Genomic DNA, 114,437 nt, shown 5'->3' on the forward strand with positions numbered 1-114,437 from the left:
GGAATTCCCAGTAAGAACCCATTCGCCCCATGGCTGCTGCCTGCAGCTGTGCCGTGCCTGTGGTCTACAGAGCCTGAGGCTGAGAGGAAGGTGCCTGCATATGGGTTTTGGGGAACTGCCTGTCTGCGGCTTTGCCTTGCTTCTTCCCCTACCGTGCTCAGCTTTCTGCATGGAAACCAGCCCATGTGGCAGTGCCCACTGCCCCCATAGCACCCCGCTGCTGGGACCACAGTGCTGTGTTGTGGTGGGGAGGGGGGAAGGGAGAGCACCCCACTGCTCCCCCTTCCCTCCTCCTCCTCCTCCTCCTCCTCCAGCCCTCAATATCCAACACCCCCAATGCCGTATTGCGGGGCTGGGGGCTGTGTGCTGCTGTGTGATCAAAGAGGGGCTCAGATAGTAGGATGCCCCCAATTCACCCAACAAAAGGGGCGGTGTGCTGAGGGTGGTGGTGCTGTCAGAGCCCTCCCTGCTGCCCCGGACATTGGCACAGAGGTTCTTGCACCATCCTCATTCCTTCCTCATCCCCTTGCAGAGCGCTGGGCTCCATGGGGGCCGCTTGCCAGCTCTTCCCAGGTAGGAGAGGCCCCATACGCTGGGCCCCGTGCCCAAATTCCCAACCTGTCCCAACCTGTTACGGGGTCAAGGGAGTGAGCAGGTGAGGGGTCTTGCTGCCTTCCTCGCCTCCCGCCCTCCTCTTCCTTCCCGGCGTCGTGGCCTCATCCGGAAGCGGGCGGTGGGGAGGAGTGGTTTCAACATCGATTCCAGCACGGGACACGCTGCCCCAGGGCCAGTGGGGGCGAAGGCAGCGCCAAGGTGAGCAGCTCTGCTCACTTTGGGGAGCGCGGTGCAAAAAAAGAAGGGGGAAACGCAGAGCCGAGGGCAGGAAGTGGGAGTGGGACGTTGCGTCTCCGTGCTCGGGGCGAGCTGGGCCGCAGCGGGGCGGGAGGTGCTGTGATGTTTGCCTAAGCGTTGGGTGGTGTGTGCCAGCATCGTCGTCACGGGGAGAACGCTGGGGATGGGAGGGCTGGGAGGGCGAGAGGGGCTGATGCGACACTGGGTGCCTGTGGGCTGCTCTGGGTGCTGCTCGGTGGAGTTTCATCGCCGTTGGCTTTGGGATATGTCATCCAAGCAGGATGTGTTGCTCCTCCAAACCTGGCCCTGTGCAAGCGGTGCTGCAGGGAACTGCCTGCATCTCCTGGTGGGGAGGGTCCTGTTGATGGGTCCCCCAAGAGCGAGAGTGTCTGAGAGCTGGGCCAGAGCAGGGAGTGGGATGGAGAACCAGGCATGGGGCTCTGGTGTTATGTGAGAGGTGGGGAGAGCTCAGCCAGGCTGGGCCAGGGGGCATCCTAGGGCTTCCTGAGCAGGAGTGCTGTGAGAGCCTTCCTGAGTGGGACAGGGCCTTGGTGAGGAACAGGGACACACCAGAAATGGTCCCATTTCCACCTATTGTACCTACAGCAGATGTACATGGCATATCAGCGTGGTTCAGGGGACAGCATCCAGCCTGGGTGAGTGGGGATGGATGCATGGGGGCAGCAGTGCTCATGCAGGAGCACACCGTATGGGATGCACAGCGCAAAGGTGTCCACACAGGAGCACCCAAGTGGGATAAGGGGCTGCAGGCCTCCTGGTCTGCAAAGGACAGGGAGGGATGCATAAGCCCATGGTGTTGTTGGTGCGTGCATGGAGCGCAGTGCTGCTGTCCCCAGGCTCCACATCTCCATGCCTTAGTGCTCAGCCATTTTTCAGTGCTCTGTGCTCAGGCTCGTGCAGTTGATGGGGGCTGGGGAAACGCCATCTGAATCATGTTGCTTTTTCCCTGGCACACTTATTACTCATGAGGAATAGACGTGAACCTTCCGTGGGAAGTGTTGCTACGTTCCATCCTGCAGCAGCATGCCGTGCTCAGGCCCCTTTCTCTGAGGAGCAGCAGAAGGGGGCTCAGCCCAAAACCCACAGGGATGTGTTTCCCTATGGAACTGTGAGGGGCAAAACTTGGGGTCTGTGTTCATATAGGGGCAGCACACTGCTGGAGGGAAGGGCCACAGTGCTCTGTTTGGGGAAGAGGCTGCAAAGAGGGAAGAGGAACACTTGGTGATGCGCACAGCTCCCGTGAGCCACTGGGAAACCTCCCAGTCCCCACTGAAGCTTCAGTCAGCGGCCACAGCTGGGAGCTGCACCACTTCCTGAGCCCTGTGCATCTACACAGTGCTGTGCACCTGCACTGCCACAGTGTGCAAGCACCACAGTGCAGATCTGACGCAGTGCACATCGAATACAATGCACAAATAATGCAATGCATGTCTAATGAACACAGTGCACATCTAACAAGCACAGTGCACGATCACCACCGTGCACAACCACCATGCAGACGGAGACATGTTGCATCCAGCCCAGACAACGTGAGAGGCACTGTGATCCTGCAAGTGTTGCACAAACATTTTGTAGTGAGTTATGGCCATTGGGAAGGAGAAATTGCTTGGGGAAGGGGCTCAGGGGTGACTCCTGAGCGTGGGGTGACTGATGATTTTTCCAGGGATTGGGGCTGTGGTTTGGGCTTGAGATGTAACTCTGGAAATGGGGGTATATCTCCTAAAATGGGAGATGTCTGTCTCTGAAAATGGGGACTATATCTAAAAGTAGGGATGTGTCTCTGGAAATGCATCGGATCTCTGAAAATGGGGATGAATCTCTGAAAATAGGGGTGCATCTCTGCAAACGGAGTGCGTGCCTGGAAACAGAGGTGCGTCTCTGAAAATGGGGAGGTACGTCTCTGGAAATGGGGGTGCATGTCTGGAAATAGAGATGCGTTCCTGAAAATAGGAATGCATTTCTGAAAAGAGGAGTGGATCACCAAAAATGGGAGCACATCTCTGAACATACGAGTACGTCTCTGAAAATGGGGATGCATCTCTGACAATTCCTGGTGCTGGAGGGGAAGGGCTGTGCTGCAGAACCTGCGGCTTTGCATTCTTTTGTGTGATTTCTGCCCAAAATGCCATGACCTGCCTGGGAATTTTAAAGTTTTGGAGGAGATGAGTTTCCCTAATGAAGCTAGCGTGAATATCAGGAGTGTAATTAGCTCTAGCATCCATCAGCCTGGCAGAAACAGGTACTGGGGGCCATATGGTTTTGTAGCAGCGCCTTGCAGTGCGGGTGGGGCACAGGCCTGCCCCATGCCCCCATTCCCTGCCCACCCCAAGGATGCAGGAGCAGCATCGCGTTCCTGCAGGTTGCCTGGTGACAGTGATGCCTAGCGACCGGTACCAGCTGTGCCAACCAATGATGCTGCAAAGCCCTCCGCTTCCTTCTGGCGCTGAAAGGTTACCGGGAAATACGCCCACCCTGTTCCTGGGAAGCTGCTCCCCTCCCCAAGCTTTCGGTGCTGCTCGGGATTATTTTTAGGCTGGCGGAGCTGCGGGAGCAGTGCTGGATGGGGAAGGCTGCGGCTGAACCCCGCTGCTGCCCTGGCGCTGTTCTCAGCCCCTTCCACCCCCATCCCCCATGGATGCCTTCACCCACCCCCCGCCCAGCCTGATTTTGGGAGCTGCTGGTGTGCTCAACCCTTGTGTTCTGTGCTGCCGTGCCTTGGTTTGCTTGGGGAAATCCAAGAAATAACCAAGTGGTAGTTGCATTATCACTTGGCCAAGTAGTAATAGTGTTAATTGTGAGGATGAGTGAGAGCACTGAGATTCAGTGCAAGGTTAGGGCACAACCTACGGGGCCCTGGGAACGTGGTCCTGCAGGTCCCATACACTGAAAACATTCAGCAGGGAAAGCGATTGATTTTATCCCATTTCACTCAAGGTTGTGATGGAAAACTGCAGGTTCCACGTGGTTGCTGCTGATGTTGGAGGTTTTTAGGGAGGACTCTTCATGGGCACTGCAGTGGGTTCAGGTTTGAGATCCCCTCAAGGGGAGAGCTGACAGCAGCTCATTGGGGACGTTTTGCCTCCAAAGCCATGTCCTTGCTTTCCCCTCCCCATCGCCTTGCACTGGGAGGGGGTGATGTACTGGTAAGGGAGCCTCGCAGGGAGCCCAGATGGCCCTGCCTTGTCCCCTTGCTGGGACAGAAACACAACGCAGACAGAACACGCAGATCTTTCCCCCGTGCCTGAGTCACCTCTTCAGCGAGCTCCGGCTGTGGGCGTGATGGCAGCACAGCGTCTCGATTCTGATTCCTCAGCAGTGCTGCACGTATCGCCGTACCCAGCTGCTTGGTGCAGAGCTGGGGCTGGGGGGAGGGGGCTTCCTGAGCTGTTCCTGCACACAGAAACACCCGTAGCAGTGTTTTCCCACTTGGAAAATGGGATTGCATCTGTGAAAATGGGGGCATGCCTCTGAAAATGGGGTGCATCTCTGGAAATAGGGGCGCCTCTCTGGAAATAAGAGCTCCTCTCTTGAAATAGGGGTGGTTCTCCGAAAATGAGAGTGCATCCCTGAAAATGGGAGTGCGTCTCTGAAAACAGGAGCGCATCTCTGAAAATGGGGACGGATCTCTGAAAATGGGAATGCCTCCCTGAACAATGGGATGCATCTCTGAAAATGGGGGCGTGTCTCTGAAAATGGAGGTGCATTTCTGAAATTGGGGTACGTGTCTGGAAATGGGAGTGATTTTCTGAAAGTGGGAGCACACCTCTGAAAACAGAGGTTCATCTCTGAAAGTGGGGTACACGTCTGAAAATGATTTTCATCTCTGACAATATGAGTGCGTCTCTGAAAATAAGGGTGCATCTCTGAAAATGGGGGTTCATTTCTGAAAATGAAGCACACGTCTGAAAATGGAGGTGCATCTCTGAAAGTGGGGGTGATTCTCTGAAAATGAAGGTGCACCTCTGAAAACAGGAGTGCATCCTGGTGGAATGCTTAAACCCTCCATAGGAGGCACAACGAAGGGAGTTGTAGTTGCACTAAGCAAAGCATCAAATGGGTGGAAATGTATTAGGAGCTAGCCTTGATGGTGAGGATGTCCAGTGGATGCTTATTGAGGCTAGCGTTTTGGGCTGTTGAGTTTTTGGTGTTTTGGGCTGTCTGCCAGCACTTTGGGGATCTACAAGTGGTTTTGGGATCTGCAAATGATTTTGGGGTCTGCAAGCAGAGAGGGCAGCCCTCCAACCCCCCTGGGGCAACCTGTCCCACCGTTGCAGTGTGTGTCACTTCCTTTGCTTTGCGAAACACGTCCTTCCTCTGATGGGGCTGTCACATGTGGCCCAAACCCAGCACTCCAAACCCATCCAGCCAGCATCCAGAACCAACACTGCCTGTTAAAGTTGCTGCCAGGGTTTTCCTTCTCCCCAGTGCCCCACTACAGGGCTGGAATGAATGCAGACCCCTGGATTTGGGGGTTGGATGCATGAGGAGGGGGGTTGGGTGGTGACATCCTGCTCCCCGCTGGGGACAGGGCTGAAGTGATGGATGGGAGCTGGGCAGATTGGGGCAGATATGGGGAGCAGGCGTTTGAGATAAGGCAGGTGTGCCCCAGAGCGTTCCTTGGTGTCCAGATTCCTCCGCCCCGGGGCTGACAGAAGGAAAGAGAAACTGAGGCACGCAGCCTGCGCTGTGGGTCTGTGTGAGGTGGTGCAGCCCCGGTTATAGGACACAGCCTCCAGGTGTGGGTGCTGCGGTGCAATGCTATAGGTGCCACTGCCTCAACCCCTGCAGGAGCCTCTCTGCTCCCCCGGAACCATAACAATCCACCGTGAGTCACTGAAATACCTGCACCAATGGGGCAGGGCAGGGCCGGGGCGAGGCGTGCGGCTGTAGGGTCCCCCTATCTGTCCCACACCGTGGCATGGAAACGGGACCCTGCTGAAGGGACGAGGTAAATGGTGGGTGGGTCCTAGTTGTCCCTGCGCTTGGGAAGGAGGGGGGCTTGCAGCCCCAAAGCTGGCACTTAGGGGGTGGAAATGCAACGGGTTGGGGGCAACGCAGTAGTTTTGGGGCAATGGGGGGGAGAGCAGGGGGGTTTGGGTGAACCGTGCCTCAGTTTCCCCACCTACGCACATGTGGGCACATGCGTGAGCCGCCTGTCGGGTGCTATGCAAATGCCTCCGCACACAGCAGGAAGCAGCAGCAGCTCCGTCAGCTCAGGGTGGGGACAAGGAACGGCCACCTCACCGTAAGTGCCGCTCACCCCCTCTTACCCTTGCCCTCGGTGCCCCATAGGGAGCAGTGGGGCACAGAACCTTCGCCCTTTGCGCTGGTGTTGGGGTGGGAGGCGAGCTGAGAAAGGGCAAACTCGTCACTCCGAGCTGAAGTCCAGGGGGGTCCAACCATCCCCTGGTGTGTGAGGATGGGTCACTCCATGGTGCGGCTGAGATTTGAGGTAGGGTTGGAGGGAACAGCGCCGAGTCTGACACTTTTCCACATCTCAGGAGTGCGTGGGAGCACCCAGAGGGACTTCCTGGTATGGGGCAGAGCGTGACGGGGATGTCGGGGGTGTCCCAGCCTGAGGGGTTGGGAAGGAGCTGTGGGGGAACAGGGCTTGGTGGTGGAAGCGTTGCATGGTCATCTCTGTCCCCTTACGGCAGGTTGTCCCCAAATGCTACTGCTGCACTGGGGACAGAGCCGTGCTGCTGTGGGCTGTGTCACTGTGCTGATGTGAGGTGGGGGCAGGGGATGGGGTTGGGGTTGGGGCCCCTTCTCCACCCAAAGGGCTGCAAGTGGTCAGGTCCTCGTGGGGGTATCCAGGGGAAGGGGACATCAGCTCAGCCCCACACAAAGGGATGCGTTGGGATGGTGATGCTGTGTGAACAAATTTGGCGAGGCGAGAAACCAAGGCTGGGAGAAGAGGCGACACTTTTGTGCACTGAGCTTTTGTGGCAAACCCGAAAAGGAAAGCTGAGGGCTGGGCCAGGGGTTGCTAATTCTGCTCAATCCTATGGCTGTTTTCAGCACAGCGAGCAGGAAGCCGCCAGCAAGCACCACAAGACCCCCCTCACACAATGAGAAATAACCTGGTGTGAAAGCGTGTGTGAGAGCACGTGCAAGTGCTGGTGGCCCCCCAGGGTGTGGTTGCACTGTAGCACCACCAGAGCAAAGCCAGACCCTGGGAAATGCTGCCTGTCCCCTGCTGGCGTCCATTGGGGCACCATGGGATGGCTGTCACACTGTCCCCAGCTGCACCAGAGGGTGTCACAACCTCACAGTGCCATGGCGAGAGCACAGACCCTGCTGGTGCCACCACGCTGTGCCCTGTCTGCAGCACCATGCAGGTCCCCATGTCACCCATCTGCCTCCAGGTCCTCATGTCATCCACCTGCCCCCATATCCCCATAGAACCTGCTGCAGGGCAGACCCCCAGCATAGTCCCCGTCCTCTCTGTGCTTTCCCGGTCCCTCTCAGCTCCTCCCCATGCCCAGGACTCCCTCCTTGGGGCCATTCCCTGCAGCAAACCTGGGGGTAACCCATGGGCCACCTGTGCTCCTGTTTGCAAACAGCTCTGGACCTGTTTAATGAGTAACTGGAGGGCTGAACTCAAGGAGGGAGAGGCCCCTGGATTGAACTTCCATGTTGGCTGTTTCATAGCTGAGAAGTGCCTCTTGACTGCTGGTGATATGTGTGCACTGAGTGTGCCGGCCTCAGCCCGGCTGCATGCAAAGGGATGGGGCAAGCAGTGCCTTTGCCATCCCTTGTGTCCTGCTCACAGCCCAGAAATCCCCACAAAATAAAGGAGGACAACCGAGACTTGCTTGGGATCTGTTAAATCAACGCAGGCTAGATGTGGTTTCCAGTAGTTCTCAGCAAAATGAAAAGCCAAACCACTTCAGTTCCGGCCCAAGGGACATTTCTGAGCGAGCTTCTAGATTCTTTGCCCTCTAAAAATAAAAGAGCTGATCAATATAAATAACTATCGCCCTTGCGGGTGCGGATGAGTCCGAGCTGCTTGCCCTGTTTTGCTCTGCAAAAAGCTCTCTGCTAAATGCAGCTCTGCCAGGGGGGTCACACTGCACTGTCCCACGCTGCAGAGCACAAACAGGCTTGCCTTGGATTTTGGGGGTGAGTGAGGGGCTGGGGTGAGGGATGCTGGAGCAGGAGGGGTTAATTATTCCAGCTAATGGAGATGGAGAAACATGGGCGTGCTGCTCTGGAGGTGGTGGGGTGAAAAGATGCTGTTTGTGAGGGGATGGGGTCACAGAGATGTTGCTCTGGAGGTGATGGGGACATTTGGGTGTTACTCTGGAGGTGATAGAGATGTAGAGGTGCTGCCCCAGAGGTGCTGGGTACATGTGGGCATGTTGTTCTGGAGGTTCTGGGGACATAGGGACATTGCTCCAGATGTGATGGGGACAAAGAGCTGTTGCTCCAGAGGTAACAGAGACACAGCAGTGTTGCTCTGGAGGTGGTAGGGACACAAGAGTGTTGCTCTGAAGGTGATGGGAACACAAATGCATTGCTCCAGAAATGCAAAAACATGCTGGGGGCACGAAGATGTTGCTCCAGAGGTGCTGGGGACGTAGGGACATTGTTCTGGTGGTGCTGGGGATGTAAAGATTTTGCACTGGTGGTGCTGGGACCAAATGGGCACATTGCCATGGAGGTGCTGGACAAGTGGAGGTGTTGGTTCTGGAGGTGCTGGAAACATAGGAGCATTGCTCTGGGGGTAACAGATACAGAGATGTGACTCTGGAAGTGACATGGATGCAGAGGTGATTCTCCAGAGGTCCCTTTTGTCGCACTCTTTTGTCTCCATCTTCTCCTTCCTATCCCTCCTTCCTCTCCCCCTCTCCCCACCTGCCCCAGGTGTCCCCATGTGGTGACGCATGTTGTCTCCCCGCAGGGAAGGGATGCTCAGCCCCTAGCACCCCCCCGGCCATGAGCATGTCAGCCCTTCCTGAGCCCCTGGGCCGCCCACGGAGCAGCTCCTTCCGCAGCCTGGCTGGGACTCTGGAGGCCAACCTGGGCATGGGGACTCTGGAGGAGGACAGGGAGGAGATGCGCATCCTCAAGGTGTGCTTCTACAGCAACAGCTTCAACATGGGCAAGAATTTCAAGCTGATCAAGTGCCCCGTGACGACAGAGATCCGGGTATGTAGGCGTGGGTCTCATGGGGATGGGGAAGGTGGAAGGGACTTTTTTGCCCTTTTGACCTTTTTGGTGTCAGAGGGAGCACCCATGGTCCCATGGCTCCAAAACCTGGAGAGCAAAGAGATGATCTAGACACGACCAGCAGCCCAGTAGGCCACTTTCTGGCCAGCAAAGAGCAGTTCCCATGCCGTGGAGTAGACGCAGAATCAATGAAGTTGGAAGACCTTTAGGATCAAGTCCAACAGTCAACCCATCACCACCATGCCGATTCATATAGAATCATAGAATCAGTGGGGTTGGAAAAGACTTTCAAGACCACCAAGTCCAACTGTTGGTCCACCCCCATCATGCCCACACCACATCTCTAAACAGAATCATAGAATGACTAAGGCTGGAAAAGACCTCTAAGATCATCGAGTCCAACTGTTGAGCTATCCCCACCATACCCTCTAAACCACGTCCCTAAATAGAATCACAGAATCATTAAGGTTGGAAAAGACCTCCAGGATCATCAAGTCCAACTGTAGCCCCGTCACCACCATACCCACTAAACCGCGTCCTGGGATGCTTGGAGGGGTGGAATGGTATCATAGCTCTGTGGGAGGCTTGGGTCTGCAGCAGCCCCTGTGTTCCCTCCACCCCAAAGACCTGGTGGAGAAGGGGTTGGAGATATCTCAGCATCTCCCTGCATGCGTGGTGTGATGTTTCCATGTCAAGGGCCACATCCATGGGGAGATGCTGAGACCTCCCCTGCCCTTCTCCAGGGATGGACTCTACCACCTCCCTAGGCAGCCTCTCCCAGTGCATCACCACTCTTTTGGAGAAGAATTTTTTCCTAATGTCACACCTGAACCTCCCTCGGTGCAAGCTGAGGCCATCACCTCTGTCCTAAAGTGTCCCTGCTGTCCTCAGGCACTACTGCAGACACCCAATGCTCTGCATGCTGCAGCTGATGCTATGCATCAGGGGTAGCTCTGCTGAGGTACAAGGGGGGAAATGACCTGATCAGGCTTTTACTCCTCATTACAACACACCAGAGAGCTCGGGTGAGACATGCAGGCTGTGGGTTGGTGTAGTATGGGCTGAAGGCATCTCCGGAACATCAGGTGGAGACCACAGAGGCTGTGGTCTTGCAAAGGGACTGTGGGTTTGTAACATTTCCTCCTCATTTCTAAGATCTGTTGACTCATGCAGAACGTGAAGGCTTGGGATCGAGTCCCTTTCACAGGGGCAGTTTGTATTTGAGAGGCATGGGAGGACACGGTACTTTGTAAAGGCGAAACCACAGCAACCGTGGGGTCAGCCCTTGGAGCTGCAGGGCTCTGAGCCCCGCTTGCTGCATCCCTGCCCCCAGGAGGTGATCAGATCCATCCTAGTGAGCGGCCGCATCGGGCCCAACATCCAGCTGTCCGAGTGCTACGGGCTGCGCCTGAAGCACGTCAAGTCAGACGAGATCCACTGGCTGCACCCCGAGCTGACGGTGGGCGAGGTGCAGGAGAAGTACGAGTGCCTGCACCTGGAGGCCGAGTGGAGGTAGGGGATGGGGACCTGGGCACGGGGTGGGGGTCCCTCTGTGTGCCCCCCCTACAGCTCAGTGGGACTGTGCTGTGCCCCCAGGTACGACCTGCAGATCCGCTATCTGCCTGAGGACTATATGGAGCGTTTCTTAGAGGACAGGACCACGCTTCTCTACTTCTACCAGCAGGTTCACCAGAGCCCCCTACCCACCCCTGGCATCGCTGGGTTTCACCTCTCCCCCAGCCCAGCGCACCCCAAGGAGGGATCCCAAAGCGCATGCACCCCTGTGAGCATTCCCAACCCCTTCCCCCACCCCCTGAGCTCTGTTTCTTCCCATTAGCTCCGCAGCGAGTACATGCAGAACTACGCCAGCAAGGTGAGCGAGGGCATGGCCCTGCAGCTGGGCTGCCTCGAGCTCAGGTACGTGCTGCTGGGTGCTTGGGGAGTGGGAGCAGGAGGGGGGCTTGCAGCACCCAGCTCGGGGGGCAGAGTCCTGGGGGGAAGCAGGAGAAGGGGTGCACGAGGATGCACAAACAACTGTCCCTTCCTGCAGGAGGTTTTACAAGGACATGCCCCAGAATGCGCTGGATAAGAAGTCCAACTTCGAGTTCCTGGAGTGAGTAGGCACAGCTCATCCTGCAGCCCTGTGCTGGGAGCAGGACCGTGCTGCACCGTGCATCCCCTGCTTTGTTGCTGCAGCCCCCAACGTGTTTTCAGTCTGCACGTGGCCTTTGACATGTGCATGGTTTCTGCTCTGCAGGAAGGAGGTGGGCTTGGACCTGTTCTTCCCCAGCCAGATGCAGGAGAACCTGAAGGTGAGGGACGTGCACATGGGGACGGCTGATTGTCTGCGACGGGCAGCTCTGGGTGCAGGCTGGGTGTGCATGCACGTGTCAGTGCCCGGGGGTGGTCATGTGTGTGTGCACACATGGTTGTGCATGCAGATGCATGTGCATGTCTGCAGCTGAATGCATGCACGTCTGTGTGCACCCCATGGCACACACCACGTCCCTGCTCTGCCCGCAGCCCAAGCAGTTCCGCAAGATGATCCAGCAGACGTTCCAGCAGTACGCGCTGCTGCGGGAGGAGGAGTGCATCCTCAAGTTCCTGCATACACTCTCCACCTTTGCCAACATTGACCAGGAGAGCTATCGCTGTGAGCTCATTGTGAGTGCACGGTGAAGGGTGCACTGGGGTCTTTTTGGGGCTGGGGGCACTGCGGGGGGCTGCTGCAGCACCCAGACAATCAAGGTGGGTGTGCGCTGCCTCTCCCGGGCATCACAGTGGGGAGGGGAGAGATGGATTTGGGGAAAATCCCCCTAAAATGTGCATCTTCCCTCTGTCCCATGCACAGCAAGGGTGGAACATCACAGTGGACCTTGTCATTGGGCCGAAGGGCATCCGGCAGATGACAAGCAAGGAAGCCAAGGTAGGGGGGTCCAGAGGGGTGAGGACACCCCCAGCGCAAATGCTGGGGTCTGACAGCACTTTTGTCTGCAGCCCACTTGCCTGGCCGAGTTCAAACACATCAAATCCATCAAGTGCTCCAGCGTGGAGGACGGCCAGGCTGTGCTGCAGCTGGGGCTCAGCGGCACCCCCCAGGTGAGCACTGGGGGTGGACATTTGCAGGATTTTGTAGGTGGGGTGGGAATGGCCATGGGTTGGTGTCTTGTCCCTGCAACGGACAGCCCCATTCCCACTGGGGGCTAGGTTAGGGTTAGTTAGGGTTAGGGTTAAGGTTAGGGTTAGGGCTCCTTCCTAGAGCCATGGCCATGATGGTGCTCTGGCCCCCACCAAAATGCCTGGAGTGGCCCTACCAAGGGATGGGGTTGAGGATGGGGTGCCAGGTGAGATGGTGCTGTATGATATGGGGAGGTGGTACCCAAATCATCCCAAGGTGCAGAAGAGGGGACATCCCCTGAGCTCCAGGTTTTGGAGGCAATAAACAGCCTCTGTTTATTGTCCCTATCACTTGCCCTAGTCCCTGGCCATCAAAACATCATCTCTGGCTGAGGCAGAGAACATGGCTGACCTCATTGATGGCTACTGCCGGCTGCAAGGGGGCCTGGACACATCCCTCATCGTGTTCCCCAGGAGAGGTGAGTCGCCTATGGGTACCTATAGGTGCAGGCACCTTCCTGCTTTGGATGTCCCCACCAAGCCCCATTGGCAGCCCATCCATGCCCCATTCCATGCCTTCTTCCCCTGCTCTGAGGGCTTTCTCTGGAGCTACAACATCATCCTCAATTTCCCAGCCATTAGCCCAACCTGAGACCCTGCACACGCTCTGCATGCTTGCTTGCACCCAGTTCACCTCTAGTGAAGGGGTGGTGGCGGTTCCATAGCAAGAGTTGGCCTAATGCCTTCCCTGACAACATGGGGAGCTGCTGGGGAGCAGGGGGGTGGCTGCCCCTTGTCTGCATTGGAAGGAGGGACACAGGATGCACAATTGCACCCCCTGGGGTGCATAGTCCAGCTGGGAGGTGACTGCCTGTTGTCCTCCCACAGAGAGGGAGAAGAGGAGCAGCCTTCCACGGATTCCCATCCCGTGAGTATTGCAGGGGGTGCTGGGACCCCTGCCCTGCCCCACTGTGCCCTGCTCGCTGACCCCAACCTCCTCCGGCCTGCAGGCACCTGGAGGAGCGACACTCTGCTGTGTCTGACAGCCTCAGCGTTGGTGAGTTGGGGATCCCCTCCATCGACTGTGGGTAGGGAGCTCTGGGATGGGCACTTTGGCTTTCCCTGGTTGCATCTCTGCCTGCTGCCTTCTTCTTGCCCCAGACTCTGAGATTTATGCTGAAATCCCTGACGAGACCTCACGCCCGAGATCTGGAGGTAGGTGTCACCCCTTGGGTGCCCTCCTGCCCATCTCCCTCCAGCTACCATCTCCCTATTCTCCCCTTCCTCCTGCTTGTCCCAATTTCCCACCCCATCTTCAACAGTGCCAAAATGTGTTTTGCCCATTCTGCCCACCCTACCCATGATCTCCAATCCCTATGTCCATCATCTCCCTGTGCCATACATCTCCTCTCCCTGTGTCCATCATCTCATCTCCCTATGCCCACCATCTTCCCATGCCCACCATCTTCATATTTTCTCCTTCCCCTTCTCCACTCCCCACCCCAACCCCACCAGATCTGGGGTCTAAGTTTTGCCCACTCTGCCCACCTTACCTCCTGGGGGTGCACACTATGGAGCAGGACCCATGGGTCTCTGTCTTGGCCAAGGGGATGATGGACCAGATGTGCACTCAAAAACCTCCCTCTTAGCACAGGGATGGGTGCAAGCAGCTCCCCATGCCCCAATGCCCACCAGTGCAACCCTTTCCTCTCAGCCCAGCACTATGGGATCTGCAGGGAGGACATCACACTGGGAAGGATCCTGGGCGAAGGCTTCTTCGGCGAGGTGTACGAGGGCACCTACACCAACCCGGTGGGTGTGCAGTGCTGCCTCCATCCCACCCACCTCCTTTTTTCCCCGGGGGGAGTGAGACTGATCTGCCCCCATCTCTGCTTGCAGAAAGGGGAGAGGGTGAACGTGGCTGTGAAGACGTGCAAGAAGGACTGCAGCCCCGAGAACAAGGACAAGTTCCTGAGCGAGGCAGGTATGTCATTGCAATGCAGAGCAGGATGAAGAACGGGTCCCATACCCTCCGTGCTGTGACAGGGTTTCCCCAGATCTTTTGGGGGAAGAAATCTGCTGGAATCTTGTGTGAGGGGAGGTGGGCACCGTCTGTGCGTAAACCCATCGGAACCCTATTGTGGACAGCAGGAGCTCCCTGGCTGTTCCTGCTGCTCTCGCTCTGTCTGCATGTCACAGAACTTCCCCTGCACCCCTGGTGGGGTTGGGGCTGCTGGAGGTTCCCCTGTGGTAGGGAACCTGTGACAGGGTCTCCCCACAGTGCTGATGAAGAAGTTGGACCACCCCCACATTGTGAAGCTCATTGGCATTGCAGAGGAAGAACCCACCTGGATCATCATGGAGCTGTACCCCTATGGGGAGGTGCGGTGGCTGATGCTGCTGGGGGCTGTTCCCCCACCTTGGTGCTACTTTTCAGCCCCTGAGCCCCCCACCTGTCCTCTTGCAGCTGGGTCAATACCTGGAGCAGAACAAGCACTGCCTCGCTGTGCCCACGCTCGTCCTGTATGCACTGCAGATCAGCAAAGCCTTGGCGTACCTGGAGGCCATCAACTGTGTGCACAGGTGAGGTGGGAGCAGCAGGGCAGCAGCAGGAGCTGGTAGCACCCCTTGCAGGATCATTTTTCAGCCAGAGGAGCTGGTTTCTCTGGATGTGATGGTCCAGCCCTCATTCCCAGTCAAAGTACTGTCCTTGCAGGGACATTGCAGTGAGGAATATCCTGGTGGCATCCCCAGAGTGTGTGAAGCTGGGTGACTTTGGGCTCTCCAGGTACATCGAAGATGAGGAGTACTATAAAGGTAAAGCAGTGTAGGATGTGGGCTTGTGTCAGCCCATCTGCAGCCGTGAGCATGGCTGCCATCTATCTGTCCCTCCAGCATCTGTCACCCGTCTCCCCATCAAGTGGATGTCCCCTGAGTCCATCAACTTCCGACGCTTCACAACAGCCAGTGATGTCTGGATGTTTGGTAGGCAGTGGGATGGAGGTGGGACGGATCCTGGGTACATCTGGGGGCAGCATCATGATGCGCAGGGACATATCCTGCTCTGGTGTGGCAGTGGTAGCTCAGCCTTGGGGAAAGGCTCCTGGAGCAGAACCTTTGCAGTTCCAACTCCTCAATTTGGGATGCTCTACCATCATTGGAAGCATCCTGCATTCAAGATGTCAACCCGTTACCCTGGAGGTTTTCAAGGAACATTTAGGCTTTGTGTTGAGGGCTAGTGAGAGCTATTGGTGATCAGTATATGGTTGGACTGGGTGATCCTGTGGGTCTTTTCCAACCTTGGTTATACTATGGTTCTATGATTCTAGCTGCCAGTGGGGACATTCCACATCCAAGGTGCTTAACCATCACTGGGGGCATCCCAAACTTGAGGTGCTCAACCATCATTGGGAGCAACCCACATTTAAGGTGCTCAGCCATTAATGGGGGCATCCCATATTCAAGATGTCAACTGCCATTGGGGGCATCCCTCATTCGAAATGCTTAACCATCACTGGAGGCATCCTGCATTCAAGATGCTCAACCATCATTGAGGGCATACTGAATTTGAGATGCTCAAGGATCTGGATTAAACATTACTCCCTGAAAACATCCAGAGCCTAGCTCTGTCACCAGGTCCCCAAAAGCTTGGGCAAGGGGATGGTCCCTAGATTGGTAACTGGCACCATCTATGATTTCTCCCCTGTGCCTTGCAGCCGTGTGCATGTGGGAGATCCTGAGCTATGGCCGGCAGCCCTTCTTCTGGCTGGAGAACAAGGATGTGATCGGGGTGTTGGAGAGGGGCGACCGCCTGCCCAAGCCCGACCTCTGCCCACCCATCCTCTACACCCTGATGACGCGCTGCTGGGACTACGACCCCAGCGAGAGGCCCAAGTTCAAGGACCTGGTTTGCAGCTTGAGGTAATGGGAGAGATTTTGGGGCACCTTCCTCCTCCACCCACCCATCCCATTCATCTCCCTGCATCAGGGCATGGCACTGAGGTCCCCTCTCTGTCCCCCTGCAGTGACATTTACCTGATGGAGAAGGAGCTGGCCAAGGAGCAGGAGCGGAACAACCGCCACCGGCCTCCCAAAATCATGGAGCCACCAACTTCCCAGGAGCCGCCCCCCAAGGTGGGGACATGGGCAGAATGCTGCAGGGCAAAATGTCTCCTTGCTTGCACCCCCCTCACCTTTCTCCCTCCACTCCCACAGCCCAGCAGACCCAGGTACAAACCTCCACCCCAGAGCAACCTCCTGGCACCCAAGCTGCAGTTCCAGGTAAGGCTGTATGCCCCAAGCGATCCACGGGGAACACAAGGGCTTTTTCCCAGGAAGCTGTGCCCAGAGCTTCAGTCCTCAGAGCTGGTGGCTTTTGGGTCTCAGAGCCACCAAGTGCCAGCAGGACAGCGTGCTGCTTTGGGCCTTGTCTCTGCCTCAGAGCTCCAAGAGTGGCTTTTGTCCCAGGGCAGGGCAGTTTGCAAAGCTCCCCTCCTCCCCTTGGCAATGCTCCCCCCATCCTGTTTGCAATGCTCTTCCCATTCTGTTATCAGTGCTCCCCCGTCCTTTTGGCAACGCTCTTGCAGTCCCATGTGTATGCACAGCCGCAAGGAAAGGAGGTTTGCTGCACTCTAGTGCTGCCTGCAGCTGAGTTTGCACCGTTCCTTGGAGCATCCCTACACTCTTGGATGATTTTTGGAGCCAGGCAGGGGTTTGGGCAGGAGCATAGGTTTGGGAGCAAGCGTTGTGGTAAAGACAATCCTATGCTGCTCCTCTGTGATGTTCTGCTGTGAAAGCCCCTGTCTCACACTCTTTGCTCTGTCCATGTGTCCGTCTGTCTGCCTGCTCCCATGGCTTTGTCCCGTGCCCGCCTTGCCACAGGTGCCTGAGGGTCTGTGTGCGAGCTCACCCACCCTCACCAGCCCCGCCGAGTACCAGTCTCCAGCCAGCTCCCTGCACACCCCTCCGCTCCACCGCCACCACGTCTTCAAGCGCCACAGCATGCGGGTAAGAGAAGGAGCCGAGGGCATCATGAGGACCGCGCCGAGGAAGGGGCTCAGCGGGGGAACGCTCTGTGCTTGGTGCTGCTGCTGCTTCCAGCTGTGTACCCGATCCTGCGCTGCACTGCTTGAGGCTGGAAGGGCTGCCATGATGTTTGCATGCATGCACACCAAAGTGGAGGTGTGGTGGTGGAGGAGATGATGGCATGGAGTACCCAAAATCCAGCTGGGGTGCTCTGGGGATGGGTGGCTGCAGCGTTGTCTTCTGGCGTTTAGCTCTTCAGCACCACTGCATGGCCCCAGAATCAGGGGCAGGGTGTTGCCCTGCATCTGGTGATGATCTGCTGGATGGTTTGACACAATCCCAGCACTGTGATCATCTGCACCGCGGGCAGAATGCACTGCTCTGGTGCTGAGTTGCATGCCCAGGAGTCCAGAGCATGGCTTTGCATGTGCAGAGCTGTGCCGACACCGCATGGGGAGGCTCCTGGTGCTGAGCTCCCCCCATCTCTGCCTGCTCCATGCGCCAGGAGGAAGACTTCCTGCGTCCCAGCAGCAGGGAAGAGGCACAGAAGCTGTGGGAGATGGAGAGGCTGAAGATGCGACAGGTGCTGGACAAGCAGCAAAAGCAGATGGTGGAGGACTACCAATGGCTGAGGCAGGAGGAGAAATCCCTGGTGGGTAACATTGGGTTGGGGACAGACTTTGGGCTGGGTGCTCCCAGCTCTCGCATTGCCACCATGCACCAAGCTGCAGCTCGCTTCATGCAATATAACCACAACTGCAGCACGCTGCGGGTCTCACAGCAGGTGTGCAGCTCCAGCGGTTTGTGCACAGCCGGAGGTGTCAGGGCAGCCCCCATCACCAACCCACTCACACCTCTCTGTGTTCTGCACCTCGCCGAGCTGCGATGGGAAGCAAACACTTCAACACCTGCGCAATTTTTTAAACGCCATTGCGTCTTCACGAGCTTTTATAATGCTTTTTAAAGCCAGCATCAAGGTAGCTAATGTGTGACTAATGCACCAGTGGCAGCGAGATGGAAAATCTTTTATTAGCACGACTGACGCAGCCGTGGAGCAATGCCCAGCTCTGGTGCTGCAGCAGCATTTTGGGGAGCAGCAGCTCGGGATCCTGGTGCAACATGGAAGGGATGAAGACAGGGACAGGGCCATGGGGGGGCTGTGGGGCTGCAGAGATGGGCCATGCTCCTGGGGTGTGCATTTGGGGACTTCTGGAGGCAGGAAAACCATAAAGGTCTCCAAAGATCAGAGATGGATTTTCCTGGACGATGTTGGGCAAAATGAAGGGGGGAATACTTCTTCTTCTGTTGGGAATTGGGATGAAAGAATCAGAATTTGGGAAAGTTTTGCCATGAAGGGTGTAGAGGGAAGGGAACAGTTCTCCGGAGGTCCCCATTTTTCCTTTTCCTTCCCTTTTCCCTTATCTTTCCCTTTTCCCATCACCTCTCACAAACCTTCTCCCCTTTTTCAGGACCCGACAGTGTTCATGAACAACAACACTGCTCTGGTGAGTGCTGCCAGCCCCAGAGAACCCTGTTGACTGCATTCATCTGCAGAGGGGCCCTTCTCCTGGGGGTGGGCAGAAGATACGTACAGCTTGCAATGGTCCCTGCTGCCCTTTTCCAGCCCTGCTCTTGGAAGCATTTAGGGATTGCTGGGATCAAATTGCTTTCTGTTGTCATGCTGGGGAATCCCTGTCCCCCAGTTGCAGAAAACTTGTCCAAAACTCTTAATGGGGTACAATGCTTGCAGTCCACACCTGCCCCCTGAAGCCCTCTGGAATGAGGATGCCTCCACCCTGAGGCAATGCCTCCTTGGCTCTTGCTCCTCTGAACAGGACTTCCCACCTCTCATTTGCTGCTGTTTCTTCCCCTGCAGCTGCTCCCGGAGAAGGAGATGGATTACAGTGAGTGTCCCCGCTGCCTTTTGCACAAGCCCTGTTCCAGCAATCCCAGATCATCACCACGAGTGGCTGCCTGCCCCAAAGGCTCTGCCTGTTCCACAAATGGGGGGGCTGAGCTGCAGGCATCCCCTTTTCCTTGCCCTGCTGGTGGATGGGAGGTGGCATACAGCTGCATCAAATTGGGGTGTCCTGAGTGGTATGGGGCATGAGGAACATGCACACACGTCCAGGGAGCATCCAGAGTAACTCTCCTTCCTTTCCCTTACTGATGGTGTAGCGGAGTTCACGGCCCCCCCCCAGAAGCCTCCAAGACTTGGGGCACAGGTAAGACTTCCTCAGACAGCCACTGTGGTCCAAGTCTTCCTCCACAACCATTTACTTCTGTTCATCTACAAGATAGGACTTCTTGGACCAACTAAGCATTGTCCAAGTTGCGGGTGGGAGGTGGATGGGTCTGGGGTGCAGAGACTGGCCAGGGCTCTCCACCGATGTTGGTCTATTCCTTCCCTGCTCCCTTGCTGTCCTGAGCCCACCACGGCCCTGTTCTCTGCCAGTCCATCCAGCCAGCTCCCACTGCCAATCTGGACCGCACGGATGACACGGTGTACAGCAACGTCATGGACCTGGTGAGAGCTGTCCTGCAGCTGAAGAATGAGATCAGCCTCCTGCCCCCAGAGGGATACATCCTCGTGGTGAAGGTAGGGGAAACAAAGGGAAAGCAGGCCTCCTGCAGGGATCATGAAGGGAGCTGGGAATCAGTCTGCTGAGCAGCTCCCACCGAGAATCCTTTTTGGAAAGACTTATGTGTATAGGAGGGAGCATTAGCAACACACCTTGGGTCCTTGGGTCAATGGTGGGAGCAATTCTAGGATGTCTTGTTCCTTCAGTGGCTCCTGGGGTCAATGACAGGAGAAATTCCAACGTGCCCTGCTCCTTCCCTGTGACCTTGTGTCAGTAGAGGAGCATTTCCAACATGTCTTGCTCCTCCAGTGTGTCCTTGCGCCAATAGCAGGAGGAATTCCAATGAGCCCTGCTCCTCCACTGAGTCTTTGGGTCAGTGGTAGGAGCAATTCCAGCATGCTGTGCTCCTCCCTTGGGTTCTTGGGTCAAGAGTGGGAGTGTTTCCAACATGTCTGGCTCCTCCATTGGGTCCTTGGGTCAATGCAGAGTATTTCCAATATATCCTGATCCTGTTGCATCCTTGGGTCAGCAATGGGGGCACCTCCAATATATCCTGCTCCTTCTTTTGGTCAATGGGAGAGCATTTCCAATATACCCCACGCTTTTCTTCTGTTGAGTCCTTGGACCAATGGTGAGAGCATTTCCAACACATCTTTGTGTCCAGGTATCAATTCCAGTATGCCCTGTTCCTCCATTGGGTTCTTGAGTCCAAGGGGAGCATTTCCTCCCATTCTTCTCTCCCCACTGGCATCCTTAAATCAGCATCGGGGACTGTGCACCACTGTCTGGTGCCTGGATCCATTCTAACCCTACCACTCACCCCACAGAACGTGGGCCTGTCCCTCCGCAAGCTGATTGGCAGCGTGGATGAGATCCTGCCCATCCTGCCCGCCACTTCCCGCACCGAGGTAGGGCTGCAGCACGCCCCGTGGGGATGGGGATGGGGGAGGGGGCTTGGGGACACCCCCAGCTATAACCTCTGCTCGTCATGGCCAGATTGAAGGGACCCAGAAGTTGCTCAACAAGGACTTGGCTGAGCTCATAAACAAGATGCGCCTGGCACAGCAGAACGCCGTCACCTCGCTGAGCGAGGAGTGCAAGAAGCAGATGCTGACGGCCTCCCATACCTTGGCTGTGGACGCCAAGAACCTGCTGGACGCTGTGGACCAAGCCAAGGTCCAGGCCAACCTGGTGAAGCTGTGCGTGGAGTGAGGGAATATGAAGGGGTGGGGAAGGAGAAGAGGAGGAGAGGCAGCGCTGCATTGGTCGGTAGCGATGGGAGGAGAGCGGTGCGGACGAGCTGGCTTCTGTGTGTCTCCCGTGGCCTCGCCGCCCTGTCCTCCATGTCCCCCTCCTCCTGCAGCTGCTTGTGTCTTTAGCATCATCTCATCAGTCTTCTGAAGAAAGGAGGTGCCTGGTGACGCATCCCTCCAAAGGACTGGGGGTGGCCTGGCTGTCCCCAAGGGTGGATGAAGGTCCCTTTGGGTTTGGTGGCACCAACAGGGCTGTGTGTCCATTCAGTGTGCCCAGTGGGCCTGTCCAGTGGGTCCATGTGTCTATCCAATGGGTCCCCATGTCAGTCCCATGGCCCTTCCCAGGGACAGCACATCCAACTGGGGACCTGCGCCCTGCTGCTCAGTGCTGGGAGCTGGGGACACAGTGACCAGGGGAGCTGGCTTCCCGGGAGGGGCTCGCTGGAGGGACTGTTTGCATTTCCTTGTACATTATATAGAAGAGTTTATTTAATGATGGGCGTACGTCGGGTCGGTTCTCGCGTCCAGCCCCAGCCAGGGGAGTGTGGGAGGGATGGGTCTCTGTGCCCGCAGCCGTCAGTGCCATAAATCAGTCGGGAGGATGGGGCCTCTTCCAGCTGAATTTGCTCCAAGCTACTCCATGTAAACGACAACAGCAACAAATTCTCTGTTTGGTTTGTGCTTGAATTGGAATTCGTACGGTTTGGGCTTTTCCCCAGCATCTTCCCACAACGCTGCTTGCACTGGCTGAGATAAACCATGCACCAAGTCCTGCTGTGCCTTTGCTTGCTGACATCCCCCTCTCCTGGAAAAGAATGCAGGCTGGACTCCAGAACCCTGCAGCAAGGGTGTCTCTTATTCACCTCTGGTCATAAAACCATTGAATCATTCAGGTTGGAGAAGACCTCCAAGATCCACGAGTCCAACCCCAACCCACCCCCCCATGCCCGTCCCTCAGTGCCACATCCCCACAGTTCTGGAACATCTCCAGGTTTGGTGACCCCACCACCTCCCTGGGCAGCTGTGCCACTGCAGCACTGCTCTCTTTTGGAGAAGAAATGTTTCCTAATATCCAACCTGGATCTGCCAGCTCTGGAGCCCCACCAACTCCCAAATCCATGCAAGGTGCCACTCTCCCTGTTCCCATCCCAGGTCTTGCTAAGCGGAACTATTTTTGGATATTTGTGCTTTGCCTTTCAAAGAGCATCAGGAAATCATGGCAAGTTCAGGGTGGAGGCAGCTGGGAGACATTCTGGGGAACAGTACAGTCAAGAGGATGCGTGCCCCATAGGGAAGGGTGTTTGGGGTGCTTGCTATGTCACACTGGCGTTCACTCCAGAGCTTCTGCTCCATCCCCAGCCAGGCAGAGCTTTGCTGAAAGAGGGATTTTGGTTCTGGAGGCAACCAGCAAGGATTTTAGAAGGGCTGATGTGGAGAGGAGATGAGCATACCGGGCTCTGCAGAGCCACAAAACTGAGATGTGTTGGGTCAGATGCACACAGACCCATGCATACATACAGCTTGCTGCCTTGCACATCCCACATCCTTTATCTCAGCCCTGTGTGCACACAGCAGAGAATGCATGAGCAGCTGCAACACCCTTGGGATGTGCATTTTTCTCAGTGGCATCATTTATTCCAGCCCATTTCACTCCTGATAGCACAAAGTGTTTTCTGAAACCCGTCAGGTCACATCCAGCTCCTGGGTTGGTCTCCTGGAGGAAAAACCCCGCAGGGAAAGCCTGGCTTTGGGGCACAGATAAGAGTAGATCTTTGCAAGCACGAGTCCTTGAGGATGCATGGAAGATAGAAATTAAAGCTGGGTTGCAGCAGTCATCAGAGCGAGGGGGTTGGGGATCTGCTTGTTATCGCAGGTATAGGATAGAGAGGACAATTTGCCCAGGATCCCTGTGCTGACGAACCCACCAGCACACACGTGGATTGCTTGTGCTGATGGGCTTTGCAGAGCAGAGAAGAGCAGAGCCCCTGAGCTGCGTAGTGTGAGCAGGAACTTCTGCCCCTTCCTGCTGTCACACCCCAAAGCACTGTGTCCTGCCCCACGTTGTGTTGGCTGTGGTCCTGAGGCAGGGTGCATCCAGAAGCAGCTGTGATATCCTCTCTTGGAGTCACAACCAGATGTGTCCCTTGGGTTCCAGATGGAACCTGCAGCAGCTGAAGGAAGTGGATGCCTCTTCTAGATCCCTCCATCCCACGTTTTGTTGGTGGAGAGGCTGTGCTGAGCTTTCCTTGAGGCCAGGATGGCCACCACCGTGAGCAGGACAGCAGGAAGCAGGGCACTCCCAGCACACCTTTTGCTTCCCCCCACAGTGCTGCACGTCCCACCCAAGTGACCTCCATGGTCATGATGCTGTGAGAGGTACCCACATTGCCCCCTGATCCCTAAATCATCCCTGCCAGGTAGGGTGGGAGGAAGAGCCCCACGGTTCCCAGCAAGCAGACGATGATGAACATCCAGAGGAAGATGCGGTCTATCACCATGGCCACGTACTTCCAGTCCTCCTTCACCTGCCAGGAGGAGAGGGGCTGTGAGCTGTGGGTAGAGGGTGAAGCCTCCAAAGGTTAGGAGATGTCTCAAGCATAAGGTGTGGGTATGGATCTCTACAGGGCTTCTGGGGGCACAGCAAACCCCACCCAGGTGTTCCCAAATTGTGGGTTGGGGTGCAGGCTCTGAGCTGGGTGACAGATACTGACATTATGTAGAGCAGTGTGGCTGGGAGAGGGGCATCCTGCACCCTGCAGCCTGAGGAACATTGAGCTGACCTGGCAGAACCCGTATTTCATAGAATCATAGAATCATTAAGGTTGGAAAGAGCACTAAGACCATCAAGCCTGACCACGCCTGTAATTGCTGTGACTGCTCTAGGCCATGTTGCTCAGTGCAGCCCTTATTTCCCAGGGGGTGATCATAGATCTCCTGAACTAAGGCCCTCAGCATGCATGGATACAACCAGATATCCCCATCACTGACCCCCATGGAGGGAGCACTGGGTTGGGGAGTCTCCTTTGCCCCCAGCCCTCAGTTGCCCCCCACTCACCGAGAAGTCAGCATCCTCTGCTCGCAGGTGGTCCGCAATGTACTGCACACCCTCCAGGGCCCTCAGGATGCTGGGTGACAGTGTCAGCCCTTGATCAGAGCCCACCTCCTCCCCCTTGAGGGGCACCTGTGGGGCTGGGCCCCCTGATGCTTTGCCCGCTTGGCGTCCACAGCTGTAGCGGCACTGGGTGCCCTGGGATCCCCCTGAGGGCACACGGCTGGAATACGTCTTCTCCTCCTCTTCCTCTTCCTCCTCTTCTTCTTCTTCCTCCTCCTCCTCCTCCCACTTGTCATCCACATCGGTCTCCAGCCAGCAGCGGGAGGTGCTGAGCCTGGTCCCCGGAGGGTCATATTGACCCGTTGTCCCCTCAGCAGGGAGCAGCACAGGGGGTCGCTTCATGAAGAGCCAACGGGGGATGAAGCCCAGGAAGAAGCTACGCACCCAGTGGGGCATGGTGTGGGTGCTGGGGGAGCGGTGGTGCACATTGAGGACAAAAACAGTGATGATGATGGAGAGCGTGACGAAGATCATGGTGAAGAGGAGATACTCGCCAATGAGCGGGATGACCAGAGAGGTGGAGGGGATGATTTCGGTGATGAGCAGCAGGAAGACGGTGAGGGACAGAAGGACGGAGATGCAGAGTGTGATCTTCTCACCGCAGTCGGAGGGCAGGTAGAAGACCAGCACGGTGAGGCAGGAGATGAGCAGGCAGGGGATGATGAGGTTGATGGTGTAGAAGAGCGGGAGGCGGCGGATGACGAAGTAGAAGGTGATGTCTGGGTAGATCTCAGTGCAGCAGTCGTACTTCTTGGAGTTGTACCTGCCAATGGCATTTATGATGGCCCACTCGCCACTCTCCCAGTAGTCCTTGAGGTCCACGTGGTGTTCCATGTTCTCCAGGTCGATCTTGGCCTTGTCATATGTCCAGGAGCCAAACTTCATCTTGCAGTTCTGCTGGTCGAAGGGGAAGTAGGTGACATCAATGCTGCACGAGCTCTTGTAGATGGCGGGTGGCACCCACTTCACTTTCCCATTGGAGAAGAGGTGGGCCTTCGTCATGTGAGTCACAGCAAACTCCCCGTCGGCACTGTGGGGACAGAGAGGGTGAAGGGTTCCCTTCAGGAAACACGGGCAGGAGCTCCATCCATTTGGAATACGATGGGTTGTGTTGGGATGGGCTGGGGTGGGGTGGGATGGGATAGAATGGGATCCAATGGGATGGGATCCTATGGAATGGGATGGGATAGGATGAGCTGGGATGGAATGTCGTGCGATGGGATGTGATATTATGGAATGGGATGGGATGGGATGGGATGCCATGGGATGAATGTGATGGAGATGAGGTAGAATGAGAGGACTGGTCCTAGGGATGCATCATCTCACTTGTTGTAGAGCACGATGTCGGGGATCCAGATCATCTCAGAGGGCACCCTGATGGAGGTGACATTGTCAAAGTCCTCCGGGTTCCAGCGCAGCTTGTAGTCGCTCCACTCCTGGAAGGAGGCAAGGAGGGCACCAGGTGACCCTGGGTATGGTGGGACTGAGCTGCCCAATACCATCCCCCTCCTTTTTACTCTCTCCAGCCTGCGCCCCATGGATGGCACAGACTCCTACCTGCTTCAGCCAAACGTTTGTGGTCATCATTTGGTTCTTCTCATCCTGCAGTGGGAAATGGAGAGATGAGAGCAGAAGGACAGAGAAGGTTCATCCCAACACTGCATCAATCCCAATATCACCCTTCTGCTTATCCTGCTCATGCTGCCGAGCTCCCGTTCAGCCTCTGAGGTTCAGTTCCTTAAAGCAACCGACACCAGCGCAAGGTGCAGGAGAAATTGGATATTTGCTCACTAGATGGCAGCAAACAATAGCATATTGTGGCAGCAAGCTCGGAGAAGTTCTGGCGGGTAGACAAGTGCATGTCAGGGATAAACGGGCAGATGGATGGATAGATGAATATATGGATAGGTGAATGGGTAGATAGATGATGGATTTATCTAGGCTCTGTGTAGCAGATAGTAGATAGGCTATAGATAGTAGGGAGTGTCTGGGTACCCTGCTCTGGGTGACCCCTCTGGGGCAGGGAGGGCAGGGGGGAAGACCAGAGGGACCTGGGGGTACCTTCAGTGCCAAGCACCCTGGGGGTCTGGGGGTTTTGTGATGGTAGGTGGGTGGGTGGATGGATGGATGGGTGGATGGATGGATGGATGGATGGATGGATGGATGGACGGACAGATGGGTGTGCGTGACAGTAACAAGCAAGGCATGGATGGAAAAACAAGCAAAACAAGCCCAGGGATAGCCTTATAGATATAGATGGCGGGAAGATAAGAGTAGGGATAGAGAGTTGTGCAGTTTTCCTTGGTGCTCTCTTGCTTTCAGGGAAAGGGAAAGCTTGGGATGGAGCAATGATGAGCAATGTCCCCTGCTTGTTGGAGGTTTTGTGGAGGCAGGTGGATGGCTTGTCCCCTACTGGGGACAGACAGACAGCAGCGTGGAGGGCAGAAGAAATGGCTCAGAGGTTCTAGGATGAAATCCCTGTGTGGACACCTTACCACATCGATCAGCTGTGCTATTGACAGCCCGAACTTCACTATGACCACATCAGAGGTGTTGGGCACTGGCCGTGACCAGCGGTTGTAGCCTGTGAAGAGATGCTTGAAGAGACGGTCCTCAGCAAAGCCGTGGGGCTGCTTCTGCTCCCTGGCGGCTGTGGAGACATGCAGCAGCTCTTGCACTACCCTAAAAGGGACTGTGCACATCACAGGACACCCCAAAATAAAAGCGATTATAAATGTCACTCTCTCCCATTCCCTGCAGTGGAGGCTTTCCACTCTGCTTCTTTACTTCTCCATCTCAGTACTGCTTGAGGCCGAGGGCAGGAGCTGCCCCTACAAATCTCTGGGTGAGGATTTGGGGTTCTCTAAACCACTTGGGGAAGGGACATTTCTGGGCATGGAGGTGGGAAGAGGGGAATTGGCCTCTGCAACTGTGCCCTATGCTTGCTGGGCTGTGCAAGCTCAACTCAGCAATGTTAGCTTAGAAGTTGGTGAGAAAATCCTGTTTCTGAATGGCCAAGGGTCACCTCACAGCCCCCTCTATCAGCTCTTACTGGTGTAAACTGGTTGGGCTTTGCAAGCTGGAGGCTGCAGCCGGTGCAGAGCTTGGGGCTAGTGCAGACTTCTCAGAGAGCAGCCATTGGGCTCAACTGGAGGATGGAGGAGAGAGATTGAAGGGTGAAGAATGGAGGTTGGAGGATGGAGAATGGGGACTGGAGGAAGGATGGAGGATGGAGAGTGGAGGATGGAGGATGGAGGATAGAGAGTGGAGGGTAGAGGGTGGAGAATGGAGGATGGAGGATAGAGAGTGGAGGGTAGAGGGTGGAGAATGGAGGATGGAGGATGAAGAATGGAGAATGGAGGATGGAGGATGGAAGATGGAAGATGGAGGAGGAAAGTGGAGGGTAGAGGGTGGAGAGTGGAGGGTGGAGGGTGGAGGTTGGTGGAAGGATGGAGGATAGAGGATGGAGGATGGAGGATGGAGGGTGAAGAATAGAGGGTGGAGGATGGGAGACAGAGGATGGAAACTCCTTGCTATGTGGAGCAATCACTGGCATTGCTCTCTGGTGCCACCAGCCAGCCCACGTGCTTGTGCTGCATCGCACAGCATCGCTCGCATCTGTCCTTGCTTGCTGCGGAGCCCCATAAATTTCTTCAGTGGAACACTTTACATAGCAAAGCACAGCCAAAAAGGCATTGTATACGGGTGGCTGTGCCCAGCAGCAGGATGGATGTACAGCTCCACAGCTGGCTGGCGCATCCCTGTGCCCTGTGCAAGCTCTCCCCACTGCTCAGCTTGGGGCAGGCAAACCCAGCGAGGGACCCTGGTTTTCTCTTGCACACTGCTGGGGGTTGAACACTGAGCAGAAGTGGTGTAAGGGAAGGAATGCTGCTGGATGAGGGAAGAAGCAAGATGCCCAGCTCTAGGGAGCTCTTACACTGATGGGTGATCGGGACTCAGGGGAAGGCTGGGCCCAAGGGAAGGGCATTCAGATACCCCAGAGAAAGAAAGGAGAGCCCTTACCTGCCTGGAAGATGGCAAAACACCACACGAGGAGGGGTGTGATGCTGCGGCACGGCCACCCCATGCTCCCTGCAGTGTGAGCCCAGACGTGGGCACAGTGACTCAGTAGGAAAAGCCATCATAGGGCAGCTCCAGCAAGGTGTCCTGTGTGTCCCCACCACCAGCAAGCTCCAGAGGAGCCATGGACAGAACTGGATAGTGTGGTCAAGCCTCTTGACCAAAATTTCCTGGAAAAACAGCAGAGAGTGGCACTGTCACTGTGATGGCACCCCAGTGCAGTTCTAGGAGGTGGAGTGGTCCCACTCTTCTTACAGCCAACAGAGAAATCAGTTTCTGACTTGTACTGGGGCCAGAGAAAAACGTCTCCAGAACATCCTCTCCTTATTCAGTGGGTGCAGTGTGGGTTGTGGGACTCTTCTGGGGAGCTCCATCTCTTTGCAGCAGCTGGACCCTATGATTTAAAGTCGTGGGAATGGGGCAAAGCCAAAGCAGAATTAAAAAGAGATCCCTTGCAGGGGCAATGAGGGTGTGGATGGGCTGACTGTATGCCTTGCTGCAAAACTTCAGAGCACCCAGGAGGAAACATTCCCAAGCCCCCTGCCCATGGGACAGCATGGCAGAGTAGCACAGCACCATCCCTGGAGGGTGCTTTGTTCTAGCTGCTTTTGGGATGCAGCACTGGCAGTGTGGTGATGTGCTGGCAGCATGCCCTGTGCCTCAGGGATGGCCTCAGTGATCCTGTCGGGACCCCTGGGAAAGGCTCTGGGTGCTCTGGGGACATCTGGGGATTGTCTTGAGGCTTGATATCCACTCATCCATCATCCATCCATCCATCCATCCATCCATCCATCCATCCATCCATCCATCCATCCATCCATCCATCCACCCACCCATCCATCCACCCACCCATCCATCCATCCATCCATCCATCCATCCACCCACCCATCCATCCATCCATCCATCCATCCATCCATCCATCCATCCATCCATCCATCCATCCATCCATCCATCCATCCCTCTGTCCATCCGTCCAATCAACCATCCATGTGTGTGCTCAGATTCCCTCTACTCTGTACATCAAATCTCTGCAATGGGAAATTCTCTTGCTCTGCAGCAGTCCCAGACCTCCAGCTCAGGACCCCTCCATGTCCAGCTTGTGCCCTAGCAGCAGCTTCTGCACCCTGGACAGGCAATTGCCTTATCCCCAAAGCAATGGATCAGTGGATCTTCCCAGCCCAATGCTGACTTTGGTGAGCGAGCACATCCTTTGAATTCCCACCCAGTCAAACCAAGGAGCCTTCATTAACTTGTCATTGCTGGGTTTTTTTGCGCAGTTTTCAACTTGTGGCCATGCTGACTAATACAAGGATGGTGGAGGGAGTGGAAAACGGGAGGAGGAACAACGGCCGCTGCGCTGAGATAAAAATTACAGATGTGGCTGAGATATCTAAAAACATGGGACAGAACCAGGCTGCTGGGGAGCTGCTCCTTGGGCTTGATTGCAGAGTGTGACATAAGAGACAGTTGAGGATTTTTAGGGGTTCTCCCAAGGATAAACGTTGGAGAAGGGAAAAAGGTGCCCAGGCTGATGGGCAGCATTGCAGGGAACAGCTGATGCCTGTCAGGGATGGGGAGTTCTGCAGGGAGCACGAAGCTGAGGATGTGCACGCATGTCTTGAGGTTTAGTTGGGGACAGGGAAGGTGATAAGGAGACTGCCTGGGGGGCTGCACCCCTAAAAGCACACTGTGTGATACCTGCATCCCCACAGCAGCCCTATCTCCATTGCTGCCACTCCTGCATTCCCATCACTGCCCTTAATGCATCCCCATCCCATCACTGCCCCTCCTGCATCCCCATCGCTACCCTTAATGCATTCCTGTCCTATTGCTGCCCCTTCTGCATCCCCATCACTGCCCTTAATGCATCCCCATCCCATCGCTGCCTCTCCTGCATTCCCATCACTGCCACTCCTGCATCCCCATCGCTACCCTTAATGCATCCCTGTCCTATTGCTGCCCCTCCTGCATCCCCATCACTGCCCCTCCTGCATCCCCATCACCACCCTTAATGCATCCCTATCCCATTGCTGCCCCTCTTGAATCTCCATCACTACCTTTAATGCAATCCCATCACATTGCTGCCCCTCCTGCATCCCCATCACTGCCCTTAATGCACCCCCATCACTGTCCTTAGTGCATCCCCATCCCTCATCACCCCATGTCCAAACAATTTCCCCGATGGATTTCCCATCTCTTCGTGACACCAAGTGCACTGACCCCTCTGCAGCACTGCCCCGGGGGACATGAAATGCTCACTCGGGCTGTGCCAGGCGCATTTCCCCAGGGCTCCAGCAGCCGCTCAAGGCTGAACCTTGGGATGCCTGCAGGCGATCCCAGCTGAGCCCTCAGCAACCAACGTGCAGTCAGGGCAGCAGCAGGAATAAATAACTTCCAGAGAGCTCATTGCCTTTTGTGCTCTTCTGCTTTGTTTTAAAGGGAGAGCGAGGGGGATTTTCAGATGGGAACTTCACGCGCAGATGGGAAACTTTCCCCGCTGCTCCGAGCATTGAGGCAGTGCTCTGCATTTAAAGAGGAGGATTTCCCAGGGAAGAACCGCGTCTCTCCTCCCCACCCAGCCCTGCCCCTTACCTGGAGAGAGGTCTTGTGCTCCGTTCCCTTCGCTGAGCCCACGCACGGGGTGGGGATGCTGTGCCGCGGAAGCTCCGGCGTGCAATGGGCTCCAGTGGAAGATGTTCTGCTGTCCTCAGAGCGGTGACGAAAGGGGAGGAGGGAGGAGGGTGAGCCCAGAGCGCTGCGAGGAGGAGGAGGAAAGGGGAGGAAGGTTCTCTGTGGCCCCCTACCCCCCTTCTTGTCCTCCTGTGTCTGGGTGGGATGTAGGGATGTGCAGCAGGGCAGTGGGGCTGCAGCACGGCGTGGGGCGCTGCACTGGGCACTGTGTGGGATCCTGCAATGGGCATTGCATGGGGTATTGCAAGGGACATTGCAAGGGGCATCGTGTGGGGGCACTGCATGGGGCTTTGCAAAGGGCATATTGCATGGGGCATTGCATGGGGTGTTGCAGGGAGACATTGCATGGGGGTATTGAATAGGATATTGCACGGGGTGCTCCCTGGCGTACCGTGAGGGGCATCGCATGGAGTATTGCATGGGGTGTTATAGGGGAGATTGCATGAAGTTTTCCATAGGCAGTCCAAAGGGCACTGCATGGGGTGTTCCATGCTGTACTGCAGGGGGGTGGAGGCAGCTGCCCCCCACCAGCCCACTCACCCACCTGCCCTGAGCTGGTTTTGAGGCCAAGCTGCTCATGGGCAGCTCCCACAAAATGCTGCCAAGGAGAATGTCACAAAATTGGGAAAGCATCCTGCATCTCCCCCACCCTGCAGGACTAATTTCCCTTCCACCTACAGCCAGACTGAGATGCCCATTGGGTGCAAACAGAGGGATGGGGACAGAGCTTTGACAGGGGGTCTCTCTCCATCTGCAGGGGATGGGAAACCCTGAGCTCACCCTTCTCACCACCTTCCTGGGCAAAGGCACAGCCCTGACCCAGACCACTCTCCCTCCTTCCTTCCTGCTAGGAAATGTACTGCACAACCTTCCTGCTACTGATGCCCAGCACTGCAATTTCCAGCCCTGGGGGACCTGGAGAACAGTTTGCATCCTTTCCCCTGGGAGGTGAACAAGGAGGCAGAACCAGGCTTGGGGGGCACCAGAATGTGCTTCTCTCCCCATTCTGCAGCCCAATGTTGGACCCCAGCCCACCTGCACGGACTGAAATCGGGGCAGTGGGTGCCACCTCGGGGTGCTGAGCACCCAGAATACCTGAGGAGAGGAGCACTGAAGTGGTGGCACCACTGCTCTGGGTGCTGTCCTTCATTGAGGAAGGAGACAAAGCAGATGTGGCAATAATGCTGACGCCTGGCAGAGCGCAATGCATCTTTATTGTGCTGCCTGCAGCTCCTGGAGATGTGTCACTGCTGCTGCCTGAGGTGTTCCTGTTGCCCAGCCCCAGGGTTGTGCAGTGCACACCTATGGTGTCCCCAGGCTCTGTGATGGTGTGGCCAAGACATGTCCTCCTTGTATTTGAACAGATCAGAGTTTTCTGCCTCCAGCTATTTTCCTAATGCCCAACCCTCTGTAGGTTCAGTGCACTCCGGTTGCCAGCTTCAATTTACTGCTGGGCTGCTTGTATTCATCTCCCATAGCTCCAATCCAGCACTTCTCTGCCTGTGTGTGTGCAGCCACTCCATCCCCATCCCCATCCCCATCCCCATCCCCATCCCCATCCCCATCCCCATCCCCATCCCCATCCCCATCCCCATCCCCATCCCCATCCCCATCCCCATCCCCATCCCCATCCCCATCCATCTCCATCTCCATCCCCATCCCCATCCCCATCCCCATCCCCATCCCCATCCATCTCCATGCCCACCCCCCCAAACTCCATCCCCATCCATCTCCATCTCCATGCTCACCCCCCCAAACCCTATCCCCATCCATTCCCATTCCCACCCCATCCTATCCCCATCCCCATCTCCATCCCCATCCCCACCCCATCCTATCCCCATCCCATCCCATCCTATCCCACCCCATCCCAATCCCATCCCATCCCAATCCCATCCCATCCCATCCCCATCTCCATGCCCATCCCATCCCCATGCTCATCCCCATCCAATCCCCATCCCCAACCCCATCACCATCCATGCCCCAGAGAAGACGGCGATCATTTGTAGAAAGGAACAGCATGGATGAAGACAGACAGGCATCGCGTTTGGATTTTTGGAGTTGCACACAGTAATCCTCGGGGCTTCCTTCCAGCTTGAGATATTCCATGTTTCTCAGATTTTGGCTGATTTTGGCTGGCTGCAAATGGTTGCATGGGCATAGCATGTTCAGGGAGAAGCAAAGGGACTCAGAGTTCTGCTGGAGAAGGAAGGAGCCTGCAGCAGGGAGTGCACGCAGTGCCATGGGGCTCTGCAAGATAAATGTATTAAATACTTGGCGTGATGGGCATCATGTGGATGAGGACTTGCACAGCAGGCTGCAGCCCTCAACCCCGCCCAGCACCCAGCTTGCTCTGCAAATGCCCTCTGCAAAAGGACTCCTTGAAAGCAATACAGCATGAGTGCAAAGCAGCATCCTACCAGCAAGCGAGGCTGTACGGAGGGCAAAGGCAGAGCTCCGCCCGTATCCTATGGCTGGGCAGTAGCAGCACGGGTGGCCGAGCGCTGCAGGCGGAGGCTCAGCTCATCCTGGAGGCGCTGGGAGGAGGCGTCGAGGTCGTGGGCAAGGTGGGAGGTGAGATTCAGCACGTGGGCCACCAGGCGGATGTCCTTGCGCAGCCTGTGGGTTCAGGGCAGGGACATGGGTGGGTATCAGGAGATGGCTGAGCCTCCAAATCCTATGGGTTTGGGCAAGGGATACGTGTCTGGATGTTAATGACATGGAGCGTGGTTTAGGGGCACGGTGGTGATGGGTTGGGCTTGATCTTGGAGGTCTTTTCCAATCTTGATGATTTTCCAACCTCCATGATTCTCTCATTCTGTTTGGAAAGGATATGGTGGCGGAGCCTCCAGACCCAACGTGTGGATATCAGTGGCATGGTACATGGTCAGTGGGCACGGTGGGAATGGGTTGGGTTGGACTTGGTGATTTTAGAGATCTTTCCCAACCTTAGTGATTCTATGATTCTATGTGAGTGACAGGGGATGGGGGAGCTACAAATGCTATGGGTTGGAGGCAGGGACACATGCATGGCATGAGATGATTGAGCCAACAAAACCTGAGGGTTCAGGCAAGGGATAAATATCTGGATATCAGTGGCATGAGACGTGGTGGGGATGGATCAACGGCTGGACTTGATGACCTTGGAGGTCTGTTGAACACCCAGTGATTCTACAATTCTGTATCAGTGGTGTGGGGTGGTGGGGCCTCCATACCCCACCTGAGACCCACCAACCAACCACATGTGCTCACTGACAGCACTGAGCATCCTTAGGGCCACGCAGAGCAGCACTCTGGCTTGGTTGCCCATAACGCCCACCTGTGGAATTTGGGGTGATGCTTCCTCTTACCCCCATCACCTGCAGGGAGCATCTCCCCTGCCTCTCCCCTATCAGAGACCTCCAGATTTCAGAACTCCCCAAGAACCATTCCTGTCTCCACGCTCATAAGGACAGATGGCTGTTGGGATTTGGGGTGCTGCTCACTTACTTCTCCCTCTTCTCCACCACCTGCGGGTGATCGCTCTGAGCCATGTGAGCCTCCAGCTCCCTGCGCACGTTGTCCAGGCTCTCCCCAAATTCCTGGTTGGCCCCACGGATTGCAGGCAGTGCCTCATTGATCACATCCTGGTACCGGGGTTGAGGTTCCTCCAGCACCGCCGCCGCCTCCACATCCTGCAGCGTGGCCCTGTTCTGCTGCAGAAGGCTCTGCAGGTGCTCCAGCTCCTCACGGGATGCAAGATGGGATGGCACACGGGGTGGACCGCAAGGGTTTGGGGCATGGAAAGTGATGCCACAGCGCTCAGGGTCCCCAGGAGGGTCCTGCTGGGGGGTGGCACGAGGGAGCAGGGCGCACAGCCCCACCAGCAGGCAGCAGGCCCACGGGACCATGGTGTCCTATGGGGAGAGGTGGGCGTCAGCACCCCGCAGTGGGGCTGGTTTGCTCTTGGGGTCCCTTCTGCATCCCACCAGGGACCCTCAGATTTCAGTTTGCAACAGCAGAATCCCTCAGGGACACTTCTTTCCCTATAAGGGATGGCAAACTTTTTGGCTGCTGGGATTTAGGATCTGGGGGATCCTATGTGCCAAAATGCAAAGGGGGGGAAACTGAGGCACAAGGGGGCTGGAGCTGATCCTGCCCCTTCAACTCCCCTCCATGGAGGAGAGAGGGGCCGCGGTGGGGAGCAGCAGACAGCTCGGCTCTTCCAAAACCAACGCTGGAAACCAGTGGAAACCGCTGGCAGCGGGGCTGGAGGGGCGGAGACCAAAGCAAAGCGCCCTGAAGCGTTGGGGAAGGACCGGAGATGCCATTCAGAGACCGCAGCGCCATGGCACCCGGCCCTGCCATGAACTGGCTGGGTCTCAGCACAGCGTCTGCTGGCACAAAGAGCCGGGCTCCATCCTGGCCAAAGCCAGCAAAACTCTTCTTTTCCTCTCCTTCCTCCCCAAAATGCTTTCGGATTTTTGCTTTGGGGAATTCACTGCCTGTCAGGGGTCCAGGCTTTGCCAGGAGCTGGGTAAGGAGCTTTAATCCGGGTGGGGCATGGGTGGGTGGGGGGCACTGAGCAAAGCAACTGGATGCCCATAGCTGGGAAAAGCACAGCTCACGGGGGCTCAGATCCCACCCAGAACAATTCTTCCCCCCAACCCAAAGAAATTCCCACCCTCCCCAGCCCCCAAGCAGGGAATGGCCCCTGGCCCCCATACACTTTGTTTGCAACTCTGCAATAACCCCCCTTCCCCAGCATACACTCTACAACCCCCCCTTTGTTCCAGCATTTCAACCCCACTGTTCATTTTGCAGTTGGGGAAATTGAGGCACCAGGGGTGGCACTGCTCCCCTCCCGCCCCCCATAGCCCCCATCCCACTCACTGCAAGGCGAGGCGATGGTCCTGCAGTGGGATCTGTGCTCTGGAGGCTGGGCCAGCCCACGCACATGTGCACACGCATGTGCACACACACACTGTGCTCAGCACTGAGCAGGCCAAGCTTTGAGGTCTGGGGTGGGATGTATGGGGTCGTGCAGCCCCCCAGAGGGGGATCCGTGTGTATTACAAAGCTGGGAGGGGTACAGCTGTGAGCAACATGGCCAGACAGTGTGCACACGTGTGCACGCATGTGCTAAGCGTGTGGATGTGCTCAGTGTGCACACGTGTGACTGATGGGGCATACGGTGCTTTCTGAGCGTGCTTGTGTGAATGTGTCTGCAAGCATGTGCATGCAGACCTGCATTTCTGTGTGTGTTTGTATACATGTGCATGCAGATATGCATGTTTGTGTGCGTGTGCACATGCATGCAGGTGTGCAGGTGTGTATGCGTGTATGTGCAGGTGTGTATGCACATATGTATGGATGCATACGTGTGTAAACCCGAGGGATGCAGCAGGAGCCGAAATGGCTGCAGGACCTCCTTGTTAATGCCCCCCAAAATGTAACGTAGGGCAGAAGCCAACAGATTTGGGCACTCGTGAGGACCTGGCAGACCGCTACCCCAAAACCATGGGGTATGAGGGGTCCCACAGCCCCGAGAGGGCGGTGGTGGGGCCGAGGAGCGTTCTCATGTCGGGATATCCCCCGGAAGGATACACCTATGGGTGAGCGCCCCTGTGCTGAGTGCCGGAGGGAGCGGGCCGGCGGCGCTAGGACCTGCGCGGCGCTGCCGGGAGGGGGCGTGGTCACAGGGCAGGGGGCGCGGCCTAAGCATCGAGGGGCGTGGTTATGGCGCGGCCTTCAGGCGGCTGAGTGGAGGTCAGGGGTTCGAGACCGGGCGCTGGCGGCAGTCATGGCGCGGCGGTTTGCGTTGTTCGATTTAGGCGGAGTGCTCTTCGAGCCCGGCCTGCAGCACTTTCTGGGCTCCTGCGAGCGGAGCTACGCCTTGCCCAGGTACGGCTCGGCATCGCTCTGTGGGTTTCGGCTCGGAGTCCTAAGAGTCGCCCGCCCGCTTGACAGCGGAGCGCCTCTCAGCCAGAGACACGTGGAGACGAAGCGGCGATGTTGTGTGTGCGGTCGCCGCCCGCGCGGAGTGTGCGGGGTCTCAGCGATAAATCCGACGGGACGGGCGGGGGAGGGGGTGGAGTGCAGGATGGGGGTTAACCCCCCCTAAAATTGGAGATTTCTATAGAGGATGTTGACGTAGAGGTGGAGAAGAGCGCCTGATGGGTGTGGGAGGGGAAATAAATATGTTTTTGTTCATGAAGAGCCCCAAACACCCCAACTTGGAAGGGGGAAGCCATCAGCCCCTCCCTTATGCCTTCAGTGGGGCTGCGCTGCCTGAGCACCCCCTGAAGTGCTCCGTGCCAGCCTTCACACTGCCCGAATTGGGGTGTTTCACCCCATTCTGATCCCAGAGACCTTTGGGAACCCTTTGCCCTATTTGACTTTGGTAACTTTACAACGCCATCAGCTCCTGAGGGTGAGCAGAACAGGTCGGGGCTGTTTGCACCACCTGAAGTGTGCGGGGCGGGGGGAGGGCAGTGGGATTTCAGCACAGCGATGCATTTCGATGCGATTTGCAGAGCTGAAGCAACGAGTTAAGCAATACAAATGCAGCGGAGCAGATGGAGCAATAAATTCCTTCATTATCAGCCGATGAAACATTTCATCCTTCACCTCATTACGAAAAAAAATCGGCGACACCGATCTCGCTGGCACGGGGAAATCGACCCGAAGGAGTTCTGTCCCGGAGCCAGCACTGTGATTTTATTTTATTGCTGCCTCAGAAGGCCCTTCGTGAGCTCCTGATAGGGACAATTATTTTCCCTGAGCTGCAGCTTTGCACAATTCCTCGCTCTCGGCTGTTTTCTCTTCTCCTTGGCCAATCGGCCCTGCATTGTACTGAGATGCGAAGTAATTGAGCTGCCAGCTGGAATGGATGGGCGGCCTCCCTGCGCCCCTATGATGGGGATGGAGGGGGTTGGTGCTCAGAGCCACCTCCGTCTGATGCACCTCTCGCACCCCCCCCCAGTCTTGGGGTGCCCAATGTTCAGTCCTGGGGTGCCCCCTTCCAGGTTTTGGGGTGCTTTCCCCTTGGTTTTGTGATACTCCCCTTGGTAGTGAGGTGCCCCCCAGGCTTTGGGATGCCCCTTCGTGACTTTGGGATACCCCTTCTTGACTTTGGGATGCCCCTTCTTGGTTTCAGGATGCCCTCTTTTGGTTCAGGGGGTCACCTCTTTGGAGGCTTGGGGTACTCTCCCCAGTCTTTGAGGTTCCTCCTTTGGTTTTGGGTTGCCCTCATGGTATTGAGGTACCTAACCTTTGGTTTTGGGGAGCACCCCCAGGCTTTGGGATGCCCCCCCCCTTGGTATTGGAGTACTGACCCCTTGGTTTTGGGGGACCCCCTTTGCTTTTGAGGTGGCCCTTCAAGATTTGGGATTCCCCCTTCTAGGCTTTGTGGTATCCCCCTCCATTTGATTGTGGGGTATCCCACCATCTGGTTTTGCCGTGCCTACCCCTTGGTTTTGGGGTACCCTCCAGACATAGGGATACCACCCCCAAGCTTTGGGGTTTTGGTTTTCACCCCCAGGTCCTGGAGTGTCCCCTGACTGCAGCACCCCCCTCTCTTCCTTTTGTAGGAATTTCTTGCGGGACGTCCTGTTTGCAGGTGGTTCTGACAGCCCCCACAACAAGGTGATGCGGGGGCAGATCACCCTGTCCCAGGTGAGTGGTTGAGCACAGAGTGGGGGGTCCATCAGCTGCCCCTATATGGAATGGAAGGGTCAAGGGTCTGGAGTTGAACCCTTTGGTTTTGTGGGATGCAGCTGGTGAAAGTGAGGTGCGAGGCTGCGGGTGCTGCCTCGCCACAGGACTGTCTCTGATGGGATGTGGGGGTGTTTTCCAGCTCTTCTCGGAGGTGGACGAGGGTTGCAGGCAGCAGGCCTCCACTGCAGGCATCACGTTACCAACCAGCTTTTCCATCGCCCGTGTGTTTGAGGAGATAGCAGCCAAGGGCACCCTCAATGCCCCTCTGCTGCGGGCTGCCAGCATGCTCCGGAGGAATGGTGGGTGCTGGGGAGCTGTGGGGTATCCCTGCTCATTCAGGATGGAAAAGACCTCTCAGATCCCCAAGTCCAACCCTAACCCAACCCACCGTGCCCGCTGCTCACGTCCCTCAGTGCCACATCCCCACGGTTCTGGAAACACCTCCAGGTTTGGTGACCCCACCACCTCCCTGAGCAGCTGTGCCACTGCAGCACTGCTCTTTATGAGAAGAAATGTTTCCTAATATCCAACCTGAACCTCCCCTGGTGCAAATTTGAGGCCATCATCTTTCAGTCCTTGGGGACAGGAAAGGCTGCACCTTTAAGTGGTTTTGGTGCTCCTAGGTAGTGTTGGGGTGTGCTTGGTTTGTTACCAAGCAGAGCCTTGATGATCTTGGAGGTCTTCTTTAACCTCAGTGAATCTATGATTTTATTTAGGGATATGGCTTAGTGGGCATGGTGGGAATGAATCCATGATTGGACTTGATGTTCTTAGGGCTCTTCTCCAAGCTTGATGATTCTATGATTCTAGAAGTAGGCATGGTGGTAGTGGATTGCCAGACAGACTTGATGATCTTGATGGCCTTTTTCAACCTTAACAATTCTATGATTCTATTTAGGGACACAGTTTAGTAGGTGTGTTGGGGATGGGTTGATGGTTGCACTTGATGACCATACAGCTCTTTTTTTAACCTTTGTGAGTCTATGATTCTGAGTGGGCATGGTGGTGATGTGTTGATGGTTGGACTTGATGATCTTGGAGATCTTTTCCGACCTTAGTGACTTTACAATACAGTACCCATGATTGCATCCAAACGGCTTTAAAATGACTCTCTGGGCAGCCTGTGTCGCAGTCACGAAGCTTTCCCTCATCTCTGCCTTTCCCCAGGGTTTAAGACCTGTGTCTTCACCAACAACTGGGTGGATGACAGTGCGGGGCGGCTCTTCACCTCCTCTCTGCTGACCGTGCTGCAGCGGCACTTCGACCTGGTCATTGAATCATGCCGTGTGGGGCTGCACAAGCCAGATCCCCGCATCTACACCTACACCCTGGAGCTGCTGCAGGCACAGCCACGGGAGGTACGGGGTCACCATTGTCCCCTACAGCTTCCAAGATGCTGGTGGTGATGGTGCCCTGAGAGGCTGTAGGCTCTCCTCCTTGGGGAGCTCCAAAGCCCATGCCTATGGTGCTAGGCACCCTACTATGGATGGGGAAGATGGGGACCCAGGGGTGCCTGTAGGCCCAAGCACCCTTGGGATCTCTGAATCCATTTGTCTGGGATCTGCTCCAGGTGATCTTTCTGGATGACATTGGGGAGAACTTGAAGCCAGCCCGAGAGATGGGAATGGCCACCATACTCGTCAGGGACACCGACACCGTCCTGAAGGAGCTGCAGGAGCTGTCAGGCGTGCAGGTATGTAGTGGTTCCTTGGGGACACCTTGACCCCCACTGGTTCATCAGAGCCTATTGGGTTCTGCTGTATGGGATCTGGGAAGAGGTTGGATCGCTATTCTCTGACGTAGGATCAGCAGTATTAGGGTGGGGGCACAGCTTTGGATGTCCAGTGCTGATGGGAAGAGGAAGCAGGCACAGTTTCTCCATCCATGAGCAACTCGTGGAGCATCATGCTGTGACCTTGCATCCAGTGCTACAGTGCCTGCATGGCAGTGCTGGGTGACACTGGAAGCTCAGCACTAGCAGATGCAGTACTTCAGCTTGGGAGCTCTCCTTGCCCCGTAGCTTCTCCAGCAAGAAGAACCATTGCCGACTGCCTGTGATCCAGCCACCATGAGCCATGGATATGTGTCCATCCGGGTAAGAGGGACAGCAGATTGTGGTGGGGACAAATGTGCTACTGAGGGCACTGGGACATAGGCGAGCGCTGTGCTGGAGGGGCTGTGCTGCATGGTGTTCCCCATCCACCCTATGGCCTACTGCCATGCATGTGGCTCAGAAGCACCCAGGGGGCTCTGAGGGTGCTGGGTGCTGAGGGTTCTGTCCCCACAGCCCGGTGTACAGCTGCACTTCGTGGAGATGGGGCATGGCCCTACTATCTGCCTGTGCCACGGCTTCCCCGAGTCCTGGCTCTCCTGGCGCTACCAGGTAAGGGGATGGGGAAATGGGATGACCACATTGGCGTGGTGACACACCAGGCATTGCCATGTGCCTTTTTTTGGAGGTTTCTGTGGTTTTCTGCTTTCCTTTTGGAGGTTTCCATGTTTTTTCCTGCTTGCTTTGTCAGATTCCTGCCCTGGCTGATGCTGGCTTCCGTGTCATTGCTTTGGAGATGAAGGGCTACGGCGAGTCCACAGCACCGCCAGGTGAGCAGTACCCATCCTTCCCCATAGGACCAGAATGTACCATGAGCATCCCAGTGTTTTTCCCATCCCTTTGCACCGGATGAGGGGCTCAGGGCATAGTGTCTGCTGTTGTACCCAGCTGGGTGGTGTTGGGCACAGGGCTCTTTCACCCTGGGGAGGCAGAGGGGCTGTTGTGATCCCTTTAGATAAAAGGGAGTGCTGCAATGATGGGAATTCTGTCTTTTGTGCAGAGATAGAAGAGTATTCCCAGGAGCAGATCTGTAAGGTAAGGAGCTGTGGTGCCAAATGGAGACGGGAGGGCTGGAGCTGGAGCCTTGGGTTTTGCTACTGCTTATGGGTGAGACCCATGGGGAGGACCTCAGCCTCTGCTTAACACGGATGTGGAACCCTCTGACCCCAATCTTCTCCATCCTCCAGGACCTTACCGTTTTCCTGGACAAACTGGTAAGAGCCCCCCACCACCTGCCTCCATATCTCTTCAGCTTGTGCTCTCCCTGTATGCTGTAGTTGTGAACTTCAGGACAGGGATGCTCGTGTCTCCCAAGGTCTATAGGGATATCCCTATAGGGTCTGTCAGCTCCTGTTCTGTGTTGCCTCCTCCAGTCTTTAGCTGATTATAGGGATATGGTACCCACCTCCACGGGAGCATCATCCCATGGCAAACCCTTTGGAATCGCAGCAGATCTGCTGTAGGGATCACAGCAGGACCTGACAGACCCATCCCCTTTTTATAGGGTTTCAGCTCCCATCCCCCTTTTGGGAGAGGGTTAAACCACAGCACAGAGCCTTGCCAGCCTCAGCTTCCCCACTTGCCATCCTCAGGGAGCTCTTGCTGCTGGAAGGGAGTTTTAATTATATTTCTAAACATCAGCTAATTACAAAGCGTCTGCTTCGTTGTTGTGAGCTGGTGTTTTTAATTGGATTTGTTTGTAGGAGCCCGCGGGGGTCAGTGAGGAGAAAGGAAATGTGGGGAGCAGAGCAGTGGGTGTAGGATCTGGCTGCCCTGCAGGGTGCTGCCAGCTCCTCCCAACCCTACATCCCACTGTCACCTGGGGGCTGGTCCCCATAAGTCCCCCTGCAGAACCCCACGCTCTACCCTCTCCTCCATCCTCATCCCTCTGGTAGCGAAAAGCCCCCCAAAAGAAAGAGAAAACTGCTGTTCTCTGATCTTTTTTTAATGCTTTTTGGGGAAGGCAAAGCTCTCCATGCTCAGTGCTTAGGGTGCCAGTCTCTGCTTTGAGTGGGGAGGGGGGTCATTGGGCTCAATGGGATGCTTACCTTGTGGTTGCACTCACTAGAGTGCTCTCATTAGGGATATACTCAGTGGGATGCTCACCTTGGGTTTGTGTTCATCGGAATGCTCTCCTTTGGGATGTAGTCACTGGGATGCTGGCCATGGGGATGAGCTCAATGGGATGCTGTCCTTGGGGACACGCTCACTGGGATGCTCGCCATGAGGATGAGCTCAATGGAATGTTCTCTTGGGAATGCACTCAATGGGATGCCCTCCTTGGGGATATGCTCAGCAGGATGATCTTTTTGGTGTTGAACGCAGTGGAATGCTCTCCATGGGGACGCATGCACTCATGGTCCCCCTTCTTGTCCCTGTCCTGCAGGGCATCCCACAAGCCGTGTTCATCGGTCACGACTGGGGTGGTGTAGTGGTCTGGAACATGGCCCTCTTCTACCCCGAGAGAGTGAGGTGGGTTCATACCTCACTGCCCTTTTGGGGTCAGCAACCATCTCTGCAGGGAGTGCCCCATTGCCTTTCATCCTGCAGGGGGTGCCTGGCTTTGCTCCCTATGGTGACTATGCTCCCCGCATTGTCCTAGGGCCGTGGCCTCACTGAACACCCCATACCGACCAGCAGACCCCACAGAGGACATCGTGGAGAAGATGAAAAGCTTCCCTATGTTTGATTACCAGTTCTACTTCCAGGAGCCGGTGAGTCAGAAATGAGGGACCTGCCCATGTTGGGGTCCCTAATGTGCACAGTCTTTGCCTACCCCATGGCTGGACTCCCAGTGCCATCCCAGTGCCATGGGGCACCCAATATCACCCCACTGCCCCATCTTACACTGCAGGGTGTCGCAGAGGCTGAGCTGGAGAAAGACATCGGCCGTACCCTGAAAGCCCTTATCCGTTCCATCCGCCCAGAGGTAGGAGAGGAGCTGGGAGGGAAAAGGATAAACCTGGGGGGAGGTGAGCAGAAGAATTTGGGGATGGCTTGATACTGCCTACGGTGCTCTTCAGGCATGCTCCACCTGCGTCTGCTGCCCTTTCTGCCTGCAGCACAGCCTGCATTGAGCTGCCATCGCTAGGGACCAGAGTGAACGCATCTCTGTGAGCAGTGTGGGGCTCACAGCCCTGTAGAGTGATGAGACACTGCAAAGCTGTGCTTTGAGGAAGGGGGTGCTTTGAGGAAGGGGGTGCTTTGAGGAAGGGGGTGCTTTGAGGAAGCGAATGCACTGAGGGAAGGGGAACATTGAGGGAAGGGTATGGTTTCTGCATCCTTTGGGGTGCAGCAATGCTTGGTGCTGACTCATGGCAAGGAGGGGCTCAGAGCCCCACGTTGGCCATGGATGACCCCCCCTAGCATTGTGCCATCTTTTCAGGACCGCCTGCACTCAGTACCTGGCATGCGTGGTGTCCAGGAGCGAGGTATGGGGCTTCTTGGGGGCACAGCTCTGCAGTGGGACTGAGCTGGGGGTTGGCCATGCTCCCATTGCCTTGCTTTGTGCTGTAGGGGGGCTGCTGGTCGGCTTCCCAGAGGACATTCCTGAGAGCCTCATCCTGCATGGTGCTGTGCTGCAGTACTACATCGAGCGCTTCCAGAGGTCTGGCTTCAGGTAGGAGCAGTGCTGTGCCTCTGTAGGGCCGTGTCATAGGCTGGACGATGGAATTGGTGGAGCTGTGCTCCAATTCCCCATTCCCTTGCCTCAGGGGTCCACTGAATTGGTACCGGAACATGAGACCCAACTGGCACTGGGCACTCTCAGCCAAGGACAGGAAGGTGGGCATGGGGATCTCCCTCATAGAAGCAGTGTGTGGGGCCACCACAACTCAGATAAGTGTCACCCTATGTGTCCTCTGCAGATCCTCATGCCAGCACTGATGGTGACAGCGGGGAAGGATGTGGTGTTGTTCCCCAGCATGAGCAAGGGCATGGAGGAGTGGGTACGTGTGGCCTCATCCCAAAGCCATTGGGGTGGAGATGCTTCCCTGGGAGCTCCAATGGGAATGGAGCTCTGGGGGTGGGAATTATGCTGGGATATGGGCTGGGGTGTGGGATGTGGGGAGTTAAGGAGGGTTGCAGGGGGTTGCGGAGGGGGTAAGAGGAAGAATAAAGGGTGGGTAAAGAAGGGGAGGAATAATTGGGGAATAAGGAAGGAATAAGAAGGGGGTAATGAGGAACCGAGGGGAATAAGGGAAAAATAAATAAGGAATAGGGGGAGGATAAGGGAGGAATAAGGAAGGAATAAGGAAGGGATAAGGGAGGAATAAGGGAAGAGTAAAGGGGGAATAAGGGAAGAATAAAGGGAGAGTAATAAGGGGGGAATGGGGAGGACTAAAACAGGAATAAGGAAGGGATAAGAGGGAAATTAGAATGTGAATCAGGAGGGAATAAGGGGGAAGGATAAGGAGGGGAATAAGGGAGGATGAGGGGAATATGGAAAGAACAAAGGGGGATGACGAGAAGACAGGGATATAAAGGGAGAAATAAGAAACAGGTTAGGGAAGGAAAAGGGGGAAATAAGGAGGGGATAAGGGAATGTGGGAAGAATAAGGGGGATAAGAGGGGATGGGGGGATAAGGGTGGGATAAGGAGGGCATCAGCTGGGGCCTAGAGGGGAAGGGGTGGTATTTCCTTCCTCAGCAGAGGCAGGAGGGGGTCTGCTCCTGGCCCAGCCCCCTCCTGCTTCCCCCCCAAAGATCCCACAGCTGCGCCGGGGGCACCTGGAGGCGTGTGGCCATTGGACACAGATGGAGAGGTGAGGGCTGGAAAGGGGGACCCAGGGCTGGATCCCCACTCTATGCCAACTTCAACCCTACTCTCTGCATCCCCCACAGGCCTGCGGCCCTGAACAAAATCCTGGTGGAGTGGTTGGAGGGCCTCCCTCCGGATGGGGCCATGCTGAGGGTATCTCGGCTGTGAGCATCCCTGCAGCTCCATCCCAGGGCTCCCCTTGCCCTGGGGTGATGCTGGAAGGGAGGATTTGGTAAGGAGGTCTGGATGCACTGACGCTGCTGCTGCTTCAGGAATTGCCTTCTGCCTTTGTAACACAGAGAAATAAAGCACCCATGGGGTTCAGCCCCCCACTGCTTCTCCCATGGGGTCTTCAGGACGTGGGTTGGTGCTGCATCCCTGCAGTGCCAGAGCTCATCCCATTCCTGTTTGCTGAGCTCCAGGCCCTTGCTGCGGCCTCACAAAGCTTGGAGCAGACAGCCAGGATGGTGGAAGGGCTGGGCAAACATGCCTGGTATTTCCCTTCCTTTCCTCCACACCCCCCCTCCCCCCCCCCCCCACAACTCTTCCCCAGCCCTCAGTTATTTTCAGTCTGGGATTTGTGGTTTGTCTGGCTGCAGGAAGGGTTGCAACACTGTCTGCTTTTGTCATTTGTTTTTGTTGGAGGTGGGCAGGAGTAGGAGGACCCCATTGCACCCCCAGCACCTCGCAGAGCCCCATCCTGTTGTATGCAGGGCTGCAAAGCACGGTATCCCCAGTCCCTGCAGCACCCAGGGATGGCTTTCACAGGGAGATCCCAAACCCCTTTCCCTCGCTGCATGCCCTATAAACCATCTACAATGCCACAGCAGGGTGGTGCTCCAGCAGGACATTGCTCCAGCAGCCCCTGGCCTTAATCCCCACCTCAGGGCCCCTCTCCTGCAGCCCCAGTTGGCTTCTTCAGCCCCACAGGTGCAAGTGTACCCTGTGCACGTGCATCCTCAGTTCCTTGGCTACACACACACATAACCCCAAGGGTGCATGCATCCTTGTTCACCTGGGTGCACACATCCTTAGCCCCTTGGGTGCATGCATCCTGGTTCCTTTGAGTGCATGCATCCTTGTTCCCGTGGGTGCATGAATCTCAGGATTATTATCAAGAAGAAAAATCGTTACCTGGCCCTAAAGTGAATGGGGAGTCAGCAGTTTGGCTTTGGCAAAGCATAAATCAGTGTTGATGTATTTCTGGGCTGTTGGCAGTGTTTAGGTGCTGGCTGGCACACACAACAGCAGCACTGGGTTAATGAGTGTTTGCTGCAAAGTGCAAAGGTCTCTCTGGGCCCTACACGTTTTGCTCAGCTCACATCTCAGCACCAACGAGCTGCTTTGCACACCGGATCGTGGGGTGGCTCCCTCTGCTTTTAATGGGGTCTGTCCCCAACCCTTCAAGGCTGCAGGGCCGTACAGTGAGGATGTGGTGGGCACCCCCCATCCCCCCCGCAGGCCCTATTGGCTATGGGAATGGAAGCAATTAACAGAGCAAAGGGAAAAAAGCCCTTGGAGACTGAGAAGCAAAAGTAAAGGATAAAAGCTGCCCGTAATTAAATTCTGTCTTTTATTTTTTAATGGAGAAGAAAGGAAAGGAACCGGTTTCTGGCTGGAAGGAGCAGTGCTCAGATCATTCTTGACTCTCGGATACTCAGAGAGCTGCAGCAAAGCACTGCTGCCCCATATGTCCCCATTTGTTATAGGGGCATTGGTGGCTCTCCTGGTCCCCTCACCTTTACCCAGCCCTGGGGAGGCAGCAATATGGGCAGACTCTGCAGGCACGGGGCAGAGCCTGGGCTGGGATCCCTGCAGTTTGGAAGGGTATTGCAACTGGGGAATGCATTGCAATTGAGGAATGCGTTGCAATGGAGAACACATTGCAGTTGGGGAATGCGTTGCGACGTGACAGCGAGGAGAATGGCTGCAAAGGTGTGATATTCCTACAGGTTTCACAAACATAATGTTTTTGGAGGGAGGCCCAGAGCAGGACCCTGGTTCTGTCACAACCAGAGGACTGCAGCAACCTCAGCTCAGCCCTGCCTGGCACCGAATAACTGTGCTCAAGCAATGGTGTTCTCCCCTGGGTGCAGCCAAGAGCCTGCAGGTACCCAGCTGGCGAGTGGAGATGGAGGAGGGGGGAGGCTGCTGCACCTCTGCTGTTAATTAGTAATTTCTGGGCTATGTTTGGAGCTCTGCTGACCTTTGAGCACCCGCAGCTGTGAGCAGGGCGGGCGAGGAGGTGGTTGACCCCAATCAGCCCCATAGCTGGCTAATTACTCATTAATTCGCTGTGGTGCAGTTAGGGAAACCTCAGCAGGGGTTCGAGGTGGCCAGTGGGCCAAGGAAATTTGGAGGTGGATGGGAGGAGATGTGGAGAGCTCTGAGGGAGGTGCTGGAGAGAGAAAGGTTCTCCAGGCTCATGCTCTGCAATTAAAAGCAATTAGTGGTTGCACAGTTGCACTGTGTCCTGCTCCCAGTGGGACTGCAGAGTGCATTGCGGGCGCCAGGCGAGTGTGCAAAAGTGTGAAGCATCCCAATGCCTGTGTGCACACCCAACCTGAACCCCTTTGTATGCATATAACCTACAAGCTGGCAGGGCTGTTCCCTTCAGTCCCATGGGATGTCCCCTTCGACAGGAGGATCTCCTCCCCACAGCCCCAGCGTTTGCAGCATCCCCCCCTAGCCTGGGGCAAAGGGCACAGCCCCTCTGCTCCTCCTGCAGAGGGCTGTTACTCATTATCCCCCCTGGGCCTGGGGAGGGGCTGCTTGCTGAGCCAGGCAGCAGCAACCCCGCATCACTCCACAACATCCCCCCACATCACCCTGCATCGATCTGCCTTGTCCTGCATCAAACCCCACAGCACCCCACGTTTTCCATCCAGCAGCATGGTAAGGAGGGGAGGGGGGCACCCCACTGTGGGGTAGCATTTGGGGTGGAGAGGGGCTATTATTTACTTTGACTTTTGATAAGGATCAGATAACAAATTAAATGATGTGGTGAGAAGCCAGAAAGGTTTATTGTAAGAAAGGGGGGAGGGAGGGAGCAGATTCCCTTTACGAGATAGGATCGGGCTGTGGCTGCTGAACAGGATTTTCTGACCCACCAAACATCTCCTTTCCTCAATTTTGTTCTTTTTTTCCCCCATGTATTTCATAAAGTCTCCCTGTTACCCTGGCTCTGCATCTGTAACTCATCCCACCTCCCCCTCACCCCCAGGGCTTTGAGCTGTGGGATCAGCATTGCTCTTGATGGCCCTGTCCCCAGGCAGTGTCACCTCCCTGGGCAGGGTGATGGGCCATCAGGCAGTGTCCCTGCCCTGCCCGGGAGGAGCTGGGATGGGAGCACTGAGGTGATGGGGATAGAGGAGCTGGGGTACCTCTGCTGCTCCCTGGAGAGGTCTGGTTAGATTTGGGGTGTCCTCCTATGGGGTCTGCTTTTTGCATGCCCATGCAAAGTGAGTTGGGAGCTGAGCCCAGGTCTATCAAACTGGTGCAGAAAAGGCTGTGCAAAATGTGGGAGAATGGGGTGGGTTGTGCTCATGCGAGATGCCTACGGCAATCCTCCCGCATCTCCCCATTGACTATGGGGACATCTCCAGCAGGGTGTTGGGCTGAGATGGGCTTCTGTGCCCTCAGTAACCAACTCCTGTGGAAACCCAGCCCTGGTATGGGGGCTTTGACTGACAAAGGATGAACAGCAGGGGAGGCATTTCACACAATTGCAGACACATTCCAGTTGGAGAAGATCAGCAAGCCCAGCCCACCGTGCCCACTGCCCACGGTCACCCAGTGCCACATCCTCAGGGTTCTGGAACACCTCTAGGGATGGTGACCCCACCACCTCCCAACCATTTCAGAGGAGAAATGTTTCCTGATAGCCCACCTGAGCCTCCCCTGGCACAACTTGAGGCCATCGCTTCTTGTAGTATCTGTTCTGCTCTGCTTCACATCTTGGTTTTGACCCAGGTTCACGGCCAAGGAGGAGTCAAGTTCCAGAATTGGGCCAAGACTTACGGCTCTTCCCCAGAGCTGTACTTCCAGCCCACCTCAGTGGAGGAGATCCGGGAGGTAAGGAGGAGCTCCCAGATCTGTTAGGAACTAGGGGAGGAATGGCCAGTGAAGGCAGTGCCACTTCATTGTGCTCAGATGGCTCCCAGCCATGACAGCATGGATCCTTCCCTCAGCCCCAGGTTGTGGCCCAACCTTCTGAGCCACAGATATGGGCATCACCTCTTTCGGGGTGATCCCAAGGGCGGCTGTGCTGGGAGTGTTCCAGGGGTGGCTTTGGGCCTGAATGGTGAATTCTCTGTGTAAAGATGGGTGAGGCTTGAGGTTGTACTGTGCCTCCGTCACCATCCATGGGGTGTTGGGTGCTCAGGGGCCGTGTGTTGCCCCAACAGATCCTGGATATGGCCCGGCAGAGGAACAAGAGGGTGAAGGTGGTGGGGGGTGGCCACTCGCCCTCTGACATCGCCTGCACTGATGACTTCATGATCCAGATGGGGAGGATGAACAAGGTCCTCAAGGTGAGGCGTTGGTGGCCCTGGGATATGGTGGCACTTGCCTTGGCATGGGGATGGGTGGTATGGCACCAGCTTACCTGGGATGGAGGATGAGGGGGTCTTTTTCTCACAGGATGGAGTTCTCCCAAATCAGACCCTGAAATGTTGGTGCCAGAACAGGGAGTGGGAGTTTTCCCATTGTGTAGAAGCCTTGTAGCATTGTGTAGAAGCTTTCCCCTTGTGTAGAAGCTTTAGAGCATGTGGAGCTGCCATAAAAATGCAAGGGAATGGAATGTCTTCCCAAATTGTGTTTGAGGAGGGCTCAATATCTACACATTGTCCTCTCCGTGGCATGCTCGTAAATCATTTGGGTTGAAAAAGACTTCTGAGATCCCCTAGTCCAACCCCAACCCACCCCACCATGCCCACTGCCCACGTCCCTCAGTGCCACATCCCTATGGTTCTGGAACACCTCCAGGGACAGTGACTCCACCACATCCCTGGGCAGCTGTGCCACTGCATCACTGCTCTTTTGGAAAAGAAATTTTCCCTAGTATCCAATGTGAGCTGTTGTGTTTCTCCTGCTTTGCATCCAGACCTGAGGGTGCAGGGAGACACTGCGCTTTTACTGGGGCTGAATGGCCTGTGTGAATGCATATACATGTGTATCTGCATATCTGTGTGTGTATGTGCAATAGAGGGTGAAGAAATCTTGACTGTAGCAGAAAATTCTGAGAGTTGTATCACTGCTGGTAATTAGGGAGCAACTCTGGCCCTGCCTGCCAGAAGCAGGATGCACAGCTCCAGCAGTGCAAGCTGTCCCATCCTTTGCAGGTGGACAAGGAGAAGCAGCAGGTGACGGTGGAAGGTGGGATCTTCCTCTCAGATCTGAACGTGGAGCTGAACAAGCACGGGCTGGCGCTGGCCAAGTGAGTGGGATACTTGTGCTGGACCATCCCTAGGTGTCTGCTTGGTGTCCAGCCTTGCCCCAAATTGGGTGTTGGGATGTAGCAAGTTTGGGGAGCTTATGCTGCAGTGCATGGGTGTTTGCTTTGGGATCTGATGGGGCACTGAGGCTCTGCAGAGTGATCCCATCTGGTCCAACCACCTCCTACCTGCAGTGGTGTTCAGGAAGGGGCTTGCAAAGGGAAACACTCATGGAAAGCTGACCTCTGCTGACCCCAGGGAAGAAGTTGCTCGTTTATTCCAGGCTGGCTCAGTATACAATCATAGAATGGCATGGGTTGGAAGGGACCCCAAAGATCATCAAGTTCCAACCCCCCTGCCACAGGCAGGGTCACCAACCTCCAGATCTGCTACTAGACCAGGTTGTCCAAGGCTCTGTGCAACCTGGTCTTGAACAGCTCCAGTATCCTGCGTCCCTCAGTTGATATGAGTGATGGGTTTTTCAGAAGCCCTCCGGGGTCAAATGACCACTGGTTTGGGTGGGGACAGCAGGACGTTCATGGAGGATAAATCTATCAAGGGCTTTGCAGCATCCATAGAGAATGGGCCTGGTTTAGGCAGTCCCTGTATCCCAGCTGTTGGAAGCTGGAGGGGGATTTGGGAGAAATGGCAGGAACAGCACATCGTTAAGAGGTGACTTTAGCCTTCTGCCATCCCCATGTGTCTGCTTTTGCTGTGGCTGGGGAGACAGAATGTGGGAGATTTCTCCATGCCAGTGAGTCACTGTAGGCTGATGGGGAGAGATGGGGACTTGTCAGCTGGGACAAGCTGGGCTGGCAGAGGTGACCACCTCTCTTTTCCTCTCTGTGAACTAAAGCAGGATCCTGATAGATCTGACCCAAGGAGAAGTTCACATATAGTCAAGAAAAACATTCATGGCTGCAAAGTGCCCTGAAGAGCAGAAAACCCTGCTCAGAGGGGCTGGGGACATGTTCTGGGGGATTCTGTGCCAACACACAGGGTCAACATCCAGCTCAGTAGACTGTACCCCATGCCATGTCCCACATACTCAGGTCCTCACCCAACTTCATCTGCCAACAGCTTAGGAGCCGTTTCTGAGGTGGCAGCAGCTGGTGTGATTGGGACAGGGACGCACAACACTGGGATCAAACATGGCATCCTCCCCACCCAGGTGAGTCACAGTGTCAGTGTGTGGATGTTGGGTTCTGAGGGCTACAGGGGATCCATCCCATTGTCCCCTCGCCTGGTCTGGGGCTAGCATGTCCCATGAAGGACCCTGAGCCCAAATCCTCAATGGGTCAGCCCAACTCGTCCCCTGGACGCACTGAGACCTCTTCTGCCACCTAGAACATGATCCAGCCCCAGACTCCTCTGTCCCTGTGCTTTATTGTCTTGTAATCTGTTGAAAGTGGTAGAGATGTGTTGATGGTTGGACTTGGCCATCTCAGTGCTCTCTTCCAATCTGTGATTCTATGAAATAGGAGAAAGCACGTAGTTCTTCTCTTATTGAAGCCCCCCCCACGCTGAACCTTTGCAGGGTCCGGGTCTGTTGTTAACTGGACAGTTATGAAAATGCTCCTCTCCTATCTCAGATCCTACGTGGTGATCCCACCAATGCTTGTGGAGATGTGAAATCATTTGGGGGAGGTTTACTTCTTTAAGTTGGCTTTTAAGATGGCTTTTCCCAGTGCCCTTGAGGTACAGAAGGATCCTTTTATCAGCACGCCAATGGTGACAGAAGGAGATGTGGAGTCTGGGACACAAGGTTGGGTGCTCACTGATGCCTGACTTTGCTCCTGGCAGGTTGTGGGGCTCTCACTGCTGACAGCTTCAGGGGACATCCTGGAGTGCTCTGAGTCCATCAATGCAGACATCTTCCAGGCTGCCCGCCTGCACCTTGGCTGCCTGGGTGTTGTGCTCACCGTTACCTTCCAGTGCGTGCCCCAGTTCCACCTGCATGAGGTGACCTTTCCATCCACCCTCACTGAGGTAAGGTGTTGACTGTGCTCCCGAAGCCTCCTTGGGAATAAGCAGAGTTCCAGGCAGAAATAGTTGGAGGGAGATTGGGAAGTAGTAGGAAATAGCGTGAGTGTGCTTAGGTGGTAACTGTTGCATAGGTTGTACCTATTGTGTGTCTTCATGTTGTGCTTTGTGGTGTCTTTTAAGCTGGGAATTGATCTGCATGACCAAGGAGAGGTTGGCCAGGGAGAGAAATGCCATTTTAACTTCCCATGAGTGGGAATAGTATCTTCTGGGCCTGGGACCAGAGTGGTGTGGGGTCTCTTTCTTGGAGATCTCCCCAAGTCCCTTGGCTGTGGTGCTGGGCACCCTGCTCTGGGTGGCCCTGCTGGGACAGGGGGTGACCAGAGATGGTTACCTCAAATCCCAAGCATCCTCAGCTCTGCTTTCAGCCTTGAATCTGTCCCAGAGCAGTTCAGTGGTATAAAGGAAGCCTCACCTTCCTCACTGCTATAACATTTCACCTTTCAGCCATTTCCAGGCTCCTCTTTTGAAACTGGTTTGGACTATTGAGGATATTTTAATTTTTTTTTTTGCCTTTATCCAGTCTGAGATCCAAGTATCTGGTTTTTACTATCCTGGACCAGCATCTGTGCAGCCCCATGGCTGTGTCCCAGCCTCTCAGCATTACTCTGACTCAGCACGGAGGTGGCAGAGGTGGGACCCGGGTTTCCTGGCTCAAAGCCCCCATTCCTTGTGCATCACCCTGCTTGATTTTAAGTCATTCCCACACCTGGTGGGTTTAAATCACTCCCACATCTTGTGGATTTCAGTCACTCCCGTATCTCATAGGCAATGCCTGATGCAGATTTAATGTTCCAGCTGGAGAAAATTGTCCTGGCTGGAAATCCCAGGCTGCCAAGCCAGTATGCTGGCCAGTCTAAGCAAGAAGAAGGGGAGGAGCTTGTGCCTGCACTGCCCTGCATCCCTGACAGCCAGCAATGACTGCAGGTACCATGAACCTGGTGCTTCAGGGATGGGCTGCCTCCACTGTGCTGCCTCTTGAGAACCAGAGCTTTGCTTTTCCCAGTGACAGATGGGCCACCTAAAATAGTCTGGGAGCAGCTTGGTCCTAACTTTGTCCGTTCTTGTTTGTAAGTTCTGGGGATTTTCAAGATGGGGATCCCATCTTCCAGCACAAAGGTTGGGTTTAACCATTATTTTTTGAGAGGAACCACGCTTCCTTCCAGGGAAATATGAAAGGGCACAATGGGTGGCACACTTCCAGGCCACGCTAACAAATTCCTTCTCAGCACTCAACCACGGAGCTGCACGGAGCTGTGAAAAACTCCTTTTAAGCCATTTGTCACGTTGCTACTGCCTACTTCATCTCCATCTTACCAAGGGCTCCAACCTCCACAACGAAGGTGTATGGCACCAGTGGCCCATCTGAAGTATCCTGTGGACTCTTGACCCCATCTTGCACAGTTCTGAAGACTTCACACAGTGTCACTTCTTGGCAACTTCTGCTGCCTGTCCTCTCCTTGATGTCCCATCCCCATGGCACACGGCACATGAAAGGGCAGTGAGGAAAGCAGAAGCTTGGGTTCCTGCTGGCTCTGGGGCTGAGCCACAGGACTCTGCACAGAGCTCAGCAATTTGAACAGTTGGACTTGATCATCTTACTGGTCTTTTCCAGCCTTTATGACTCTATGACTTCCTTGGAGACCTCCCACCCTCATATTGCCACAGTGTTGGATGGGGTGGCCCCTCCAGGGCTGAGACATGACCTGTCCCATGTCACCAACAGAAGGTCATCACTGGAGGCCAAAGCCAACAACACTGTACCACCTGTGGGCAGACTGTTATGAGATCTGATGGCCTTTCATCAGGACAGACTGCATTCACTGAAAGAGTTACCTTTCTGGATGGGGAAACTGAGGCACAGAGTCCAACAGATGGAAGAAATCAGTGATAGTGGAGAGCTTTGAGAGCTTGGATCTGCTCCAATCACTGATTATCTGTGTCCTCCTAAGAGGTCTGACATCCCTGCTGCTGTACAAACCTCAGCAGCATCTTCATCCGTCATCCCATCTGAGTCTCACAGGTCCAGTTCCAGCTTTGGCTAACACCAGCGCAGAGCTTCGTTAAGCTGAGCTCATGAAAAATGAAAACTTCTTGGACACAACAGTGGAATTTGTTGCAGGATTGATCAGAGCCGCAGTGATGGTAAAGCTCTGAGAAATGCTGTCCTTAATTTTTTAAGGACTGAATTATTCAGTGCCCCATTGGGGTGGCTTGAGCACCGCCAGCAATGTGAACTGAAGCGGGATCATCTTTGCAAGTCCTGATCCATAGCAGCCTGGTGGCCTTCGAGTTGTGCTGTGGGTGGTTGGGCTGAGCTGGAAGGAAGGCAGGAAGGTCCATGCACACCACCCCAGCACCTGTGGCATCTCCATCGATCACCCAGGAGAGCAGCCAGAGCTGTAGCACTATGGGCATCCCTGGAGATGTTTCCCCATGGCACCCTCTTGGCCAGCACTGAGTTCCTTGCAGGTGTTTCCAGTTGCAGAGGGGATGAGGTTTGCATTGAATAATTCAACCTGCAGCTTCCCTGGTGTCCTGTGGCAGAGTTTGCCTGCTTAAATGCATTGAAGTGTGGTAGGATCTGCTGGCTCCTTATAGCTTGATCCTCATCTGTCCTACAGCACTGCTCAGACCTTCACCTGAACTGGCATCACCTTTGGCCAAGTAATCTCTAAGTGTCTGGGGTTGGAAGGGACCTTTGGAGGTCATCTGTCCACCCCCTGTTCATGAGGTGCCTTTCCAGTGCCCTCTGCCAGGTTTCTGTTCCTGCTGCTGAGCATCCCCATCACCTCCTGTGTGATGGGGTCTCATCCTCAGGGATCTCCCAGAGCTGTAGTGCTGGGTATGACATGGGCAGAGCAACGGTGCTCAGGCTTAGCAGTGCACTGGACTTTCCTTTAACAGCAGATCTGCCCTTGAAGGTGCCAGTCGTTTTACACCTCCTAATCTGCCTTTTAGCAAGAAGAGCAGTTGTGTTTGGGACATGCCCACAGCCCTGTAGGGCTGGAGTGTCTTTCCCTGTCCCTCAGGGCTAGCAGGGCAAAGCAGGGATGCACCCTATAAATATTAATGCCATTATCAATCCTCTGTTGTCGCTGCTCCTCGCCTGCTTCCACATCTCCAGCTTTCATGTTGAGTGGCCCAGCGAGGCGGAAGAGAATAATGGCAAGGGAGCAGGCTGCTTGAAATATTTAAGCCTGAGTTATCTAAGACGTTGCAAATAATATATGTGTCAAAGGAGCCAGGCTTGGATTTGCGGTTATGTAAGATCTGCTTGCCTTCTTTTCTGGCCTCGTGATTGTCTTTATCATTGGAATATGCTCAGCTGCCCTGGCTGCTGATGGTGACTGGGAACAAAGCACAGATAGAGAGGATTGGTGGCACAGCTGAGGTCACCTGAGCCCCATAGCATGTGCTGGGGTGGTGATGGGGCTGAGTTCAGCCTCTACTCAACCCAACCCGATGGGAAGCTAAAGAGGGTGAGGATGGGCCAGAATAAGATGCTTGTTCCACTGATGAGTTTCCCAAAAACTCCAGCACTGGAGGACTGAAGAAGTTAGGCTCTGAGCCCTCCACTGCTGAACCCAAACCCAAAACCCTTGTGAGGTAGGAAGATAGTGATGGGACAAGGAAGGGCTGTTTTAAACTAAAAGGGGGAGGTTTAGGTTAGATGTTATGGGGAAATTTTGTCCTCAGAGGGCAATGAGAGCCTGACACTGCTGCCCGGAAAGCTGTCCCATGCCTGGAGGTGCCCAAGGCCATGGATGGACCCTGGGCAGCCTAAGCTGGCTGATAGGGCCCACAGCCCAGCAGAGATTGGGGGTGTTGTAAGGACTCTTCCAACTGAGGTTCTATGATCTTTAAGGTTCCTTCCAGCCCAACCCATTCTGTGTCTCTGTGATCATTAACTACTCTTCCAATCCAACTGTTCTATGATTCTACAATCTGTGAGATCTCTTCCAACCCAACTCATTCTGTGTGTCCCAGGCCTCTAGGACATGTCCCTTGAGTGCAGGTACCCAAACCTCGTTGTGCACCTCATCCTGATGCTGTACCTAACCTGATCCCCCCTGCCCAGCAATGCTGACATTGCCTTTAGTGTGCAGATGCAGATCTTCCCTTTGGAAGCGTGGGTGCAGGGTGACATTTAGCACCAGCATTCTCTCCCAAAACACAAGCTCCCCACGCTCCCTGGCTCTGATGGACCTGGAGGACATGTGCCAGTGGCTTCACACTCCTTATCCCCCAAGGCCTGTTTCAACCCAGCCTTTATGCAGCGAAGGGATTTGTTCTAGGAAAGCAAAATGAAGCTGAGCCAAACTCCCCCAGGGCTCAGTGTGCTCCTGGGCCATCTTCGTGGCATGAGAGAAGATTTCCGCTGTGCGTCCTCTGCCTCCGACCCAGGCGATGTCCCCAAGGACTCCCACTGCTCCCGCCTGCTTTGCAATTATCCTACAAAGCCTCCAGCTGATTTCCTCCGGGCTGATCTGGCTCTATCAGAGGGATCAAAGGCACACATTGAAGAGGTCGCCCCGCTAACAATTTGCTTGCGCTCTCAGGAGGAGGAGCAAGAGCTGCAGGATCACCTTGAAAGCTGCTGCCTCTGCACGCTTCTCCCCCCTAACTTGTTTTAGCTCCTCGGTGCACTTGTTCCTAATACAAACCAGAGAATGTATGGGGTCGTGGCTTTTGCCCTGTTCCTGCTTGCACAATCATTGACTGCTTCCTTGGAGAGTCATGGAGTTGCAAACAAGAGCTTCTCCAGCCAGAAAATGGGAATTTCTCTATGAGGTTTCACGGCTCAGTGCGCCCTGTGAATGCGTAGTTAATGACAGCAGCGTGAGGTCATTAATTCCCACTAATTGCAAGAATGGCTGTTCACTGTCCACCACTGAGGTTGCCGTACCACGTGACCATGCAGTGGCCTTAACCTCACGGTGAGGTCACAGCAAAATGCTCAGTGCTGAAGCAGCCCAGCCTGGTGATTAATAGCTCATTAGTACAAATAACCCAAATGGCCCATCTGGAAGTGAGCATCCGTGACCTCCCTGGGGTTATGACCATGGGTCACCACAGCCTGCATGCTTCCCTTGTGTCAAGCAAACCCACTGGGTTTTCTTTAAGCTTTCCTGCAAAGCTATGAGGGATCTCTGCCAGGAGGAGCTGGGGGTGCTCTTTGCAAGAGTGGTAGCGCACTGTGCTCAGGGTGAGCACAAGTTTTTGTACATGCAAGCATGGAGCAGGAACAAAGACTGATATATCTTCTAATTTCTGCAGTGGGATTTCCTTGAAGGAGCACTAGGATGAGACCCTGTGTCCTTAGGAACAGGCTGTCCTGGGTCTGCAGCAACCCCCATCCCCACCTGCATTGTCCCTGCTGTCCCCGTTCCTGGCTGTCTTCAGCTGCTGGCAGGCAGCTCATCCTCTTTAAAGAGCTGCCTTTCCTAAAGCTCTTTTTTGTGTCTTGATGAATAATTTGTCAATTCTGCATTTGGAGCAGGGTGCATCTCTGGGATGGGACTGTGTTGTGCATCCTGGTTCCATGCTGCACATCCTGGCTGCATCCAGCATTGTGCCAAGCTGCAGAGAGCTGGGAGGTGAAGGGGAAGATGGATGTGCTGTGCTACCCTGGTGGGGTCCAGTCAGCCCCATAGGCTCTGCCCTGCAACCTTGGACCTTGGCACGGTGTGGGGTCCCTTCTTCTCGGGGTTATAATCTCCTACTAGCCCTGTTTCCTCTGGTTCTTGCAGGTCCTCAAACACCTTGATGACCACCTGAAGAGATCCCAATACTTTCGGTTCCTGTGGTTCCCACACAGTGAGAATGTCACCGTCATCTACCAGGACCCCACCAACAAGGCAGGTACCACTAGGCCCCAAGAGGAAGGGAGAAGGGCCATCACCAAAGTTGCATCCCAAAGCCTGGTCTCCTCCCAGGTCTGGATGTGACCCTACTTCATCATGGGAGAGAGATGTGGGGGTCCTGGGGTGCCCTTCTCCAGACCCCCACTCCAAAGTGGGATGGAGAAAGCTGCAATCCCTGCCAGTCCCTAATGACCATCATCTTCTTCTGCTTGGCTTTGCAGCCCCCCTCTTCCTCTGCTAACTGGTTTTGGGATTATGCTGTTGGGTACTACTTGCTGGAGTTTCTCCTCTGGATCAGGTAGGAGCATGGGGAGGGTTTGGGCAGCCTCATCTCTCTGTTTTCTGCATCTCTGCACTCGGGGATGTGGTGGCAGGGGGGAGGATGCGACCCAGAACCCCCCATCCCTGGGAAGAGGAGGCTGCCCACTGCCTTCTGTGCAGGAGCACGTTGGGGCTGGGGCTGATAGCTGGGGCTGCACTGCCCTCGTGTGCACAGAGCTGGAGCAGCCTGCGCATTTGCAAGGGAAAAAAAATAGTAAATAAATAAATAGGAACTTTTTGAGGATGTGATACCCGGGGTGAATAGAGGGGATGCAGCCCCTTCAGAGGGCATCCCTGGGTTGGGGCTTGGGCTCCATAAGCCCTGAGCACTGCCCCGTTGGATTCTCACCTCCTGCTCTCCCCCCGCAGCACCTTTGTGCCCAGCTTGGTGCGTTGGATCAACCGCTTCTTCTTCTGGCTCCTCTTCAGCTCCCGTGTGGAGAACATCAACGTCAGCTACAAGATCTTCAACTACGAGTGCCGCTTCAAGCAGCATGTGCAAGACTGGGCCATCCCCATGTAAATGGCCGTGCAGAACCCTGACCCATCCCAAAATACATGCTGTCCCCTGTGCTCTGCCCAGCCTAGCTTGCCTGGAGCAGGAGCAAAGCCACAGGGAAAGGGACCAGGCTAGCAGGCACTACTGCCATCTGCAAGCATAGTGTGGGGACCCTTCTGCATCCATATCTTGGAGTACTGATATCATGTCACAATACAATCTTTGGTTGTCTGGAGGAGTTTTGGGTGCCCCACCTCTGGAGGTGCTTAAGGTCAGGTTGGACGGGGCCCTGGCAGGCTGATGTAGTAGGGGGCACCCAGCACACGGCAGGGGTTGGAGCTCAGTGATCCTTAAGTCCCCTCCAACATAAGCCATTTTATCATTCTGTGATCTTGGAGCTTGGTGATCCCAAAGTGATAGGATGGATATGCCGGGATATGTCACAGGGACATGGTGAATTAGCATAGGAATGGAGCTATGGGGCATTTAAACCCAAAGACTGCTGGGTGGGACCATGCTGACATTAACTGAGCTGCTCTTGGGCAGTGAGAAGACAAAGGAAGCACTGCTGGAGCTGAAGGCTGCCCTGGAGAACAACCCCAAGATGGTGGCCCACTACCCTGTGGAGGTGCGCTTTGCTCGAGCGGATGAGATCTGGCTGAGCCCCTGCTTCCAGCGGGACAGCTGCTACATGAACATCATCATGTACAGGTGAGCAGCCCTCTCCTCTCTGTTTAGGATATGTACTCAGAGAAACACACACATCTCAACCACCTCTGACTCTCAGCTGCCCCTGCAGAGCTTGTGCACTTTTTGCTTGCTCACCCCACTTGGTGCTAGGCAAGTGTTAGTGGCATAGAAACATAAAACCATAGAATGCTTTGTGTTGGAAGGGACTTTAAAACCCATTCATTCCCAGCCCCTTCCTTAGGAACAACCCCCACCAGCCCAGGCTGCCCAAAACCCCATCTGGCCTGGCTTTGGCCATTGCCATGATGTTCCTAGAGGGTTTCCACCACCTGGTTCTTGTCAAAGAGTCCGTGATGGTCCCCTGGGCTTGCCCTGCTCCCCCTGGTGCGGGTTTCTCAGGGAGGGTGTACAAATTCCCCTATCAATGCCCCCTTGCTTGGCTCCCCCAGGCCCTATGGGAAGAATGTGCCCCGGCTCAATTACTGGCTGACCTATGAGGGCATCATGAAGAAGTATGGTGGGAGACCACACTGGGCGAAGGTATGTGTGGCTACATTCTTCCTGGGGTCCTTTCCCTTTCTCCATCACGGCTCTTCTTGGTGGGGGCTTTTTGGGTGGGAGAGGGCCAGAGAAGGGCACCCACATCAGATTTCTCCCTTGGGGAGGGCTGAGCATGGGCTTCACAGCAGTGTGCTCCTTAGCCACAGGCAGCCCCCCACCATTTCCTCTCCTGTAGGCCCACAGCTGTACCCGCAAAGATTTTGAGAAGATGTATCCGGCCTTCCCCAAATTCTGCTCCATCCGGGATAAGCTGGACCCTACAGGGATGTTCTTGAACACCTACCTGGAAAAGGTGTTTTACTGACAGCACAGGAATGGAACAATGCAGGAGATGGAAGAGAAATCAGCTGTCATCCCTGGTTCTCAGGGCACCCCAAAGCTCATAGTCCTTGGTGACCCCAAAATGCTGTATTCCCAGCTCTGTTCCCAGCTGTTGCAATGGCAGGCAGCATGGGCTGGCCCTGGGAATGGGGCTGTGTGTTGGCATCGCTCCTAATGGGTCCCTGAGATGTGCACAGTTCCAAGTGTCTCCTGTCCAAGCCAACATCTGAATAAAGAGCTTTCTAGCAGAGCCAGCCTCAGTGTGTACTTTCAGGTGGCTATGGTGTGTCCAGCTCTGGGGACCAGAGAACGGGCTTGGTGTCCCTGAGTCAGAGCTGGACACAGGGACCAGAGCCCATTGCACAGCTCAGGCTGGTGCCATCCAGGTCTTTGGGCTCAAGCCATTGCCCCTTGTTGAGGAACACAGGCAGATATTGGAAGAGGTTGCGTCTGTGTTGGTGTAAGAGAAGCCATGCTTGGACAGATGGACTTCGTCCTTTCCCAAAAGCCATGGGAGATGTTCCTCAGGATCCAGCAGGGCAATTCCCACGCTGCAGTCTCTGCTAGAAATTGTCCCCACTGGAGCAATCCAAATTGCACTGGCCTGGGCCTCACTTCCATTACCGTAAGATGGGAAAGCGGACATGATCGTGTAAAAAGAAGCTGGAGGATTCCCCTCTAAGATCAGGATAGATGGGCAGATGATCAAAAATGCATTTAGTGCCCTGTGGAGTCAAGTAGAAAATGTTTGCAAGGTTTGAAATTGGGCTCAGTGATCCTTACAGGTCCCTTCCAACTCAGGATATTCTGTGGTTTGAAGGTCAGTTGAACTTTGGCTTTTGGAGCCATCAGCTGGCACAGGGTGGACCTTGTCCTCTGCATCTTGCTTGCTTCAGCTTCCCTCGACCTCAGGTGGTTAAAAATTTGGCTAAACTGAAACACATGCAGTTTGTGTCCAACTTCTCAGCTTGTTCCCAGCCCAACGTGCAGTGGCCAGGACCCCAGTGGAAAAGATTAAGGCAGGGTGAAAGTGCTCTGGGGTGCCCAATGGGTTGAGTCAGGGAAGAGGGAGAGGCTGGAAGCAGCGCGGCATCTTGGGCAAAAAAACAAAGGCCAGGTGGTTCCTGCACGTGATGTTTCTGAGTTTCCCCAAGTTCCTGCCTGCTGGAGCCTCATCTGAGGTGCAGCCCTTGGAGCCCCATGCCTTGAGCTGCTCTCAATGTACAGGTCTGCTGGAAACTCAACCTGAAGATAGCTGTGTTGTAGTTTAGAGGACTGATGATGAATGCAAGCAGGAAACAGGTGGGGGTTGGCCTCCTTCCAGGGGGAGGAGTTTTACCAGGTTTCATTTCTGCTGCAAAAGAGGAATACCCGGAAAGCCTTCGAATCCGAAGATAAAAGGTTGTATGTCCTTGCATGTGTTTAAACTGCTTTTGTAACAGATTTCTTTTGCTGCCTGAATAATGTGCTCTCAGCTTTTAACCTGTTTAATTTCTTCTATATCTATTTATTGCAATGCTGGGGAAGGTTTCTTCCCAAGGAGATCTCAAATCCTTCCGTGCCTCGGTTTGTTGGGCTTGGTTTCCCGGTAGAAGCTTCAGTCTGACTCAGCTCAAAAAACCTCTCTGAATTCTTGAAAAAGCAAATTAACATAATTATCAGCTCAACCTTTACACTTTGTGTGCCACAACAGGCGTCTCTGGTTTGGTGGCACAAGAGGCAGATACTACTTTGTGTTTTCTCTGCAAATTCTTCCACCTTCAACACCTTCTCCTAAGGCTGTCTGTTGTCACCCATGATGTTGCTGGCAGGTCTCTGTCCTCTGCCACCCTCACGTTCACCGCATCTCCCCGTTCCTAAGGACACCTTAAGGTTAAGCCATGGTGTGCTGTGAAGAAGCCAGAATGTGTGAATCCTTGTGGAAGTCCTGCTGTGACCCCCAAGGAGGCAGTGGTGGCATCCTCAAATCATGGCTCTGGAGGAAGTGATTGTGTTCTTCTCTCCCACAGGAGGCTCTTGCAGTGCTTCCATCTCTGTCCTGGGGCCACCACCTTCTGAGCTGCTGAGACCTGGTTCCACTAAGGGACAGCACCCTGCTACTCAGCCAAGGTCACCCCTGGTTTGGCATTACTCTGTTACAATGGCAGAAGGATGTTCCAGACCATCTGGTGAGTTTAAGGGGGTCCTGCATTGTGTCTTCCTTCACCGTGTATGTCATTGAATCTGTAATTATAGAAATATTATGGTTGGAAAGTCTAACCTCAACCAAGTCTAACCTCAACCCATCCCCACCGTGCCCACTGACCATGCCCCTAAATGCTTCTCCATTGGAGAAGAGGCTCAGATCCACTCTCAACAACTCCTCTGACCACCCTGAGGTGGAACTTCCCAAAGTGGACTATAGGGAGGGGCTCTTTGTCAGGGAGTGTGGTGATAGAACAAATGGCAATGGCTTTAAATTTAGGGAAGGTGTAGGTTAGACATTAGGAGGAAATTCTTCACAATGAGGTGAGACCCTGGCACTGCTGCTTAGAGGGCTGTATGTGCCCCATCCCTGGAGGTGCCCAAGGTCATGCGTGGGGCTTTGGTCCCTGGGAGGCGTCCTTATGGCAGGGTTGGTGCTGGGTGGGCTTTAAGAGCCCTTCCAACACAAACCAGTCTGGGATTCTGTAGTTCAGCATCATGAGCTTTAAAGAGATGCTCCCCCAGAGCTGCCAAGAATGATCTTCAGTTCAGAAACCCTCTAGTGAGATTTGGAGATCGGAAGCACTAACCAGAAATCCCCTTTCCTCTGACAAGGTGGCAATGATGATTCACTGGAAGAGACTCCCAAGAAAAAGAGCAGGAGAGATCTAATTCTTGAGGATGGGGAGCGAGAGACTCTTAAGAACTGTAAGTAGGGAAAAGGCACAGTGCCTACTGACCCTGGGCTTGGAACATGCATCTCTGCAGCCCTGACCTCAGTGTCCTTCCTGCAGGTAAAAGGATGCAAAGTGAACTAAAGACCATCCTGGAGAAGTCCTCCCAGAAGCTGTCACAATTCCTCCCTATATTCAGCCAGCCTGGGGCAAGAGAGGGGATCCTATATCTCAGGTGAGTTGATGGGTATTTTTTGCCTTAAAGGGCATCTTTTGATTCTTGTCTGAAAAGGGCTGCCCAGAGCTTTTGCCTAATAGAATCATTCAGATTGGAAAAGACCTCCAAGATCCCCAAGTCGAATCCCAACCCATTGATGTCCAATCTGCCATCCTTTGAAAGCCTCAAGCCTATTGAACTTACTTAAATTTTAATTATGGTGGGGAGGCTCTGGCACTGCTGTCCAGAGAACTGTGGGTGCCCCATCCCTGGAAGTGCCCAAGGGCAGCCTGTGCTGGTGAGGGGAACACAGCCCATGGCATGGAGTTGGACTGAGGGGCTTTGAGGTCCTTTCCAACCCAATCACAGAATGGCCCGGGTTGGAAGGGACCTCAAGGATCACGAATCTCCAACCCTCCTGCCACATGCAGGGCCACCAACCTCCACATCTAATACCAGACCAGGCTGCCCAGGGCCCCATTCCATCCAGCCTTGAACACCTCCAGGGATGGACGAGGCATCCACAGCCTCTCTGGGGCAGCCACAACCCTGATGTGTTTCCATGATCCTATGAAATGTTCCTTTTTTTTCTATCTTTGTGCTCAGGAACCGCCTCACAAGCTTGAAGCCCGACATTCTGATGGACCCCATTCACATTGGTCTCTTTGGCAGCACCGGGGCAGGGAAAAGCACATTGCTGAATGCCATCATAGACAAAAACTTCTTCTTGCCGGTGTCGGGGAGCAGTGCCTGCACATCCTGTGTGGTGCAGATCAACACAAGCCGCAGTAAACAGCACGAGGCCAAAATTCACCTGCTCGCAGATGAGGCATGGATTATAGCTCTATGTTTCTTGAATGTCTCCCTAGAGACACTCAGGGTTGGGTTGGATGGAGCTTTTAGCACCTGATGGAGCTGTGTGTGTCCCTGTTCATTGTGGGAAGTTGGACCTGATGGCCTTTCAAGGTCCCTTCCAACTCAGATGATTCTGTGATTCAATGTTTGCCTTTAGAGGAGAGAGGAAAGAGGCTTAGCTGGCTTCTCCAGAGGGAAGCACAACCTGATGGAAGAATGTGGGAGGGGAGGATGTGACCCAAAGGCCAATGTGTCCCCAAAGAAGTGATGGGCACTGGCGCTGGTTCCTGCTGGTTTAGGTGTGCCAGGAGGGAGGAAGTGATGGGATTTCTTGCAGGCATCCAAGCCATAATTTGTGCACATCTAATGTGTCCTGCCAGGAGTGGAAGGATGAGCTGAAGGGTCTGGTGGCACTTGTGGACCCCAGTGAAGACAGTGAGGACAACAGTGAAAGAAGTGAGGCTGCTTTGAAGATCTCTGCTATCTATGGGAAAGGAGCTGAAACTAAGAGTTACGAAGAGTTGTGCAGGATGAAACCCATCGTTTCCATTCCCCCTTCAAGATGTATCATCTTCAGGGAAACAACAGTGAGTAGCCCCTGTATGTCATGGAATCCCACAGTTGCACAATGATTTGGGTTGGAAGGGAACTTAAAGCCCATCCAGTTCCAACCCGTGGGCACGGTCACCTCTCATAGACCAGGATACTCAAACCTCATCCAACCCTGGTGGGGTTCTGGTGTCTCTGAGGTTCTTTGCTAAGGGGGTCACTACTTTATTCACTTGTTATGGCCCAGGCAGAAGAACTTTCGGACAAAATGTGCCCGTATATCCGGAGTCCAACCAGTGCAGTAGGAGAAATGAAGGAAGAAGACACAAAAATGCAGATCTGGCCCCTGATCAAAAATGTGGAAGTGACTCTCCCGTATTCACAAGTGATTCCGGAAGGTGTTGTCTTTGTGGATATTCCAGGGACAGGTGATTTCAACAGCAAAAGGGATGAGATGTGGAAAGAGGTGAGTGTGAGCTGCCCCACTAGGAGGGCAGGAATATTTGCTTCTCTGCACGTGGCATACTTCTGTTCTCTAAGGATCAGTGATGGAGAGGCCTGGGAGCCTCCATGAGGCTGTGGGGAACAGGGATACCTTTAACAGAAGGTGCACACCATTCTGGTGTGGCATGTGTGAGTTAATGGGAATAAAAAATGCTCAGCATCTCCCGTGTGTAATCTCATCCTTTATTTCTGGCCCTCCTGCCCCTTGCAGAACATCAACAAATGCTCCGTCATTTGGGTGGTCAACTCCTTCCAGCGGATCCTGGGAGAAAAAATCCATGAGATGCTGCTGAGAGAAGGCATGAAGGCTTTCCAGAGTGGGATGTGCAGGGACATCTCCTTGGTGGCCACCAAGTCTGATGACTTGAATCTAGAGGAATATAGATGGTAATGAAACAAGTAGGGTGGGTGATGCTGGGTATCCCTTCTCCTTGCAGGATATGGGGACTGCTAAAATCATTCAAATGCATAATTTCTGCCTTGTTTTTGTCTTTTCAGGGAAAAAAAGAAAAAAAATGTGAGTATTTTTCAGCCTTACATTTCTTCATCCCTTTCACAGAATCATAGAATCGTAAAGTCATTAAGGTTTCAAAAAAAATACAGTAAGATCACCAAGTCCAACCATCAGCTCATTACTACCATGCCCAGTCATAGAATGATAGAATCATGAAGGCTGGAAAAGACCTCCAAAAGCACCAAGACCGACCCCAACCCACCCCCACTGTGCCCACTGACCATGTCCCCAAGTGCCACATCTCCATCATTCCTGAACATCTCCAGGAGCAGTGATTCCATTTAAGGAAACTGGAGAATTTCCTATATGAATCAGTGTGGCTTGAACAGAACTGATGGGCTTGATACAGAAACCAGGAGCTCTGTGCAGTTCTTTGTTAAGAAAGTCCTTCATTAGGGAGAAACTGTTCTGGATGGTCCATTTGACCTTAGAAGTTCAAGATCCCTAAAGCATTACTGGGAAATGCCAGTAGTAATTCCTATTCTTTCTTCCAACACAGATAAATAAACATGATGCTATCCTGGAAAGGAATGCGGCTGTGAAACAGGAGAAGAGTAGAATGATAAAGAAAAAACTTGAGGTAATGTTCCTCGGAGAACCTGGTTGGCATATGTCTGTATGGCACTGTTCTTCATTAACAGACATTTTCCATGATGTCTGCTCTTTGTCTAGTAGCCTCTGCTTGCTTTCTTTGCTCTGTGTTTGGTCCATTTGGTCCCCGGTCATCTCCAGTTTAATTCTCCACTGTCTATGAAAGAATTGTGTGAAATTTAATGGTGGAGATGTCCCCTAACCAGAACTTGCTTCATGAAAAAGAAGAACCCAGCTGACATGCGCTCGGGGTGTTCATGTCTTTCAGCAAAAGCTCCCAAATGACTTGGAGGTGGTGCACAAGGCTGACCTTGTGTACACCGTCAGCGCCCGCGAGTACTGGCAGGAGGAGACGCTCAGCAAGGAGGAAACAGGTGATGGTTGGGTTTTCTGGCTGCAGGTGGCATCCAGTGATGCAATGCAGGGCTGTCATAGAATCATAGAATGGCCTGGGTTGGAAAAGATCGCAATGCTCATCTAGTTTCAACCCCCCTGCAATGTGCAGGGTCGCCAACCAGCAGACCAGGCTGCCCAGAGCCACATCCAGCCTGGCCTTGAATGCCTGCAGGGATGGGGCATCCATGCTCACCCAACCTCCCGCCTGCTTTGCAGAGATCCCAAAGCTGAGGGAGTACGTCCGCAGGTTTTATGTCAAGCAGAAGAGGAACGTGCTAATGGATCACACCATGGAGGCCATCACTATTTTCTCTCTCATCTGGAGTCTCCGGGCCAACAAGCATGCTCAGGTTCGCCCAGAGCGGCTTTAGGGAACAGCTAAAGGGAAAGGTGGGGAGGTAGTTTGGCTCTGGTGGGGTTATTTATGGCTCTGTTGTGATCTTATTATAATTATTTTTTCTTTCTGTTGTCCACTGATGTCAGTATCAGCTTGCAAAAAGAAATCACTTGAGAGAGATCATGGTGCAGAAGATCGCTGATCTGGAGAAGGATATTAAGGAGTGCTTTCTGCCCATCGAGCAGCCACTCAAGGAAGGTGTAGAAGAAGCAAAGAGGTCCTATAAGACAGCTATCCGAAGTATCCTCAGTGTGAGTATAAATCGGTTTCTCTGCTCTCTGTTGACAGTGGCAGGGCTTGAGGAAATAGCACGGAGCTGTGTCAGGGGAGGGTCAGGTGGGGGTTAGGAAAAGGCTGTGCCCCAGAGGGCAATGGATGTGGAGCAGCTCCCCAGGGCAGAGGGCAAGGCTCAGAGCTCAGGGAGCACTGGGATACCACTCTCAGATGTATGCTCTCCGGATGGTCCTATGTGGAGCCAAGAGTTGGACTCAGCGATCCTTTGGGGTCTCTTCCAACCATGGCCAGGCTGTGCCTCATCACGCTTCTTTCTGCAGCGCAACCACGGGTACCAAGGCTACCACCAGACCTTGAGGGCTGTGTGCCTGAAGAAGGGGGTCTATGCCTCCCGCACCTTCTACCGGATAGACATCAACAGCTCCTTGGCACAGCCCATCTACGAAAAGATCGACATGAATTTTGGGAAGGTGTTCAGGTGAGAGCCTGCCTGTGTTCAACCGCAGTTTCCATAGAATCCTAGAATCATTTGAGTTGGAAGGGACCCTTACAGGCCATCTGATCCGACTCCCTTGCACAGAACAGGGACACCCACAGCTCCATCAGGTGCTCAGAGCCGCATCCAGCCTGACTTTGGCTGTCTGCTGGGACACCCATCACCTCTTTGGGCAATCTGTGCTGGTGCTTCTTAGAATGGAATCATAGAATCCTGAGAGTGGGGAGGCCACGGAGTACAAAGCGATTGCCATTGTCCTCTTTGATGAATTTCCTACCCCGACAGGATCCAGATGGGCACCTGCTCCACACTGAAAACCTGCCTTGATGCTTTCAAAGAGGCCGTGCAGCAGAAACTACAGGAAGCCCAGATCAAACTGATGGCTGACAATGAACACAAGCTGGCGTTCCTCAAGCAGGAGGTACACTTGCCTTGCAAGGGGAGCAAGAGGAGATGGAAAGGGGTAAAGCACTGCTTGTGTAGGACCTGTGGAGATGACTTGCTCTGTTTGAAGTTCCTGGAGAGAACACAGAGGGAGATACGAGCAGTCTTCAACAAGCATGATCATCAGCAGGGTTAGGAGTTCTTCCACTCTTTCTTGAGTCCTGGAATAAAACTTCCCAGTTGGACATCTTCATGTTAATTCAGAGCAGTGGAAAAATGATGCCCACTGGTCATCTGTTAAATGCCACACTCCAGTTTAGGTCATCGTTATGGGGTTATTAGTATGAAGTCGTTAGCTTAGGTCTTCTGCAAAAGAGCAGTGCTGCAGTGGCACAGCTGCCCAGGGGAGGTGGTGGGGTCACCGTCCCTGGAGGTGTTCAAAGAATGTGGAGATTTGGCACTGAGGGACGTGGGCAGTGGGCATGGTGGGGTGGGCTGGGGTTGGACTCGGGGGTCTTAGAGGTCTTTTCCAGCCTGAATCATTCTATGGTTGTATGACTGTCTTGTGGGCAAGCACTTGAACTAATTCTTGTAGACAGACTTCATCGTCAGTGAGGCTGAGAAACTCGTCCTTCAGAAAAAAGCAGAGATCTACCAGTCCCTTGTAGTATCCATTCAGAATGACCTGCTGCTCTGCTATGAAGGTATGACCATCACCTTTGTCCTGAAGGTTCTTTCCATTTTAACAGGATGACCCCACTAAGGGCTGAGCAGAAGGGTGCAGGCTTATAACTTACCTATAGAAAGGCTGGGAAGAAATCCACAGGGAAAAGGATTGTCTGTTAGGTGGTCGTTGACTCACAGAGATTTCAGAAGTCCAAAGTAGCCCATACTCAAATATGGAAATTTACCTGCCCGATTTACACCAATTTGTTAATTTTTGTAATCTACAGACATCTTCTAGCTCTGATTCATTCCTATTCGTGTCTCTGAAGGAAGAAGCAAAACTAATAAGCTCCTTAATCTGTTTCTTTCTTCCTTTCCTGTCAGTAGATGGCATACTTAGGAAACAAAAAAGTTAAAATCCAGCTGGTTGAATGCAGGTCCCTGGCATGAGCAGAGGCAGATGGGTCTCCTGCTGTAGAAAACCACATCTATGACCTTGTGACCCTTTCCTAAATCAAAGCACTGCCCCCTCTCCTCTTGGGCTGGACCCCAATGTGACAATGACCCCTTTGCCACAGAGGCTGCTGCAGTGAGAGGACAACAAGCCTACCAGAGGATGCAAACTATCCTTAGCAATGGTATCATGAGAGCGGTGGAAAGCGGGATGTTTGAGAGAGCTGAGAACAGCATGAGAGAGCACCTGCAGGACATGAAGGTAAGTTAGGTGCCTTCGTGTTCCTTGGGGACCTCTTCACAGTTGTGGGCAGAGCTGTGCAAGTAGAGGACAATGTCCCCAAAAGGAGCTTGTGTACATGTGTGATAACAGGAATGCGTTTTCTTGTGAAACATTGGCTCACTTGTGGTTCTTGGTGATGATTTTGCTCACATGCTGCACTCTTTGGCTGCACTCACAGAATCACAGAACTGTAGGGGTTGGAAGGGACCTCTGGAGATCCCCCAACCAAAACCCCTGCCAAAGCAGGTTCCCTATAGTAGGTTACAGGGGAAAGCGTCCAGGTGGGTTTGAATATCTCCAGAAAAGGAGACTCCACCACCTCTCTGGGCAGCCTGTGCCACTGCTCTGCTACTGTCACTGTAAAGAAGTTATTCCTCATGTTTGTGTGGAACTCCCTGAGTTTAAGTTTGTGCCCATTTCTCCTTGTCCTGTTGCTGAGCACCAGCAAGAAGACCGCATCCTCCTGACCCCCACCTTTCAGATACTGATTACACTGATCAGATCCCCTCTTCCCTTCTCTTCCCCAGGCTGAACAGCCCCAGGGCTCTCAGCCTCTCCCCATCAGGAGATGCTCCAGGCCCTCACCATTTCTGCAGCCCTCCTCTGGGCTCTTCCAGCAGTTCTCTGTCCCCCTTGAACCGGGGAGCCCAGTACTGGACTCAGTGCTCCAGATGTGCCCTCCCCAGGGCAGAGCACAGAGAGGAGGATCACCTGCCTTGCCCTGCTGGCCACACTCCGTGCAATGCATCCCAGGGTTGTATTGGCCTTCTTGGCTATAAAGACGCACTGCTGGCTCGTGGTCAACCATCAGTCAACCATTGGTCTACTGTCAGTCAACCAGTGATCAACCATTGATCAGCTGTTGGTTAATTGTTGGTCAACCTGTTGTTCACCAGGACATCCAGGTCCTTCTCTGCAGAGCTCCTTTGCAGCAGCTCAGCACCTAATCTGTACTGATGTGTTCAGTTGTTCCTCCCCATGTGTAGGACCCTACACTTGCCCTTGTTGAACTGCCCCTCACCATTCTGCATTCAGTGTGCTCAGGACAATGCATTTTTATTTTACCCAAAGAGGCTCTGCTCTAGAAATATTTGCCTTCTCAGAACAGCCACGCTCTGTTCTGAACTGTTGGCTTGTGCTGCAAACCGCCCTCTCCTTCTCGTACACCAACATGAGGGATCAGACCAAGAAAAGATGGGTTGGTGGCTGCCCGTGTGCTTCCCCTGCTGGGAGGTGACCAGGTGCACTGACTGAGACTGGGGGGATGAGGAGCTCCACTTCTCTCCCCTACTGATGTGCTTGGTCATGTGATGGCTGCAGGATCAGATCACCAAGAAGCTGGAGGAGGACTTCTCCAACATGCTCAGCCTCGCCTTCTGCCCCTGGGACCAACTGGATGGCAAGCTGCCAGGTACAGCCCCATGGATGGGTTGGGGGCTCTCTGTGCTGGTCCCACATCCCCTTCCTGAGGGCGTGACAAGGTGACAGCGTGATGCAGACATTCAGAGCTGCAGTCTCACCATGAAGTGCTTTCCTTGGTTCCCATGGGCATCAGAGGGACGTGCCATAAGCAAGCATTGTGCCCACATCCCAGCCAGAGCCTCAGGACTCCCCAGCTTGTCCCAGAGCTCTCCATTCTACAATCCCCAAATCCATACACATCTGTATGGGCACAGGTTTAGTGATGGGGTCAAATAAATCCCAGCTAGGTACGCCAACTTCTTGAGCACTTGCATGGAGGAATCTCTCCTATTCTCCAGAGGCAGATGTCCAGCTGACTCTAACAGGCTCCTCTGTTTTGCAGACTTGCAGAATGAATTCTTGAGCATCAGCTTCATTCACAAGACCCTGCAATCAGCCAAAACGTCTTAGAGAGCTGCAGGAATTGCCCCTGATGGTGTGGTCTTATTACTCGTGGTTGTGGCTTGCTTTCTTTATCCTGTGACTTTATAGGAAACTATCTCCAATGTTTTTTGTTTCCTCTTACAAAGCATTTCTGAGATATTTTGTATGCATTTTATATTACTGACTAAGTAAGAGTCCTGGGCAATTCTTAGTGCCCCTTCCCTGCATGCCTACATGCCAAACGTATCCTGATTTTACTAGCCAGGCTTATATTGCTCTTCATGCTTCAGATTTTTCTAATAAAATAAAGGTGTTGTAAACAAATCTGTGTACACGTAGTGTGCTCCTGTGAAAGCCAGGCTTGGGTAAAACCAGCCCCATACAGCTGCTGGAGAAGTGCTTATCTCTGCAGAAAGATCCAGTGCAAAGCAGAGGTGATGGGTTTGCATGGGGCACAGGTACTAAAGATGTGCTGGGCTCAGGGGGAGGATAGAGGTGTCTCAGCAGCTCCAAACTCCAACCAGAAACAGAAGAAACCTTCCCTGTGAGAATCATAGAATTGGAATCGTTGAATTATTCAGGTTGGAAAAGACCTTCCAGGTCACCCAGTCCAACCCCAGCCCACCCCACCATGCCCACTGACCACATCACTCAGTTCCACATCCCCACGGTTCTGGAACACCTCCAGGAACAGTGCAGGTGCTTGCATCAGCATTTGCACAGCGCAGAACTTGCTCCAATGTGCAAGAATGTTGTCACTGCTGTGAGCAGGTACAGCCACTGAGACCAGGGCACAAGGGAAACTGGCTCAGCCCAAAGGGGCGGTGCATGGCACGGGCAGGGCTTTGTGTGTAAGCGTTTCTTTCTCTATTCTTGAGAGACAAGCAAGAGGAAGGTGAAGGCAAGGTTGCAAAATTCAATTTCCTGGTTGCTTGTGGATGACTTCGTAGACAAGCCTTTGGCCACCTCTCTCCTGTCTGTACACACCTGGAGGTTGGAAGTCTTTGCGGAGCACAGGTGAGAGAAGCTGCCCATAGCAGGAGGGACTGTTTCCATCCGCGGGTGCTCTCAGAGCACAAATCTGAGCAGCCCATCGAGGAGTGCTCAGCTGCAACAACCATGGAAGCAAACATTTGGGGGTGGAGCTGGGGCAGTGGGCTGGTGCTGCCTGCCCAAGTAAAAGGGAGATGCTCCTTGTGATAGACAGCCCTGCAAGGACAGCTGGCAAAGGCACCGCAGTTGAAGCATCAGCCATGCCTTCTCTGATGTGTGTGGGTTGATGATTAACCCAAAGCATCATAAAAACAAGTGCATGGAGTTCTTTCTTCGATACCCAGAGCAACCTCTGAACCAGTGAATCGATCAGTGGTGCAGCTGTGTCCAGGTGTGAGCAGGACACCTGGGGCGGTGTGGCACACACGAGGGTGTGACACCAGAGGCACGGGCTGCGTGATTCATACTTATCTCTTTTTTCCTCCCCCAGGTGGCTGTGGGAGCACAGAGCTGGTTGTAACTTAGCACATCCTGGTGGTGGAAAGACTATGGAGGGGTCCCCAGATCCTAATGGTGAGTGCGTATCCCTGTTCCCAAACCTTCTGCCTTCACTTCCTTGCAGGTTGCTACAGATAGGTGGCAGGAGTGAGGAAGCCACAGCTTTAATTTGCGTTTCCTGACAGGGGAATTGGCCTCTTCACCTCACGCAGGGACAAAGGGGAGGTTCAGGTTGGATATGAGGGAACATTTCTTCTGATAAACAGCAGTAATGCAGTGGCACAGCTGCCCAGGGAGGTGGTGGCGTCACCAACCCCATAGGTGTTCATAGAACGTGGAGATGGGGCACTGATGGATGTGGCCAGTTGGCATGGTGGGGTGGGCTGGGGTTGGGCTTGGGGATGTCAGAGGTCTTTTCCAACCTGAATTACTCTGTGATTCTATCAGCAGAAGGGAGTAGGGAAAGGCTCTGCCCAAAGTTCGCGTCTGCCTTCACCCAAACACTCATTTCAGGGAGCTAGCTTTTTGGCACTGTTTCCTGCAAAACCTGAAACTGTACACCAGGAAAAGAAAGGTAGAAAATGAAAAGGAGGAGCCAGCGAAAACAATGCACACGGCGATGAGTCACATGGCAGCGGGCAGGAGGTGAAGAGGTGTCCTTGAGATTCCTGATACCATTTCTGCAGAAATATTGCAAATGGTTTACACCCCCCTCTTGATTTCTACATGTTTAGGGCCAGTTTTGTAGCTTTTCTTTGCAGTGTGAAGTGCAAAGCCATCTACCTGCCTGCCATAGATATCCCGCTGTGGGCAACCAGGAAACAGGAGAAGCTGTGGGTACCCCATCCCCAGAGGCACCCAAGGCCATGGATGGGGCTTTGGTCTATGAAAGGTGTTCCTGTGGCAGGCGTTGAGGCTGTGTGGGCTCTAGGGTCCCTTCCAACCCAAACCACTCTGGGATTCTACAGTTCTATGTAATCCCATTCTCTTGGAGACTTGTGACCTAATGCTAGCCATTCTATTACACCAGCCCTGCTCTGCTCCTTCTGCTCTTTCTGTTGGTGTCCAACACAAATCGCATCCAGCAGCCATCTGCCTGACCAAGGGGATCTGGGGGCTGACGTGAGGTTTGCTGTCGTGTCCCCACTTGGGCTGTTCCTGGGGTATTGGAAGCACAGATTCACATCTCTGTCCTTTCAGCTCCCTTCAGTGCAGATGGGGACAGTGCAGCTGTGATTCCTCGGAAGCAACCACGCTTGCAGCTGTCTTTCCAGCAGGAGGAACAGAAGACTCTCAGGAACTGTGAGTGCTGAGAGCCATGTGCACGGCACCAGGGCTGGCCCAAGATTCAGAGAGGGGCTGCAGCCCTGTTCCTACACACTGGAATGACCACATAACCACCTCTCCCTTCCAGATGAGAATATTGAGAGCAAGGCCAGAAAAATTCTGAGCACCTCCTGTCAGAAGATGACCCATCTCTTTCTGCTGAAAGACATGCCTGAGCACCTGGCCTATCTCCGGTGAGTCTGTGGCCAAAGAGACTCCACCAAACTTGCTTTCCTTTGGCAATGCTCTGGGCCTGGCTCCAGGCTCAGCTCTGCTCTGAGGCTTTGACAGACACCAGTTACTGGGGAGAAAATTGGAAGTGGGAATCAATGCTGGGATCACTCTGGAGGGTGCATTCCCAAAGGCAAAGCAGGTTGTGCCCTGGTGGCTTTGTGCCGTGGGGAGGTTGAAGGGTCCTTGTGGGCACCCCCTGGAGGTGTCAGGGAGGGATCGCTGGAGCCCCTGGATCTGCTCTCGTTTTGGCATGGGGTCTCCAGGGTTTGGGGCAGGGAAATGAAGGAAGTTGGAGATCATGGGTTGTGCCTTAGTAATAAGTCCTTTTGTTGGAGATATCGCATCTTGCAAGGAGAAAACTCCCTCGATATTTGCATGTGCTGCAGTGGTCAGAATTTCTTGTGCACCCCTTCCCCAGGGACCGCCTCACCACTCTCGACTCCAGGCCTGCCTTGGAACCCCTCTACATTGGGCTCTTTGGGAGCAGCGGGGCGGGGAAGAGCACTCTGCTCAACACCATCCTGGGGAAACGCTTCTTCCTCCCGGTGTCAGAGACCCGCACGTGTACGTCCTGCCAGGTCCATGTCAGTGTCTGCAGGAGCAAGCATTATGAAGCCAAGATTTTTCTCCTCTCGGATGAGGTAAGGGTGTATTCTGGGCCCTGCCATGGAAGGGTGCCCAGCTCAATGGGGTTGGGGACATACCCCCAGGAGGAGCTCCCACAGCTCTCTGCTCCCTATGCCAGAGCTCCAGCATCTCCTCGGCACTGCGGTGCTGCTGATGGGGCTCCAGACTGTGCCCAGTGCCCCTGGGCTGCCCTGGGCACTGCAGAGCAGAGCCCAGCTCCATTCCCTTGCAACTTCCATGGAGATTTCTGGCCATGGGTCTCTGGCCATGCTTGCAGACAAGAGGGAGCCTTGCAGCCCCTGCACTGCTGCTCCCCATTGCTCCCCACAACTGAAGCTGTTCCTGCCCCAACAAATTGGAACCATGGTGCTGCATAATGTGCTCCTCACTCAGGAGTGGAAGGAGGAGGTGAGGAACCTGGTCACGCTCCTGGAAAACAGACATGAGAACAGTGAGATTGATGGCGATCTGGAGCATGCCATCAAAGTGCTGACAGCTATCTATGGGGAAGGAGCAGATGAAAAGTCTTATGAAGACCTCATGAGATCCAAGCCTGTGATCACTATTCCTCCTTCAAGAGTTATCACTCTGAGAAAGACAGAGGTGAGCACAGCACACAGCAATTCCCATGTCTTTGTTTCCCTTATCATGCTGTTTTGGTGGCTTGCACTTTTCAGGCTGCTTGGAAGGTTTATCTCTATAAAGAATCTGTGAATCATTAGGTTGGAAGAGTGCTTTAAGTTCACCAAGTCCAACCATCACCCCAACAACCACCAAACCATGTCTCTTAGTGCCACATCCACACATCTCTTAGATACCTCTAAGGATGGGAACCCCAGCACTGCCCTGGGCAGCCCCTTGCAGTGACTCACCACCATCTCCATGAAGAAATTCTCCATAAGATCCAACCTAAACCTCCCCTGGCACAACTTGAGATCATTAATGGGGGGCAAACATTGAACTGCTCATGTTGTCCCAGGCAGAAGACCTCGCCAATGAGCTGGATCCATACATCCGTAACCAGGATGGCCTTGAGGGGGTCGAGTTGGTGGGCAACCCCCAGTGCAGCGAGCAGATGCGGCTCTGGCCCCTCATCAAACAGGTGCAAGTGACACTCCCCCCATCTGACCTGGTGCCTGAAGGTGTCATCTTTGTGGACATCCCAGGGACAGGTGATGCCAACAAGAAGAGAGATGAGATGTGGAAAGAGGTGAGTGGCACTGGGGGCAATGCAGTGGGGTGGGGAGCACTGGGGTTCTAACATAAGGGAGGTGCCCTCAGTGCTCATGCATCCTGCCTGATTCTTCTCCCCTTGTTCCCCCAAGAGCATCTTGCAGTGCACATCCATATGGATCGTTGCTGATGTTGAACGTGTTTTTGGAGCTAAAGCACATGAAATCATGGTGCAAGAGGCAATTAAAGCTTGCCAGGTCGGCAAGTGCAGCGATATCACCTTTGTGATCACCAAGATGGATAAGATTAATGTGGACGAGTACTTGAGGTAGGCAGTGGCTGGTTCTGGTTTGCAGAAGGACAGGCTGCCTCATCCCCACTGTGTGCTGCCTGTCCAGCTGCATTCCCTACCAATAGCTCTCCTTTTATAATTATTACACATTCAAAAGCCCTGGCACCCAGATCTGTGCCCGGGATTTACAGCAGGACCCCATCACTATTCATCCCCTGTGCTTTTACCGTGGTCTTTCTGACCACCCTCCTCCTTTGATGCAGTGGCAGTGCTGTGGGCTGGCACCTTGCTGCCAGCTGACACCAGCACGTGCTATAGGGTTCGACTTCACTGTATCTGCTAAAAGCCTTTTCTTTCTTCTTTTCATTTCCCAGGAGCCACCCAGAGGTTTCAGTGAGTATCTGCTGGCTGCTTTCAGAGGTGGAAACCCACACCCCTTTTCTAACTGAGTATTTCCATAGAGCAAAAGTGCATAGTCTCTCTTTGGAAGATGGCTGCTGTCTTCCATGGATGTAATGGGGGGAGCACTGGCCCCTTGCTGGGAGGCTCTGCACTGGGGGCTGCACCAGGCTTGCTTGCAGCTTTGCCTTGGTGCAGAGAGGATGTTCTCCTTGTAACACTTACTACTATTTGCCATCTAGAGGGATGTAAGCAAGCGTGATGCCATTTTGGGGATGAAACAAGACCTGAAAGCAAGAAAGACCAGAACACTAAGGGAGAGGATGAAGGTAGAGTCATTCTATAGAGTTTGCTGGCTGTGAAGTATCATTTGGTCTTTACTTTGGTAACAAAAGCGTCAGTTACAGTGCTGATGTTTATGCATGTGTCTTTTCCCAAGAAATGAGTTAGCCCCCTTACAAAGATGTTTGCCTGGGACAGGATTGGGTTCACCCTGAGTAAGTTTGCAGATGACACCACAATGGGAGGAAGTGTCAACCTGCCTGAGAGTGGGAAGGCCCCGCAGAGTGACGTGGACAGGCTGGATCAATGGGCTGAGGCCAATGGGATGAAGTTTAACAAGACCAAGTGCCTGGTCCTGCACTTTGGTCAGGACAATCCCAGGCAGTGCTACTGAGAAAGAGCAGTGATGCAGTGGCACAGCTGCCCAGGGAGGTGGTGGGGTCAACATCCCTGGAGATGTTTGAGAAAAATAGGGATGTAGCACTAAAGGATGTGGGCAGTGGGCATGGTGGGGGGTGGGTTGAGATTGGAGAGGTCTTTTTCAACCTGAATGATTCTATGATTCATGTTGCACATTGTTGCTGCACGCTTGCATGTTTCAGAGGAATCTACCCAGTGATGCAGAGGTCCTGCAAAAGCAGGAGCTGGTTTTCCCCGTCAGTGCCCAGGAGTTTTGGAACCCCACAGTCCTCAGGAAGGAGGATACAGGTATTGGGTGGGCTGGGGGTCTGCTGCAATCCTGCTGCCTTTATACTGATATCTGATAGCAATGGGATATAAGTTGCAATTCTATTATCTTCCAGAAATCGTCGGGCTGAGAGCCCATATCAGGAGGCTCTTCCTGGACACAAAACGAAGTCAGTTACAAGATTACATAAAAGAAATCCTTGTTGTCTTCTCTCTGGTGGATGTTTATCATTCCACACACCTCAGCCCGGTATGTCTGGTCACAGCTGGAGGCAGCAGCACTAACGTTGGCAAACAAATGTAGAACTATTCCTGCTGCCCTAAGTAGAGGTTTGCTGCATGCGTGGGCAAATTCAGCAGTGCCAGGTGATGAGGAGCATCCCTCAAACATTGAAAGCCTTTTGCCTGGTACACCCAGATGTGAGGATGCACCATGGCCTATGCCTGCCCGCAAAGCCATTTTCTGGTTATCCGCTTTGCTCCCTTCGGAGAGGGTGAAAAAGCAAGAAAGTTGCAGAGATTGAGAGAGCTTTGCCAGCCCTGCAGCCCCATTGGTAGTTGTCCCTCTCATCTTTCTCATCTTCTCAACATTTTCACATGGGGCCAATAAGAGGACAGGTTCTAGCTTCCCCTCTGCTCTCAGAGCTGACATTCAAGCTACCCAGGAGTTGCCAGGAAGGGCAATGTTAGAGCCTGTTGACTTTGCAGTCAACAGCTGTGGCACTTTGCTCTTGCAGAATCCATCTGTGAATAAGGAAGAGCTCAGCATGTTCATGTCAGAGAAGATCCAGTCTCTGAAGAATTCGACTGAGGTCACTTTTGGGCACATGGATGCGCCTCTCATCAGTGGGGTGAGGTCTGCCCGAACCAAGTATAAGAGAAACATTGAGAAGGTCTTCATGGTGAGTGGCATAGGTTTCTCTGAGGCTGAATAGGATTATTACATTTTCTGTGCTGCAATTGCCATCACATCCAGTAACCGGTTGCCCAGAGAAAGTGCTGATGCTCCATCCCTGAAGGTGTTCAAAGGCAGGTTGGATGGGGCTTTGGCACCCTGATCAGGTGGGAGTTGCTCCTGCCCGTGGCAGGGGTTGGAACTGAATGGTCTTTAATGTGCCTCCCTACTCAAGCCATTCTATGATTCTTTGGTTCTATGAGTCTTTGATTTTATGATTCTTCGGTTCTGTTGTTGAGGGCGAGGGGAAATGGTTTTAAGTTGAAAGAAGTAAGATTTAGTTTGGATGTCACCACACTATGAGAGTGGTGAGGTGCTGGAACAGGCTGCACTGAGAGGCTGTGGATGCCCAGTCCTGGAGGTGTTCAAGGCCAGGTTGGATGGGGCAGCCTGGTCTGATATTAAATGTGGAGGCTGGTGGCCCTGCATGTGGCAGGGAGGTTGGAGATTCATGATCCTTGGGGTCCATTCCAGCCTGGGCCATTCTGTGTGTGTGATTCTGTGTGTGTAGTTCTTTGGTTCTACTGTTCTGTGGTTCTATAGTTCTACGATTCAGTGACTCTATTATCAGCTGACTTTCTCTTGCTCACTGATCACTGGCAAATGTTTTGAAGTTTGTGGGTTAAGAGATATGTTCTTGCTGCTATTCAGTGTTACTTTAGCTTAGCAATGAGAGTTTGAGTCCAGGGAAAGAAATACGGACATGTTAAGGAGATGCCATGCCTAAACACAATAGCCAGTTGCCTGCCCAAGTTACTCCATGGCTACATGCCAACAGGACTGGCCAGGTCTTGGACGTGCACTGGATGGGGATGGTGTGGAGCCCAGAGATGGCTGGGATGGCTTGGCTGTCCTGCTGGGACACGGAGAGGCATGGGAGGCCCAGCATCTGAGCGTGGGTTTCTCCTCCAGCTAGTGAAGGAAGAAGTAGCTTCATGAGGCCTTATTTGTTCTAGTTTATGAAGCTCTGCAGTTGCACGAGAAGAGCTTGGCCATTGGGGCAGTACTGCTGCTGGGGATTCTATTCATGCCAGCCGTTTTTCTCCTTCTGCAGCAAGGCAAAACGTCCTCTGGCTTCCACAGGACCCTGAAAGCTGTGTGTGTGAGGAAGGGAGCGTATGTGTCCCGTGTGTTCAATCGCATAGACATCAACAACTGCCTGGCTGAGCCCATCTATGCAGAAATTGGGGCAATGTTTGCAAACATATTCAGGTGAGAATGCTGGGTGAGCAGGGAGTGATCTTGGAAACTCAAAGAAAAGAGTTTTCCTGGAAAGCCATCTGCAGACAACCTGGTTTGGGAAGCATAAGGGTCTATATTTCTTCCTCCCCAAGAAACCCGAGATAGCATTATGTTGTCTAGTCACTAGACTAACTAAAGATGCCCCACCATAATTCACCTACTTACACAAAATATTTGATGGACTTGTCATGGGAAAGACCTCTACAATCATCAAGTTCAACCTCCAACCCAATCTCACCATGCCCACTAACCGTGTCCATAAATAAAGTTATAGAGCCATTCAAGTTCTATGACTTCAGGTTCCAAGACCACCATCACCAACCCCAACCCATTCCCACCATGCCCACTGACCATGTCAGTGCCACAGCAACTTGCTCCTCTGTATATTTTGCCTTGGGACTCCCCAGCTGCCCTGTACCATGAACCCTCCTGTGCCTGGCCAAACAGAGCCCAGGAGGGACAGCAAGGTGGGAAAAGCCTACTGGGGTCTAACAGTCATTGTGGTCTTACACACACAGAAAACAGGCACTCACAAGGAAGAGCCTGCAGACCTCAATCAATGAGTTCAGCAAGGAGGTAAAAGACAAATTTATGGACTTTGGGAAGGTTACAAACATGAACAGGTCCAAGCTCAACTTTCTCGAGCAAGAGGTGAGTTTAAGATGAGGGAAGCTTAATGCCAGCTTGTGTCGCTGGCACAGACCTGAGAGTGGGCAGCAGCCCCTTGGCAGGGACTCAGGGGATGCAAAGTAGGGCAAAATCAGAGCTGCAGTGTGTAAGCGGCTTTGGATGGAAGTCTGGAGCACCCTCTAACAACCAGCTTCAGGGGTAGTAGAATTGTTTTTCATGCTGATCCAGTTTCATCCTCAGAAACCCACTATGGTTTGGCAGATGCCTTGCCTACAGGTAGTGGAAAGTAAATGGGAATCCCAGGTGAGCAGATCAGGATGGATCTGATGCCAAGCTGCAGAACTGATAACAAAGCCCCATGCTGCAGGGTGCTCCTGGGGGGAGAGTCCATCTTGGGGTGCAAATTCAGGGTGTGATGCATGTGTTGGAGGCCATGCTATTGAATGAACAGCCTGAAGACAGTTTCACTATTTGCTCCTGCTGCTGGCCACTGAGGGTTTGGAGATGCTGTAAATGCTCTGCATTAATTCCTGCAGACTGACATCATCATGAGAGCTATAGACAGAGAAATTCTTTTGAAAAAGAAGGCTATCTATGAATCTCTTGAGTTGACCATCCAAACCATCCTGTCGCCGTGTTATGAAGGTAGGACTGGTTCTCCACCTAACTAACTCAGTGTCTGAGGCTGTGAGCTCGCTGTATGGCCAAGGACACATTCTCCCAGCTCGGATGAGACTTCTCAGTGCAGAGCCTGAATTCTCTGAAGGAGGATGTGTGAATCTGTGCCGACGTGTGGTGCACTCAGCTGGTCACAGTCATCCTAGCAGGGAAGAAAGCATCTGAGTGCCAAACTCTATTGCAGCAATTCCTTGTATTTTTGGTATCTTTGTCCCATCCCACAATGGGTATGGCCTGAAGGGCTTTGGAAGGAAGTTTTGCTGTTGGGTATAGGAATATTTTAGGATAGCACATGTAGCACTGGGAAGTAAGAGATCAAGAGGTAGAAGTCTACCAACAGAGGGTTCATGGGCTTTAACACATGCTTTACATCTGAATACCACTCCAGCTCCTCTCTAAAGGCCTTCTATGTATCAGGAGAAAGTTCTTCTCCAAAAGAGCAGTGCTGCAGTGGCACAGCTGCCCAGGGAGGTGGTGGGGGGTCACCAAACCTGGAGGTGTTCCAGAACTGCAGCGATGTGGCACTGAGGGACACAGTGGGCATGGTGGGATGGGCTGGGGTCAGACTTGGGGATCTGAGAGATCTTTTCCAACCTGCATGATTTGATGATTCCACGACTGTGATGTTTCCCACCATTGCATAACAGAGGCTGCTAATATACGTGGGAAGGATACCTGTGCGCGAATCAAAGCCACGCTGGTGCAGAACATTGAGCTGGAGGTGCGGAAGGCGATGTTTGAAAAAGCAAAGGAGAAGATGATGAGTCAGTTCCAGGATCTGACGGTGAGTCACGCTGCAAAAATTGCTGTTGGAAGTCCAGGCTGTGTGAGCAGAAATTGGGATGGACGAGCAATGGGATAGGGGGCGTGATGATGGGTTGATGGTTGGACTTGGTCATCATGGAGGTCTTCTCCAACCACAATGATTCTATGATGCTATGACTCGATCCCCTCGTTTCCTGTGAGTTCTTACTTTGTTCCATTCGTTTCCTGATTTCTGCCTCTGCTCTCTTCCACCTTACCATGCTTCCCCAGCAAGCGTAGCAGTACCATCTCTCACATTCCCCTGTTGGCCATCCCAGCAGAATGACACTCTCATGCTCTCTGGTTGCAGGAGCAGATCACCGCCAAGCTCAGCAAGGACTTCCTCAGCATGCTGGGCGTCGCGTTCTGCCAGAACGACCAGCTGATGGGCGCACTGCCGGGTATGGGCCGGGCTCTGATGGGGCTGCAGGTGCTGCGACGGATGTGGGGTGTGCACATCCCTGGGGCCTCGCACCTCTCCATTCAGCTGTACATCACATGTTAGCATTCCTCTAAGGAAAACGTCTAGATTTACTTTTTTTTCCTTTCAGATTTTCAGGGGGAATGCCAAGAAATCCAGAATTTGCTGAGAACGCTGAGACAACTGGAATGACCAGAAAGGTCCTGCGAGAAGAAGCTCTCTTCCCAATTTTCTTTTAGCTTTTTTTATGTTTATTGCTTTTTAATCTGTTCATTGCTTTTCTATGGTGGCCAGCTTGCAAGGGGGGATTTAAAAGGAGGTAAGGGTTCAATGGAGCAGGCTCTTAAGGATCCAGGAAGGTGTGGCTTTCCTTTGGGTCCATGGCAAATCCCAGCCCTCCTTGGGCTTTCCCCCTTGGTGGCCTTGGTGCTTGCTGGAGGTGCCACCACATGTGGGCGTGTCAAGGAATAGAACCACCGATTACCTGTATGTGATTGATTGCATTTGTATGAAACATTTATTGTAGGTCAGGTGTCGTTTTTTTTTTTGTACTTATTTTTTTTTACAGAGGTGAATGCCTTCTCCCATTGCCTTTCAGTTCTCAGGTAGAAGCCAGCAGAGGCAGACTGATGTGTATCTGAGGCACCGCTGCAAAATGGGCTGTGTGGTGCACGGAGATGCCCACCAAAGGGCAACTCTGCTGGAAGTTCTTTGCCTGAGATCTAATAAAACATGTAATACAATAAAAGATACAGCTTGGTGCCAGATTGTGCGTGGTGTCATAGCACGGTGTGCAGCAGTGCCGGAAGGACCAACAGTGCCGTGGCACAGAGCAGTGCCATAGCACAGAGCAGTGCCACAGCACAGAGCAGTGCCTTACAGCGATGCCCTCGCCCCATGGCCTCTCCCTCCTGTTGCCCCCCTCCCCTCCTCTGCCCGCCCCGGGGCGGGGACGGCTCCGACCCGGCTTCCCCCCCCCCGTCCCCCCCTTCCTCACGCCCCTATCCTACAAAACACGCCCGGCCCGGCTCAGTTCAGCTCAGCTCTCTCTTCGCTCCGCCGCAGCCGCTGCCGGCCGGGAGCCCATGGGAGGCGGCTGGGAGGTTTGGGGGGGTTCGGGTGGGTGGCGGGGAGAGGTCGCCGGGCCCTCGCTGTCTTTTCCTATCCCGGCCATCGCACTGCGCTGGGGGTGTTGAGAGCCACGGGAATCCCGTCCCGCGTGGGTGAGTGGGGAACTTCCCGGGAATGGAAGGAGGGCGGGGGGAAGCAGAAAGATGGACAGCCCGGGGGAATGTGTGGGGATCGATGTGTGCCCGCAGGCTCCGGTGCCTCCATCCCGAGCATCCCTCCCGGTTTGGTTTGGTTCCCCTTGGGGATGCTGCCGGGTGAGAACAGCGGTATGCGATGCTCCCGGCTCCAGCCCTCCCCACTCTTCCCCTCGTGCCCCACAGGCAGCGGGAGGATGGAGAACAAGGCCATGTACCTGCACACCTTCAGTGAGAGGGAGAATGGATCCATCTTCGAGGAGCCCTTCGAGGGCAGGAACCTCTCCAAGCTGAACCTCTGCGAGGATGGTGAGTGTTGCATGCTGCATTTGGGGGCAGGAACCCATCCCGAGCAGGGAGCTCCCCTTCCACTGCAGTTCTTTAGGAGAAGTGCTCTGGGAATCCCACTGCACAGAGCTCCCTGTGTCTCCTCTGCTGTTCTGTCTGTCCCTTCTGGTCTCATGGGGGGATGAGTGCTCCTGTAGGATCACAATGGGCTCTGCTGCTGACCAGGGCTGTGCTCAAAGTGCTTCTTTTAGTGGGGAAAGTTTGAGCTTCCAGCTCTCATGCAAGTGTTTTTGCCCAGGGATGCCCTTTTTCTTTTCTCTTGGCTTACAAAGTGCTCCTTCCACTCAGTCCTGGCTTGGTCTCCATCATGAGATCAAGTACCACGGAACAGTCTCTCCCAAAGGAGGCAGAGCATTGCTTATATCACTGATGCCTTCCCAGGCTCACACACGTGGGGCAGCCCTGGATGTAATGGGGAACCCGGGCAGGCTGCATCCAGGCACTGCCAAATTGCTGTGTGGATGCTCACGCTGTGCAGGTGGCTCAAGGCAAGAAGAGCCATGGTGTTCCTATGGTGCTCCAGCCCTTGGGATGGGCACAGCTTTGGGTCTGTGGGTCATTTTCCATGGCATTTACATGGGTAGTATTGCTACCCATACCCGATGTCACCCTGCAATGCTCCCCCTGACCCCGCAGCACGTGGACCACCCCAGCAGAGCTCAGTGCTGGCACGGAGCAGGAGCTGGAAGGGTTGGAGCTCTCTGCAGCCAAGCCCTGGCTGCAGCACTGAGCAGCAGCGTGCTGCCCCGTATGCTGGATAAACAACCCCTGTGTCTCCAGGGCCAAAACCTCTCCTCCCTTGCTCTCCCTATGCACAGAGTTCACTGCAGGGAACCTGATCCCCACCCACTGTTGTGGGATCCAGGGGGTTGTGTTCGCTCTGGAGCCGCATGGGATGATTCCCTGGGCAGAGACAAGGTCAGCCCTGAGCCTGTGAGGCTTTAGCACAAGGCAGGGCTCATCCCAGCATGAGGATGAGGAGGGATGCATGCAAACACTGCTCCCCTACTTTGGGATAGGAACACAGGGACCTCTAAATGGGACTGGGGATCAACCCTGCTCTCAGTCCCCACCTTCTTCTGGGGCCGGGCAGAGCACACAGCTCAGCTCCCCCGGGGATGGGCAGGGGAGAAATATTTGCTTTTCCCCTTGGTTACGAGCCGGAGCACAGCCCTGGGCTGCTCGTGTGGTGAACAGGGAGGAGTGGGTGGTTCAGGGCTCGGGGCCAGCTCCTCCCGGAGCCTCCCAGGACCTGATATAAGTGTTAATGTCAGAAAAATATTGCAGCTTTGCTCATTATGAAACCTTCGGTTCCATCTGTTTGGCCGGTGACAGCATGCCCCGAGCAGCAAATGGGAACCGTATGCGGGTAATGAGCTGCATGTTACAGGGAGGGAGGCTGCTGGGAGGTGAGAGCTGCCCTTGCACCTTCCGCTGCTCTGGGTGCCCTCAGATCTGGGATCCCATGGGGTCCTGGGATCAGCCAGCAGGACCATAGCACTTCATCATCTCAGAGCCTGGTCACTAACCTCCCTCTGCCATAAATCTGCTCCGTCTTGAGCCCTACACCCAACGTTGTCCTTTGCTGGCTGGAGGGTTTCGTGAGACCCCTGAACCTGGGCAGGAGGGACCCACCGCCCATGGCTGGGGAAGGTCTGGGTGCAATGGGATCACAGAACGATAGAATTGTTAGGGTTGGAGAACACCTCTAGGAGAAGGGGACAGCCCAGCTCCTTGTCCCTCATGTCCCCGCCTCGGTCTCATAGAGTGCCCATTGAATGGGATGGGGCTGGCTCCCCAAGCCCCACTGTGATGTTCTCTGCTGGATGCAGGCATTGTTCATGGGCGTGGATAAGTGTGGTCTCCTCCTCACTGGGTTTGTCTTTGGGGCCACCGTGCTTCTCCCACTTCAGTCTTTCTGCTGGATGCATCCAGTTGGGTGCACTGGAGTGCTGAGAGAGGGCAGGATCCGACCAGCCCCACTTGCTGCATTGCTGACAGCATTATGGCAGCTGAGACGTTGGCAGATTGGCTCCTGGAGATGATGGACCCACACTGGCCCGGTGCTCCCCGTGACACCCACTCTGTCCCCAGGTGCCGGGCACAGGATGAAGGCAGCCGGGCGCTGCGGGCGGCTGGGTTCCCTGGCAGCACTCAAGTATGCTGTGCTGGGACTCTACCTCCTCGTCTTCCTCATCCTTGTTGGTGTCTTCATCCTTGCAGGTAAGGGCTGAGTGAGGGGCCACGCTCCCTTGAGCAGGATGGGATGGGGACCTGCTGATGGCATCCCTTCAGGGGAGAGGGGTCGGCGATGGGGTCTGCTGTTTGTGAGGCTTGGACCCATCCCTGGAGGGAGGTTGGATGGGGTTGTGGGCAGCTTGTTCTGTGGGAGGTGGCACAGAATGGGCTCCCCAGGGCAGTGAGCATGGCTCCCAAGGAGACACAGGGTTTAATTTTGGGTGGTGCTGTGTGGAGCTGGGGCTTGGACAATGACCTCCATGAGTTCCTTTCTTCTTGTTCTGTTCTGTGGGAGTCAGCATGGACTTCAGGCTCCCACCCTACACTGCAACCTCAGCCCCATGCACACATCCCACGGGGTTGGCTCTGCCCTGTGTCACTGCTACCTTTTGTCCTCCCTTGTCCCAAAGTCCTGGACTCAGTTTGGGCAGCAGTCTGTATCCCTTTCCATGGCCCTGCACGGCAGGGACACCACAACAGCTATCATACAGTCAGAGAATGGATTGGGTTGGAAGGAACCTCAGAGATCATCCATCTCCAAGCCCTAACAAGCACAGGACTGCTCCAAAACACAGACAGGAGATGCGACCCCAAGGACCATTCTTTACAAAGGGTGGATTTCGCTTTCTGTGGGCTGAGGAAGGGACAGCGGAGTTTTTTGCTGGAATTTTGAAGCCTCTCCCACTGATTTCTTGCATTACATTGTTTTAATGTTGTTGTTGGACCGAGAAACCCCGCGCTGGGGATGCCATGAATTGTGCAAAGGGCTCGGGACAGGCACGCTCATCCTGGTCTGAGGCGCAGCTGTTTGCTGAAAGCAGCTCCAGCAATAACAGGAACAGGATCGCGGTGTCTGATAGGGGCAGGGAGAGCTGCATCTGGGGCATCTTCAGGGCCTCATGTCCTGCAGGCACAGAGATCCCCGCTCTACCCATAAATCAAGTCCCAGTTGCCCATGGGGGGGGGAGAGCCAGGCCCTTCAGCCCACCCCATGCCTTGAAGTGCCCAGCATCAGGCACAGCCCTGCTGCATCCCACTGAGCTAGGTGTGTGTCCAGAGCTGGCAAAGGGCAGAAAATGAGTAAACCACAAAAAACAAAACAAAATAAACCACTTAAGAACTGAGGAAACAGGATGTTTTGGGTGAAAATAAAAAAATTAAAAAAGCAGGGGAGAAAAAAAACAAGAGGCACGGTGCTCTAAACGCAGCCTGCTTTTAATATCCTCTTTTGCAAGAGTTTGTTGTAGTGGTTTTCTGGCTGCGCCCCTGGGATGCACACTCCCTCCTGCTTGGCTCCTCCAGGCACCGGCAGAAAGGCGATGTGGAAGGGAGAGATCAGCGGGGCTGCCAAGGGGGAATGGATTGCAGGGTGGGATCAGGCCGCAGGCACGCGCTGGAGCTGAGGGCACGTGGTTGGGGAACACAGAGCTCGGGGTTATGGGGTTGAAAACACAGCTGAGGCCTCCTCGTGCCCTAAAAGAGCACGGAGCCTGAGCTGGTTGCACTCTTATGGACTCTGCTCTCAGCTTTTTTGCTGGTTGAATCCCAGCGGTGCAGCTGACTTCTGCATGCACTGAAGTTGCCTCGGTGAGGGCATCCAACCGGGCTGGTGGATGGAGCTGCACCCCACTGCCACGCGTGCACCTCATAATGGGAAGACAAATGCAACCAACCACTCAAAAATCCCCTTCTTCCACCTTCTTTCCCCCACTTCAATTGCTGAGCACGATGCTGTGGAGCATCCCTTTGGTTTCTTGGGATCAGCTGCGCTGGCTGTGCTCCCTCCCAGCTCCTCATGCACCCCCTCCAAGTTGCACCTTTCTGTATGCTTGCACGTGTGCACGGGGTGAGAGTGCAAGCACCGTGCAGCTTGCAGCTGGAGCAGTGCCTGGGGAAGGACTTGCAATTCCTTGGGAAAGAGCAGGGCATAGCAGCTCATGGGTGCTCCCAGGGCAGGATCTGGGGTTGGGGAGCCGCGCCAGGAGATGCTGGAGATAGCAGCCAGAAAGACGACATGTCCCAACAACACAATAGCAGGGAGGGAACAGTTGCTTGCTGAGCCCTTTGGGGACCATGAGCTCAGCCCTGGCGCTGCCAGGCCTCATGCTGGAGCTGGCAGCAGGGTGGTATTTGGGGTGGCCTTGCCAGGTGCTGTGTGCAGATGGGTGTGCATCGCCACTGGTACCATTGCACATGTGGGTCTGTCCTGCGTGCAACTGTGTGTATACACTGTGTGCATGCAGCTGTGCTCTATAAATGAGTGTGTTTGTGTGCATGCATGCATTAGTGTGTCTGTGTGTGCACGTGTACAAGCTGCGTGTGTGCATCTGTGTGCGTGCTGCAGGCTCCTGGCAGCTCTGATAAACACCCGCCAGTTCCCAGGTCCAGCATTCAAGCAAACAAAAGCAAACAAGGAGGCTGTGGGACCAACACACCCATGTTGTGCTCCTCTGGCTCAGCCCAATGCCTGCAACTTTGCCTGATGAGTGGTGTCACATTCATCCTCATTACTCACAGCCATTCCCCTCCCTTCTGATGGGTCTGGATGAGGACTTGCCCTGTGTTATCAGGCTCAATATTTCATGCCTTTTCTTGGGACAAAGCCTTTTCTTTCCCATCTGCTTGTCACCAGCAAGGGAGGAGCAGCAGCAATGGGACCATACTGGCAGCGGTGGCTGATGGCACTGGGGTTGTGGGAGCACAGGGCTGCTGGCACGGGGCTGTGTGCATGGAGAGATGGGATGGGAGCTGCACACAGCACACAAGGGACACGTTGCCTCCAGCTGTCTGTGGGCTCCAGGGCTTCTCATTTTTTCCCTCATTGCTGGAGGGAGATGTGGGGCCTGAGGGCAGATGGATGTCCCAGCTGATGGCTTCTTCCCCTCCATCCTAATCTCCATTTCTTCATCCTTCCTTCCATCCCTTTCTCTCTCCCTCCGTTCTTCCCTCCATCTATCTTTCCCTCCATTTCTTTCTCTTCCTCCGTTTTTCTATCCCTTCACCCTTCCAGCCTTCCCTCCATCTCTGCATTCTTCCTTCCAGCTCTTTCTCCATTCATCCTTCCCTCCATCTCTCTATGCTTACCTCCAATTCTCCATCTCTCCCTCCACCTCTCCTTCCTTCCATCCCCTTCTCTCTCCCTTCATTCTTCCCTCCATCTCTATCCTTCCCTCCATTTCTTCATCTCTCCTTCCATCTCTCTATCCTTCCATCCTTCCCTGCATCCCTTTCTCTCTGCCTCCCTCCATCCCTCCGTCCTTCCTTCTATTCCTTCATCCCTCCCTCCCTCTCTCCTCCTCCACAGGGACCACAGAGCCAACCCACTGGGCTGCATCACAGAGCAGAGCTTTGTGTTCCAGCCAGGGGAGAAACCTGGTTGTTAAATTAAAATTAAAACCTCTGCAGGGGAAGAAGTAATTTGGAGATTTGTGTCTGGGGAGGGATCTGTGTGTGCAGAGGGAAGCGGACACTTTTAACAGCCAGTTGGCTGCAGGGAAAGGCACAGAATGAAACCACTCAGCCTGGAGCAGGGAGGCTCAGAGGGATCCCATCATGGCCATAAATCCCTACAGGAGGTGCAAGGGGAAAGGGCTGGGCTCTGCTCAGGGGCACTGGGTGTAGCCTGGAGCTCAGGAGCTCCTCTCTGCCCATCAGCAGCACTGGTGTGCAGGCAGATGCCAGAGCCCTGGCACAGGGAGTAGAGAGCTGAGGGGACTTCTGCTTGGGCATCGCCCACAGCCCCTGGCTGTGGTGCTGGGCACACTGCTCTGGGTGGTCCTGCAGTGGTGGGGATGAGGGGGGAATGACCAGAAAGATCCACGGGTGCCTCCAGCCCCAAGCACCCTGGGGTTCTGAGGTTCTGTGATGATAAGTGGATGGATGATGGGTAGATGTATGGATGGATTGATGGGTGGATGGGTAGATGGACGAGTGGATGAGTGGTGGATTGTTGGATGGGTAGATGGATGAGTGGATGAGTGGTGGATTGTTGGATGGGTAGATGGATGAGTGGAGGGGTAGATGGATGAGTAGATGGGTAGGTGGATGAGTGGATGGGTAGATGGATGAGTGGGTGAATGAGTGGACGGATGGATGGGTGGATAGATGGATCAGTGGAGCACCTCAGAACGGGAGATGCCCAAATGCTATGTGCACACCTTTGCCAAGCCCCATCTTCTTGGGGTGCTTCCTGATGCCCCTTTCCCTTCTCTCCCTCGCAGTCTCCAGGCCGCAGACTTCTCCTGAGGACCTGAAGGCGTTGATGGGGAATGTGAACCGCCTCAATGAGAGTTTCCGGGACATGCAACTGAAGCTGCTGCACCTCCCTCTGAAAGGGGATGTGATGGATCACATCTGGAGGCTCCAGGACCTTCTCCAGAACCACTCGGACTCCTTGTTCCTCATGACGGGCTCGCTGCAGAAGCTGGAAGGCCTTCTGTGGAGCCTGCAGACCCAGGCTGGCCAAACCGATAGGGCCGTGGCCAATCTGTGGGACAGCCTGGCCCTGCAGGGCGATGCAGCCCAGCAGGAGCTCTACAAGCTCTCAGTGGAAAGCAACAACAGCCGGCTGCTGCTGCAACACCACGAACACCTCTTGAGCCACTTGGGCAGCAGGCTGGAGGGTCTGAGCGAGCAAGTGACAGCCGTCAGCGGAGCCGCCGATGCCATGAACAGGACCTTCTCCTACGATGTCAACGTCCACCACAGCCGCATCCAGGACCTGCAGGTACTGATCAGCAATGCCACCGAGGACGCCCGGCGGATGCGGCTCATCCACATCGCCATGGAGGAGCAGCTGAAGCACGAGCTGGCCATCCTCGGCAACGTGACGGAGGACCTGCGTCTCAAGGACTGGGAGCACTCCATTGCGCTGAAGAACATCTCCGTCATACGGGGTAGGTCGAGGTCCTTTGGTAAGCAGCATCCTGGTTGGCGCTGAGAATCATAGCACGGTTTGAGTTGCGAGGGACTTTTAAAGGCCATCTGGTCCAACTCCGCTGCAGTGGGGGTGTCCTTGGTGCTTTGGGTGGCCCTGGTGGCACGGGGATTTCCTTTGGGGGCATCTCAGGAACGCTTGCATGCACCAAATCCGTCACAGAACCACAAAATCGTAGGGGTTGGAAAGGACATCTGGAGAACATCTAGTCCAACTCTAGGTCTGTGTGGTGTCCAGGTGTCTCCATCGCCTTGGACGCTCTATTAGTGTCCCTCCAAGTTCTCTCTGGTCCACATTAGGGAGCTCCTGGGATTTTCTCACTGGTTAAACCTCTGCCAGGTCCCTGCTGACCACAGACCGGGCTGAGTGCAGCAGGCAGAGGTCTTTGTGTGCTGCTGCAGTGGTCAAGCAGAACATTTCCCACCAGGTGCCTTCACTCATCACCCATCACATCACTTGCTTAACCACATATCCTTATCAGATATCTCTATTATGTATACACATATAAGATGTTGGAGGAAATTTTTCACTCACAGAGTGGTCAGGCCCTGGCACTGCTGCCCGGAGAAGCTGTGGGTGCCCCATTCCTGGAGGTGCCCAGGGTCATGTATGGGGGCTGATGTAGTGCCTGATTCAATGGTTGGCAACCAACTCAATGATCTCTGAGGTCCCTTCCAACCCAAGACGTTCTATGATTCTATGATCTTCTTTTTTGCAGGTTTCCCTTCCCATGTTCTCATCTCTACCTGCAGCCCATACCAAATAACCAACCCATCCTCTCTTGACCACTGCCCCTAGTTTTGCAGAAATCCTTTTTTGCCAATTATGATATTACTGTCTTAGGCAGTGACATATGCACACCCAGCACAGAGGTGCTCCTCTTGCTGCTCCTCAGTCACATCATGGACAGATGGGTTTTCATTGGCTGAAACATGAGCAGGTTCAGTGGGATCCATTTCACACCAGCTCCCAATTCCAATGTCCTCAGTCCACGATGAGCATTTTCCTGGTGCTCCTTGCCAAAATACCAGATGGGTAGTGCAGGGGCTGCCAAGACACTGGATCTGTCTGGCTGTTATCTGAGCCAGGAGGGGACAAATGTGGCTTTGCAGCATCTGGAGCTGCAGCAGCTTCAGCCACCTGACAGCAGAATCATAGAATCATAGAATGATTAGGCTGGAGGGAACCTTAAAGATCTTAGAACCACAGAAAGGATTGGGTTGGAAGAGACCTTAAAGATCATAGAGCCATGGAATGGTTGGATTGGAAGGGTCAATAAAGATCATAGAGCCCATGGAATGGTTGGGTTAGAAGGGTCATTAAAGATCATAGAGCCATAGAATGGTTGGGTTGGAAAGATCTTTAAGGGTCAGAGAGTCCCAGAATCATAGAATCATGAAATGGTTGGGATGGAAGGGATATTAAAAATCAACTAATCCCAAGCTGCTGTGAGCAGGATCGCACCCACTAGATCAGGTTGTCCTCTAGGATATGCTGTGGAGGCTGATGGATCACTGGGCTCATTGTGGTGGGAACAGCTTTGAAGGATGAGTAAATCTTGGAGCCAGCTAACAGATTTGCTGTCCCCCAGGACTGTGTCTGACCTCTGGTTTTAGGGAAAGGGAATGTGGGACAAGTGCAGCACGTCCTGTCCCTGGCTGTGTTCTCCAGTCCCCAGGTCTTATGGAGCAGACATGGTTGATAGTCGCCCATGGCCATCTTCCATGAAACCTTGTGCTATCTTCACCTGTCTATGCCCTTGGCCTCCCTGATGTTCCATGGAAGGCTATCTGGGATGGAGGGAGGGGGGAAGGGGATGGGATGGGATGAGATAGAATAGAATAGAATAGAATGGGATGGGATGGGATGGGATGGGATGGGATGGGATGGGATGGGATGGGATGGGATGGGATGGCATGGCATGGGATGGCATGGCATGGGATGGCATGGGATGGCATGGGATGGGATGGGATGGGATGGGATGGGATGGGATGGGATGGGATGGGTTGGGATGGGATAGGATAGGATAGGATAGGATAGGATGAGATGGAATAGGAAAGGATGAGATAGGATGGGGTGGGATGGGATGGAATAAGATGATAATGATGAGATAATGCTGAGAGAATGTGATGGTGATGATGTGATGATGAGATGATAAGATGATGAAGATAAGGATGAGAAGTGTTACACTGAAGCAGTTACAACCACCCTGCCAAGAGGTGCCCATAATGGGTGCATGAACAGGACATGGCCTCCCTCTTGCTCTTTCAGGGCACAGAAAATCAATGGCTGTACATAGCACCACCCATACATGCATCCATATCCTTCCTATTTCTTAATTTTTTGACCCATCTATTCTGTTTTTCCCAGCAGACCCATTCCCATGGCAGGGTGTCCATGTTGCTGCATCACTCCCTGCATCCCTCTGCCAACCCCACTGCACGTCATCCCCATGGCAAACCACAGGGCACTGCTCTTAATTTCTTAATCCTTTAATTTCTTAGTTTCATAAATCCTTAACCTTATTTAGGACTGCTGAGTGTCCCCCTCTCCCAATCCTGGCCCTCAGGGACGTGGTTAGTGGGCATGGTGATGATGGATCAACAGTTGGGCTTGGTGATCTTAGAGGTCTTTTCCAACCTTAATCATTCTGTGATCCCTCATCACCGCCACGGCTGGCTGTTGTTTTTCTGCACAACTGTCAGACTGTGGCTTTTTGGGTTTCTAGGAAAACAGACTTTTATGGTTTCCAATTATCACCCTGGCGTGGTAGGACAGTGACCAAATGACCCTCCAGACCTCTCTCTGCCCTATTTTCAGTTATCCCATGAATCATTTCTTTTCTGTCCAAGTTCTTCCAGCAGATTCAGCCCATAATTGTTTTCAGCTTCATGGAGTTGGCCCCTTGCAAGGCTCTGTCACTGCTTGGACTTTCTGCTCACTCACAACAAAAATGATCACCAATGGTTTGTTCCCAGCCAGGGGTGATGTCTGTGCTGTAAATCCACTCCTAAAGGCTCATCTCAGTATTTCCAAAGAGCTTTAAAAAAAAAAAAAAAAAAAAAAAAAAGAAAGAAAAAAAAATTATTATTATTTATTATTTCTTTCCTGGAAGATATTTCAGTGGAGATGTCACAAATTTTGCTCGAAAGGAAATTCCAGCAAAAACCGAAGTTTCCTTTCAGGTCACATGCAGGTGGAAGATACGAGGTGAAGGAAGAGGAAAAATAGGGTGATACTTACGATAATTCTATACATATCTATATGCACAAAGCAGCTGGGGTTGATGGAGTTACTACGGTCCTTTGCACAGAGCAGGGGACGGGGCTGCTGGCAGTGCCCTGTAGCCAGAGCTAAGGGACCCCACATGGACACCATTGCAACCAACCCCATTGCATTCCAGGGCCCCCAGGACCCAAGGGAGACCCTGGCCATGAAGGGATGGAGGGGGAGCCTGGCCGGCCCGGCCCACCCGGCCTGCGAGGTAAGGACTTATGGGGCAGCCCCTGGGCTCCTCCTTCTGTGGGGCACTGATGCTTAGGGACTTTTCATAGGATGCTTTCTTCAATGCCAAGAATGCTTTTTTTTTTTTTTTTTTGCTTTTTTTTCCGCCTTTCTTAATTCAAACCATTGTTTCCGAGACAAATTCAATTTAAAATACAAGAGAAGACCCTCACATACCCTAGGAAATTGGCCTCATTGTGAGCCTGGTTCTCATTTTCAGCCCAACCCAGAAGTGATGGGTTTACGTACAGGATGCGGATGCACAGCAGTGCCAGGATCCCATCACCCTGACCCACATGGGGCTGCCAGTGTCACAGCAGAGGGGCTCAGAGCCTTGGACACCCCCCTCCCCTGTTTTAATGCCCTACATCCCCCTGGTGGTGGAAACCCAGCTGCTCTCCCCAGCGCTGGCTGCCCACACTCCTTTCACCAACAGATATATTTTTTTTATGTGCTGACAGATTCATGGCTGTTTTTCTTGGGCGTTACAAGCATCAGAAATACATCATCTGATTTGTTTCCTTTTCTTTTTTTTTTTCTTTTTTCTTTTTTTTTTCTCCTTCTTTATTTTTTCTTTAAACAGAAAAACAAAACGGTCTCTGGAGGGTTCACCTATGGGAAGAGCTGTTATTTTGGGGTCTTTCTCCACCTCGCTTTTTTCCAGTGCATTTTTGGATGCAGTTGGGGTAAAATCCCCATAGCGCTGCAGCTCTGCCCTCCTGCCCCCAAATCAGGGCCAGCTCCTGCCCCGCTGTGATGCCCCATAGCGCAGCTCAGAATTCAGTCCCCATGTCCTCTGGAACCCAAGTTCATCTCGGTGGCTTTTCCTTCTTCAAACCAGAGGAAAACCCTGGGATTCCCAGAAAGGTCAGCCCAAGAGGGGCTCAGCTCAGTGCCGAGGGTGGGGGGCTCTCATGGAGTGGTTCCTGTGCTGCACCGTGACCCCTTTGCTTCTGTCCTTGCTCCAGGGATGCCTGGGGAGAGAGGACTACCAGGACCACGTGGCTTGAAGGGGGACAAAGGAGACTTCGGCCCTATGGGTCCAGCTGGGATGCGGGGATTCAAAGGTAAGGACCAATAGGACTGGGATCAAAGGTAAGGACCAGCCTCTAGGACATAGAATTATTAGGTCATTAAGCTGGAAAAGACTACTGAGATCACCAAATCAACCCATCACTACCAACTCACTAAACCATGGAGTCATTGGATTGGAAAGATTTTCAGGTTGACCAAACCATCAGCTTGACCTGCTGAATGCTATTCCTAACCCACATCCCTTAGTACCACGGGAGTGAAAGGGCACATCAGGGGCTTCTTGGATATGGAGGGGAAGCACCGCTATGGGGGCACAGAACCTCTGCTTTGGGATGGCTGAGCGTGGGGATGCTCCCTATAGAAAGCAACAGGAGTGAAGAGCTTTGTTTTTGTGCTCCCTTCCTGACTCGCTGTGGTTTGAGCACGGAAGGCGCCCGCACACAGCAAGGCAAGGCACACCCAGGGGACCTTTTAAAAGAAACTCCTCAGTGCTGTGGCCTAAATCGGGATGGGTGATGCCAGCTCCCAAAACAGGCTCTTTCCATCCCAAAATGGAGGAGGCAGGAAGAGCCCAGCCCAGGGATGTGGCACCGCCCTGGCTCCAGCTGTCCCTTTTTGGGGATGTCCCCATCCACGTTCTTTGTCTCTTCCAGCAGTTTTCTGCACCGGTTTCCTCTGGTGAAATGCCCTCAGTCTGTTCCTGATCCTCTGGAGCACCTCCATGGTGATGGTGGTTGGGTCAGGGCTTGGGGCCAGGCCAGGAGGTCCCTTCCAACCTAAAGTATTCTGGGATTCTGGGACTCTGGATCTACAACAGCAGGAACCATGGCCACTTCTCAGCAGCAGTTGGACTTGATGATGTTAAAGGTCTTTTCCAACCTTAACGATACTATGATTTTATGAGCAGCCATGGTGTTGATAGGTTGGCTTTGGGATTGATGATCCTAAACATCTTTTCCAACTGCAATGATTCTACGATTCCCCTGTTAGCTCTCCAACACATTTCCAAAGCCATTCTGCATCTCCAGTCCCCTTGCCCAGGGAGACTGAGCACTTCTGCTCTTGGGTATGGAAAGCAGAAAGTTGGATGGCTCCAGAGGCAGTGGTGAAGTTTTTAATTGTATCTATATGTGTGTGTATATGGGTGTCTACTGATTCTAGCTAGCATCTCCTTGCTGCTATGGAGCAATCCCTATATCCAGGGATGCCACCACCTCTGAGTCCTTCCTGTCCCATCCCTGTCCCACCCCTCCGTGACAGATATGTCCCACCCTGTGGCAGCCCCGGGTCCCAATGAAATCCCAAATCTTTCAGGATCAGGGGGCTTCTCCCCAACCCTTCTCCAATAAATCACAAAGCACGTTGGCAGCAAGTGCTGAATTTCTACGGTTTATGGGATTCTCTGAAATTTATAGGAAACAGACCCGGGGTGAGGCAGTGCTCCAAGCTGGGGCTTCAAGCAAAGGCACCAGGCACCCCTGTCACAACCCTAACCCTATAGCAGGAGGGGTGAGCAACAAGGCTCTCCCCAAAAACCCCGGCTGTCCCCACTATAGGAAGTTCTCCCCAAAATTCCTGGTTCACAGTATTGGAGAAAAATGTACCAAACGCTGCAGACACCCTGAGGGATGGCTTTCCTTTCCTGCCTATTTCCTCTCATCACTATTTTCCTATCCTCGATGTATTTTCCCTCCAAATCACCCCAGGAAGGGATTATTTCCCCCATTTCCAAATGGGAAAAGCCATTCTGGAAAGTGAGCATAAATCAGTTGTCTTTATGCTGTCCCAGGGAATGCTGTGCAGGGAGCGTGCTTGGGAGGGAAAGCAGTAAATTAACCAGAGGTGGGGGGAAATTTGGGGCAATGAGAGGTTCCTCTTCATGCAGGCAAAGCAGGAGGTTCTGTCTGGGACTGAATTTAAAGGGCAGCAAGAGCTGCATCCATCAAGGCGCCCTAACGGCATCCCTTCCTCCCTCCAGACCACTGAGGGCCATGGTCAGTGGGCATGATGGGGATGGCTTGGGGTCAGACTTGGTGATCTTGGAGGAATTTTCCAACCTTAGTGATTCCATGATTCCATGATTCTATGGGTGGGAAATGGCCGTGACCATGGGTGGGATCCCCGTGAGCCTCCTTAGCAGCAAGTACACATGATGGCCCATGTTCATTTTGGTATCCAGCTCCTATTGTGAACTGATCTTTCTACTCACCTTCCTATTCTGCAAGCTGATCATCAAATGATAGAATCACTCAGGTTGGAAAAGCCCTCTGAGATCCCCAAACCCAACCCCAGCCCACCCCACCGTGCCCACTGCCCACATCCCTCAGTGCCACATCCCCATTGCTCTTTGAACACCTCCAGGGATGGTGACCCCACTGCCTCCCTGGGCAGCTGTGCCCACTGCATCACTCTCTTTCTGGGCAGACTTTTTCACAATATCCAACCTGAATATCTTCTTCTTCTGAAAGTTTTCAGTGCTGCAGTCATAGAGTCACAGATTCAAGCTGGTTATAGATCACAGATCCACATTCCTTACTGGGACTTTCAGACCACGACACTTTTGCCCAGCGCTGCAGATGGCATTTCTGTTCCTCGAGTTTCACCCTCCCCCGTGCATCTCCCCTGATAATCCCTATACAATGCACTGTAGGGCCCTGCAGGGATTGCAGCGTGCACCTCAATTCAGCTCTCTGTGACCTCGTAACACGGAGACCTGGGAACCCCTTTGCTGCCCCCCACAATAGGGTGACAGTATGGCACTTGTGGCTGTGCCCGTACACCATCCCACGCTGCCATGTCCCACCCCCACCTCTCTCCTGCTCTCGGTTCTGCTGCCATCTGGTTCCCATCAGCAGTGCGGGCTGCAGGCAGCCTTCCTCCAGCTGACACAGCTGGGGCTGCCCGGGGGGAGCGATCTCAGCTTCCCAGAGCCTCCAAGTTAAAGGGCAAGAATTTCCTGCATGCTTTTTTCTTTTTTTTTTTTTTTGCTGTTATTATTATTATTATTTTCCTCCAAACGTGCATGCGTGTTGGTTGTTGTTCCTACAGGCAGATGAGGGACGAGGGCTTCTCGTTTCGGGGAGCAGCTCCAGCACCTCACTGCTTTTGGTTCCCGTTATCCCAAAGGACAGTTGGAGCATCGCCCTCAGCCCCTGGGGTCCCCTCTGCTTCTCATCCTTTATCTGCACCCGGAGCTGTTGTGTACAGCCACAGAGCAGCCGATGCAGCATTCTAAGGGTGTTTCACATGGATCTGGGGCTCCCTGAGTTGTGTCTGGAGGTCACAGAGTCACAGAGTGGCTTGGGTTGAGAAGGACCTGAAGGATCGTCTCATTACAACCCCACTGAAACCTTGTGCCAAGCTGGGGAGGCAGAACCACTTCTGCTTGGGAAGGGATAGAAAGATCTATTTTCCTCCTAAATTTTCCACCCACACCACCAAGGGGAGGGATCTCAGCAAATTGCTCTTTTCCCAAGAGCAGCTCCATGTTCAGCAGCCACTGCCTTGCTAGAGGCTGACACATCTCCTTTCATCAAAGCTGATATCCCATACTCTTTCTCTTCCCAGGTGACCGAGGACCAAAGGGAGAGAAGGGAGACCGTGGCAGCGACATGGGTGAGTGTCCATGGATGTTCCCTGCTGCTTTTTCCCCACAGGACACGCTGGGGATGGTCCCTCTGCTCTTGGTTTTGATGCTGTTTGCTCCTTATCCTCAGCATCTTGGATTAGCCAAATAGTTTGGCAAACCAAGGCAACAAGCCTGGGGCATCAGAGGCTGGGAAAGCATCGCCAGGGTGAATCACAGAATCATTAAGGCTGGACAAGACCTCTAAGATCAGCAAGTGCCACCATTGACCCGTCCCCACCATGCTCACACATAGAACCACTGAGGTTGGACAAGAACCTCCAAGATCACCATGTCCAACCATTGACCCATCCCCACCATGCCCAATGACTCATGCCCCTAAAATGGGACATGGTTACATGGCATGGGTGCATCCAGCACAGACCCGGCTGGAAGCTGGATGCGTGCATCTTTATCCCAAACAAAAAGGATCTGCATGGCCCTTGGGGTGGGTTTGCATCCTGTCCCCCCTCCTCACCAGGCAGATGTTCTCTATTAGAGCAAAGCTATCTCGGTGCAGCTGCAAAGACTCAGCCCTTGTTTTCACAGCCACTAGGATTTGTTTCTCCCCTTCAGCTTTTCCTTTCTTGTTTTGCTTTGGCTTCACTGGGGAGGGAAGGTCAGAGGGAGGCATTGAGGGGGTCGGAAGGAATTGGTGCAGGGAAAGCAAACACACACAGGAAAAAATGAGGAATGATGATTTGGGGGCTTACTGAGTATGAGGCACTTGGCTGATACAAAGGGTGATGACTTGAAATGAAAAGAGGGAGATTCAGGTTAAATGCTAGGAGGAAATTCTTCACAGTGAGGCCCTGGCACTGCTGCCCAAAGGAGCACGGGTGCCCCATCCTTGGAGATACCCAAGGCCATGGATGGAGCTTTGGTGTATAAGAGGTGTCCCTATGGCAGAGGTTGAGGCTGGGTTGGTTGTAAGGTCCCTTCTAACCCAAACCACGCTGGGATTCTGGGTCCATGAGATGGTATTGGGGCGCTCTGGGGGTTCCATAGAGATCCACAGGGATCTACTGGGATCCCACAGAGATTCATGGGAGGCTATTGGGATGTTGTAGGGTGCCATAGGAGTCCTTGGAGGTTCTAGAGTTCCATAGTGTTCTATTGAGGTGCTCCTGTGGGTCCTGAGGGACTATTGGGGTCTCATAGGGTGCTACTGGAGGGCTGTTGGGTTCTGGCAGTGTTCTCAGAGTCCTTATGGAGGTGTTTGAATGCTATTGGGGACCATGAGGTGCTCACTTGGGATCCATAGGGTGCTATTGGTGTCCCACTGAGGTGCTGCTATTGAGGTGCTTTGAGAGTTCCGTAGAGATCCATAGGGTTCTATCGAGATCCCAGAGAAGTCCAACAGTGGGCTATTGGGATGCTGTAGGGTGCCATAGGGTTCCTGGGAGACTCTGGGTCCCATAGGGTGCTATTAGGGGGCTGCTGGGTCTAAGATAGACTATAGGTATGCGTAGGACGTTATTGGGGTGCTGTTGGAGTGCTATTAGGATCCATGGGGTGCTCAGCTGGGGTGATTCTGGGGGTCCATGGGGTCATACTGGGTGGTATTGGAGGTCCTGAGTGGCTCTTCTATTTCCATAGGGTGCTATTGGGGTACTGTAGGGATCTATTGGGCTGCCATAGGGGTCTGTGGTGTACCAGAGTGGTGTCATAAGGGGTCTGTGGGTGCTCTGGGATCCACAGGTGCTGTAGGAGTGCTATTAGGGCCCAGGAGATTCTTAACAGGGGTCCATGGGGTGCTATCGGGATACCATAGAGGGGGTTCATAGAAATCCATATGGTTCTATTAGCACCCCATAGAGATCTGTGAGGGGCTATTGGGATACTGTAATGTGCTGTTGCGGTGCCACTGGGGGTACTGGAGGCTATTGGGGTCCCATTAGGGGCTACTGGGATGCAGTAGGGTTCTAATAGGGTGCTACAGGAGTCCATGGGGTGCTACTGGGGTGTTGTAGGATGCTGTTGGAGTCCATAGAGTTCTACTGGGCTGCCGTAGGGGCCCATGAGGTACCACTGGGATCCTTAGGTCTATGGTGAGCCATTGGGGTGGCCTTGGTGACAACCACAGTGGGACATCTCCAACACCACATCGCACGGTGATGCCCCACCAACCCCCCCATCACTCCTGTGTCCCGTCGTGTCCCCCCATGTCCCCTGACATCCCCTCTGTCCCCAACAGCTGCTGCCGAGGAGGGGTTGATCCGGTTGGCCAACGGCTCGGGACCCCACGAGGGCCGCGTGGAGGTTTTCCACGACCGCCGTTGGGGCACGGTGTGCGATGATGGCTGGGATAAGAAGGATGGGGACGTGGTGTGCCGGATGCTGGGCTTCCGAGGCGCCGAGGAGGTGTACCGCATGGCCCGCTTCGGCCAAGGTGAGCAGGTGGCAGAGGGTGACAACAAGTGACAACATTGAGATGGCAGTGCTGGACAGCACCACCACCGGGGCTGCGGGAGTTTGGCTTGGAAACCAACCCTCATGAAGACGTCCTGAACTCCAGGAGCTGGTGGCCTCTGCAGCTTAGGTAGACCCCAGGGGTGGCCCTGCAGCTGTGCCCCAGTGCCCCAGCTGGAAAGAGTGCAGGGCATGGAGAGCAGCCAGCTCTGTCCCCATTGCTGTCCCCATCCCTGTCCCCATTCGTCACCCCAACTTTGACCTCATCACCAGCCCTGTCCCCATCCTCACTCCTGTCCCCATCCCTGACCATATCTGTGTCCTCATCCCCATCCAATCCATCCAATCCATCCTCATCCCTATCCCCATCCCCATCCCATCTCCATCCCTGTCCCCATCCCCGTTCCTTTTCCATTCCTGACCACATCTGTGTCTCTGTCACTTTCCCTATCCTCGTCCCCAACTTCATCCCCAATCCCATCCCTGTCCCTCTCCATCCCTCTTCCCCAACTCCATTCCCATTCCTCTCCCATCATCATCCCTGTCCCTGTTCCTGTCCCCATCCCTGACTGACATCCCTGATCTGTCTTCATATCTATTCCATTTTCAATCATCATCCCCATCCCCCTTGCCATCCCTGATCCCATTCCCATCCCAGACTCCATCCCTATCCCCATTCCATCTCCATCTCTGATCCCATCCCTATCCTCATCCCCATCTCTGTCCTCATCCCCAACCACATCTATGTCCCCATCCCTGTCCCTATCCTCATCCCCAACCCCATCCCTGTCCTCATACCCATCTCCATTCCTGTCCCGTTCCCATCCCTACCCCTATCCTCATTCTATTCCCATTCCATCCCATCCCATCCCTGTTCCCACATCTGACTCATCCCCATCCCTATCCCTGGTCCCAGTTCCCGACCCCATCCCCACTCCACCTCATCCCCATCCTTGCAGCTGACTCCTCTCCATCCCCATCCCACAGGCACGGGCAGGATCTGGATGGACGACGTCTCCTGCAAGGGGACTGAGGACAGCCTGCTGCTCTGCAGCTTCTCCAGCTGGGGCAAGACCAACTGCGGCCACGCAGAGGATGCGGGCGTCAAGTGTGTGACGCCGTGACAGTGAGGACACCCAGTGCTCCTCACCTGCATTTCCCAAAAGGTTTTATTGGAAAAATAAATGCTTTTTTATTATTCTCTATTACGCTTCTCTATTATGGCTTCCTATTTGGGTTCCCTATTAGGATTCCCTATTCGAGTTCCTTATTAGGGTTCTCCAAGCCCAGCGCTCAAGACGATGGCTCCTGGTGTTTGAGGTGGGATCAGGGGTCTGTGGGGGATCCGTGCAGTCCTGATCCAAATGGGATTTAGGGACAGACAGAGAGAGGTGGTGGCTGGATGGGGGCCCCGCAAGGCGAGGTGGGAGGTGTCAGCCTGGCATGTTGAAATCGGAGCTCAACCCACGCTTGTGGGAAATGAGGGAAAAACATCTCGGATGTTTTGGGTGTGGGAACGGCCCTGGTGGGCGTGTGATTAGGGAGGGAGGTCAGAGGGAGGGTTTGGGGTGTTGCAGAGAGGCAGGACGTTTCCAGGGGTGTGTGGAGCTACTGCCCCCACGTGGCACCTTTATAGGGACGCGATGCCCCGAGGGTTTGAGGATATTGTAGCAACACAACTCCTTGAAGGGCTGGGAATCCCATGGAGAATTCCCTAGGGGCTTGGAACTCCATGGAAATCCTTCCCAAAGGGTTTAGGAACCTCATGGGGATCCCCCTTAGATGTTGGAAACTCCACTTGGGACCCATCCAGAGGCTTGGGGACCTCATGAAGATCTCTCAAAGGGCAGGGTCCATAGGGTCCCCCTTTAGGAGCCTGGAAACACTACAGGGAATACCCCAGGAGTTTGTGGGACACCAGAGATCCCCCAAAGACCTTAAGGACACCACATTGATTTCCGGAAGGGCTTGGGGACCCCATGGAGACCCCCCTCCTTAGGAGCTTGAAACTCCATGGAGAGCTTAGGGACCTTACACTGACCACTGAAATGGCTGGAGACACAAATGTAGGTGATCTAGGGCTAGGGGACCCCATGGAAACCCCCCTTAGGGGCTTGGAACACCTAGGGGTTTGGGGAGAACCCCCAAAAGGCTGAGGGACTGCACATGGACACCCAATAGGGACTGGAGGCTTGAAACTGCATGGAAGTCCCTCTCAAAGGGCTTATGGATCCCATGGGGATCCCCATTAGCTGTTGGAGATTTCACTTGGGACCCACCCAGAGGCTTGAGGACCTGATGGAAATCTCTCAAAGGACTTAAGGACCCCACATTGATCACCCAAAGGATTTGGGGACCCTGTGAAGACAACTCCACCCCAAAGGCCTTTGATTCCTCAAAGGGTCTGGAGACGCCACGGGAACCCCCACAAGCTTGGGAACCTCATGGAAACTGTGAGAAATGCCCCGAAAGGGCTTGGAGACCCCACATTGACCCCCCAAAAAGGTCTGGAGAAGTCATAGGGGTCCCAAAAACTCCTCTTCCCCTCAGCACCCCTTGAGGGCGCCTTGCAGGCTCCGCCCCTTTAGACCACCCCCCCCACATTCCATATCAGAAAGGCCACGCCCACAACGAAACCACGCCCCCTTTCCGTATTCCGACTTATTTTGTCCCCTCGCGGCCGCCGTTGCGGTGGGTTGAAAGGAGGAGGAGCTCCCGCGCGCGCTGCATTCAAACGGCGGCGGCGGAGGTGGAAGGTAGCGGGCGGCGCGCCGCGGCAGATCCCGCAGGCCTCTCGTAGCCTACAGGGACCGCTTCCCTCTGCTCTGTGGGATCCGCAGCTGCTGGGGCCTTGGGGGCTGGGAGAGGCCTTGGGTGAGGGGGGTGGGCTGGGGGGGTTGGATCTCGTTGCCTCGGGCGGGGAAGGCACCTGAGGGCTGCAGGCAGAGGCCCGGGGTCGAGCGTTGGGCTCGCCGCCCCCCGGAGCTGTCTGTGCCCCCTTCTTTGTGCTGGGGGTGTGATGAGATCTCTGCTCTCTGCTGTAGCGATCGGCACGGTTTGTAGCCATGGAAGCCAAGAAATGTCAGAGCAGCCTGGAGCAGGAGAAAGCCGGTGAGTTGTGGGATGGCGTTGGCACAGACCTCCAGAGATCACAGAAGGTTTTGGGGTTGGAGGGAGCCTTAAGGATCGTGTAGTTCCAACCCCCTCCTGCTGCTGACCATGCAGGTAGAATGCAAACCATTTTATCAGGCTGCCCAGGGCCCCATCCAACCTAGCCTTCCCTGGATGGGGCATCCCCAGCCTCTTTGGGCTGCCTGTGCCAGCACCTCGCTGCCCTCTGAGTGAAAAATTTCCCCCTAAATCTCTTCCCTTTTAGTTTAAAACCTGTCTCCCTTGTCCTGTCACAATCTACCCGTGTAAAAGGTTGATTTTCTTCCTGCTTATAAGCTCCCTTTAAGTACTGGAAGGCCATGGAGATCTCCTTGGAGCTCCTTCTCTCTACGCTGAACATCCCCAGCTCCCTCAGCCTGTTGCATAGGATTGATGCTCCAGCTCTCTGGACACCTTTGTGGCTCTCTTTTGGACTCCCACATCTTTCCTGTGCTGGGTGCTCAGACTTGGATCTACACTGGAGCACTTGGATGCAGTACTCCAGATGGGGCCTCATAAGGGCAGAGTAGAAAGGGATCTATTCTAACCCCAAAATGGGTTTCCATGCTTGGCTTCAGGCCCTACACTTCAGTGCCTTGGATTGATGTATGTTCATCCAACCAGTAGTGAGCCAATTCCATCAAGGTGGGTTAGTCCAGAGAATGGGAACCAAAAAGCTGTGCCTTGTTGTGGTTGACTCACAGCAAGAGTCATGGATGGGGCTGTGGGCAGCAGCCAGGCAGCCTATGGCACGGGTTGGGACTGGATGGGCTTTAAGGTCCATTCCAACCTAAGCCATTCTATTATTTTGTAATCTAACATCAGCTCGAACGTAGAACGTGAAACAAAATTCACCAGGGTCTGTCCTGCATGAGACACCTAACAGGAGTGGTGAAGGGGCATCTCAGTGAGACCTGTGTTGGATGCATTGAAATACTGGGGGAAAAGGAGGGGTTGGAAAGGAGCTTTTCTTCAATCTGAGTTTGCAGCTGCACGTATGTGGAGTCACAAGTGGATCACAGCTCCTAGCAGTGTGAGGCTGCTGCTGCCTGCCGTCCCTAGGTGGGCATTCATCAGGCTGCATTTTTCTGTTCTGCTCAAACACAGGGCCAGCTTCTATCACTATTCCTGCCTCCCCCTCCATGCAGAAGCTTGGATACGGCACTGGGGTGAACGTCTACTTGATGAAAAGGTGAGAGGGACACGGTGCTCAGAGTGGGCCTGGCATCTTCCTGCTCTATAAGTCAGGCGTTAGGAAGCAGTTGGGTTCTGTGTAAGAAAATACAGACTGGAATGGGCAGAATTAGGGAAGGGTTGTGGCATTCCCAGCTGTCCTGTGTGTGCCAGCACAGCACTAGAGGGCTCAGAGCTGTAAAGGGACCTGTCAGTTTGGGGTAACCCACCTGCCTTTCCCTGGCCTGGAATTCAGGTATGTGGGGACTCTCCCTGGCTCTGCTCTGGCCTGTGGAGCAAATTGCTTCCCCCCTCAGGCCTCAGCTCCTCTACCTGGAAGAAGTGCTGGTCCACATCTCCTTTTCTGCAGCACTTAAAAATTCATTGTAAGAGTGATACATATATGGGCAAAACATTACTCTACACCTCCAGTGTGTGTGTGTTTAAGGAATATGAGAGCAGTTTGGGCTGGAAGGGACCTTCTAGCACACTCAGTCTCAACCCCTGCCATGGGGACCTTTTTGGGGCTGACCAGGGCCCACCCGTGGCCTTGGGCACTGCCCACAGCTCTGGGCAGCAGTGCCAATGTCTCATTGCTCTCTGAGTACAGAACTCCCCCCAACATCTAACCTTAAATCTCTCTTTTAAAGCCATTAAAGCTCTCGTTTAAAGCCATTCCCTCTTGTCCTGTCACTACTGGCTGGGTTGGCAAGCTATAGTTTATTTTAGTGTTCTTTCTTTTTTTTCTTTCCCTTTTTTTTCCCTTCCATAAACTAAAGACAGATGCTCTCTGGAGTAGGTCCTCAGTGACTTGGGCAGCATTCACTGTGCTGCTTGCAGTGATTCTGACTGAAACATGTGGGTTTCCCCATACAGATCTCCCAGAGGTTTATCTCGATCCCCATGGGCTGTGAAGAAAATTAATTCCAAATGCAATAAGAATCAGCAAAACATCTATCAGTCCAGACTGAACGAAGAAGCCAAGATCTTGAAAAGCCTCAAGCACCCCAACATTGTGGGTAAGTTTCCATCACAGCCTGTGTTGCTCTTATTGCAAATCAGGCTGTTGGGGCTGGTGGATCAGAGAATCTCAGAATGGTTTGGGTTGAAAGGGACCTTTGAGTCTCCTCCAGCCCCACTCCCTGCCATGGGCTGGGTGCACCCCACCAGGTGCCCAGGGCCCCATCCAGCCTGGCCTTGGGCACCTGCAGGGATGGAGCACCACAGCTTTGTCTCACCTACATGGCAGGGACTAGGGAGTGCTCCTGGGCATCAGTTTTGGAGCAGGAAATACCCTTTGGTGTTTCTTTGACTGTTGAGATCAGTGTCAGCTGCTGGCAGGGCTCTGGGGTGAGCTACCCCACAGGAAAGCTGTAGGCTGCCTATCTGTGGGGGGAGAACCAGAGAAAAAACAGCACTTGTACCAGAGCTGTGCTTACTGAAGTCTTAACTTATGACCTCAGGGAATGGAGAGGGCATGGTGTAATCAGCATCTTGAGATCTGTGCTATGTGTGGAATTGGGCTCTGGGTTCCACCCTTATGACACACCTTTGTTCCAGGCTGGGGGTGACAATTGAGGCTCTGTCAAGATCTTGGCTGTGAGTGGTAGGAATATTTTGAGAAACTGCTTTGGTCTGTGTTTAACTTCTGCCCTTATCTCGTGTAACATCTCTGCTGGCAGTCAGGACAGCAGCTTTGTTTGACTTTCCTTTTATTTGTGCTTTAAACCCCCTCACCGTGGCCACTTGAATTACAGATGCCTTACAGATGCCGTTAGCTACGAGGAATTTTGTTTGTATCACTAAAGTCGTGCGCCTTGATTCTGGCAGGAATTTAAAAGCAAAGGTATTCTTGACCTTTCATGTTGCAAACAGTGCACTGCTTTTTCTTTTCCCTTGTAAGGAGGGCTGTAAATCATTGACAGGATGAGACTTCTGTACTGTTCTTCATCACCTGTTTACGGGTGGTTGTGAGAAGTGGAAGAAGAAGGGTTACACACCCATAGTTAGCTTTAACTTGTGAAATAGGCCCTGTGAGAGGAAGGCTTTGCTTCCCCACACCTCCCCCTGCTCTTTGTTTTGCTCTCTGGCTCCTCATTGTCCATCTGCAGGTGTCAGCCCTGTGGGACCTGCTGCACTCCTCCCTCCCTGCTCTCGCTTCTTTATCTTGTGGACATCAGGATAAATCCCTTGCCCTGTCAAGGGGTACAAAGCTGAGCTGGGAAGTGGAAGCCTGTGGGAGATTCCTTCCTTCTATACACGAAGTCTGAGGCCCCTGTCCTGGGACTGGGGCCTCTTGGCTCTCCACAGATGCTCCTTGTGGCTTCACTCCAAGAAGCTGCCACACAAAGACGTGCCGTGAGGTTTTTTTCAGGGTGTGAATTTCATAGAATCACAGCATGGTTTGGGTCAGAAGGGGCCCTTAAAACCCTCTCAGCCCCAAGCCCTGCCACAGGGACACCTCCCATAGTGCCCAAAGCCCTTCCCAGCTCTCCAACCAACATGTTCTCTTTCGAAAGGTTACCGTGCATTCACCGAGGCCAACGATGGAAGCATGTGTCTTGTCATGGAGTTTGGAGGAGAAAAATCTCTCAATGACTTAATTGAAGAAAGAAATGCAGCTCGTTTGGGCCCTTTCCCTGCTGCAACGATTTCCAAAGTTGCCTTGAGCATGGCAAGGGGGCTGAAGGTACGTTCAGTGTAAACCACAGCTGTTCCACATGGGGTTGCATCTACCAGAAAAATAAATGAATGCAGTGTGCGAGAAGGCCGAGTGCCAGCAGATGGAGAGCAGATGCTGTAACGCTTTGTGGAAGGCACTGGAGCTTTTCTAACCTGGGTGCCGTGCACACTCAAGTGCCCCTCTCACTCCAGAAGCTTGTGATCAGAGTCACATTGGATGTGAAGCAGCAGTCGTTGGCACACGTGTCCTGCTGGCTCCGTGCTGCCTGCCTGTGTGCTTGCTGCCAGCTCCATGCTGTGCCAGGCTCTTGCAGAAAGCTGCTCTTGCTTAGCAGTGACTGCCAGGTGGTGCCACTTGTGCACCTCCTACTGCAGCATTGGAGCTGCTCCTGCATGTATCTACTATCTGTTTCAGTAGTGCTGTGTCAGAAGGAGCAGCAGTAGGAGATATTTTTCATAGTATGATTTACCTTGTAACAGAAGAAGTAGGGATTGTGCCTGCCCTTCACAAGCTCAGCAACTGACTTCCTTTTGTTATCCTCTAGCAGCAGCTCTATATAGCTGGGAACTGCTGCAAGGCTGGACAATACCTTTAAGCTGACTGATACTGCCAAGGTAGAATTCAGTATTTTATGTCCTCCTGGACACAAGGAGGAGCAGAGATTTGGGGCTGCCTATGAAGAATTCTCTCCCAGCTCTGCCTGCAACCTGCAGTGCTCCCACAGGGCTCTGGGGTGCTTTGGGGAAAAACCTTCAAAGCAAGCAGAGGGATTGGGTGGTCCCAGCCCAGCAGACTCCCCATAGGCATATTGGTTTAGTAGGCAAGGTTGTGATGGGCTAACGTTTGGACTTGGTGATGTTGGAGGTCTTTTCCAACCTTGATGGCTCTGTGATTCTACAAGTGGGCATGGTAGTGCTGGGTCAATGGTTGGACTTGATCTTCGAGGTCTTCTCAATCCTTAATGAATCTATGAATGTCCATAGGTGTTAATTGCTTCTCTCTGCCTCCTAGTACCTTCACAATGACAAGAAGCTGCTCCACGGAGATATCAAGTCTCCCAATGTTGTTGTTAAGGGTGACTTTGAAGCCATCAAGATCTGTGACGTGGGAGTATCCCTGCCCCTGGATGAGAACCTGACTGGTAGGTTGGGCCATGGGGAAGAGCAGCTGGGTGGCTGCCAGAGCCTGGCCACAGCAGCAGCACCAACACACCCTTGTTGTTCCTTGGGGGGTGTTGGGTGCATTTTGTGGGGTGAAGGGGCTCTCACAAGGCCCAGATCTCATCCCTCAGAGCTTGTTGTCCTGTACCCTTCCATGTTCACCCTGTGGGCAGCAGTGCTGTTGTTTGGGGGATGCTGGATGAGGCCCTGCTGGACTCTGCTGAGGCAATGCTGTTGCCAGAGCTTAAAGTAAATGAATGTTTCTTGTAGGGCTGGAAGGAAGCACGAGCCAAATGCAAGCATTATAAAGACTTCATGTAAATGAGAAGCAGATGTCTAATGGCGTCGTGGCTTGGCTGTGAACAGCAGGAAATGTGTTTGGGTTAATTACAAGAATGCTTTTCTATGCTGCTTTACACAGTGCTTGGGCCTGCAACAGCCTCATAACTTATAAAGCTGCTCTATTACGTTTTTATTAGTAGCTGTTCCCTTTTATAAGGAGCAAGAGAGCTGGAGGCAGCGCCCCAGTGTAATCTTCCAGACAGGAGTGTGGTTAAAGTATCGATTTCTGGGCCGATTTAACCATCCTCTTGTTCAGCCCTCATCTTGGCTTCGTCTCCTCCTGGTCTCGAGGAGACAGCATACACTGCCAGCAAGAGGATGCTGGTCCTGAGATCTGTGTGGCTGCCAGGGACCAGCACGCATCGGGCTGCAAAGTGCTGAGGGATTTCAGCATTCCCTTCTGGTTACAGGCCAGGGCTTGGAAGATGAGCACTGAAATAAAGGTTCTGGAGTAGCTGAGATTGCTGGCAGCTCAGGAATTTGCTAGAGAAAGCTGGGGGAAATTTGGCACTGTCCTGCTTGTAACTACTGGTTTGACCAACACGAATGGGGTGCGAGGGATCAAGTCAGACCTGGTGCTTCCTTCTCACGTTGAAGCTGAGAAGCGAGCATTTCAGCTCTCCTGAGGCTAGTTGTGATCACCGAGGCATTAAATTGAACAAAGTGGTGAGAATTGGATTTGTGTTTGAATAAACCAAGCCCAACTGTGTGGCTGGTGGTGGCTGATGGAGCCTGGTGAACTGCAGGGGTTCATTTTGTTCCCCTGGCAAGGTCAGTGTGGCCAAAGGCAAAGGGGAAAGTTGACCTGGGACTACTGTCTCCTCTGTCCTGCTCCTTTCGCAGGGGTGTTAGGTTGAGGAAGGGAAACAACCAGGTGTAAATGATGTCTCTTTCTTGCAGGGCATCTTATGGGAGGGTTAAGCTGCAGAGCACAGCCCTGACCCTCAGTGCTTCTCCCCCTGCATGCTGTCACATGCTCCTCCGTGACATCTCCTCCCTTGGCGAGGTCTCTGCAGTCCCTCTGCAGTGTCAGGCAGTGAGCAGAGCTAGCCATGGTCACAAAGTTTGAGGCCACACAGATGGGAAAGAAAAATGGCTTCGGTCCTCTGCAAAACCCCACCCTGTGATCCCACAGTTCTGTGGGTTCTGCATGCTACAAACAGGCTGAATCCTGGGGTGTAGTGAGCTGCAGCCACGTCTTGCTGTGTTGGTCCTAGCAGCACCCCACCCAAACTGCATTGATTCCTTGCAGTGAGTGACCCTACAGTGCACTACATTGGCACCGAGCCCTGGAAGCCCAAGGAAGCTCTGAGTGATGATGGTGTGATCACTGACAAGGCTGACATCTTCTCTTTTGGGCTGACTCTCTGGGAAATGATGACCCTGTCTGTGCCCCACCTCAACTTGGGCAGCAGCACTGATGATGAAGGTTTGTTTCTATATTTCTTACGATGGGTGCATTTGAAGTGGCTGGAAAAGACACACTAGAGCAAGTTTGCTGTGCTGAGGGCACATGGGAGTTGTTTCTCTTCTGACAAGGCAATGGGTGAAGCAGTTGGTGTTGATATGGGCTCTTCCTGCCTGCCCCAGTGAGGTCTGTGCCCTTATTCAGTTACAACAAGCACACGAGGCAGAGTGTGGGAGGAATGGGTGGGATGTGCAGGGACAGACCTGAGATAGAAGCCTGGGGGGAGTGTGCCCCAAAGCTAAAACCATGTGGGTTGGGCTCCTGCTTGCTCCAGGAGTGCTGGTACAAACCAACACACTCAATTGCCAAGGCACCTTGCTCACATTCCTGGTGTCAGAGCCTGGTGGCTCCTGGCTGCAGCCTTTCCTCCTAGCCCCATCGTCCAGCATCTTTCCTAATCCCTAAAGAAAGGGTGAAAGCTGGGCTCCAGCTGGGCCAGAGCCCTCAAATGTCTGCAGCTCACAGTGCTGCACCCTTCCTGATGTGGTTGATGGTTTTTGTTTTATGGGTTTTTTGGTTTTTTTTTTTTGGCCAGATGAGTCTTTTGATGAGGATGACTTTGATGAGGAAGCATATTATGCAGCTTTGGGAACCCGTCCAGCCCTGAACATGGATGAGCTGGACTCATCCTACCAGCAGGTGATTGAGCTCTTCTCTATCTGCACCAGTGAGGACCCAAAGAAGCGTCCCTCAGCTGCTCATGTTGTGGCAGTCCTGGAGGCAAGCCTGCCCCCAGAGCTCAGGGCCTGAACTCGAGGGTAAGGCTATTCCTGTAGTTTGTATCCTTCTATGCTCTGTGCTTAAAAACAGAGCCTAAACGTGTTAAATGATGACCCATCTTAGCACTGGAGAGCAGGGATTGCTAGTTCTAGAGCAATCCTCTCCAGCCTGCACTTTAGTTTGCGATAAGCTCCGTGTTCTTAATTGCTGTTAGCAGTTTAAAAATCTTTTCTATGTTTGTGTTGATTCAATCTTCTTCAGTTGGTGTTTTTGTAACAGGTATCAAATATACTTTCTTCTTTACCTTGGTGTGGAAGTGATATTCTTTCTGCAGAGGCTGTGAGTTGAGGGTGTGGGTGTCCATGCCAGGTGCTGCAGGGTGGTGGTGGTCAGCACTCCCAGCTAACAGCGGGGCTACAAACAAGCTGCAGCCTGATGAAAAGGTTTCCTGATATGACAAGTTGCTGCACAGAATCCTCTATGGGTAAAAGAATGTTGGGAGAGGCAAAGAAAAAAAAACCCAAAACATGACATGTTTAGGAAATACCTGCACCTAACTGGAGGTGGCAGCTGTACCACAGCTGGTCCTGCTCCCACATGCAGCTCTTGGCAGTTGGAAGCTACTGCTTCCTCCTCCTCCAAACTGTAAACTAGGAGCATTTTGTTTCCATACCCCTCTGTGCACAGAAATGAGCTCAAGCAGCAGCATTTTGAACAGTTTATTGAACAAGCAATCTCTGCAGCACAACACTTCAAAGGTTCCCAAACTTTGTGCACTGGAGGCTGAGGGAAACCCTGCCCCGTGTTCTTGTTGTCACGCTTCTGTATGCACAAATTTAGGGACAGCTTTCCCACCACTGCCTCTGCCCCAGCCCTTTACATTCAGCTCCTGCACGTTCAGCAGATAGTTTCAAGCAGCTTTCTCACAACAGTGCACATCAAACCCTCCCAACCCCCAGGATGTTC

General features: G+C 53.7%; 8 protein-coding genes across 8 annotated transcripts; 7 read left to right on the forward strand and 1 right to left on the reverse strand.

Annotated features, from left to right (window-relative positions):
* Positions 1-8,784: 8,784 nt before the first annotated feature.
* PTK2B (protein tyrosine kinase 2 beta) lies at positions 8,785-20,984 on the forward strand (the record flags this gene model as incomplete). The annotated part of the gene is made up of 30 exons (XM_079532479.1): positions 8,785-9,027; positions 10,382-10,560; positions 10,645-10,732; positions 10,886-10,965; positions 11,099-11,161; positions 11,306-11,360; positions 11,572-11,712; positions 11,900-11,974; positions 12,046-12,147; positions 12,527-12,644; positions 13,054-13,093; positions 13,176-13,222; positions 13,327-13,380; positions 13,880-13,977; positions 14,065-14,149; positions 14,447-14,547; positions 14,633-14,748; positions 14,882-14,982; positions 15,061-15,150; positions 15,882-16,086; positions 16,191-16,299; positions 16,381-16,446; positions 17,047-17,172; positions 17,696-17,842; positions 18,660-18,695; positions 19,067-19,094; positions 19,369-19,415; positions 19,646-19,789; positions 20,600-20,680; positions 20,769-20,984. The coding sequence occupies exons 1-30, from the start codon at positions 8,815-8,817 to the stop codon at positions 20,982-20,984; spliced, it is 3,051 nt and encodes a 1,016-aa protein (XP_079388605.1). The 5' UTR covers positions 8,785-8,814.
* A 2,440-nt stretch (positions 20,985-23,424) lies between these two features.
* On the reverse strand, positions 23,425-28,224 carry CHRNA2 (cholinergic receptor nicotinic alpha 2 subunit; the record flags this gene model as incomplete). The annotated part of the gene is made up of 6 exons (XM_079550462.1): positions 23,425-23,550; positions 24,081-25,167; positions 25,464-25,573; positions 25,695-25,739; positions 26,633-26,787; positions 28,161-28,224. 6 exons carry the CDS (start codon positions 28,222-28,224, stop codon positions 23,425-23,427), a joined length of 1,587 nt encoding a protein of 528 aa, XP_079406588.1.
* An 8,463-nt stretch (positions 28,225-36,687) lies between these two features.
* On the forward strand, positions 36,688-45,360 carry EPHX2 (epoxide hydrolase 2; the record flags this gene model as incomplete). Its single annotated transcript, XM_079532712.1, has 19 exons — positions 36,688-36,788; positions 38,477-38,561; positions 38,743-38,902; positions 39,771-39,961; positions 40,174-40,296; positions 40,624-40,698; positions 40,891-40,986; positions 41,126-41,204; positions 41,435-41,469; positions 41,622-41,648; positions 42,821-42,906; positions 43,037-43,148; positions 43,289-43,363; positions 43,820-43,865; positions 43,951-44,053; positions 44,148-44,217; positions 44,301-44,381; positions 45,138-45,196; positions 45,276-45,360. The coding sequence occupies 19 exons, from the start codon at positions 36,688-36,690 to the stop codon at positions 45,358-45,360; spliced, it is 1,689 nt and encodes a 562-aa protein (XP_079388838.1).
* Positions 45,361-48,744: 3,384 nt separating this feature from the next.
* Positions 48,745-60,912, forward strand: LOC306958809 (L-gulonolactone oxidase-like; the record flags this gene model as incomplete). Its single annotated transcript, XM_079550396.1, has 12 exons — positions 48,745-48,753; positions 49,165-49,266; positions 49,599-49,724; positions 50,535-50,629; positions 51,708-51,798; positions 52,431-52,616; positions 58,424-58,531; positions 58,759-58,835; positions 59,228-59,377; positions 59,904-60,068; positions 60,497-60,587; positions 60,784-60,912. 12 exons carry the CDS (start codon positions 48,745-48,747, stop codon positions 60,910-60,912), a joined length of 1,329 nt encoding a protein of 442 aa, XP_079406522.1.
* A 2,157-nt stretch (positions 60,913-63,069) lies between these two features.
* On the forward strand, positions 63,070-72,198 carry LOC306944099 (nuclear GTPase SLIP-GC-like; the record flags this gene model as incomplete). Its single annotated transcript, XM_079532540.1, has 18 exons — positions 63,070-63,097; positions 63,729-63,821; positions 63,908-64,022; positions 64,611-64,833; positions 65,240-65,446; positions 65,656-65,874; positions 66,124-66,299; positions 66,411-66,429; positions 66,926-67,006; positions 67,286-67,391; positions 67,630-67,763; positions 67,897-68,061; positions 68,365-68,522; positions 68,826-68,961; positions 69,520-69,628; positions 70,169-70,305; positions 71,647-71,737; positions 72,131-72,198. 18 exons carry the CDS (start codon positions 63,070-63,072, stop codon positions 72,196-72,198), a joined length of 2,265 nt encoding a protein of 754 aa, XP_079388666.1.
* Positions 72,199-73,712: 1,514 nt separating this feature from the next.
* On the forward strand, positions 73,713-83,604 carry LOC306958810 (nuclear GTPase SLIP-GC-like; the record flags this gene model as incomplete). The annotated part of the gene is made up of 18 exons (XM_079550397.1): positions 73,713-73,737; positions 74,863-74,964; positions 75,077-75,182; positions 75,641-75,863; positions 76,243-76,452; positions 76,829-77,059; positions 77,175-77,350; positions 77,689-77,707; positions 77,956-78,042; positions 78,598-78,703; positions 78,799-78,932; positions 79,420-79,584; positions 80,692-80,849; positions 81,398-81,530; positions 82,046-82,154; positions 82,835-82,971; positions 83,302-83,392; positions 83,543-83,604. The coding sequence occupies 18 exons, from the start codon at positions 73,713-73,715 to the stop codon at positions 83,602-83,604; spliced, it is 2,274 nt and encodes a 757-aa protein (XP_079406523.1).
* A 1,270-nt stretch (positions 83,605-84,874) lies between these two features.
* SCARA5 (scavenger receptor class A member 5) lies at positions 84,875-103,899 on the forward strand (the record flags this gene model as incomplete). The annotated part of the gene is made up of 8 exons (XM_079532720.1): positions 84,875-84,986; positions 87,120-87,248; positions 91,484-92,158; positions 95,603-95,683; positions 96,672-96,770; positions 100,306-100,353; positions 102,561-102,755; positions 103,763-103,899. The coding sequence occupies 8 exons, from the start codon at positions 84,875-84,877 to the stop codon at positions 103,897-103,899; spliced, it is 1,476 nt and encodes a 491-aa protein (XP_079388846.1).
* Positions 103,900-105,840: 1,941 nt separating this feature from the next.
* On the forward strand, positions 105,841-113,541 carry PBK (PDZ binding kinase; the record flags this gene model as incomplete). The annotated part of the gene is made up of 7 exons (XM_079550398.1): positions 105,841-105,886; positions 107,033-107,117; positions 107,975-108,117; positions 109,618-109,787; positions 110,793-110,922; positions 112,536-112,712; positions 113,287-113,541. The coding sequence occupies 7 exons, from the start codon at positions 105,841-105,843 to the stop codon at positions 113,499-113,501; spliced, it is 966 nt and encodes a 321-aa protein (XP_079406524.1). The 3' UTR covers positions 113,502-113,541.
* Positions 113,542-114,437: the final 896 nt, after the last annotated feature.

Source organism: Tetrao urogallus, assembly GCF_951394365.1.
Source record: "Tetrao urogallus genome assembly, chromosome: 2".
NCBI classification, from domain to species: domain Eukaryota; kingdom Metazoa; phylum Chordata; class Aves; order Galliformes; family Phasianidae; genus Tetrao; species Tetrao urogallus.